Source organism: Hyaena hyaena, unplaced genomic scaffold (genome assembly GCF_003009895.1).
Source record: "Hyaena hyaena isolate Hyena2069 unplaced genomic scaffold, ASM300989v1 scaffold_0, whole genome shotgun sequence".
NCBI classification, from domain to species: domain Eukaryota; kingdom Metazoa; phylum Chordata; class Mammalia; order Carnivora; family Hyaenidae; genus Hyaena; species Hyaena hyaena.
The window spans coordinates 5654361-5767500 of NW_024080632.1; the positions used below are offsets into that span (position 1 = coordinate 5654361).

The 113140-nt window shown below is 44.5% G+C and overlaps 3 protein-coding genes across 9 annotated transcripts in view; 1 reads left to right on the top strand and 2 right to left on the bottom strand.

Annotated features, from left to right (window-relative positions):
• ATXN2 (ataxin 2) overlaps nucleotides 1-2277 on the bottom strand; it is a 116620-nt gene extending 114343 nt beyond the window's left edge. For 5 of the 7 annotated variants that reach the window (XM_039231220.1, XM_039230982.1, XM_039231129.1 and 2 more), the window contains exon 1: nucleotides 1789-2088. In XM_039231220.1, the coding sequence (XP_039087151.1) occupies nucleotides 1789-1994 (206 nt within the window). In that variant the 5' untranslated portion in view covers nucleotides 1995-2088. Of the gene's footprint in view, nucleotides 1-1788 lie in introns of all 7 variants that reach the window. The other 2 variants (XM_039230851.1, XM_039230770.1) reach the window with 1 other exon arrangement.
• A 32710-nt stretch (nucleotides 2278-34987) lies between these two features.
• LOC120230499 (BRCA1 associated protein) lies at nucleotides 34988-65681 on the bottom strand. Its single transcript, XM_039230128.1, has 12 exons — nucleotides 65482-65681; nucleotides 63592-63753; nucleotides 62674-62872; nucleotides 61216-61405; nucleotides 55897-56010; nucleotides 53868-54016; nucleotides 47962-48037; nucleotides 47111-47249; nucleotides 46629-46738; nucleotides 44229-44318; nucleotides 39574-39677; nucleotides 34988-37390 (listed from the first exon to the last, which is right to left on the bottom strand). The coding sequence occupies exons 1-12, from the start codon at nucleotides 65561-65563 to the stop codon at nucleotides 37027-37029; spliced, it is 1779 nt and encodes a 592-aa protein (XP_039086059.1). The 5' UTR covers nucleotides 65564-65681; the 3' UTR covers nucleotides 34988-37026.
• A 66-nt stretch (nucleotides 65682-65747) lies between these two features.
• Nucleotides 65748-106430, top strand: ACAD10 (acyl-CoA dehydrogenase family member 10). Its single transcript, XM_039230027.1, has 13 exons — nucleotides 65748-65827; nucleotides 70124-70323; nucleotides 74720-74868; nucleotides 76696-76890; nucleotides 81090-81248; nucleotides 82216-82375; nucleotides 83477-83618; nucleotides 89095-89163; nucleotides 91159-91340; nucleotides 96542-96692; nucleotides 97750-97901; nucleotides 99004-99177; nucleotides 105707-106430. The coding sequence occupies exons 1-13, from the start codon at nucleotides 65760-65762 to the stop codon at nucleotides 105889-105891; spliced, it is 1986 nt and encodes a 661-aa protein (XP_039085958.1). The 5' UTR covers nucleotides 65748-65759; the 3' UTR covers nucleotides 105892-106430.
• Nucleotides 106431-113140: the final 6710 nt, after the last annotated feature.

The window sequence follows — 113140 nt, forward strand, 5'->3', positions numbered from 1 at the left end:
AGCACTTCATCTGAACTAGTTGGGCTAGGTTAACGTTTGTGGGTGGTTTAGAGAAGGGGCAACTCCTCTAGGGCTGTGGGTAGGGTAGAAGTTAAAAAAACAAACAAACACATACAAAAAACAAAAAAAAAACACACCAATGGTCGCCCTTCCCCCCCAGAAGACAGAATTCCTTAAAATGAGCTCTGATTCATCTCCACGGGTAACTTCTCCTGTCATAAATGAAAATTATTTGGAAAGACTGCTGAAAACCTGTTTTCAAAAAGAAATTCACTGCATAAAATTTTTAAAAATCCTCTTATCCCACCTTCTGAAGTCCAGGATGTCTATTTAGGGAGGATTCTGCCTAACCCCGCCTAGGCCTAAGGAAGGCAAGGCAGTGCCGGCAACACGGATGGGCTCGGGGCACAGGGGAAACGGTCTTTGCGTGCCCTTGGTGAGCTCTGGCGGCACTCCCCAAGTTAAGGACACTGGCCACAATGGAATGGAGTCTATTGACATTTGCTGCCCCGTTTGAACACTAAGCATTTTTTCTTAGTTCGTGAAATACGAACTGACAACCACCCCCCTACACACACCCCCAACATGCCTTCCCGCACAAACACACCCTCCAGAGTCGGACCGGGTTAACTGAGACAACACAGAGCCCCCAGTCCCTACCACAAATCTAGGTATATGGAGGGAAAAGGGGGAGACGACCCAAGTAAACACCTGCATTTCTGCCTTAAGGAACCTCACCACGTCCCCTGCTGCAATCCCTCTCCGCTCGAAATTTCAAAAACTGCGGCGAGGGTTGGGGAAAATGCGTCGTGCCCACTCCCTGGCACCAACCACCATCCCCTTATGTCCCCAGTCTGGCCTGGACTTCTGACGCACGCCTGGGTCCGGCCCTCGCCCACCACTATTCAAAGGCGCCTTCTCCTCGGCGGCCTCGAAACAGCAATGCGGATCGGCCACCACCCGCGGCGGAAAGGCCTTGCGGGGGAAGGAGGGAGGCCGGGAGGGGGCCGGGCACTCCCCCACCCCTTCCTCAGGTGGGGGAGGGCGGAACGCTGCGGGAGACTGCACGGAGCCTGACGATTCCAGATGAGTCCAGGAGCCCCCGCCGCCGTCTAATTTAAATGCGGAGAGGTGCTGGGGGCCGCTAACCACGTACCTCAGTCCGGTTCTTCGACCTTTCCCAGGACAGGGAGTGGGGGTGCTCAGGGGGCACTGCACAGACCCTAATGATTCCTGATGAGCCCCGAGGCTTCCCCTTTAACGGACAGGAGGGACACTGCCCTAACTTTCCCCCCTCCCTCATTATTCCCCAATGGGGGAGTTGGCAAGTTTCGAGAGACTGAACCAAAACCTGAAGACCATTCCACGTTAATATTTAAACTGGGGGGTGGGGGCGCTGCCCAAGCATCCCCTCCATGATGGGGTTAAAGGAGGAAGAGAGACTTGACAAATGCTGAGACCTGTGAATCCCTCCCAAACACTTAAACGGAGAAGGGGAGGCTGCCCAGTCCTTCCATCTTGACCGTTTGGGGGAGGGGGAAGGGGTGGGGATGTTGCTAGAGACTGGACACGATCTGACATTCCCGGAGGGATCCCGCAGCGGCCCCCACCCAAACCACCCTGCTCCAGATGGGAGCGGGAGCCCCACCCCCACTGCGGGCCCCCAGCCCACCCCACCAAGCCAGGCCGGTCACGGGGCGGGAACGACCGTGTGGGCCGCGGGGGAGGGGACGCGAGGCCGGGGCTCGTCCAGGCCCGGAGCGGAGGGGGCTGGGGCGCGACACCCACCTGCCCAGGCCGGGCCGCCCGCCGCCTGCGCTCGCTGCCGCCGCCGCCGAGGAGGAAGCCACTGCCGAAGACGACGAGACTGAAGACGGCGACGGCGCGGTGGCGGGCGACGTGAGAAGGCCGCCGCTGCCGCCGGGCTTACGGGCATTGGCAGCCGCGGGCGGCTGCTGCTGCTGCTGCTGCTGCTGCTGGGGCTTCAGCGACATGGTGAGGGGCCCATATACCGGCCCGCACGCCGGGCGGGGACAGCCGGGAGCCGGGCGCGCCGAGGAGACGCCGGAGCGCGGCGGGGACGCGCGGGCGCCGAGCGGGGAGGCGCGGGATGGAGCGGCCGGGGGGGCTCCCGGGCCAGCGAGAGGGAGAAGGAGGACGACGAAGGGGCGAGGAGGCCCGCTGAAACCGAGGAGCCGCCGGGAGCCGGGCAGGGACGCGCCACCGCCGTTGCCGTTGCTACCAAAACAGTCTGAGGCGGAGGGAGGCGAGCGCTGCCGGGAGGGAGGGGGGCCGGGGCCGGGCGGGGGAGGGGCGGCGGAGGGATACGGGCCCGGAGCCGCGCCGCCGCCACTGCCCCGCCCGCCCCGCCGCGCCGGCCGCGGGAGCGAGCGCCGCCCGGACCACCTGGCCGCGGCTAGGCGGCGTGGCTCGATGGCCGATGAGGGGTCCGGAGGAGCTGCGGCCGCCGAGCGCATCGGGGGTCGGGCACACAGAAACGCCGCGTGGCGATGCCGGGTGGGCGCGGTGGTTCGGGCAGGGGACTCTTTACCGGAAGTCGGAAGGGTCGGACGGAAGCAGAACGTGAGACGACCCCGGGGCCGGGAGGGACACGTGAGGAGAGGGCGCCGCGCTGGGCCGCGTTCGCGGGGGTCGGGTGAGGGCCCGGCGGCCGGCCCGGCCCGGATCCGCCCTCCTCGAGGCGGGTCTGCCCTTCGGGAGGGCGTGTCGTCTGTCTTCGCCCTCGGGGCTGGTCTAGTCCAGGGGACGGTAGGGAAGCGTTTCTTCCCCGCCCCCCAGCAATCTTTTAGCGTTCTCAGACTGCTGGGAGTCCGTGTTTACCCCCACCTGATGCAACCTCCAGCACGGACTGCGAGTCCCTTCAGGGCGGAGACTCTGCCTTGCTACGTAAGAAGCATCTAGAACACAAGCATCCCACAGTTGTCTTTGTATCCCCAGCATGTGGCACACAGTAGGCTCTCACCGCGTTACTGGATGTCTAAGGGCAGCCCTTTTTTTTCCCTGCCAAGATTAACAAGGTTGGAGTCGAGCAACCTCCCTGGGCCACCCGCATCTGGTTACCTTTTCCCTACTTTTTCCACCCCAGCAACCCATTAGCCAGAAACCTCTTTTGGCTATCTGACCTTCACTTGAACTCATTTTCCCCTCACTTGAACTACTTTTTCCTTATTCATGAGACTCAAAAGGAAATGTACGTGATTGGTAGAGCTATAGATAATGGGGTCTCCCTTGGTGGAAACAGAACAGACCTCACAAGAATGTGCGAACTTTAGACCTTGGCCCCTTTAGAAGTTTTACTTTAACTTGGATTGCTAGCCAGCACAGTAATCCGTTTTTGTAAGTGTGTTGCAATTAAACTGGAAGCAAGCAGATAATTTTTCTTTTGAGTGAAGAATACAGGTTATTAAGTAAAATTACTTAAGGAAGTGATGGGGGATCACCCAGATTCCCCCCTCAATCTACCAGAATTGTCAGATAAAGGTAAAGACTTAGAAGAACTTGGAGAATAATCAAATCACATGTCTCTAGTAACCAAATTGAAATTAATATTCTAGATAGTCCAGGCAAAAATTATTATACTCTGCAAATACGTGAAATGTAGGAAATCAGCTTTATCTCCCATCTAGAGTAAAAAGAAAGTTGAGAAGAAAAAGAAAACTATTCTTTTAAGCCAACAGTTGCAAAATCCTTTAAAATTTAACCCAAAGGAAATTGAGATTTAAAAAAGTAGATGAGGTGGGAGGAGGGGGAATAGAAGCACCATAACGGAAATATAGTCAACTTTCTCTGGTTTAATGATTTGATAGTTAACCATATCTGGGACCAAGATCCCAGAAGTCAATCTTAGGAGCAAACTGCAGACAGGTGGGAGACAGAAGGGAAGTGGAATAAGAAAACCTGAGGCTGACAGCTGAACGTGATTTGATTTAGGCTAAGAAAGCTCTAAGTTTTCACCCACTATCATTGAAAATATACTTAACAATTTATTGAGGCATAATTTTCATATTATAAAATTTACCCATTTTGTTTACAAAGCAATGATTCTCGGTAAATCCACAGAGTTATGCAACCATTAATTTCAGAACATTTCCATCATCCCAAAAGGATCCTTACACCCGTTTGCAGTTACTCCTGGTTCCTATTCTCAGCCCCAGTAACTACTAATATACTTTCAGTGAATTTATCTATTCTAAACATATCATATACATGGAATGTAGCAATAGGTGGTCTTTCACTTAGCATAATGGTTTGGAAGTTTATCTATGCCATAGCATGTCTCAATGTTTCATTACTTATTAGCACTGAGTAGTATTCCAGTGTATGGATATTTCACATTTCATGTATCTCCTCACTGTTGGTGGACCTTTAGATTGTTTCAAGTTCGAGGCTATTATGAATACTACCACTATGAATATTTGTAAAGGATGTCTTTGTGTGGATACATGTTGTCATCTCTCTTGAACAGATGCCTAAAAATGGAATGTTGGGCAGTATTGTAAGTTTATATTTAACTCTTCGAAGACTTTATTTTTTTAAGTAATGTCTGCACTCAACATGGGGGCTTGAACTCACAAGCCCAAGATCAAGAGTTGCATGCCCTACCTACTAAGCCGACTGGCTTAGTCACCCCTATATTTAACTTTTTAAAGATACTGTCAAACTCTTTTCCAAAATGACTCTGCCATTTTACATCCACACCTGGAATATTTGAGGGTTTATCATTAAAATTCCACTTCTGCTTTGATAATAAAATGGAAACCAAGAGAACCATTGACTCTGTTTTGTACACACACCCCTTTTTTCTTTGCTGAAGAAAGATCACCACCCAAAACCAAGGATATGTTTTATTGCAAAGCTTTCACCTAAATTCTGGACATCTAAAGATGTGGCTATTTAATAGCAACTATGACATCACATTAGGGGGCTTAAGCTTTAAATGTAAATGTCAGGAGGTGCCTGTGTGGCTCCATTGGTTAAGCGCTTGACTCTTGATTTCGGTTCAGATCATGACCTCACAGTCAGCATGGAGCCCTCTTAAGATTCTCTCTCTCCCTTTGCTTCTCCCCTGCTCGCTTGCTCTCTCTCTTTCTCTCTCCCCCCACCTTCTGAAAATTTTTAATAAATGTAAATGTCAGGATAATGCACCTGAAGACAAAATGGTGTGGTAAGGCAGCCTGTAAGATGACCCCATGTGATCCTGTTCTCCTGAGGTTCAGACCCCATGAGAGCTCTACCACTTGAATTTCCACTGGACCTAGTGTTTTCCATCAAACAAAAAGTTTGAAAAAAAGTTTGGGCTTCCACTTCCAAGATTAGGTTATAAAAAGACTGTAGCTTTTGTTTTGGACTGCCTTCTCTCACTCGTTTAGGGGCAGCTAGCCATGTTGTGAGCTACCCTATGGAGAGGGAATGTCTGTGAGCACAGCAGCAAGGACCTGACAGCTGCCAACAGCCGTGTGGGGAGTTTGGAAGTGGATCATCCCCCAATCAAGACTTGCTGTAGCTACAGCCCTGATCACAGCATCTTAATAGGCTTCGTTAGAGACCCTGAGCTTGAAGTGCTCAGCTTGGCCACACCAGATTCCCAACTCTATTGTGGTTTCAGTCAATAGGTTCTGGCATAATTTGTCATGCAGCGAAAGACAACCAATACAGATGACCAAAAAAGTGCATTTCCTATGATTTCCATATGTGTTCAGAATTCTTTAAAGGGGTGCCTGGCTGGCTGAGTTGCTGGAGCATGCGACCCTCCATCTCAGGGTTGTGAGTTTGAGCCCCATGTTGGGTGTAGAGATTACTTAAAAATAAAATCTTTAAAATTAAAAAGAACGCTTTAAAAACAAATGCTGAAATCAGATATATTGTATCCAGTGGAATTTAAATTTTTGAATGCTTCCCAAATGATTTTCAGGCAGCCATCTAAACCAAACCAACAAGTGTCACTGGAGAGCTGTCATCAAAGGCAATGAAGAACATTGTCCCAAAGAAGTTCTGAGATTGAGAAATATTGCTAAAATTTAAGCTTCAAAAATAATTGAGACCGTTCCAACCACTATTTCAGAAATGAAAAGAGTATCAAGTGAGGAGGTATATATGCAAAGACGTTCAAACTTGAGAATCTAGTCCTGTAAATTCCATACTTGCTTTTTGATTTTCAATGACCCTTCAGCGAGCCACAGGGCCCTTTAATTTTCATCACTTCAATGATTAATCAAGTCTGAGGATTTGGGGGTGAAAAACTGATGTAACCACGCAAAGCAGAAACGCAAAGAGTGATTTGCTATCTCTCAGCACAGCAGCACACATCAGATGATCCAGTATTTCCAGCAATTCATTTTTCTGCAATCATTTCTTTTCAGCTCTCTTCATTTGATCATGTTTAATGTATGATGATACATTATTCACTCAATACTCTTGATTTCACTTTCAAAAGCATGAAAATTAATTCAAATCAAAACTAACATGCACCCCCCCCCAAAATCCATCCTCTTCAAGTTTTTGCATAGACCAATCCTCATTTTAAAAAAAGAGAGAGAGCAGATGTAATTTCAAAAATAGGACCATGGCTAATTAAACCAGTGTTTTTTTTTCTAACCATGGTTACTCAGAATTCTTAGAGGCTAATCTATTTGTAGACACTCCAGGAATCCCAAAAGACTAAAAGAAATAAAAAAAGAAAAAGTGTATGGTGTGGAGCGCTTCCAGGAGGGCATTATTTATACACCTTGTGTGCAAAGTAACAACTTTCCCATAGATTTGAAAGAACAGAGGGGGGTGTGACAAAATAGTAGGGAACACAGCAACATTATCTGAAAAGCTTTTAAATTAGCCTTTCCTCCACACAAGCACACTTCTGGTTGTTAAGTTGCTCATTTTGTTTTACCTTGTGGGACAGAATAATGATGCGGTGACATTATTCATGAAGCAAAAGCTGGATGCCAGCTGAAATAGACACAGAAGAAAGAATTCTTTATTTTTCATTGGAATTGCTTGTGCTGCGCAGAGCCAGAAATTTAAAGAAACTCAGCCTTTTGTTTTTCCTCATTCTCTCTTGTTTTCATTCGCCCCCTTTTTTGGGTGAATTTTGTGGGCAGCCTGTTGTGCCAGGGGCCAGATTTATGGAAACCAGAGATTTGAAGCATGCACCATTTGGAGAATTGCAGGAGGGGATTTGAAATGGATGTGTGCAGCAACAGTGACAGCTGAAGTGGGCATTAGCGTGGGATCTTGTTAAGTTTGCTACAAGATACTAGGAACCCTAAAATGGAACCCCCAGAGGGATCAGACTATAATTAATGCTAGTACTGCTGACCTATCATCCTAGAATGAGGACTTGGATTCTTGTTCCAGAGTGGAATCAGATACCAGCTTAACAATACTCCCTGTCTCACTTAAGCCCCCACATTACCAAAACTACTTATTTTCCATAAGGTAGTCCAGGACTAGAGAATGAGAATGATAATAATTGCAGGCCCTTATATAGCATTCACTATGGGCCAGCTCTGTTCTAAGTGCTTTCTACGTAAGAATTCACTCGAGTAATCCTCACAATACCCACCAATTCTCAGTGGAAAGGGAGAATTTTGCACTGCCCTCGCCGCTAGGGGACATTTGGAAATGTCTAGAGATATTGTTGCCACAATTGAAGAATAAATGCAGGGTGCCTGGGTGGTTCAGTAGGTTAAGCATCTGACTTTGGCTTAGGTCATGATCTCACAGTTCGTGAGTTCAAGCCCTGCATTGGGCTCTGTGCTGACAGCTCAGAGCCTGGAGCGTGTTTTGGATTCTGGGTCTCCCTCTCTGCCCCTCCTTTGCACGTGCTCTCTCATAAATAAACATTTTTAAAAATTTTGAAGAGTAAATTTACTGGTGTGTTGTGAGTGAGGCCAGGGATGCTGCTAAACACCCTACAGAGCATAGGACTGCCCCCCACCCCCACAAAGAGTTATCCTGCCCCAAATGTCAATAGTGCCAAGGTTGGTAGAGAAACCCTGCATAAGTAGATAGGATTATTATTCCCGTGTGACAGATGGGGAGACTGAGGCACAAAAAGTTTGAAATCATTTTGCCTATGGCCACATTCATTAAATGTTAGAGCCAGGATTGCAATCCAGGCAGTCTGTCTCCAACATCTGGTCTCTAAACCACTTTCCTATATATTGGGGTGCCTGGGTGGCTCAGTTGGTTAAGTGTCCGACTTTGGCTCAAGTCATGATCTCATGGCTTGTGGGTTCGGGCCCCGTGTCGGGCTCTGTGCTGAGAGCTAGTTCAGAGTCTAGAGCCTGCTTTGGATTCTGTATCTCTGTCTCTCTCTGACCCTCCCCTGTTCACGCTGTCTTTGTCTCTCTCTCTCTCTCTCAGAAATAAATAAAACATTTTTTTTTTAAAAAAATGCTTTCCTATATAAAACAGTGAAAGCCTAAGAGGGCTCCCTGGGAAAAATCAAACTTCTTGGTTTCATCAAAGGCAAAAGGCAAGGTTCTAGTGACCTGGCAGCACCACCCACTGCCTGTTGCTTAATTAGAAAGAGAAGTGACGAAGGTTAAAGGTCCCCATCCACAGCTGGCAGAGCCCATCAAAACTGAAACTGCCCCTTTCCTTTGGCCTAACAAAGGTGGAGAGATGAATGCACAAGGATAATCCCTATAGTGCTATTTGGAACAGAGAATAGAAACCCCATCAGCAGGGAGCAGTCAAATACCTTGTAGGGTATCCTAAATGCAATGGAATATGGAATATTCTCAGCTGTTCAGTGAGAAAGAGGCGGATCTTCACACTGATCCGAAAGGATCTTTAAAACCCGTTGTTTAAAAAAACAACAAAAAAAAGGGGTGGAGGGGCACCAGGTGGCTCAGTCAGTTGAGCATCCGACTTTGGCTCAGGTCACAATCTCACGGTTTGTGGGTTCGAGCCCTGCGTCGGGCTCTGTGCTGACAGCTCAGAGCCTGGAGCTGCTTCATATTCTGTCTGTCTGTCTCTCTCTCTCTACCCCTTCCCTGCTCACGCTGTCTCTCAAAAATAAATAAATGTAAGAAAAACAAATTAATTAAAGAAAGAAAAAAAGAAAAAGGGTAACTATGGGAGGTGACAGATTCTAATTCACTGGATTGTGGGAACCATTTCATAGTGTCTACATAGATCAAATCATCACCTTGTATACTTTAAACATTTTAATTTTTTTTAATGTTTTTATTTATTTCTAGGAGAGAGAGAGACAGCATGAACAGGGGAGGGTCAGAGAGAGAGGGAGTCACAGACTGAAACAGGCTCCAGGCTCTGAGCTGGCAGTCAGCACAGAGCCCGAAGCAGGGCACGAACCCAAGAACCACAAGATCATGACCAAAGAGAAAGTCAGACGCTAAACCAACTAAGCCACCCAGGCGCCCCTAAACATATAACTTTTTATTTGCTAATTATTCTTCAGTAAAGCTGGGGTGGGATTTGTTAAGCCAAAAAGCAGAACATTGAAAAACAAAAATAAAACAATTCATAAATAAATGTGTAGATTATTTTGTATGCTATACACTTATTTGTGTTAAACAAAAGGAAAGTATGTGTGAATATACATATATATATTACCCCTGTATATATGCATACATCTAAATTAGATGGGACAGAAAAAAAACTGATACTAGAGGACTAGAAAGAAGGAAAATGTTTTTACTATATAACTTTTGCACTGTTGGAAATTTCATTTTGAACATTCTTTTTACCATGTGTACATATTACCTTTTGTTAAAAAAAATAGCAAGAGACTGTTAGGGCATCAGTAAGAGTAACTATTGTTTATATAATGCTTCATGGTTTACAAAGCACTTTGATTTGTAGGATTTCCTTTGGCGCTTACAGCATTACAGAGATGGGAACACCAGAGCCACCCAGGTCACTGACTGCTGACTCCTTCACATCCTTCTCTTTCCCATTTCCCAAAGTAAGATCAATCACTGTCCCTACCACTTTAATTTTGTTTTATTCAACCACAAACTGTCCTTCTCAAACTCTAGGCAATAAATTCTGATTCCCATAGAAAGAGAAAAGAAAGGCCAGTTTCAGGAGCTTTTCACCCCCACCCCCCATCCCTTTCTGCCACATTTATACTGTTTTCTGCTGAAATGCTAGCTCAGCCAAACAGATGAGTTAGGGATCAGGTAGACCCGTTCACCCCCAGTACCTACAGCATCAGTCTGTAGTAGGCACTTAATAAGCCTGATTTGGTAGAGACTAGTTCTCAGCTTATACATGTTTGCTTATTTGGGCCTAAAATGGCACATGCTTCCTATTTAGACCTGCTAATGACTACCAGCCATGGGCCAGAATGGTGGGGCCAACATCCAAGGCCACCCCCTAATGACCCAAGCATTTCCAGGCAATGAGAGGGACTGTCAGACAATTAGGCTGCTTTACTTCCATCACACGTGGTTTAGGCAGAGTTTGCATTCACTCACTGGATAAAGCTTACTTCTCTTCCAGTTAATAGCTTGTGATACGACCTTACAGGCATTCAGGAAAGTGTCAGTCTAGTTCATCAGAGATGCTGAAGCCAGGAAACCACAAGGGACCTTCTGGGGAACTACTCTTAGTCACCAGACTCCAGCAGGCTGGAGGAAGTTATTGCCAAGGCCCTGTGAGAGCTGGATTCACTCTCCTGTGGTCAGGACTCCCATTCTTCTCTTCCATTGCACATATGGCTCTTTTCTGCCCTCAGTGTGTCAAAACAGAGCAAGTGTTTGTGCAGCAAATAAGCAGTGGATAGGCTTCTGGTACCCTGAAAATGACTCAGGAATCCTGTTACTGCAATTTCTGATAATCTTAACATATTATTTTGTTGTTGTTGTTGTTATAAGCCTTTTTAAGAACTACTAAATATTTGTGTATTGGTTAGCAGTTGCTGTGTAACAAACTCCTTCCAACATAGTGGCTGAGAACAACCACCTTTTTTTTTTTTTTTCCTTAAAATCCTGTGTGTTGGCTGAACAATCCTTCTTTTCTGGGCTGACTCCATTGGAGTTAAATGGTCTAAGATGGCCTCTTGGACATGGCTGGCAGTTGGCTCTAGGTCAGCTGGAGAGGATCAAGACAACTTGGCCATATATCTCTAATCATCCCACAGCCTGGCCTGGGCTCATTCACATGGTGGTGATCACAAGGTCCCAAGAGCAGCAAGGAAAGGCAAGCCCTAATGTGCAGGCACTTGTCATGCCTCTTCTTGTGTCACTTTTTTTTTAAGTTTATTTATTTTGAGAGAGAGAGAGAGCATGCACAGGTGTGTGTGGGGGGGTGGTTCAGAGAGAGGGAGAGAGAGAGAAACGCAAGTAGGCTCTGCTTTGTCAACGTGGAGCCCGTTGTAGGGCTCACTCTCAGGAACTATGAGATCATGACCTGAGCCGAAATCAAGAGTCAGTCGCTTAGCCAACTGAGCCACCCAGGCACCCCAGTGTCACATTTTCTGGCCACATTAGTCAAAGCCAAGCCCAGATTTGAGAGGTGGTGAAATAGCAAACTGCAAAATTACTTTGCAAAGGATGGGCACACAGGGAGGAAAGATTTTTGCGGCTCTTTTTTTGTAATCTATCACAATCAGGGATGGAATCATTTGAAAAATCTACTTAAACCTTATTATTTTTTTTCTTTAACACGATGACTTCCAGTATTCAGAAGAAAGCTGAGAAGCCTACCTTTAACAATCTGATGACTTCCAAACCTCCAATTTCTTGGCCATCTCCCTCAGGACTGCTAGAAGCATCCTCATGAAAATAGCACCAAGTGTATTTTCTGCAAAGCTGGTTGTGAAGGTTAATCTTATGTGTCAACTTGACTGGGCAATGGGATGCCCAGATATATCTGGTTAAACATTATTTCTGGGTGTGTCTGGGAGGGCGTTTCCAGAAAAGATGACCATGTGAGTTCGTGGATCGAGGAAAGCAGACTGTCCTCCCCTCTGTGTGTGGGCATCATCCATGTTGTTGAGGACAGAGACCAAACATGCAGAAGAAGGGAGAAGTCTCTGCCTGACCAGTTGAGCTGGGTCCTTGGTCTTCTGCCTTCAGACTGGCACTTAACACCATCAGTGCTCCTTCTTCTCAGACTTGAAATTGGACTACACCACCAGCTTTCCTGGGTCTCCAACTTGCAGATGGCAGATCGTGGGACTTTTTAGCCTCTATACTTACATGAGCCAATTCCTTCTAATAAATCTCTCTGCATATGGATATATGTATCTCCTTTTGGTTCTGTTTCTATGGAGGACTCTGACATATACACTGACTGGTTCTCCAGAAATGCCATCACATGACTTTAGGAAGGTCATCCTAATTGTCCTTCAAGCACTAGATGCTTGAGAGCACTAGATGCTCTCAAGTTGCAAGGGAACTAGTTTTGTTGTTGTTTTTTTTAAGATTTTTAAGCAATCTCTACACCCAATGTGGGGCTCAAACCCACAACCCCTCAGATCAAGAGTCATATGCTCCAACGACTGACCTAGCCAGATGCCTGCAAGGGAACTTTCAGAGGTTACGTTGCAGGAGAGAAGAAGGCCACATGCTGAATGGCCCAACCCCTGCTTGCAGAGATAAGATAGCTAGGCACAGGGGCTGAGGCTTTCAGCTTTCATCCAGATTTCTGATATGGTCTGTGGGACTATGATTTTCAACTTTTCCTCCTCATAGGCCTGGTGAAACCCTTTAATCTCATTTTTATTGGGCAATATTACTGTTCCATTGTACAAACACACCATTTATTCCAGCCTGACCTTAATAGCCTGTCCTTTTCCCCCAGGCCTTAAAGGGCATTAAAGGTTAGCAGAACACTCAACAAGGCTAGACATGAAAAGGGGGAAGGCGTATTATGTAGGTTCATGAAAACGCCCAAATAAATGAAGGCCAGGAAAGGAGGAAGGAGAGAGAATGAAGGCAAATGAATGAAAAGAATCTGTTAATTTAGCACTTGCTCTAAGATGTCCAACATCTTTTAACAGCTTTGTTGAGATATAATTCACATTCTCTGTAATTCACTCATTTCAAACGTGTACAATTCGGTGGTTTTTAATATATTTACAGAGCCAAGCAACCGTCACCACAGTATAATTTTAGAACATTTCATCATCCCAAAAGGAAATCCCATAACCATTAGCAATCAATCCCATCCCCTCCTTCCTCAGCCCCTAGCAACCACTAATCTACTTTCTGCCACTTGGGCTATTTCTTTTCCTGTGGCAAAATATACAGAACCTAAAATTTACCATCAAAATGATTTTTAAGTGTGCAGTGTTGTGGCATCAAGTACCTTCACATTCTTATGCCACCACCACCATTCATCTCCAGAATGTTTTCATCTTCCAAACGCAAACTCTGTCCCCATGAAATGCTAATTCCCAGGGTGCCTGGGTGGCTCAGTCGGTTAAGTATCCCACTTCAGCTCAGGCCATGATCTCATGATTCATGAGTTCGAACCCCGTGTCGGGCTCTGTGCTGAAAGCTCATGCACTCTTGCTCTCTCTCTCTCTTAAAAATAAACATTAAAGGGGCTCCTGGGTGGCTCAGTAGGTTAAGTGTCCAACTTCGGCTCAGGTCATGATCTTGCAGTTCGTGGGTTCGAGCCCCACATCAGGTTCTGTGCTGACAGCTCAGAGCCTGGAGCCTGTTTCAGATTTTGTGTCTCCCTCTCTCTCTGACCCTCCCCTGCTCACACTGTCTCTCTTTCTCTCAGAAATAAAAAAAAAAAAAAAGGCCGTGGGTATCCTGGCACGTGGTGTTCTGAGTGAGGGTTTTGTGTCTCCTTCTGCAGACAGACAGATGGTGAGAGGTTCACCTACAATGACAAACACCAGGCTGGGCTGGTGCCAACCTGGCTTATTGGGAAAGAGGTAGGTAGCCAGGAACTGAGGTGGTAGGTTCACAACTTCTCAAAGCCTCACCAAAGCCCAGTGTGCACGAGCTGCTGCAGCTCTGGGAATAGCCTCTGTGCACTGGGTGTAGACAGGCTGACCCGAGTTTGTGCAAGCATGTTCACATATCATCAATTATTCTTTAGAACACCAACATCCTAGTGCACTTCCGCGGGGCGTTCCCCACTCCCACCTCTACCCCCTTCATCCACTTTGCACTAATATTGGAGCGGAGTGACCAGAAACATACAGTAATCATAGCCCACCTTTTCCATTGCCGATGATAAAGGAGCACCTATGAACCGAACCATCCTGTGCTAGGAATTCACACAACAAAGAACAAGAGTTGATATTGATTGGGGTGATGAAAAAGTGTTAGAAATAGATAGTTGTGATGGTGTAGAACACTGTGCGTGCAATGAATGCCCATGAACTGTACACTTAAGAAAAGTTAACATATGGGGTGGTTCAGTCACTTGGGTGTCCAACTTCAGCTTAGGTCATGATCTTGAGGTTCGTGAGCTGTACCGACAGCTCAGAGCCTGGAGCCTGCTTCAGATTCTGTCTCCCTCTCTCTGCCCCTTCCCCACTCGTGCTCTGTCTCTCAGTAACATTTAAATAAACGTTAAAAAAAATTTAATGGTTCAAATGGTACATTTTATGTATATTTTATCATAATAAAAAAGTAGCAATAAATCATAAACTACTGGCAGATGGCTTTGGAGCTAAGAGAACATGGGAGATGTTCTTAGATTTGATAAACCCTACAGGGTTCAAATTCAAAGTTCAGTAGCAGATTCATCCACAGAAACATTATTTGAACTTGTAGAAATGCCACTGTTGTTGTTGTTGTTGTTGTTTTAATGTTTATTTATTTATTTTGAGAGAGAGAGAAACAGAGAGCAAGCAGGGGAGGGACAGAGAGAGAGGGAGACAGAAAATCCCAAGCAGGCTAGTGCAGTCAGCACGGAACCTGACATGGGGCTGAAACTCACCAACTATGAGATCATGACCTGAGCTGAAATCAAGAATCAGATGCTCAATGCACTGAGCCACCCAGGCACCCAGAAATGTCTACTGTTCTAATAGATGGTCCATATTCTATGTAGATCTTATAGTCTCTTTCCTCCTGAGGAACATCCCCAGTGCTCTGCTCTCTTCTTGCACATTCTCTTCAGCAAACCAACATGACGTAATACCTCTCATCTTTTTTTAATTTTAAATTTATTTTTATTTATTATTATTTTCTTAAGTAAACTCTACACCCAACGTGGGGGCTTGAATTCATGACCCGGAGATCAAGAGTTGCATGCTCTACCTACTGAGCCAGCCAGGGGCCCCTAAATATTTCGTTTTTTCTTTTTATAATTTAATTTTTAATGTTTAAAATTTATATATTTATTTTTTCTAAGTAAACTCTACAAGTACCTCTCATCTTTACAAAAGTAACCCTCATTTCGAAACAAAAAATTCTTAAGTTTTATTTATTTATTTGGAGAGAGGGAAAGAGAGAGAGAGCATGAGCAGGGGAGGGGCAGAGTGAGGGAGAGAATCCCAAGCAGGCTCCATGCTGTCAGTGCAGAGCCCAACGTGGGGCTCCAACTCACAAACTGTGAGATCATGACCTGAGTCAAAATCAAGAGTCAGATGCTTAACCTACTGAGCTTCCCAGACACCCCAAAAGTAATCCTCTCTTGATGCTCACCTGCCTGGAGCTGCCTCCTCCTTCCTGCACTGCTCTCCACTGCGCTGAGAGCGGCCTTCCCTGACCTCCCCTTCTTTTCCTCCCCTCCTCTCTTCCACCTGCCTCTTCAAAGAAACACTTTCCTCAATGACTGCCATGGCTGCCCCCCTGCAGAATCCCACGGCCCATTGTCCTCCGTCCCCTTTCTGGCTCTATCAGCTGACTTCATCCTGGGGGACCACTGCCTCCTTCTGGAGACGCTCCTGCCTCCTGGCTCCCTGCCCTGGACTCTCTCACACTCCCCCGACTCTTCCGGTACCCTGTCACCTTCCTAACCTCCTTAGCATGGCCACACCCCTTCTTTCAGCCCTCTAAACTTCCAGACAGGCTCATCCAGCCCAGTGCACCCCAATTCCGGGAAGACACCCTCCCCACCCCCACCCCCGCCGCCAGCCCAAGCCCTCGTGAACTGCACCCAGCCAACTTCTGGGATGAGCTCAGCACCCTCTCCCCGTTGCAACCCCTAGCCTTCTGGTGCTCAGATAAAACAGCAACAGCAACCAACGCAGAGCCATCATCGGTCCGCTCTTCCTCACTGCCCCCCCTTAATACTCCGCGCTCGGGTGTACCTCTTTCTCCCACCTCGGGACTCACACCCTCCTCCCAGCCACATTCTCTCTGGTACTTGCTCAGGCCTCATGTGTCTCCTTGCTTCCTCTCTTACCCCACTGAGTCTATGTTGCAAAACAACAGCCGGAGTTGTCCTTTAAAAACACAAGTCACAGCATGCAGCTCCCCTACTAAAAATACTCATGTGGCATTCCCATTGGAATAAGCGCTACACACTTACCTTGACTTAGGAGGTCCTAAGCATCTGGCCCTTCACTACCTCTTCAGCCTTCCACTCCTTCCACTCTTCTGCTTGCTCATTCCAGCCCACACACCCTACCTCCTTGATAGTCTTCCAACATGCCAAGCACGGCCCCACCTTCACCTCAGGGCCTTTGCACTTGCTGTTCCCTCTTCCTGGAATGCCTTTTCCACAGGAGTACACATGGCTCAGTCCTTCACCTTATTTGGATCTTTGGGCTCATTTTTTTTTAATTGTTTTTTAATGTTTTTTTTATTTATTTCTAGGAGAGAGAGAGAGAGAGCAGGGGAGGGTCAGAGAGAGAGGGAGTCACAGACTCTGAAACAGGCTCCAGGCTCTGAGCTGACAGCACAGAGCCCGACGCGGGGCTCGAACCCACGAACTGCGAGATCATGACCTAAGCGAAAGTCGGACGCTTAACCGACTAAGCCAGCCAGGCGCCCCTGGGCTCATTTTGGATCCTTCTTCGTGGAGAAGGCTTCCCTGAGCACCCTGTTGTATACAACAGCACCTTACCTCATCAGTTTGTACCCCCATAATCTGCTTTATTTTTCTTCCTACCATTTATCACCACTAGATATATATTGGTGAAGGGTTGTGTTTGTTCGTTTGTTTTTATTTATTCATTTAATCTCTATAACCAACATGGGGCTTGAACTCACAGTACCCCAAGATCAAGAGTCACATGTTCTAATTTTTTAATGTTTATTTATTATTGAGACAGAAAGAAACAGAGAATGAGTAGGGGAGGGACAGAGAGAGAGGGAGAAGAATCCAAAGCAGGCTACAGGCTCTGAACTGTCAGCACAGAGCCCAACACTGGGCTTGAACCCAGGAACCATGAGATCATGACCTGAGCTGAAGTCAGACACAACCTATTGAGCCACCCAGGCGACCCCAGAGTCACATGTTCTTCTGAGTGAGCCAGCCAGATGCTCCATATGAGTTGTGTTTTTTATTTTATTTTTTACATTTTTTTTATTTTAGAGAGAGAGAAAGAGAGAGAGAGAGCTGGGGAGAAGGGCAGAGGAAGAGACAGAGAGAACCTTAAGCAAGCTCCACACTCAGCATGGAGCCCAACGCAAGGCTTGATCCCACGACCCTGGGATCATGACCTGAGCTGAAATCAAAAGTCAGACGCTTAACTGACTGAACCACCCAGATACCCTATATGTGTTGTGTTTTTTAAATGCACTCCTGGGGGCGCCTGGCTGGCTTGGTCAGGATAGAATGCGGCTCTTGATCTTGGGGTCATGAGGCTGAGCCCCATGCTGGATGTAGAGATTACTTAAAAAATAAAATAAAACAAATGCACTCCTGGACAACCATGGAAGTGGATAACAAGGTAAAAGAGACCTACAGCTGACCCTTGAACAGTGCAGGTGAAGCCCTCTACAGGTGAAAATCCACATATAACTTTTGACTCCTTGAAAACTTTATTAATAGCCTACTGTTGACTGGAAGCCTTACCATTAACATAAAGAGTTGTTAACACATATTTTGTAGGCTATATGTATTATATACTGTATTCTTACAAAATAAATTAAGCTAGAGAAAAAAAGTGTTATTCAGAACATCATAAGGAAGAGAAAATACATTGATTATACTGTATTTATTGGGGAAAAAAATCCACATATAAGTGGACCCACTTAGTTCAAAGCCATGTTGTTTGAAGGTCAATTGTATTTGTAGATGTGGATCTACATCTATCTAATTACCTATATAAACACAGACAACACAGCAAATTCAACATAAATGAATCCAGATATATCTGTAGATAAATATCAAAGATATCCATATTTTGGGGGCACCTGGGTAGCTCAGTCAGTTAAGAATCTGACTTCAGCTCAGGTCATGATCGCATGGTTCCTGAGTTTGAGCCCCGCATTGGGCTCTGTGCTGACAGCTGAGAGCCTGGAGCCTGATTCTGATTCTGTGTCTCCCTCTCTCTCTGCCCCTCCCCTGCTCATGCTCTCTCTCTCTCTCTCTCTCTCTCTCAAAAATAAATCAACATTTTAAAAAATCCATATTTTATAGATAGGCAGATAAATATACATATTGGCTATATCTGATTTCTAGTGGCCCATTTCCATTAAACTCTTTAGGCTGGCTTCTGGCTATTTTTCTTTTTTTTCTGCTTTTTTTGAGTTGTGCCAAGCAGATCATAATTCTTTCCACTTTTCTGGTAGTTATTTAGGAGCCTGGCTCAACTTTGTCAATATGGACTTCCACTGTTCTTCTTTGGCTGGTTTTGAAGCACATTTTAGTGAATTTAATCCCCTAATAGCATTTACAAGGGTAGATCCACCCTCAAATTGTTGGAAAGCTAATTCTTAATTAGAATGAAGTCTAGTAGAAGCCTAGCTTTCTTTTACATTCATTTTTATTTTAACTAGTTTTATTCTATTTCATTTTATTTACTTTATAAGTAGGCTTCACACCTATTATGTAGTCCAACACGGGGCTTGAACTGACAACCCTGAGATCAAGACCTGAATGGAGATCAAGAGTCGATGCTTAACCAATTGAGCCATGCAGGCACTCCTATTTCTTTCTTTCTTTCTTTCTTTCTTTCTTTCTTTCTTTCTTTCTTTCTTTCTTTCTTTCTTTTTTTTAAGAAAAATCAAATGTAAGATTTTCACCCAGTTGGTCTGAAATAGATAATTAGGGAGGCCCCTGGGGGGGCTCAGTCAGGTAAGCATCCAACTTTGGCTCAGGTCATGATCTCACAGTTCGTGGGTTCGAGCCCTGCAATGGGCTCTGTGCTGACAGCTCGGAACCTGGAGCCTGTTTCGGATTCAGTGTTTCCCCCTCTCTCTCTGCCCCTTCCCTGTTCATGCTCTGTCTCTCTCTGTCTATCAAAGAATAAACATTAAAAAATTTTTTTGAAATAGATAATTAGGTAATTAATGGGAACCTCCAAAATCTCCCTTGACATTTCAAACCCACTAGGGTGGCCACACTCAAAACAATGGAAAATAACAAGTGTTGGCAAGGATATGAAGAAATCGAAACCCTCACACATTGCTGGTGGGAATGTAAAATGCTACAGCTGTTTCAGAAAACAGTTTGTCATTCATCAGGAGTTAAACATGGAAGTACCACATGACTCAGCAATTTCATTCCTAGATGTATACCCTCCAAAAATTGAAAACAGACACTCAAAATAATATATGTATATGCATGTTCATCCATAACAGCACTATTCATAGTTGCCAAAATGTGGGAAGATTCCAAATGTCTATAACTGGGTGAATGGATAAACAAACAAGCAAAAAAATTATATATATGTATCCATACAATGGAATATTCAATCATAAAAAAGAATGAGGTTCTGGGGCACCTGGGTGGCTTAGTCAGCTAAGTGTCTGACTCTTGGTTTTGGCTTAGGTCATAACTCATAGTTCATGAGTTCAAGCCCTGCACTGGGCTCTGTCTTGACAGTGAGGAACCTGCTTGGGATTTTCTCTCTTCCTCTCTCCTCTTTGCCCTTTCTCTGCTCTCTCTCTCAAAGAAAAAAAAAAAGTGGGGGTGGGCGGATGCCTGGGTGTCTCAGTCAGTTAAGCGTCCAACTTTGGCTCAGGTCATGATCTCACAGTCCGTGAGCTCAAGGCCCACATCGGGCTCTGTGCTGACAGCTCAGAGCCTGGAGCCTGCTTTGGATTCTCTCTCTCTCTCTCTCTCTCTCTCTCTCTCTCTCTCTCTCTCTCTCTCGTGCCCCTCCCCCACTTGTGCTCTGTCTCTCAAAAATGAATAAAAACTTAAAAAAAAAAAAAGAATGAGGTTCCAATACATACAATGAACCTCAAAAACACAATGCTAAGTGAAAGAAACCAGATACAAAAGTCACATATTGTATGATTCCATTTATATAAAATGTTGGGAATAGGTAAATCCATAGAGACAGAAAGCAGATGGGTGGGTGCCAGGGACTGGGGGGATGGAGGAATGTATAGTGACTCCTAATGGGTCCAGTGTTGCTTTTGGGGGCAGGGAGTATGTAAACGTTTTGGAACCGGACAGAGGTGATAGTTGCACAGCATTATAAATGTACTAAATGCCACTGAATGGCTCACTTTAAAATAGTTAATTTCATGTTATTTGAATTTCACTTCAGTTGAAAAAAAACTAGGCTTCATGTTAGATCCTTTAATTAGTGCAACCTTGACTTTCATTATGAAATAGTTAGCATTTTTGCAAAGACTTGGTGATAAAAAGGATTATTGTGTCTCTGTAGAGAAGACAAATTACAAAATTTCTGGAGCAGAGGGGACAAAACAGGGTTCCAAGTCAGAAAGAAAACTCCATTCATCTTCTGCTCCTTCTGGTGAATATATACCACTAAAGAATCTGAGACTTAATTAAGTATTAAATTTAGCTCCTCTTCCTTTGAAACCTCTTCCCTGCCTTCCCAATTACTCACCCCCGGTGACTGTATATATGGTACCCTCACTGCCGCTGCCACACTGCCACCCATTCTTTCCTTTCTCCCAAAACACCGATTTTGTTCAGGCATTTTCCTTCCCCCAAGCATCCCTGAGCCTCAAGGAAGCTGAGACCAGCCCCAGAAGTGACTGATCTTAAAATAATCTCCTCCCCTTACCAGTGACTGGTTCAGGTATCACGATGTGACCCAAATCTCATGAATGAGATATTAGGGGGAAGTGTGGTGGGATGGTGGTTTAAAAACTATGCCCCACAAATCCTTTGATTTGCCTCCATTTGAGAAGTGAAGCTCGGGGTGCCTGTCTGGCTCAGTAGGTAGAGCATGCCACTTCTGATCTCAAGGTCGTGAGTTTAAGCCCCATGTGTGGCGTAGAGTTTACATAAAATTGAAAAAGAAGGAGGAGGAGGAGAGGAGAAGGAGAAGTGAAGGTTAACTCTAGTCCCCTTGTGACTGGGCTGGACTTAGTGACTAGCTTCAAACACACTGGGTATGGTGGAAGCGATGGTATGTCACTTCCAGGATTAGCTTATTGAAAAGCTTTTGGCTTTCATCTTGGGCTGGCGCTCTTGCTTTCCCTTCCTCAGACAACTCATTCGGGCACAAGCCCGCTGTCATGTCGCAAGGACACTCGGGCAATTTATGGAGACACCCATGTAGCAAGAACCAAAGTCTCCTACAACAGCCAGGGAAGAACTGAGGCCAGCCAAGTGAGCTTGTGAGTGAACCTGAGAACAGATGTCATCCTTGTCCGATAAAAATCGTACCCACTCCTCCCTGTGAGTCTCCATTTCAAATGGCACAAACTGGCTGAAGAACATATTAGACTTGGGCACCCAGTCGCTCGCCACCTCTCAGCTCTGTTATCATCCGCGCTGACCACGTTTCCAGGCAGGTCCCTCTTGTGTGGTAGTAAAAATGCTCCCTACAGCTCCAGGCTTCCATTCTGACCAGTTTGGCAATCCCTGGAGACGGGATTATGGCAAAATTCCCATGGCCAATGCTCATTGGGCAGAACTGTGTCACGTGCTCTTTTATTAACCTATTACTATGCCGGGGCTAAGGACATGCTGGTTGACCGGGCCTGTGTCACATGACTACTTCCAGAGTAGGGGCAGGCTATGGCCCAAGAAGTGGGAGACAGTTCCCCAAAAGAAAACTTGCACTTGGGAGCAGAAAGTGAAAGCAACAGACCTCTGCCTCACTGTCGATGGCTTTAACTGCCTCCTGTAAACATGTCCAAGTCTCCCCCAGCCTGGAAGTGAAACACAGTATCTTGCATCCCCTTCACGGTTTTTGCCGATTACTCGCCTTCCTTTTGCCACCAAACTTCTATTCCGCCTTGGCCATTCTACTTCCTGACTTTTTGTGCCCTCCTCAGTCCTGGATAACAAGGTGTCCAGCCACACCAGTCCACTCAGAGTGCTCGGGCAGCAGTCCCCAATGCTCCGATGCCTGGTGCAATGGCCTTTCTTCCAAGCTGCCCTGCGTGGCCTCTTGGCTCCACACTAAACCACTGACCACCGTTCCCCACAGTAAGACAGGTTTCTGGACACTATCCACAGGCCCACCTTCTCAGGCAGCTCTTTCTCTCTTTCACTTCTGCCGTGTTTGTCCTCCAAGCTCTGTCTCAAGCCTTCATGTCATCTTACATCCATACTGTCTTCTTGGACTTTCTTTTCTACACCCAGAGTCTTGGCCACACATATAAAATAATGAACCTGTTGTGATCGCCAGACCCACCTTGCCAGTTGCCTACTGTCCATTTCCACCTCAACATCCCGCAGAACCTTTAGACTCGTGTGTGTCCAAACTCACATTCATTACCCCTTCTCTTCCTGGCCAGCCTAAGTTCCCTCCCAAGTTCAGACTGCCTGGAGCTGAAAGCCAGTTCTACACTTTGCTAGCCGGGTGGCCATGGGCACGTTATATCACTTTTCTGTGCCTCGTTTCCTCCGAAATGGAAATGGTAACGGTACCTACCTTGTAGGGCTGGCTGAGGATGTTATTTCACAATACTTGTCAAGGGGCTTGGCACACTGCTTCGCATGTGGTTAGTGATTTAGCATCAGGCAAAGAAGCAACACAGACAGAAGCGGAAAAGAAGCCCGTGCACTAGGCACGGTGATTGGCGTGAATATTCTATTGATTAAAGTTAAACAGAACTCGTTCTAACCCCTCTGGCATGCCGTTCCTCTGCTCATAGGAGCATCGTGCATGCAGTGGTGCACTCCCCTGGGAGTACACACACACACATACACACACACACACACACACACACACACACACACCCCACGCTGCCTCTCTCCCCTCCACAGTGCTCACTGGTCCAGCTTTGGGGACCTGGGAACAACTTCCGCATCTGTTTCCACCCTCCATCCCCACTGGCCTAACACAGAGCTGTGGTCTTTCACCTGAGCTTCTAAAAAGCCTCACTGGCCTTCATTCTCTGCTTCCCACCTGTCACCAACATCTCCGGTCCTTCTCCTGACCACAGTGGAGTTTTCTAAGACACCCGCCTAATCATGCCGCCCTTAGGAGTCTCTCCTCTCCCGGTCCTGTAGGGAATGACATCCAACTTTCTTAGAGTGATAGACAAGGCCCTCAAACTCTGATCCTATTCTCTTTCCATCACCCACCCTATGTATCAGTTTCCTATGGCTTCTTTAACAAATTGCCACAAATGTAGCAGATTAAAACCACACAGATGTATCATCTTACACGGTTACCGAGGCCAGAAGTCCACATGAGTCTTATGGGGCTCACTTTCCGGGGGTTAGCCCGCCTGGTTCCTTCGGGAGGCCCTTGGGGCGACTCTGCTCCTTGTCTTTTCTTCTGCGCGCTGTTCACATTCCTTGGCTCGAGGCCCCACATTGCCTTTTCTCCCTTTGCTTTTATTGCCACACCCCCTCCTACCCATTCTGGTCTCCAGCTTTCCGCTGATAAGGATCTTTGGGATTGCATTTAGGCCTCACCTGGATAATTCAGAATAACTTCCCCATCTTAAGATCATTAATTCAATCATGTCTGCAGCATCCCTCTTGCCATGTAAAGTAATGCACGCAGGTTCGGGCAATTAGGATGCGGCTATCCTTGAGGGCCCACCACTGTACCCAAACATGTGACCCTCCCCACCCCCGGCTTTAGCCAGCTGATGCTCTCGGGACCCACCAGGCATTATCTCCCCTCTGTCCCTCTGTCCCTGCTCTTTCCTCTGCTGAGTGACTGGCCCACCCCTTCCCACCTGCCGATCTCCATACTTTAATTTCAACACTTAGCTCAAATGGCACTTCTCTTTTGTAGCTTTCCTTAATCCCCACACCCGGCGAGAATGAAGTGCACCCTTTCTCATGTTCCCAGAGCATAGCGATTTATGACATACAAACAATATATCTGGCTTACATATCTGATCACTTACTCAACTGTGACGTGTGTAGGCGTAGGGACTTCTGCTTGATCATCTCTATTGCCCTGGCTCCTAACATATAGCTCATAGCACAGGTGCAAAAAGGCATTTAGTGAGTCCAACAGCAGTTAGTGAAATCCATTAAGATTCTTGCAGTCCCAGTTTGTAGCGGGAAGGCTTTATGCTAGAGGTGACTTGTTCCATCCACCACGACCTGCATTCCTGACCCCCCTTGTGTGCATAACAGCTCCCTTCTTCCTTTGGGGAGTTTTGCTTCCCCACACAGGGTGGTCATAGTCACAGTGCCTTAAAGCCCACAGCACTGGGGCACGTGGCACAGGTATAGTCGGTCAGAGTCAGCGTGGCTGTCCCAGGTCGGGGCATGTTGCTCAGGCTGGGCTAAAGAAAATGAAGTGATGGGACTTTACATGGATCTGGGGAGAGAAGGTACTGGTGAGCCAGGGGGGGGTCCCGCCCTCCTCATCAGCCTCCACTTCCGGGAAGCCTGCGTGCAGACAGGAGAGTGAGCTCAACTTGAAGGAAAACTGAGCTCTGGGTGGTTAGTGAGCTGGGCAGATGTGGGACCCCAGCCCCAAGGCCACCCCCACCCTCGGACTTCCCTTCACAAGAGCTAAGCAAGTCCTTTTTTTTTTTTTTTTTTTGCTTCTGTCAGTTGGAGTTAGATATTGACTTGTGCCTCAATGAATCTTGATGAATACAGGTCTTAACTTGTAAAAGTTAATGGTCTAATTCTCTGCACAGGGTAGAGACCCAGCAATAGGACTATAGGTGGGTAGCTTCCAAGTCTGGGGTGCAGGAAAGAGGAGGCAAAGTAGTGAATCCATCTCCTTGGCAAATACTTTGGGATGACCTGCGATGTGAAGGAAGGCCCTGAAGAGGCACTCAGGGCCACACTATATTAGTCAAGACTCTTTCAATGGCAGAAAATCAAGAGAACCTGGATTAAGAAAGACAAAGGTGTGGGGTAGGGAGGATGGAATTTACTGGCTTATGTGGCTGCAAAGTCCAAGAATAGAGCTTATTTCTGGGACAGCTGGATCCAGGGGCTCTCAGACATCAGAGATTGGTCCCTCTCCATGTCTCCCCTCTCCTTTGTGCTGTATTGATTTTATTCTCAAGTGGTCTCTTGCCACACCACAGAAAAGATGGCCACCAGCAGCCCCAAATTCATTTGGTACCAGCAAAGGAGGAATGTGAAGTGTATAGAGGGAAGTAAGGTTAGACAGAGTTAGAGGCTTTATCAATTAGGAATGCTTTAAATCCCTTCTAATGGGACTTAAGTGATAAAGGTTTATTTTTTTGCAAGAATTGGCTTTCTAGAGGTAAGCAATTCCAGTGTTGGCTTGGTGATTCAACCATGTTATCAAGAACCAAGTTCTGGGGCACCTGGGTGGCTCAGTTGGTTAAGCGTCCAACTTTGGCTCATGTCATGATCTCACAGTTCATGGGTTCAAGCCCCGCATCGGGCTCTGTGCTGACAACTAGCTCAGGGCCTGGAGCCTGTATCTCCCTCTCTCTCTGACCCTCCTCTGCTCATGCTGTGTGTCTCTCTCTCTCAAAAATAAAACATTAAAAAAGTTAAAAAAAAAAAAAAGAACCAAGTTCTTTCTCTCTTTCTGCTGGGCCATTCTCAGCATGTCTACAACATTGGCCCTCTGGATCACAGAATGGCTGCTGTGACACCAAGCATCACAGCCTCACACAGTGGCATTCTGAGAAGGAAGAAAAGAAAGAAGGAAGGAGGCAGGAGCAAAAGGAACTTTATCATTTTTACCTTTTTTCAAATTTCAGGGGGTAAAATCTTTTCCAGAAAGTCCCAGCACACATCCCTCTCCATTTCATTGGCCATAATCTAGTCAAATGACCATCCCTGACCCATCTCTCGCATAGCAGAATAGGATTCCTATGATTGGCTACAGCTAATCATGATTCTTCCATTTGCTAAGAAAGCAGCTCAATTGTCCACGTGTTCCCCTCTTTGAGCTTCTAGGGTGGTGAGGCCCGCTCCTGGTCTTGGGAACTGAAGCATGTTTGACCTTGTGGAATGTAAGAGTAAGTCTCCTGGAGGGCTTCTGGACCAGATCTTTGGTGAGGTTGTTGAGCCACTCATTTAACCAATTGAGAACTTGACCTACCTCCATTCTCACTGCAGGAGATGCAGCCCTCATTGTGTGAGCCCTGTCCAGGTGGGATTCTGTTACTTGCAGCTGAAAGCATCTCACAGATGCACTCCTCTAACTTTGGCAGAATTTGCTCAAGGCAGTTTTCTCCAGACTTGCTTTAGCGCTCCAAACATGCGGGCCACAGGAGAGGCCAGCCCACTCTGCCCTTCCAAGGCCCGTCTCAATCGCCATCTTGTCCCTAAAGCCATTGCTGTCATGCGCAGTCATGATCACCCTGCCCCCTCCCAAAACCCTCAGACATTTTGTATATTCTTCCTGTTGCCCTTCCCCATTCACTCAGCAAGCGTGGATTAAAGCCCTGTACACTCTAGGGAAGGTGCTAGGTGCTGGCATTTTACAGGTGAGGTTGCCTCTTGTGGGCCCTCTATCATGTAAAGTGTGCTCGGTTTTACTCTCCCTGGCCTTCATTCATTCATTCATTCCAACAGTCCACTGTTGAGTGCTTCTCTGGGCTAGGCCTTGTACAGATTAAGGAAAATGGTCCCCACCTTCAAAATATATATCTGTCGTCTAGCCAGGGGGCCAGTGACAGAGATAAGCACAGGGGTCACCAGGAAGCAGGACAGGGACCACTAACACAGGCTGGGGACAGCGGGAGTGGGGAAGGCGCTAACACAAAGAACACTGCTTGTGCCCATTGAGCTGAACTCAGCACCAGTTCCTTTACTCCTCCCACAAATCTTCTGAGAGGCAGGTGCTACTACCATCTCCATTTTACATGAAATCACTGCTCAGAGATGTCACATAACTTTCCCCATCACACACCCAGGCAGTGGCAGAGCTGGGGTTTGAACCCAGGGCCGGGCACAAACCTCTGTGCTGTAGTGCCCATCCAGGAGGCAGGGGGCAGGGAGCAAGGGGCAGGGGGAAATACTTGCCAGATCTCCACTTGCAAGGAGAGGACTTGAGCCCATCCTTCCTGCAGGGTCTCAGAAGAAACCACCCCTGAAGTCACCTTGATCTTGGACTTGTGGCCTCCAGACCACAAGACAATAGATTTATGTTGTCTCAGCCTTTTGGTTTGTGGCCCTTTGTTACAGTTATGTTAGCTTGCGAAATCCACCCCTTGTAGGTCTCAATAGAGCTGGGAAGTAGTGAGATGGGGGGATGGGTCCTGTGAGATGAGACTAGAAAGGCAGGTCAGGGCCAGATCATGCAGGATCTTGTAGGCGGAGTCAAGACTTTGGATTTTATTCTAAGATCCGGGAAAAGCATGGATGAGTTTTGTAACTGTCATAAGTGGGGGTGAGGAGGCAATGCTGTGTCACAGATTATTTGGAAGGGGGCAGGAGTCACACTGGAAAGACCAGCAAGGAAGCCACTGCAACGGTGCAGGTGAGAGAAGATGGTGGCTTGGACAGAGTGTGTTCTGCAGACATCCGGGCCTGTGGATGGCTGGGGAGGGGAGACAGGGAGGAATCCAGGGCGGTTTCTGGCTTGAGCTACTGAATGGCTGAGGGTGGTGCTTACTCCGAGACAAAAGACCAGAACTGGGGGTAGAGCTAGATGTGTGAGGGAGAATGGAAGCATTCCTTTCAAACGCAAGAAGGTACATGTGTGTGTAACATCCCAACAGAGACGTTGAGCAAGCTGATGGATCTGTGGGTCTGGAGCTCAGAGCAGGATCTATGCCAGAGGTAGAAATCTGGGGGTCTCACTGTATCAAGATGGTCTTTCAAACCACAGGAATTGGTGAGGTCACCTAGAGGGAGAGGAGAAGGAAGAGAAAGGCCGGAACCCAACCCTGAGAAACCCTTTCCTGGGGGCTGGGCACGGATGACCAGGGATGACTCATGAGCGCTGATGTGCAGAGAACCCGTGGCCTGGGGAAGCCAGGCTAGTCCTGGGGATGAGGAGAGCCATCATGAGGACATGGTGCGTAGTCAGGTGGACTGAAGCAATGGGACATGGCGGGGGTGGGGGTGGGGAGAGTAGCTGTCAGACCCACGCGTCAGTTTCCTAGGGTAACAAAGAGCCACAAGCTGGGGAGCTTAGGAGAACAGAGGTTGATTCCCTTATAGTTCTGGAGGCAAGTCTGAATCAAGCATTTTTTTGTGTGCACAATCGACCATGCAGGCCTCTGTGACTGTCCCTGCCTAAAGTAGCCCTTCCCTCCCGTCCCCTTACACTGTTTCTTCCTAGCACTTACCATTATTTGAAATTCCATAGAGTTTTGTTTGTTTTTAGGGAAGTAGGGCAACAATGACTGGGACTGTTGTATTTGCTGCTATATCCCTAGAATCCTGACGGTGTCTGGCACTTAGTAGGTCCTCGTGTAATTACCGAGAGAACAAATAAACCTAGAGAAACAATATGCATGGGAAACAACCCAAGTGTTCAGTGTTCACGGCTTCCTCTGTTGCTAAGAATGCTTTTAATTTTCGTCTCTATATTTTTCTGCTTTAAAAATAAAACATCTGGGACGCCTAGGGGGCTCAGTCAGTGAGGCACCTGACTTCAGCTCAGGTCATGATCTTGCAGTTTGTGGGTTCAAGCTCCACATCGGGCTCTGTGCTGACAGCTCGGAGCCTGGAGCCTGCTTCAGATTCTGTGTCTCTCTCTCTTTTTGCTCCTCCCCTGCTTACGCTCTGTCTTTCTCTCTCTCACTCAAAAATAAACAAACATCTAAAAACTAATAATAAAAATAAAACATCTTGGGGCGCCTGGGTGGCTCAGATGGTTAAGCACCTGACTCTTGATTTCGGCTCAGGTCATGATCTCACAGTTAGTGAGTTTGAGCCCCATGCCGGGCTCTGCGCTGTCAGTATGGAGCCTGCTTGGGATTCTTGCTCTCTCCCTCTCTCTCTGCCCCTCCCCCACTTGCACGCTCACTCTCTCTGTCTCTCAAAATAAATAAATAAACATAAAAATAATAAAACATCCTATTTTGGGAGGATGGAAATGCTCTACATCTTGGTTTGGGTGGCAATTACACGGATATGGACATCTGTCAAAACTCATCCAAATGCAGCTTGAGAGCTGCATTCTATTATATGCTTAATTATACCACAAAAATAAAAACCATGTAAATAATACATGTGTATATCTTAAAATATAATGCTCTTGCAATTGTCTTATAGAATTTGAAATATATCATTGTAAATATGATAACAGGTATTGCATCTATATTCTAAATTATAATTGACTTGTTTTATTAAAAAATTTTTTTAATGTTTTTTTGGGGGTAGGAGTCAGAGAGAGAGAAGGGGATGGATGATCCAAAGTGGGCTCCATGCTGACAGCACAGAGTCCGATGCAGGGCTCCAACTCACAAACCATGCGATCATGACCTGAGTCAAGGTCGGACACTTAACCGACTCAGCCACAGGCGCCCCTTACTTGTTATAACGTTAAAAAAGAGAAGAAAGAAAAAGTTCTTGGAAGACGTTTACACGTGGACACATGCAGACCAGTCTATACCTGCCAAATTAACACTGCTTTGTAACATCCCCCTATAGTTTATAAAAATTTTGTTCTAGGCTTTCTCTCTCCTCTGTTTGTTCTATAATAAACTGAAGCCACAAGTTAAGCTGATCCCTACAGAATCTAGTTTCCAGTTAGCCTGTTTATTCCTGTTTGACTGTGCCTCTGGGGGCAGTAACTGAGTCTACATTCTCAAAGAAAGGACTCCTTAGAGTCTAGATAGTTTTGTTCCAGAAGCAACTTTTCCAGCTGGGGAAGCACCCTGGCTTCCATGAAGCTCCATATAAAAGAACTGAGATGTCAGCGTAAATGGTTGGTGTGGACTGGGCCCCAAGCCTCCCCGGGGTGGAGGGGCCACAACAGGCAATCGGAATGAAGTGATTTCCCAAAGCCAGCCCTTGGTTGGAGGGGGAAAACCACTGGCGTGGTTTTCTTCCTCCTTCTTTATCAGCTCTGGCTCAGGCCCCGCTGAAGTGGGAGAGGAGACGGGGCGAAGTTAGAAAGTTCCAGGAGAGGGGGAGGCTTGCAGAGGGTGGGCGCACCGGACTGTTTCACTCACACCAACGTGGTCTAGACTCAGTACTCGGTTCCTTTCCCAAAGCAACCACAACACAGGACTTGGGAGCCGTTTCCTTTCTGTCCCCAAGTTCCAAAGTTAGAGGGAGGCAGTAGGGTTGAGTGGGTGAGGAGCCCAGATTTTGGACTCAAGTGATGCTGGGATTGAGCACTGCCCTCATCAGGGGTCAGGAACGCCACTTCAGCCAGCGCCAGCCAGTCCTCAACTGTCCCTTACAGGGCCTCCGTTTCTTGATTTGTACAACGGGGTAACTCTGCCTACCTCACGGGCTGGCCTTGAGGACTGAATGGAACAGTACACGCAAAGTACTCAGCACAGCAACGGTGGTTTGGTCAGCGGGAATTGAGCTGGCCCTTGGACATGTCAAGACAGGGCAGAGCTTGCTTCCGCCTCTAAGGCTCAACAAGCGCAGGAGATCTCTCTAATTCTGTGCTTCTAATTCTCTCTCAGCTTTGGGTCCTACCAAAGAAAACAGGGATGCTGGGTCCACCCCTCTGGATGGCCTACTTGGTGCTGGAAAAGAGGTCTCTCCTGGGGATGTTCTTCTAGGTTTTTCCAAGTCCCCTTGGGCTCCCACAAACTAACAGTAACTCAATCAGGGTTCTTAGCGTCAATTACCTCCCTTCACACAAGACTATTATCTCAGCAGGTGAAAAAAAAAACACAAAACTTGTTTTTAAGAGCTCACCAAAAAGCCGTCTCCTGAGGGCTCGAAGAAGAAAGAGTTAGGGCTCGGGGTAAGCTATCTTTCTCAGGATTATTCTGGTTCTGAAAAGCAGCAGAACACTCTTATTTGTAAGTGCGAGAGGAAAGGGGGCCGCAGGGGGAGGAGAACCGAGCATATAGGAGGAAAGTAAGGGAAGAGAGCTTTAGCACGGTTCTGGCCAAACAGAGCCAGGAATCTCGCCAAAGGCAGAGTGCACGGTTGGCAGCAACCAAGGGATCCTGCATGGACTTTTAGGAAAGATTCTGGGCCACAGCACAGGGCCTCCCCCATCGGGGCCAGGAGAGTTCTGGCAGCAGCCCCCGGCCCAGGCACGTTCCCACATAATTGAAGTCGAATGTGCCGGGGGTGGGGGCAGGGGCGGGGAGAGTGGATGGAGGAGGCCTCCTCTCCGGCTGCAGAATCTCTGGGTTCTGCAGTTGGCCCCGTTTGGGATCCAAGCCAGTTCGTGTTGCTTTCCCACAGCACGGAAACAAATGCAACGAAGCTGTTTTCCTGAGGCATGCATTTTGCAAAGAGGATTTGAATTCCCCACGCCCTCCCCCAGGACAGGTGGGGCCAGGGGATGGGAGAGTCGTGTGACCGGGCTCTTCTACTGCTGTCTCTTCTGCGGACGGTTTTGGGCTCACAGTTTCCGTGTGAGCGCAAGCTAATCAGTTAGAATGTGTGAGTGGGCATGGCCATGGCTAAGGCTCAGTCTTTCACAAAAGATAATTCCTGGAAAATGCCGCCGGAGGACCCTCTGGCTGTGTGTGATAAGTCACAATTTGTTTGCTCTCCGCTGGAGTGTTTCCAGGAGAGGAGTTCTCCTATTCCTCCTAAAATTTTCCATGGACTCTTCTTCACTTGGAGCTCTGTAATCTTTTTTTTTTAAATTTATTTCTAGGAGAGAGAGAGAGAGACAGCGTGAGCAGGGGAGGGTCAGAGAGAGAGGGAGTCACAGACTGAAACAGGCTCCAGGCTCCGAGCTGGCAGTCAGCACAGAGCCCGACGCGGGGCTCGAACCCACGAACCGCGAGATCATGACCTAAGCGAAAGTCGGACGCTTAACCAACTAAGCCACCCAGGCGCCCCGGAGCTCTGTGATCTTGCTCTTCTGGCTCAGAAATTAGTTCGTGTTCCTTCTTTCCAGTTAGCACCGAAGTCTTTTGATGCTAACCATTATGTTTATGATGTAAAGTGATACAGGCAAGTTTCTCAAGTGGTGGAGGGAGACACATCATTCTTTTAGGGCACTGCACCCAGCCCTCCAGGGAAGGTCTGGTCACTTGGCCCATTGGGCCATAACCAAACTGAGAATTTACAATCAGGACTTGAGATGGCTGAAGGGGGTCTTGGTGCCCCTCCCTTTTTTTTTTTTTTTTTTTTAAATAGGCTTCATGCCCAGCATGTGTGGGGCTTGAACTTACCACCCGGAGAGCAGGACTTGAGCTGAGATCAAAAGTCAGACGCTTAACCAACTGAGCTACCCAGGCACCCCGCGCCCCCCGAACCCTTCCTTTTCATACAAGGAGACAGACGTACAAGGAGATTTGGTTTGGGATCTACTGCTCCTTCAAGACCAAAGATGGCAAAAGGCATCTCCACAGAGGCCAGGTCAAACCTCTCTGCATTTATTTTGAGGCTGGATCTGAAAGGAGTTTGGGGTCAAGGGATTTAGAGCACGGTCTGAAAAGAAGCAAAGCTGCTTTAGTTCACTTAGTGCGCGTGGTAATTAGCCTTGGAGTAACAAATGTTATCTGCACCAGCGCAGCTCCGTGCCAAGTACCAAAACCACATTTTCCAGATGATTCCAGTGAGAAGTTTCTGACCCGAAGCAATTCAACATTAGGCCCCAAAGACCACAGTCGTCTTGTACAAAACAACAGATTGTTCATCTCTCCCTGGCCTTTAATGCAGCGAGAATGCAAAATCCAGATTAAGAACCAACTGCAGTGCCCCTTTCATGCTCACCTAAGCTTCCAGAATTACAGTAAGAGACTGCTCAGTGTTCGTGAAAAGCATACGAGCTAAAATGCTGCTGAGGTGGTTTTGGCTTCTGGGAGTACAGCTCTCAAAACGAATGTCTAACAGAACCTGATATTGTTAAGTGCCTGAGCATTCCGGAGAGGGCGCGAGTCCCGGGGAGGCCGCTTACTGGGTAAGCGGTAAATTGTTACCATTACCTTTAAAAGATGAAAACAAGGCACAAAAGAGTTGATTATGACATTAATCGGGATAAAGAGGCCACAGCCCCTCTTCTTTACCCTCCCCCCAGATAAAAGGTAAAAAATGAAGGAAGCTTTATATAACTTCCCTGAGGTCTCCTAATGCACCAGTGTAAAAATATTTTTCGTTTGCTCCAGGGTGACTGAAGTTCAGTGCTTGGGTGAAAATGAACTTCATGTTGCACAGGATGAGACACTTGGCTTTGGCTTCAGCACAAAATGGGGTGGGGGAGGGAAGTTCCTGAAGGGAAAGGCTTTTCTCCTATTACTACTTTACTCCTTCCTGTCACTTAAATTTTTAACTTTAATTTTTGTTTTTGAATTTGAGAGAGAGAGAGAGAGAGAGAGAGAGAGAGAGGCAGCATGAGCAAGCAGGGGAGAGGCAAAGGGAGAGGGAGAATCCCAAGCAGGCTCCATGCTCAGCATGAAGCCCCACATGGGGCTCGATCCCACAACCCTGGGATCATGTCCTGGGCCGAAATCAAGAGTCTGATGCTTAATCGAGCCGCCCAGATGCCCCTAAAATTTTTAACTTTAAAAGCTACATCTGTTGTTGTGGACACTATGCAGATAGCCTGGGACTCCCACTTCCAGAACTTTCATACGCAAGAGTGAAAAGGACGGGCCAGAAAACAGGCCTGTTGGAGAACACTTGGTGGCTTCCTAAACTCGCTAAAGGTGATGGCCAGGTCTCTGAGTAGCTTAGATGTCCCCCAGCCCCATTAAGGAGCAGGAGCTGGGGCCTGAGAGACTCCTGAAAAATTTCCCTTCTGCTGCCAGGAAAGAAATTAACGCAGCAGAATTCACCGCGGCAGTTAATTCAGCTTTATCCTGGAGAAAACGAAATAGCTTTTCTCAAACGGGAGGAGAGTGACTTTCCTTTTTTAGATAAGCCCATTGACTTCATCGCGTGAGCCCGTTTCCCACCAGCCCGAGCTACGTGGCAGAATACACGGCAGCCAAGTCTTGAGGATCCCGACTGTACCAGGAGAGGGGTTTCCAAGCGATGACAGAAGGTTGTTCATTCGTGATTTGCCAAGTCCTCTACACTCGACTGGCTGGCTGTTTCAATTCATTTCTCAGCCCTTTTGCTTAGGACAACCTCCCCGTGCAAGCATGGAGTGGGTAGTTGCTTCAGGGCCTTGTCTTACCCAGTGTGAGGGTAAGACAGGTCACATTTGGGACAGTTTCAGAAGATAAAACCACCTCAGCTTGCTAGAGGGCCTGGTAAGTCTCAGGCCTGTATTTTGATTGCTTTCCATTGGCAAACGAGTTGTGGCTGGGTCTCATCCCATCTCGACCCTTTAAATTCAGACAATTTTCCTTATTCTGTATTCAGTTCAGCTACTTTGTATTAGTTTGGGAAGGTGGAGCAAAGGGGGTGGAAAGAGGAATAATCTAGCTTGCTCATATATTGTTGAGGGGACGGTTTTTATGCTGCTTTTAAATTCAGGTCACGGACACTTTCTTAGGTTGTCCAGATATAAGCTCCCAAGCAAACGTCAACCAGAACCAGCCAGACACAGATTTCACACGGGGCAGAATCATTTCAAAGTTTGGTTATTTTAATGCAATTTCATTGTTCAAGGTGGTATGGATATATTAAGTGGTTCATTTCCATCCTGAAGAAAATACTAACAGTTTCTATCTTATGTAATTTTGTCAAATTTAAACATGACTCTTTGACCTTTTTTAAAAACACTTTCTTTATGTATCTTGATAAGATGCCTTTTTTTTTTTTTTCCTGGAAAACATTTTTAAACCTTCAAGTAGTTTGGAAACATTTGCCTATTTGCTCATTCCTCTGGGCACAGCCTTTCAGGACACTTATCCCACTTGTACTGAAAATCTCGGTTCCCCCAGCTGGTGGTGGGGCTGCTTGGTGGAGGGGATCACGGGAATATGAGGAGTGAGCAAGCTTTGTAAACTACTTCTAACTCTCGTAATTAGTATGCTACGATCCACCCCAGCTTCTGCAAGGTCAGACATGCAAGACAAGTACTTGGCCAAAAAAGCAGGATTCTAACTAGTGTAAAAATAGATTTTAAATAAAATAGAATCTCTATAGGAAAGAGAATTAGGTTACGCTTTACATTCCCACTTTTGCTTTAAGGTGTCTGTATATGATAGTCCAAGGGGCACTTCCAGAGTCGGTCTGCCCAAAGTAGAAATTGAGAATGTCTGAGTACATTCATTTCGCAAAGTTACAGGTGAGGGTTTCTGGGAAATGACCCGGGGCATCCCACAAAAATGGATGGTGATTAGCAATATGGTTTGTGTGCTAACAAGGAACGAGAAAGACATTCAGGCCAAAGGGGATGAGGCCTAACCATAGGCTGAAAACAATTCTAAAACGTGATCATTGGGAAACTCTGGCTAACTCTAAAGCAGAAAACAAAACCCATCATTTCAGGGTACGTCTTGTTCATCTATCCAGCTACCCCTTCTGGAAGCTAAATTCCAACACAGGTCCTCCTTTAACTTGGCTTAATTGCTGCGTATTATGAGTTACTACGTTAAGGTTTCTAGAGAAAGTACATGGCCCCTCTGTTGGCTCACAATGAGCACTGCATGACTGTTTTAAAGGGGCCCTGTTAAAATTCTAATTTTCGGATTTAGAAACAGCCTTTGGTTGTATCTTGAAAGCATAACTGAAAATCTGCCCAAGCTCCCTCTAGCCACAACCTGAGCATGCAGCCCAATCTTTTGTAAACATTCAGAAAATACTGATCCCAGCAAAATACACAATCAGCTAGTCAGAGGCCTCACCGCCCATTTTCACATGGATGGTAAGTCTGCTTGCTGATTCTTGCTAGATGCTAGGAAATCCACTCTGAGATCGGAGTCTCAGAGCAATCAGTCAGCCCCCTCTTTACTTGAGGTTCATAATGAGGCCTGGAGTCATCAGAAAGAAACAACGTAGAAGCACCCACCACCCTGGGTCTGCTCAGCCCGCCCCAGAGTTGTTTTTCCTGGCTAGCCCCAGAGCCAGAGGGGGCTGCTGGGACAGGCTAGGGACTGAAGGTTTACAGGCCCAGCCTCCGTTCATATGACATTCAACCAATTCTTCCCAGACGCAGGGAGGGGATGACAAGGATGTCAGACTAACACTGGGGAGTTTTCATAAATCCTCAGTGGCCAGTGCAAACCTCTCTTTAAAGCAGCTGCTAGACCTCAGGTAACATTACCTTTGAGGCTATAAAAAAAAAATTTGACATCTTAAACCGACCCCAGAACCGAACGTCAAATACACAGACTCAATAAATACAACGGAAAATGCACAGCAGAGCTGGGGCTTCTCTCAAGTAGGAAGGCAAAATGGTCATTAGAATGTCTGAGGTTAGTGAACGGTTACGGTTGAAAATGGCAGCCACCTGCTAAAACCCGGCCCGTCTCCATCGGCGCTCTGGGTCATCAGCCCCCTACGTTTATCACACCACGCGCTAGCAAATGACAGATCCAAACAACTGTGGCTCAATCCTCACTGGTACTTATTTGAGGTCCACCCTCACATTCAGCGGAAGCCCCAGCACACCCTCACTGTGCCGGGAACCAGTCTCAGGGACGTGCGTTCCTCGGAAGGTCACTTGCCCCTCTTGCTGCGGCCTTTCCTGGAGGGCAGCTTCCCACCGCCCCCCGAAGAGGGGGGGCTGGAGGCCGAGGCCATGGCGATGTTGATCTGTCCCTCCTGGATTTCCTGCCGGGTCTCAGCAGGCAGGTGGCTGATCTTCTGCTGCGTCTCCAGGTAGAACATGACGTCACGCAGCTGCTCCTGGATCTCGGTGATCTGCAGATCCTTCTGGTCGCAGGTCTCCTTCAGCATCCTCTCCTCCTCCTTCAGCTTGTTCTGCAGGAGGACTTGGTTGGCGCGCAAACACTTGTTCATTTCCTGCTCCTCTCTGAGCTCTGTGGTGAGTTTGGCCACTTTTGTGTTTAGCTGGGTACACCTTTTGCAAAACAAAGGAAGACAAAAGCACGTTTTTTCATTTGCTGACACAGTCCCCTTTCTGCTCTGGGATTGAACAGAGGCGCTATGATCTCAGAATTCATTTAGGGACTGGACTCCTCCCTCCTGTGGCGGAGGGAGACTGCTGCCATCGCGACTGCCATACAAAGCAAGGACTCTGCTCTGGTTAACAGCGTAGCTTCAAGACAGTTTTTCTAAGCATCAGAAATTTTTCAATAGTGGAAACGACTCTATGATTCATGGTAAAGCTTCTACTGCTCCTCTGTTTTGCAGTCTTGGGTTAAATAGATGGCTCAGAGATAACAGCTACGATAAAGAAGTTATGAGGAAAAGTGACATTCTTGGAGAGTCAAGTGCTCTGACCTCACTGCATTTACTGGAGAAGAGTTTTCAAGAATAGGGAGTGCCTTATTCTTGATGCTCAATCTTACTCAGAGGGCAAGAATTACAAATTAAGACCCACTGGAGATACATTTGTATGTATCAGAGTGCCAAAGAGACCAGCTGCGGGGAAAAGAGGAACTTCTAGGCATTGGCACTGGAGTGCGGACTGGGACAAGCTCTTTGGAAGTCAACGTGGCAAGATCTATAAAAGCCACAATTTCACATGCCCTCTGACACACCTGTTCTAGGAACTTACCCTATAAAGTATATTCAAGGCTGTACTAAAAGAAACATGGAGAAGAAGGCTCATTGCAACATAGTTTATATTAGTCTAAGACTTGAGACAACTTAAATGTCCATCAATTGGGGACCATTAAAATTATTATGGAACCCCCATCCGATGCAATGCCGTGCAGCTGTCAGAAAGACCAAGGTAGATCTACATGTGTCAGTATGAAAAAAAAAAGTCTCCAAAACAGAATGTTTTACCAAACAGAATACCTAATATTATTCTATTTTTCTAGAAACAAAGATATGTGACACATTCATATGGATATAGCAAAAGATCTGGAAGAGCAAATATTCACTGGTACTATCAATTAACAGCAGTAACCTTTAGATAGCAAAATCTGCAGACTGGGAGAAAACTTCCACTTTTAATTCTTTAATATAGTTCAGTTTGTTAGGGAGCCGAAAGTATAGACTATTTTAATTTCTATTAATCCTATTGTGTCGTTTTTATAACAGTTAAAAAAAAAAAAAACAACAACTTTGGGGCTCCTGGCTGGCTGTCAGTAGAGCATGAGACTCTTGATCTTGGGGCTGTGAGTTCAAGCCCCATGTTGGGTGTAGAGATTCCTTAAAAATAAGATATTTAAGGGTGTGGGGAAAAAATAAAAAAATAAAATATTTAAGAGAAAAAAAAAACCTTTGGCAGAGAGTGTTGTGGGTGATGAAAAAATTTTGAAACAGATGATGGTGACAGTAGCAGGATGTTGTGAATGCCACTTAGTGCCACTGAATTATACACTTACAGTGAATATGACAAATTTTATTACATGGATTTTGCCACAATACAAAAAAAACCCTATTAAAATAACTTCTGACACTGGAGAAAACAGGTGAAGGGCTATGGCAACTCAGTGCAACCTCTGAAAATCTGAATTTATTCCAGAATAAAGGTTTCTTTAAAAAAAAAGCTTTTAAAAGTTCTCCTCCTTATTTTTCATCCACTGTCTGGAGGTAAAAAGCCCAACTATTTTTGTGAATCTACTTAAACGAGAAAGGTAATTTCCATGAGCACCAAGTATCTCCCCATATCACAGTAGTGGAGGATGTTCTTGCCATGCTGGTCTTGAATTTTTTCTTCCGTATTCAACAACTCTGGCCTTTAACTCCTGCCTAAGGCCAGAATGCACGCCATGTCCGGCTCAGACACGGGCTGTCTCCGGTCAGTTCTCAGCCACCATGGCTCAGAGACGCTGTGGCTCCAAACACAAGGGGACTGCTTTCTACAGGCTACAGTGGACAATATCTGCACACCGTGAGCACAGATGTTGGGAGAGAGCACTGCTTTCCACATGGCATCCATCTGGCATGAAGTGCTGTAGTCTTTAATAAACAGGAAGTCACCATACGTTTGCTCCATAAATAGGGAGACCCCTGAAAACCTAGTGATAGACGCCCTTGAAATGGAAAGTGTTTTCATTGGAATGGAGGAGAGGACTTGTTTACGGAGCCTGAGACAGCTAAGTTAAAGAAGAGACCGATTACACCTACTTTCTTTCCACAGACTGCTTTTCTTTTAGGAGATCATTTAGTCTGTGCTCCAGATTGTCACACTTCTCAATTGTTTCTTTAAATTTGGTCTTCATGTTGTTAATCTGGAAGAGCAAACAGAGATCCGTTTCACTTTGCGGCGGCATAGCTGTGGGGTCTCTGGGGCTAACTTCACAAGCATTTTTTCAATGACCTGTGTGTAACTCTGACAAACCAAACTAAGAAAAAGTGAGATAATCATTTCAAAGAATTTCTCTAACAGAAATAAACATTTTGAGAAATCCTTTTTTTCCGTTTCTCTATACCAGGATGAACGAGGGATCACAGCTACATGGCAAGTGAAACTGCTCGGAAGTAAAGAGCAAGCCTTCGGCAGTAAGGCAGGAGATGTTCTGTCAGAGGCCAGACCAGAGCCTCCCTTTCTTAACTCACCATTTCTTCCCTTCTGAGATCACATCCCAAAAATTACCAACCAAATAATCTAACAACCTAATCTAATGCAAGAAAATTGTGATAATGGATTTTAGCTGTTTGGGTCCAACGCTGCCCCCACCCCGAAAACCTCATTATTAAATTTTCTCATGTACCATGAAGCCACATGGAACATAAGCGGTTCTTGTTTTGAATTAATTTATAAGTGCAATATAGAGAGAACTTATGTTACACTGTCTTATAAACTGAAGAGAATTTTTAAATTCTGGTGTATTGTGTCAGAAACCAAGAGTCTGTGGGAGTCTAGCTAAGGAGACAGTGGATTGAGTCAGGTCTGCTGACTGAACTGAGAAATGCGTCACCTCTACCAGTCTGAGGACACAGGGAGAAGACTGGGGGGGGAGGGGAGAAGAAGTAGTGAGGCTGGGTGGATCATGAGGCAGTGATAACAGAAACTGAAAGGGACTGAGAATTCAAATCCTATGGCCCAAGCACCAGCCAGGTGTTTTGTAAGCAGTACCCCCTTTATATCTGATAAGAAGCCAGAGACTTCAGTGTGTCAACTTTTTACAGAAACAGGCTTATGGCAAGGTGAGGCAATATGCCCAAGGTCACCCAGCTAGAGCATGGTAGATTTGGGACTGGGCCCAAGTTCTAAACCTCTCTGCACCACACTGCAGGCCACAGCTATACAGCAAAGGAAAAATGACCTTTGGGCAGATCTAAACTCTCAGCAGGGATCTGCCATGCACGTAACATCCATCATGTTAGAAAAAGGCCCACTGTTTTTAATACTTTCCTCTAAAAACTTGCCATACAGCCTGCTGAGCAGATTTCTAACAGCACTGTTTTTTTAAGTAGTAAGAAAATAACTGTAGAAATTAACTTTATAGCTAACTTCTGTTAAGTTAGAAAAATATGCAATTCGAAGAAGATTCCTCTATGTCATAAAAATAAAAATAGCTTAAAAACTGCTCTAAATCTAGTTTGGTATTAATTTTCTCCTCATTATTGTTTTGAAATAAAAGACCACTAGGATCCTTCTTACACGGTCTCCTAAACTAACAGGAATCAGTTTAGGGAAATTGGAGAGAAATGACTGTCAAAAGGAACAAAACTGTGCATATTTTGCTCACTCAAGATACTTAAGCCAAACACACTTAAATCAAGATAAAAAATAACCAAATAACTCCAAGAAGCTTTTTAATATTGCTAGAGACAAATGTTACAATGGTTTAAGTTAGTGTCTTTTTAGAACATTTCTGACCATGAGTCACAGTAAGAAACACTCAGTATACGTACACACACACGTGTGACACAAGAGCTTCACAAAACAGTATTAAATATGATAACGCACTGTGATATTTTATATTTATCCTGCCCTGATTAATAAAAATGCCAGCTGTGCTCCACCAAACTCATTTCACAATCCACAGGTGGAAAAAGTACTGATTTACATAGAGCTAGAGGTGCAAGGAGAAAAGGATTCGTAGAGGAATTCACCCATCCTGACTGCCTGCTCCATGTTCTTCATTTCATACGTGGCCCCACTACAACAAGAAACTTGGAGTGGGCATGAGCTTCATTTTCTAGAACAGACTCTCCCACGCTATAATGACCGCACTACCAAAGGCACTGTGGGGTGGGGGTTGGGGACGGAGTAGTGTTGTAACTGAAGTCCACAGTGAGCACCATGAACAAGAATCCCCATCAGTGATGCCCGTGGTCCACCGCGGTTCTGCCCTGCACACGCTCTCCTGCTGGAGGTGCCGACGGACAGACGACTGGTCAAAAGGAGGACAGTGGCAAGAACAAACGGTCTGCATCACTCATTAACTTACAGATAAGCAACATTTGTTATTGGAAAACAGAACATCCTTTTCAAGCCCTTCAAGCTTTATATTTGGGGCTGCTCTGACATCCATCTTACCCCTACGTAAAAGGAAACACAAGTTCTAGTTTTTAGCTTTCTGGCCCCTTGACTTGCTTTTCATGGGCATTTGTTAGAGAATGCAGTTAATCCTAAAGGGTCTTAGACGGCAGAGAGAACCCTAAGCTTAGCTCTCAAGGGTCTGCATGAAGCACTTACGTAGACCCCCTGTGGAAACACCCGGTATGGAGGCTGTGTGGACTTGCCAGCGCTCCTCCCCGGGACTCAGGACTTGACACCAAGGCTCGGTAACTGGAGCTCGGCGTCCTGGGTGCTGCCGGAGGCATGTCCTTCCAATGTGTGTTCCAACCAAGCCCATTCAGAAGCAGGACAGCAAGTGACCCTGAGTGCCTCTGGAAAGGCACCTCCACCACTTGGAAGGTTCTTGCTAAACAACAACTTTGAACTAAAGGTCATTTTAAAGCTGGTATTGAGCCTTAATTTGAGAAACTTGATTTCTCCTCATTTGTAGGCATACCCAGAAACCGGGGCTAACAGGCATGGCCTGTGTGTGAGCCTGGCCCTGCCTGCTCCATTCCAGGGGAACCCCAGCTTCCACACAGATGAGACCTGAGCCTGGCTCCGCAGTCCTGGTCGGAAGGTATAGTTATGCCAGGGACTCACAAAATTACCAAAATAATCATTTAAGGATTTTATTTATTTTAGTGTTACTGTGATTTTATTTCAGAGAGAGAAAGTATGCATGCACAAGTACATGTGCCAAGTTGGGGAGAAGGACAGAGAATCTTAAGGAGGTTCCACACTCAGTGTAGAACCTGACATACTGAGGTCAACCCCATGACCCTGGGATCATGACCTGAGCTGAAATTGAGTCGGATGCTCAGCCGACTGAGCCACCCAGGCACCCCAAGCATTTAAAAAAAATTTAAAGCCTGTACTGAATATTAAGAGGATCTGTGAATTATGAATACTGTCCCTAGAACCCGAGAAAGATTCTTGGAGCACTCATTCTACATGAACCCTCAGGAGCTCACTGGTTTTCAAAATGCCTTTTTTTGGGGCGCCTGCGTGGCTCAGTCAGTGAAATGTCCAACTTCGGCTCAGGTCATGATCTCACCGTTCGTGTGTTCGAGCCCCACGTCAGGCTTTGTGCTGACAGCTCGGAGCCTGGAGCCTGCTTCTGATTTTGTGTCTCCCTCTCTCTTTGCCCCTCCCCTGCTCACACTCTGTCTCTGTCTCTCTGAGTAAATGTTAAAAGAAAAAAAAATGCCTTCTTTGGAGCCATTAGGGTCCCTTGCACATGCTGGACATGATGGGAAAAGCAAGCAGTTGAAGCTCTGGGCCCTCCATCTGGGTTTCCACCCAAATCACACCACTTTTCTCTTTTACCTGGTGGAGAAGTGAGTGGCATCTTCTTTCAAGGATTTTGTTAAATTCGAAAACCTCTGTCCCAGACAAATAAGGCATCACGGAACCACGGAAGCTCTAGCACCTCTGCCTGATTTTCTTCTTTTCAGTTTTAAGGGCTCAGCACCGTCTCAGTGCCACAGAAGCCCACACGCAGCTCCTCAAAGCAGCTGTTCCCAAGCTGACAAACCAACTGGCTGACTCAAATTACAAGCCTCCTGTACATACTATTTTTTTAAATGGAATTGCACAAGGCACTAGAAAGACTGAAGTTAAGAAACAAATCTCTCCCCAATAAAAATACCAAAATACTCAAGTCTTTAAATCCAAGTTTTCTTTTTTCAGGATACATAGCAGGTATTTCGTTTCTTCCTTATATTTAGTATAATATAGAGTTCAGCATACAACTTTAATACATTCTTCTGGATTTAGGAACTCTAGGTGAGAGTGTATGTTGGCTTCCTTCCTCTTCTTAAATAATGCTCAGCTGAATGCATTTGCAACAGCATATTTTTGCCTCTTCCTTTTCCTCATTTTGACTAATTTCATTCTCATTGTGGTCTAGAATTTCTTGTTGCCTGACACTGCCTTCAGGGGCTAAGTCTGTAATATAATGATGATGATTCATGTTTTTAACCACTTCTCTCTGGAATCCTGATCTAAAGTTAGATTACCGGGGTGAGCCTACTGATTCCAAATTCTTGTTTCCTTTCTTCTCTCCGCCGCCACCCCCCTCACCCAGGCTTTATTGAGATATAACTGACATATGACAAAGGTTTCTTTTTAGAGGCAAAACAATTCTCTATCTCTGTATCAGAATAAGGAAGATTCCAGCATTCCTCTTTTCTTGTATTCTGCCTTTTCCCACCCAACATCAGATAGCCCTGCCATGTAGCACGTCTGCGGCATCCAGACAGAAACTTACTTCCTCTGCTGTGTCCTTCTCTATCCGAACTATCTTGTTTTCCCAGTAGATTCGCTGAGATTCCAGCTGGCTTGTTAGTAAATATGAATACTGAAAAAGAGACAACAGACACCAAAACATAAGTCACTATAGTTTCTGCATTTCGATAAAACCTTTTATTTATTTTTATTTTTTTAAAAACCTGACTTTTATTGACCTATAAGAGTAAATATAACCATCAGAACATGTATTACATCTTGGTTACACTCTGCTCAACAAATCATGGGAATATAGAGATGTCAATTACACCCCTGACCTGGGGCTTACAATGTCTGGACAAGCAAGCAGAGACATGTACATTACTGAGAGAGAGACAGAGAGCACAAGCTGGGGAGAGGCAGAGAGAGAGGGAGACAGAATCCAAAGCAGGCTCCAGGCTCTGTCAGCACAGAGCCCCACGCAGGGCCCAAATCCACAGACCATGAGATCATGACTGAGTTGAAGTCAGATACCCAACCAAATGAGCCACCCAGCTGCCCCATCAAGTTAATTTTAAGAAGAACCCCAAGGTTTTTAAAATCAAAGTGTTAAATCAACTCACTCCCTACTCTAGAAAGCTGCCCCTGTCCCTCCCAGCCTGGGGTTAAGCACCCCTCTCAGCTCCCTTAGCATAATGCCTGTCATTGACAGCACTTAGGATGCTAGCACTTAATCACCAGGTCTCCCTGACTAGAATATGAACTCTTTCAAAGTGAGGGCTCTATCTTTCTTTCTGTAGCCTCAGTGCCTGGCATATGCTGGATGTCAAGAAATGTTTGCTACTTGACTGCATGAACGAATGAACAAGTACTGTGTAACTACTGAGAAAGGATAGATGGCTTACGACTATAGGGTCTGGGAGGAGTCTTGAGAGGAGAGATATGGGAGGGCTCTCGACAGACAGGTGGAGATACGTAAAGACAGAGATCTGATTCCAGAGAACTACTGGACCCAGATGTGAGCTGTGGACACGTAGGATCTCTTCAAGATGATAATGGAGTAACATCAATAAGCCTAGGGTGCAAGGTTTGGGCAGATGGAGCCTGTAGAAGGCCCTGGGGTATTATATTGAGAAATGTGGGCCATGGAGTGGCAATGTCATATCTGCATTTCAGAAAAACCATTCTAAGAGACTAAAAAGAGATATGAATATGCTTGTAAGCTGGAGAAGAGAACGAAGGTGCAAGAGGGAGAAGGGTCCGATGGGAGACTGTGTGTGTGCCACTAGAATGTACACTCCTTGAGGGCAGGGAGTCTGTTCAATGCGTACTCCCAGAATCAAGGACAGTGGCTGACAGACAGCAGACTTCAATAAACATCTGTTGCATGAATACACTTAGAGTTAATGTGAAAGGGTTACTTCTGAAAACTTAATGTAAAAGGTTTAAACTTTTTCATATTAATACAATTAAACATCAGCCTTATCTTGGGCCATTCTACTCAATCTATTAGACCATAAAAGTCCAGAGATGAGCAAGTTTTCAAATATCCATTTCCTCCCCAGGCTAATAAACTATTTGTTTAAAAAAATTGTTTTTAATGTTTATTTATTTTTGAGAGAGAGAGGGAGGAGCGGAGAAAGGGGGAGACAGAATCCGAAGCAGGCTCCAGGCTCCAAGCTGTCAGCACAGAACCTGACGCAGGGCTTGAACTCACGGACTGTGAGATCATGACCTGAACTGAAGTTGGACACTTAACCGACTGAGCCATCCAGGCACCCCTAAGCGATCTGCTTTTAAAACAATCAGTTTGAAATTAATACAAAAGAAGATTCATGTTAAACTTCTCCTTCGTTACCATAAAGTTATAATATACCAATTTTATAGGAGATGGGATTTACTGCTACAGTGAAAAATCGGACTGTGCTAATTTTGTTGTTTCTCCAACTATATATGAATACCCCAAACGGCTTTGTGTGTGTGTGTGTGTGTGTGTGTGTGTGTGTATAAATACACACTTTAAGTACATAAGCATCTAATTCATAAAATACCCAAGATATGCAAAAAGCTTCCTGGCCATGGAAGGATGTTACTGGGGTTTCCTCATTCTGACCTGTTCAGTTTCCAACTGCTACTGTGATGCCAACAGGAAGATTCTTAACTTCTAGCTTTATTGCAGCTGGAGGACCACCTTAACACTGAACTTGAGACAATGAGAAACATCCCATTCAAAATAAGATGACAGAGTGAAACTCAGACTTTCAAAAAAGAAAATTAGATAGAATAAAAGTATTTTAATAATCTTCCACAGCAATGATAGAACTTTAAAAAATAGTTGACACACAGAGCAAATGGCAAAGTAAAAGCCCAAGCCACTTTTTAAGGTAGGAAAGTAAAAAGCAGGAGAAAAAGATACTTAGTAATTTATAACAAAGTATCTTACCTCTAACTGTAAGGCATCTATTTTCTCTTCCTGGCAAGTATCACCCTCACATTCATACTGTACTATTTTTCCATCTGTTTTACTTGCAACCAGTCGATGGACATAATTATCTAAAGAAAAGAATGAATGAATCAATCAAGGCTTGTTTCTTTAGAATGAAAAGGGTCTGCATACACTTTTAACTTGGCCAGAATTTTTGTTTTTACAGGTCTAAATTAAATGCCTTGCAATTCTTATGTACAAATGGCCCAACTCGTTTGAATTTAAGAAAGAGTCAGAGGGCAAGTATGGAAGTATTAACTGTCTTTATAATGGGCAATTCAGGCCATTTGTAGGAAATAGCGGCCTATGGGGCACCCTGAGAATTCAAGTTTGCCACAGACAGCAAGAAGATTTCAAGCTCTGAGAGGAAGGGGAGAGGTTCTGAGGGAGACGTGTTCATGCAGAATGAATCCAAATTAGAAAGTGAGAATGTCCTTCACCTCCAGCATAGTCCCAGACTCGATGGTTGGTGAGCTGCATGGCATATGTGTGCTGGGTCTCCTCAAAGTGCTTATAAGCATGTCGACTTACATATCGTCCACATCCTATGTGGCCACATATTAAACAAATCCAAAGGTTCTGCCAAGGAGAAGGTAAGATCTTAATTAGTTGTACAAAAACACATGACCTGGCTCACTCAGAGTGGGAAAGGCACTGACACAGAATGAAGGTGACTTATTTCTACAGGAGTTTCATTTAAAAAAAAAAAATTTTTTTTTAATGTTTTATTTATTTCTGGGGGGGCGGGGAGAGAGAGAGAGAGAGAGAGAGCGTGAACAGGGGAGGGTCAGAGAGAGAAGGAGTCACAGACTCTGAAACAGGCTCCAGGCTCAAAGCTGGCTGTCAACACATAGCCCAATGCGGGGCTCGAACCCACGAACCGCGAGATCATGACCTAAGCGAAAGTCGGACGCTCAACCGACTAAGCCACCCAGGCGCCCCTCTACAGGAGTTCTGAATAAACATGTGTTTAAAATGCAAAAAGCAAGGATGCTTTTATGGGTCATTTTCTTGCTCTGGTTTTTAAGGAACTCTAGGGAAACAGCAAGACAAATTATTCACAATTTAGCAGTAAAAGTCTAGTCCTTTTCAAAAAATACAGAATAAAGCACAGAGATTTTTGCTTCAGAGTATAAAATAATGTATTCATATTTCTTGAATGACCCGAGACAAAAAGAAAAAAACAATCAGCCTGAAAAAGAATTGAAAAGAATTTAAGCCACAAAGAGCAGAAGAAACCCCAGAGCATTAAAGCTGTGTTCATTATTCTTTCCCACAAGCCATTACTTACTTCCTGAACCCCACACTCGAAACACTTATTCTCCTCTACTGGCTCCGGTGTCTGGCAGTACCGGCACACAGGACACCTGTCCAGGACACAAAAGTGACAGCACAGATCAAACACAAAAGACAGCTGTTACAGAACCAAAAGTCAAAAACCAAATTTTAAATCTTCTGTCTCTCACATACTATAGGTTACAGCTTATCATAACTAAGGATATCACTCAAAGAACACTTTAAAGCTATTTGCAAACAAAATGAAAAAACCAAAAACCAAGCCAAAACAAAAACCCAACATCTTGATAAAGGAGAAGGGAGGAATCTTGATCTGCTTCATCCCTTTTTCCACTCTTCTGTCTAAAGCTTAATCAAAGAACTAAATATGTACAGGTTAGAATTAAGGATGTAAGATAAGTTACAAATTTTGTTTTTTTTGTTTTTAAAAAATTTTTTTAAAAATGTTTTATTTATTTCTGAGAGAAACAGTGTGAGGAGGGGAGGGTCAGAGAGAGACGGAAACAGAATCTGAAGCAGGCTCCAGGCTCTGAGCTGGCTGTAGGCACAGAGCCCGGCGCAGGGCTTGAACCCATGAGCCTTGAGATCATGACCTGAGCCGAAGTCTGATGCTTAACCGACTGAGCCACCCAGGAGCCCCCAAATTTTGTTTTATGTCTGGTTATCCATAAGGCATTTTTTACTTCCAACAATCCACCTTATCGCTATTTCCTAAAGATCTAAATCACTCAAAATCTTACCCCATCCTCTCTAAGTGCTCCTAAGAGTTATCACCCCCATCCCCACCAAAAAAGTTAATGTATTTCCTGAAATGCACATGACATTGTGGAAGAGGATACCAGTGCTCTCTAAGTACTCCAGTTTCAATTTACAGAAAACCAATGAAAATGGCACTGAAGCTAAACCCACAAGAAACAGAGAGGGGAAAGGTAGATGGGCACCAGGGGCTGTGGGGAGGGCACAGTAAGGAGATGTTGGTCAAAGGGTACAGGATTCAATTACACAGGATAAATCAATTCTGGAGAACTGGTTCACATCAATGTGAGTATAGTGGACAACATTGTATTGTTTTTGAAATTTGCTTAGAAGACAGACTTTGGGTATTCTCAGCACACATACATATACATACCCAGGAAAAAAAAGAAACTGGTAAAGGTGTAAGGTAATAGATATATGCTGATTGGCTTGGTTGTGAATATTTCATAACATATATGTATGTTGAGTCATCAGGCTGTACATTTTAAATACTGCAATTTTTTTTAAGTAAACTTGGAGCACCTGGCTGGCCTAATCAGTGGACCATGTGTCTCTTCATCTCAGGGTCATGAGTTCAAGCTCCACATTGGAGGTAAAGGTTACTTTTTAAAATGATTTTATTATCTTTTTAAGTAATCTCTCCCCCCAACATGAGGCTTGAACTCAAGACCCTGAGATCAACAGTCACATGCTCTAGCAACTGAGCTAACCAGGTGCCCTGAAATACATACAATTTATGGTGATCAATTATAGTTTGATAAACCTGGGGGAAAAGGATTTAAAAATCCATTAATGCTTTTCTGTTATACTCAAGAGAAAGTAACACTAAGTACCAGTCATGAATATTTTTATCAGGCAGGCAACAATGATAGAAAGTGGGTTATAGTTGAAGCTAACTGGGAACTGGCACCAAGAAGAAAGAATGCTTAAGATACACCTTGTATCCATTTGTTACCCAACTGAGTAAATAAAACCAAGAAAAGGACATAAGCAGGAAGAACATGAAGTTCTTATCACAAATGAGGAGGTTCTATCTGCATTTCCTAAGAGAAGGCTAAATGATCTAGTATGTCTCTTTGTTTAGTATCAAAAGAGAAGCCAGACACACACTCTGATGTTCACAGCAGTATTACCAACAATGGCCACATTATGGAAGCAGCCCTAGTGTCCATCAATAGATGAATGAGTAAAGATGTGGTATATACACAGGATGGAATACACTCAGCCAAAACAGAGAAGGAAACCTTGCCTTTTGCAATGACATGGATGGAGCTAGAGAGTATAATGCTAAGAGAAATCAGTCAGAAAAAATAAATACCACATGATTTCACTCATATGCGGAATTTAAGAAATAAAACAAATGAACAAAGGGAAGAAGAGAGAGAGAACAAACCAAGAAACAGACACCTAACTATAGAGAACAACCTGGTTGTTGTTGGTTGGTTAAGAGGGGATGGGATGGGGGTGATGGGGATTAAGGAGTACACTTGTGATGAGCATTGGGTGTGGTATGGGAATGGTGAATTACTGTATTGCACACTTAAAACTAACATTACACTATACGTTAACTCACTGGAATTAAATTTTTTTTTTTTTAATGTTTATTTTCAAGAGACACAGAGAGGCAGAGAGAGAGGGAGACAGAGGATCCAAAGTAGGCTCTGTGCTGACAGCAAAGTCAAATTCATGAACTGTGAGATCATGACCTGAGCTGAAGTTGGATGCTTAACCAACTAAGCCACCCAGGCTACTCTTTTTTCCTAATTAAAAAATTTTTTAATGTTTATTTATGTTTGAGAAAGAGAGAGACAGACAGACAGACAGCATGAGTGGGGGAGGGGCAGTGAGAGCAAAGAAGACCCAGAATCTGAAACAAGCTCCAGGCTCTGAGCTGCCAGCACAGAGTCTGACACAGGACTTGAACTCGGGAACAGCAAGATTATGCCCTGAGCCGAAACCAAGAGTCAGATGCTGAACTGACTGAACCACCCAGGCGCCCCTGGGGCTAGAACTCACTGGAATTTAAATAAAAACTTTTAAAAGAAGTCAGAAGACAAATTTGCAGAAACGAGAATGGCAGATATAGTGAGCAGCAAGCAGCCTTTTTTTAAAAAAATAAGAATATTGATAATTTTATTATTATTTTCTTTTTTTTTGTTGTTTTTGAGAAAGTGAGGGCAAAAGTGAGCAAGAGGCAGAGACAGAAGCGGGGCTCACCTGAAGCAATGTTAGAGCTCACTCAAAGCAATGCTTGAACTCACAAACTGTGAGATCATAACCCGAGCTGAAGACAGATGCTTAACCGACTGAGCTACCCAGGAGCCCCAAACAGCAAACAGTTTTGTCAAAGGTACATACTAGTAGCTTTGTGGTCATTCCTTCGATCTGTGTGGCAACTGTGGTAGTAGTTAGATTAAAAAATATATAAACGGTGCCTGCGTGGCTCAGTCAGTTAAGCATCTGATTCTTGATCTTGGCTCAGATCATGATTCTAGGGTCGTGGGATTTTGCCCCATGTTGGGCTCTGCGCTGAGTGTGGAGCCTGCCTAGGATTCTCTCCCTCCCTCTTTTTCTCTCCTTGCTTATGCTCTCTCTTAAAAAAAAAAATGTGTATTTACTGAGAAAAAAGTCTTTAAAACAAACAAACGAGCAAACAAACAGGGGTGCCTGGGTGGCTCAGTGGTTAAGTGTTTGACTCCTGGTTTCGGCTCAGGGCATGATCTCATGGTTTGTTGAGGTTAAGCATTGGGCTCTGCGCTGGCACTGCAGAGCCTGCTTGAGATTCACAGTCTCTCTCTGCCCTTCCCCTGCTCATTCTCTCTCTCTCTCTTAAAATAAATAATTTTTTAAAAAATTAAATAAAACAATTAATTCTGAATTCTATTTTCCTACATTATGCCAGAATGTGCTTTCTGGAATGTTAAGTATAATCCCTGAGACTTAAAGAGAGAAAAGGGAAAAAAATTACAAAAATCACCTTATTGGTATTATACATGTAGAATTCTATGACATATCATCTCATTGATTAAAAGATGATGAAGTTTATTAAACCCTTCCTTCCCCTTCATTTTTAAAAGAAAAAAACCTTTTTTAACGTTTTTATTTATTTCTGAGAGAGAGAGACAGCATGAGCAGGGGAGAGGCAGAGAGAGAGGGAGATACAGAATCTGAAGCAGGCTCCAGGATCTGAGCTAGCTGTCAGCACAGAGCCCGATGCGGGGCTCGAACCCACCAACCCTGAGATCATGACCTGAGCCGAAGTTGGCCACCCAACCGACTGAGCCACCCAGGTGCCCCACCTTCCTTCCCCTTCAAAAATAACTTTGAGTAGTCATCTTATCTTCCTGAGGAGATATTAGGGGAAACCTTCCCAGAATGTCCTTCTCTGACATCTGTGTCAAAAAACTACCCTCCCAGGCCTGGTACCAATGCTGCCTTCTCCATGCAGCCCTTCTTGCCCACCCTCAGAGGGAAACCAACTCTATCTCCCTCCAGTTTCTACCTTGAATTGGATTGCACTTACGTATAGATGTAAACTCCCTTAGCTGACTGAACTTCCCTGCGGAGGATCTACCTTGGATTCTCTCCCATCCCCCCACGGCACTATTCCGTGCAGAGGCCTGAAACCCACTTGCTGAAAGAACTGTTTTTGAGGACAGCTGTCCGGTTTGTCCATACAGATGGATGAATTCCAGTCCCAGTTCCGGCCTTCCCTGCAGGATGCTTTCAACATGCTATGCTTCGTGTCGGGGCCTCAGTTACCTTCTCTGTAAAATGAGGAAGCTGGACACTATGGTCCCTGAGCCAACTTCTAACTTTAAAATGCTACATCCTGGGGCAGTTAACCTGCCCTGAGAATAGAATGGTAGTGGCAGGAAACAAAGAAGCGTCCAAAACAGTGTAGTGGACAGACACAAGGACATAAGATACAAATAAATACTTTATGGAGCACGCACATCTCAGTGTGGCTTTTTTCAAGGGAAAACCCAGGGTTTATTTGTTTGTTCAAGAGTATTTTCTGGGCTCCTTACAATGTGCCAGGTCCCCTGCTAGGTGAGGGCACAGCAGTGAACAAGCCAGACAAGGTCCTTGCTCTGTGAAAGCTGGGATTCTTCTGGCCACTTGGGGTGGAGAACAGATTCCTCTGGATGTTCACCTTCCTAACGTCTGGGTTTTGCCACGTGATCTTGTCCTTCCCGTGCACACCCCCGTCCTCACACTGCTTTCTCTCAGGCCCCTGTCTTTCCCCGGTTAACGCCTCCTCGCCCTCCTAGAGACCGCAATTCTCGGGCAGCTCTGTATCAGGGCCTAATTCCCTAGTCATAACGCCGCACACTGCTTCTCTGTAACACCTGTTACAGCTGTGACTGCACGTTTATTTGTGCAATTATTTGATTCTGTGTCTTGCTCTGTGTACTGGAAACCCAGGCCAGTGTCTAATTTACTTTTCTAGCTAAGTCCCACAGCAGTTTACAAAGGGAGCAGCAACCCTTGATTTATAACACAACACAACAAAACAGAACAAAACAAAGCAACAAAAAAAAAACCAAGATACAGCTTACCCCTCAGTTCTGTGCCTGTGAGATGCCACTCTACAAATAAGGCCTCTATTGCCCTGGGAAACAGGAAGGTGTAGGCATGCGTGTGCTTCATGCTCAGTGACTGCTACTACCACTGGCCACTGAGCCATCAACAGCACACGAAATCGAAAATGTGAGACTATGACAGCCCAATTGGTAAGAAAGCCAGAGTAAATGGTAAACCTCAAGTGCAGGTGATGAATGAGACTTCAGACCTAGATTTCATCTGTGGTCTAAGAGCCTCAAAGCTAAGCTTTCCTTTTTTTTTTCCCCCCTCTCATTCTCTGGCTCTTAGAAGCAAACAATTCCTGCTGCTTTTGTAAATTCCATAAGGATTCTAAATCAGCCCACTAAGAATGACGTGGTCTAAGGATGCCGATTCCCATGCAAACAGAGGAAAGTGAAGAAAAATGGAAGGCCCTTCCGCGTGACCCCTTTACCATTATAGCGCCCGGGTGTATAAAGTCAAGCTCTTAGAATGGTTCATTTTTGGTGGTGGCTATTTTTAATCCTGGGAAAGGTGATAACAGGCTTTGGCATGGTGAGGAACTTGCGCCACACTCACGTGGTGTCGTCCCAACGCTGCAGGCACTGGCTGTGGAAGCTGTGGTTACATAACGTGGTGAGGATGCCATTCACGGACTCGTCCATGCGCTCTAGACACACCGTGCACTTGGGGAGCTCGGTCAGGTCCATCACGGGGAGGCTGGCACCCTACAGGGAAACAGCTCAGAAGAAGCCTGACTCTTCCTCCACAGTTCTAAGAGATACGTTTTGAGCTAACTAGTTTTCCTGTTGCTTTCTGACTCCTGGTAGGATGTTTTCAACATTTCTGCTCTGTGCAAGTAATTTAAATTGCTAAGATTTTCAGTCATACCACAAATACTGACTGAGCACCCTTTATACTCCCAGCACTGTGGGTATGGGGGAGAACAAGCACACAAAGATCTCTGCCCTCAAAGAGCTGATACTTTGGAAAGGGAGACTGGCTGCCAAAAGCTTAACAGAGAATCTCAAACGTTACCAGACTCCCAGCTCTACTTCTAAGGGTCTGGAACTCTAAAAGAACACAAATGAATAAAGGTGGCAGAGTATAAATAGGACAGACTGATTTTTCCACAGAGTAAATGAAAACGTAACACTTCCTAATAAGTGATAATAGCATCAATAACACTGATTTATTTATTCATTAAAACACACACATTGAGTCCTTGCTATCTAGATGTAGAACAATGCTGAGCAAAGCAGATTAGCCAAGTGCAAAAGAACAAGGTCAGGTCTTGTCCTCACAGAGCTTATAATCTAATAGATAGAGATAAAAGTCAAGTGTATAAAAAAGTATAATTATCAGTGGTCATAACTGCTATGTAAGAAAAGTTCAGGAATCTATAACAGGGTGTGAAATCAGGGGCATAATGGTCTGTGGTCAAGAAAGCCTCCCCACCTCCCCCCCGCCCAAGACAGTGATGTGTCACTTGAGCTCTGCCAGCTGCAAAGCGAACAGGAATTCTTGAAGCAAAGATGGGACATACACATAAGGACATGCTGAGAAAAATCACATTAATCTATGGTCCCTGAAGAATAGCTTTTTATAGGAAATCTCTGAAGAAGCCATATTCATTTAGAGAAAAGAATCTCTAAAACCGAAGCCTTGCAGAGCACCTGGCATAAAGTAAGCCTGATTTTACCATCTGTCAATTTTTATTTTACCTGATCTAATGATAGAACAATCAAACTAGAACTTCTTTCCATCAAGCTGATTTCAAGGTAAAAAGACCTTTAAGGTCTCCTTTAAAAGAAAGAAAATCTTGGGGCGCCTGGGTGGCTTAGTCGGTTAAGCATCCGACTTTCGCTTAGGTCATGATCTCGCGGTTCGTGGGTTCGAGCCCCGCATCGGGCTCTGTGCTGACTGCCAGCTCAGAGCCTGGAGCCTGTTTCAGAGTCTGTATCTCCCTCTCTCTCTGACCCTCCCCTGCTCACGCTGTCTCTCTCTCTCCTAGAAATAAATAAAAACATTAAAAAAAATTTAAAAAAAAAAATAAATAAAATAAAAGAAAGAAAATCTTAAAAATATAATAGAGTTGAATCTACTTATTTCTTTATAAGTGATCTAAGTGGGCACCTTTTGTAAAAAAAGGTCCCATGGATGATGGCAAACCAATTACAAACTGTTATCTAAACAGAGTTAAGAAACAGGACAGGGATTAAGGGCTGATATCTGAAGCAAAAACACTTCCTTTTAGGCTCTAGGAGATGTTTCATTAATCTGGGATAGATGAACACTCAGTTTCAGTAACAGATTTTTTTTTAACATTTTGGGATACTTTTAAAAAAACTGAGATAAAATTCATATAACATAAAATCTATCGTTTTTAAGTGTATAATTCAGTGAGTTTTAGTACATTCACACGACTGAACAACCTTCACCGCTATGTAATTCTAGAACATTCCTATCGCCCTAAAAAGAAACCTTGTATTCAACGTAATCACTCTTCGTTCCTCTCTTTCTCCATATGTATATGGGTAATATATGTATATACACCCATATATGTATATGTATGTGTATATAAAATATAAGAATGATGCACACTTACATCTTCAGATTTTAGTACTTCCGCCCTTTCCACATATACCAGTTGGCAAACATCATCTTCTATCGAGTTGAACTGGCGGCCATTGCACGCCATATAAAAACTATCTGCGTCAGCCTAGGAATACCAATGGAGAAAAGGAAAACATTAAGAGAGATATCCTGAAAACATGCTTTTTATTCAAGATGCATAGCTTCAATTATTCTCTTCATCAGCGTTTAAAATTTATACTTAGGAGAGAAAGCAACTGTCAAAAGTACCATCTATGGAAGCAGGAAGCAGGTTCACAGGTGAGTCAAACTCTGCAGGTCAATAGCCTGCGTCTCTACAATGTTTCCCGACACACAACAATCTCTCTTAAACCAGCAGAAGCTGCTGAAGTGCAATAAGCTGACAGCCAGTATGACTTTAATATTCAACCAACAACGGTCATCATTTCCCTTGATATCAATATTTTTTTCTTCAAGTCAGCACTTTCTCAGTAGCTGAAAGCAAACACTTTATTTTTGCAAAGCTTAGAACTCAATCATAACTGACGATTGTTAGGAAAGAGTCTTTTTTTAAAAGACGTCAGCATTTGTGTTAGGGAGAGTAAAGGACCACAGGTACTTGTCTGGAGTAAAAAGCCAACTCCTTCTCTTCAATAAACCAAAATAATAATACACCATAAATAAGGATCCCATTGGGAGGTTTTAAACAACCTAATATCAAAAGCAAAACCCTTGGCCAAGATCAGGAGGTCTAAGATAAACCAGTCTTTAAAATACAAATGGTCTTATTCCTTGAAGTGGAAGATAGATAGACTCAGGGAAAATGGTCCTCTGTAGGTAAGGATGCAAAGGCACCTGTGCATTTGTGAATACGAACACAAGTCAATCAAACCTTCTATTGTAGCCTTACTAAAAAATAACAAAGAGATGATTTCAGTTTTTAAACTCAGCAATTTTTAGAGGCATCTGAGAGGCCGAGCGAGGTTTGTCTAGATTTTACTCCCACATGGGCGTTAATCCAAACACAGGAAGTTGTGTGCTTTGGCCCTACCAACGTAGACAAATGTGTGGGGGGAGTTGTTCTGCAAAAGGAAATGCCACTTTGTCAGCCTCTAGGAAGAGATTCAAGTCTGTACCAGGCAAGAGTCTTGCCTGTCTACCCTCATAGGATTCTGAACCTTTTAGCAAAAGATTGTAAGCTTCTTAGAAGCTTTTAATTTCACTCCAATGATGTAATTCAAGTGTGGATTCTTGATTACTTATGCTTTCTTAATATGACCAAATGAACTAAGCAGCTGAGGAAGGATGATCAAATCTGAACACAGATTTTTATTTATTTATTTATTTATTTTTAAGAGAGCAGGGTGGGAGCTTCCTTTTCAGGAAACAACCTGTATTGAGTACAGTGCATTTTAACTTAAAAAAAAAAATTTTTTTTTTTAAAGGCTGCACAGAGCCAAATGTGGGGCTCGAACTCACAAACTGTGAGATCATGACCTGAGCCCAAGTCAGATGCTTAACTGACTGAGCCACCCCCTGACTTCAAAATGTTAACAGCCAGTTCTTGGACAATAAATCTCTTAAGTATTAAGAAGGGGCAATCTAAAATGGCTTCTCCCATGCTTCAAAAGCAATGTCTTTTGCTTCAAATGCTTTGGATGAGTAAGCAACACAGTGAGCAAATGAATTTGTATACCGAAGGAAGTGACCACTGGAAGTGAGGGCCACAGGTCAGCTCTTCTGGGCCTCAAGCACCACCAGGAGCGGGCTACACATGTGCCAGCTGAGGAAAGGCAGACTCCTCCTGAGACCTCCAGCTCTGTGAATGCTTGCTAAGTGACCAAGCTTCCTTAGAGGAAGGGCCAAAATCTGTGATACTGAGCATGTGACAAAATCTACTCAACACCAGGCAAGTGATTCTTTTGTTGTGGGAGTTATGTATCTATGACAAGGAAATATATTTTTTGAACACGTGGGTCTCTTTCTTTAAAATCTCGGTATTGGAAATGTAGCTTCACTTCTCTGGATATTTACTGAGCACCCAACATGCGCCAGGCACGGCCATGTGTTAGGACCAGAGTAGAGAACAAAATACACATGGTTCCTACTTCAGCCCACCCCTGAAATGCACAAAACAAAAGCCTGAAGCAAACTGCAAAAAAACATAGAAGAAACAGCTCTTTTATCTAAAATGCTTGCATTGTATAGGGCCCAACATTTTAAGAAACTCAGCTTTTGTTTTTTGCGAGTCTTTTATTCTAATTGTTCTCTTCCCAGGATAAAGTCAGAAAAAGAGAAACCCATTATGATCAAGGTTCCTTTACTGTCACAGTGATCAAAACCATAGTGTGGAGAATATATTTTTACTTCTCAAAAGATAGGTCTCCTAGGCTGTCCTAAGTGTGCAAGTGAAAGGGAGCCAACATACTCTTCGGAGAGCTTCTCTCTCCTTTTTGGTCCCTGAGAACTACAAAACTGGACCCCCTCCTGCCTTCCTGTATTCTGATGAATTATAAATTCCTTATCCGAAGACTGAGTTTCCTGACAGTCACAGTACAACCACACAAGCGTACCACTCTAGAACAACTACAGCATAAAGCTGAGGCCAAAAGAAGTTCAAGAGATACAGAGGATTAATCTTTTTAAAAATTCTCTGCTGAGGGGCGCCTGGGTGGCTCAGTTGGTTAAGCGTCCGACTTGAGCTCAGGTCATGATACCATGGTTCGTGGATTTGAGCCCCGCGTCGGGCTCTGTGCTGACAGCTCAGAGCCTGGAGCCTGCTTCAGATTCTGTGTCTCCCTCTCTCTCTGCCCCTCCCCTGCTCATGCTGTCTCTCTCTCTCAGAAATAAATAAAAAACATTAAAAAATTGTTTTCTGGTGGAAAAAAAAGGTCTCTGGTGAGAAAAAGAAAGGAGTAAGAATGCAGTTAGTTTCCCAGGCTACAGACTCTGGCTGTCTGTGTTTGAAAACTCTTAACACTTAATTGGCTTTGGGCAGGTGACTTATCCATGCGTGTTTCCTCAATTATAAAAGATGAGAGTAACAACACCTACCTCATAGCATTGCTGAGAGGACAACGAGCTAATAGGTGAAAAGCATCTTGTAAGTACTTAATAGTTTTTACCTTTTGACTCTGTTTTTTCATTAGGGCCCAGTATTAATTTAACAACTTCAAGTCTTATACCGGGAAAGTGTTTTTAGAACTCAGAAAATCCCTGATAGGATAAGCCTCAGAACCTAAGATCTAACATCAGCAATAAATAATACAACTCATGATTCTCAGATCAAGGGTACTATCTCCATGGGGAGGAGCCAGCACACTGCTTCATTTGTCTCAGAACTAATGTCCGTGAACTTGGGCAACATACATCTGATCAAAAGACAGGTGGAGAGACTGCAGAAGTACAAAGAAAATCCGTGAACAGGAAAAGAAACTTTCCACAGCGTTACCTGCGCACCACAAAGGGTGGCCCTTGCTACAGTTTGTAGGTTTATCAGACTTCAGGCTATTTAAAAAGTCTGATAAGCTCTTAAATGTTTTTCCCCCCAATATGTTTCAGTAACTTTTCCTGTTACTTGCTGATCTCCCTTAATTGTTAAGTAGAAGCTGTAACTAAAATATTGCCATTACACAATTCCTTGCCAACAGTGACTATCTCCCCTTCCCCATTTTTATCCCTTCCTACTGGCAGAAGCGTATGTCCTAGGATTAAAGCGAGGGCTCAAATCTCAGTTCAGTCATTGAGGGCAAACCACTAACTTCTCTCTGCAGTCAGTTTCCTCATTTGTAAAACAAGGATAATGACAGTACTTTTCTACTTCACAGGGCTGTAGTGAGGACTACAGGAGATAATGCACATTAAGCACTTGGCGTAGCGAGTGGTGTAGATTAAGCAGTCGGTAAGACTGCATATTATCATCATTATCCTTCCTATTACATGTGCTACCACACTTAAAAGGTACCACTTGCCCACTGTTGGCAAAGCTCTTCAGGGACCATAGAAGGTCTCCTGACAGAGAACACAGCTGTTTAAATGCTTTTCGGTTCTCACTGTCACCTTGGGAAGTCTAAGTCTGCATGCAGGAAGGTTCATTATTTTAAGCATCTCACTTCAACGATGGGGTATTCTGTAAGGTTAAAGATAACAATCACGTACCCTCTTGTACACAGAGGGCCACACTAAGGGTTCTCTTTCTGTGGCCTATGGAACAGGCACAAACATAATCCATCCCTTACTTCTCTTAATTTCCTCCCCCCGGCCAATGAATGACTGCTACTGTCATCAACTCTGGATTTCTGCAACGAGGAAGGAGAAGACAACACAACGCCTCGTGTCACGGCTCCCTTTCACCCACAAATCTTGGTAACTGCTCAGAAGCAATGGCAAATGATCCAAAGGCACACCCACTCTTTGTCAATCGGCAAGCCAGAACTGTTGATATGGGGCAAATTCAGGAAGGCTGTTTACCAATGAGGTGCAAAAGACGTACCTTTTGACAGAGCTGTATTTTTAAACCTCATGAACGGACAGATGTAACAGGCAATTAAAAAAAACAACAAATTAAAACCAACGGATAGGATGGCATTTTAATAACCTTGGATAACACCTAAAGCTGATCTTATTTTCATATCCATACAAATATGAAGGCATGTTCTTCAGAATGAAAATATAAAACCAAGAGAATATTTTCCAACACTTTTATAATTGAGGTCCCTGGAAAATGTTGCTAAATGCAACAAATGAAGTGAATGGCAAAACCTTCTTACATCAAAAAGTATCTGCAATAATGTGCAAGTATTTTTCATAATGGAAAATATCACCATCCTTTCACTGCTTCTGTCTCTCTGTAGCAGGGGTTTCCAATCAGAACTCTAAAGCATCTTTGATACTTCAAGGAACATCCCCAAATCCTTCATCACCAAAATAAAGAATATAAAATGGATTTTATTTTCTAAAATGTGCCAAATAATAATTTTTGAAAGGGGAATGAAAGCAGCAGGGGCACAGTGTTATAATGGCAAATAAGAATATGGTATCCATTTCAAAAAGTTTGGAAACTACTGCTCTCCTGGAGTAGTTACTACTGGATAAACAAACACGGCCCTAGATTTCATACCCAATCCGCTCTATAAAAAATTATGGGTATGAATTAGCATTCTGTGTCCGCTAATGAATTTAGGAGGGCTTCTAGAATGACAACAATACCCTAAAAGATAGGTACAGATCCAGAATCTTCAAGTGCAAAATGTAAATCACACACGGCTAGTATCACACAGTTTCAAAAACACAGTTTCTGTGGCAAAGAGATTTTTAATATCTTAACTTTTACCTGTGCACTAAACTTTATCAGCACCATATATTGATTTGGAGTAGAGTCTCTGATGATTTTCATTTGTTCAATTACTTCATTAAATGGGGCGACAAACTTCATAAGGTCATGACTGGTCATTGTAGCAGGGACTGTGAGAATACACAGCATGGCACTGCGCCTCACATCTTCTTTTAAGGAGGTCATCTTACTAATAAGACAATAATTAGACTGTCTTGAATAGATGAGGTATGGTTAGTTCAGACAACACTAATTAGACAACTTTTATGTCCAAAAAAATAGGAAAAAATAAACCTTATGTTACTCAACAGATCAACTTAAACAGTGTTACATATAATACCTGAAAACACACTACCTGGGTAAAAGCAGAATCCCTTCAACATATCTGCAATGGAGCTCATGGCAAGCTTTGAAATGGCCTATATTACACCCACCACTGAAATTTTTAGTCTTCAGTTAAAAGCGTGTTATAAATCTGCAGTTTGTGTTTTATTCTCATTAGCTTTTCAACAATAATCTCTCATTAGGTAACTTAGAAGCACAACTCTGTTTTTCTTTTCTTCTTCATTTTTAAATTTTAAAATCACTATTCTGGAAGTTAAAGAAAACTGTCCCCATGAAGAAAGAGAGGCGGCCAGAGTCTCAATCTACATGCTAATGGGCAACTCCAACTATGGACTTCTCTCAAGGGATCTAGAAGAGAGTTCTAAATATAAGAAAGAATTCAGGACTATGAAGATGTGACTCTGAAGATTACAGAAAGTGTTGCTGGGTAGGAAAAGCTGAGATAGAGGAAAAGAAAAAACTTCCCGCAATGCATTTGCTTCTGAAATGCTGCAAACTCACTTCAACAGCTGTGATCCAAAATGGTGACCTGAGTGCCCACTGTTTCCCAGTGGGGACCTAGCAAACACGTTAGGACAAGGAGAGGCTTTAAAGAGATCAGCTACCAATTATCTAAGGGGCTGAGAACCCAGCTTATTGATTATCTAGCCAAATGCTTCCTTTCCTTTGGCTTGTTGTAAGTTTTGTTTGGACCACAAAAAAGGTAAAAAGAGATGATGACATTGTAATCCATTAACTGACTTCACAGCTTCTTTAGTAAAGATTTGGTGGGGATAGGAGAGCACAATGATGTTATGAATCATTTATAATTTTTCTTTTCCTTTTTATCCTCCTGTCTTTCAACTTTCCAATCATCTTGCAAGCCTACCTTCTCGGGGAATATTTTCTTAGGTATTTTCTCAAGTGTATCTACATGTTTCTTTCATAAGAAGAAACTACGACCCAACCTGTAAGATTAACCATATATAAAACATCTGAGAATTCTCTAACACACAATATATGAAAGTACTATCCTTTTGAAGCTTAAATATCCACTTCCCTTCATGGCAAGAATGTTTTCAGTGCCCTAAGACAAAAAACAAACCAACTCAAAAGGAAAAGGTTTTTTCTTACTTTGTCTTGTATAGATGCATAATACCATGAACTATTTCAACTGATGGGTTTCCACTAAAGAACGAAATCTGGTCTGGAAGCTGTTTGGATGGAGAATCGGGAGCAGCGTTTATGCATTCTATACTTTGATCTTTACTTCTCTGTGCAGTGAGAGATGCTTCTGAAGACTTCCTTTCTTCCATTGTGGCTTTCAGCTCATCTTTCACAAATCAAAGATTAGTAGATTATAAACTGACAGGCAATAGGTGGAAGGATTCTAATTAGGTTAAAATTCTGAGTCAGAAAAATAAACTTTGACAGAGAAACTGTAATGAATTGTGGTAAGAAATATATTTACACAACAGTCAAGTTTTGGGACATATCTAAACTTGTAGCACTCTTTGTCCCATAAAAATGTCATTAATACCTGCAGAAACTTAAGGATGGCTCTTACATTTGGCAGTACCATAATAAAAGCAGGTGTCTTCCATCATGTGCTCCTAAGTGGGGCATGCAGGGCTATTAATTCTGAGAACCAAACCTACCAGTTCTGACCATCTTCATACTGGAGATGTAGCATACATCCAGGCTCTGGGTTGGAGTGAGCTGAAAGAGCATGCGTGCGTGCGTGCGTGCGTGTGTGTGTGTGTGTGTGTGGAGACACAATGTGCTTATCTAGATTCATTCATGATCTGCCACTAACCTAGTTGGCAAGTAGCTCTCTTCACTGAATAAAGTTGTCAACCCATGTTGTTATTATTAATTTAGGAGAAATATTTGGAGAAACTGAAATCTGGCTTGACAGCCTCAAATAAGGCACACAGGTAGTGAAAGATAAAAGTATGCTAGAGATCAAAACCATGGGCTCACTGAATAACATGTATAACACAGGTAACCAGGGGCTTATGCTGCATGAGTCTAGGGTTTTAGAAAGCATACCTGGATTGGACTTTATGGTCTCAATGATCATATCTGTCATTTCTCGACGACCAAGATGCTGATGTATGATTGCTGCTTTTTCCCCTGGTGACTTCCCTTCTAGAGAGGCTACAGCTGAAGCTAGTGTCTTCTTTTTGATCTCCTCATCAGACATTTCCCCGGCTAAAGAACACATGAATGATTAATATCTGATAATAAAACAAGCTCTTCTCCACTTTCAATGTATCCATCGATAAGCTTCCCTTTCCTCTCTGCTGCCCTTCCCTGAGATATTAAGATGCCTTTGTGGTGTCCATCCCACTCACCTCTGGGGCTCCTCAGTGCCCAGGAGATGGTCAATAAACACCCAGTGCAATAAACTGAGAAATCCAGGGCTGTTCTAGTGAAATCATGCATTTTAAAGCAAATTAACAAGAATAAAAGCTTTAGAGAAAGTTCGACAGTGATTACGCCCAGATGAACCAACACTTTTAGTGATCTCCAGTAAAGTGAAACTGTGCTGAGCCCCAAATGAAGGTATCAAGTCCATTAATAAACAAAAGTTTCAAAAACCTTTAGCAGTTGTCTTCTTAAACACCCTGGGTTAGCCTCATGCCATGAATCATACCATGAAAATCTGTGATCAAGGTCTTAAATCAATGAAACACACAAAAATGGAAAAGGAACTTGGGAGACTCAATTGAAATATCCTAAATACAAGTTCTATCAGAGCAGGAGCCAGGTCTGTTTTGTCCACCACTGTATCCCCAGCACTTATATCACAGTGCCTAGCACACAGTGCAAGCTCCTTAAAGTTTTTTCGAATCAATGAATGACCCATTTAGAGATGTGTATGTACCTAATATACATTAGGCTGACTTTCAGAACTCAGAGTACACTTGCAGTCTTTGAAAGGTGCACAGACCCATTAAATCCTATTCAACTTTTAATTTGCAGCTCCAAAATTCACACGCTCAGTTTCTAAGGACACCATCTCTACCTGCCCTCGGCTCCCTCCTCAAACCAGAGAGATTCCCATGTAATACCTTCCCAAACTCTTGCTTTCCTTCACAGCGCTTTTAACAGTTGTAATTCTATAATTATTTAATAATAATTCTGCAATTATTTAATTCATCTGTCCCCAATGAGCTGCTGGAGCCATTAAAGCTGGGACCATGTCTGATTCTGCAAACAACTAAAGCTCCAACAGATAGTGGGCATTCAGTAATTTCTTCTTGAAAAACTGTTATTGTTAGGTAATTGCTTAAGGTCTACGGAACACAGTCATAGCTGCATTCGCCCCCAAAAGAGACTGTGTGACTCTCAAGTCCAGCTTTAAGTCAGAATCCCAGTTTTACCACCTGCAGATAATTGTGGGCAAGTCATTCAATCACCGGGCTTCAGTTTCCCACTCTGTAAAAGGGGCATACCACCCATCTACCTAATAAGAGTTCTTGTAAAGATAGTTAAAGATAACGCATACAAACTGCTTCATACAGTGCTGGGACACAGGAAGTGTACTAATTTTCGTTAGTTATTACTATGGATGCAGAGTGCTTAAATACATATTCTTCGAAAGAGGAATGATTTAATCAAACACAAACCGTCAGCATCTCTGGGATGCTGTCGCTGCCTTCGCAAAGCCTAGAGGAAAGTAACTTACAAAACTTGACTCTAACCCAAGGTAGAGAGGGCGACGTGCCAGGTAAAAAGGGTGACCGTGGGAAGGCACCAGGAAGGATGGGCCGGGAAGGACTTCCCAGAGATGACATCCGGCCTATTTAGGATGGGTGGAATGAGAGGAATCTCAACCACCTCTCAGCTTCTTCCTAAGACAAAGATCCTCGCCACCGCCTTTCCCGGGGCCCAGGCGCGGGGCTAGAAGGAAGGCTGCGAAGCCGCGGGACTCACCGGCGGCGCTGAAGCCGAAGCCGGCGGGGACGGGCGAGTGTTCCGCAAGCTCCAGTCGGATGACAACCAGTGACACACTCATAGGGCAGGCGCTGGCCGGCGCGGGCCCCGGCGGGCTCAGACGAGGCTAGGAGGCGAGCCGAGAGGCCAAAAGGCCCAGGGTCGGCAGCGCTGCCACCGCCTCAGCGCCGGGGCCGCCGCTTGGGTCGCGAGCAGCCGAGCCACAACAACCTCCACTTCCGCCTCCCGGCTGCCGTCGTCGACCCGTGAGGTTACGCATGCGCGGACCAGCGCGAGCGCCAATTGGACGGGGAGGTGGCCACGTGACTGGCGTGCCAGCGCGGAGGTGAGTTTGCGCCCTCGGAGAGATCTTGAAGAGTTTGGAAAGGAGCAACGTTACGAAGACTGAGGGCAGTGGCTGCCGCATTAGGCCAATCGGTGGGTTTGCGCCCAGGCCCCAGTTTACCTACGTGAGAGGCCTTGCCCTCAACCTACTTCAGCCGACGGCGAGGGGGTCCTCGGCTATGTGAGCGGTCCGAGTTGTCTGAGGAACCGTGCCATACGACCTCTTGCCTTTGTTATGTTTGACCCCTCGCTCGAGTTGTTTTGTGTTAGCCACACTTTACAGATAAGTGTGCTACACCTCAGAGAGGTGAATCCGCTTCTCTGAAAGCCCTTGAGAAATAGGGACTCGATTGCAGGGTTTCTGACTATCTACGGCGGTGGCCTGGTTAAGCGCATGGTGCTGGAGCTAGATCTGGGCCCTACTCTCCGCCCCATCGCTTCACAAATGTTTACTTAGAGCCTAAGCACTGGTGGGGTGATGGGATATTTTCGTGAATAAGATAAACACACATAGTTCCTGTTCTTAGGGAGTCGACCTTGATCAGTTGTGTGACCTTGAACTAAGTTGCATAAAACTGGGATCGTATACAGCCGTGAATATTAAATGAATAGAGCCAGTGGCTCTCTATGTATCACTTTTCTTAAGTTCATCTTTCTTTTCCAGTACGTCAGATTACCTTTAGTATATAGACATTAAGAGCCACAATCACTACCTACATGGCACATACATGACAGAATGCTATTCCAAGCATATGCTGTAAGGATATCTAAGATGTGTCACAGCACGTCCTAGGGACATGAACAATATATGCCTATAACATGACCACGTGATTTATGTCTGTTAGCTTGTCACTGCACCCTGTGAAATAATGTTTCAATATACGGTGTATATCAGGGTTTCTCAATCTTTGCACTATTAACATTTTGAGTCCTGATAATTTTTTGTGGGGTGTGTGTCCTATACTTTATAGGATGTTTACCGGCATACTGGTAGCACCTCCCCCCCCCCCCCACGTTGTGACAACCAAAAATGTACCCAGACTTTGCCAACTGTTCCCTTAGGACCAAAGTCACCCTGTTGAGAATTGCGTGAAAATGCATATATGTATTCACATAGTATATGCATATAACATATAAGATCTCATGTGGACTTTTTATAATGTATTACAGTAGTAGATAATAGTGTGCCAGGTAGTAACTTGAGTGCTTTACGTACTTTATCTCATGCAGTAGTAACAACAACTGTATGAGACCACTGTATAATTATCCCCATTTACAGAGGAGGAACCTGAGTCCCAGAAACTGGCTCAGGCTCTCACACTTAATAACTGGCGGAGCTAGAATTCATACCCAGGCAATCTGATTCTTAAGCCAACACTCAGCCTCTTTACTAAACCATCTTAATATGTGGCAACACATGCTGTGTGTGCATATTTATAAAAGCATAAATTAAGAGCAAATCTACATGATCATACTAATCTCATTATTCTGAAAGTCACAAAGAAGACAAATATTCTCTGTGTTACAGAAAAAGATGCCAGTTCCAGAGAACTAGAATTGTTAGCTAGCAATGGGCAAGTCGGGCTTATAACAGTTCTTTGTGGCTATAAACCATGAAACCTGTCCCCTGCTTTCCCCTATTCTCTGATTCATCCACTTTATTCTTTCTTCCAGCTCATTTATGCTGAGCACCTGTTATGTGTCTAGATGCTGTCCTAAGCCCCAGGGGATGGATATACACAAAGATGGAATATATGCAAAGATGAAAAGGCAAGATAGGCCTTGCTTTGAGGAGCTTACAGTTACAGGAGCAGATAGGTGTGCAATTAGTTGCTGTGTAATGGGGCAAATGCTTTAGTGAGGGTATGGAGGAGAAGCAATAGTAGTTGGAAAAAAAAAAGAAAGAAAGAAAGAAAAAGTAGTGCCAGAGCATGCCCGGGAAAAGAAAAAAGTCTGGCTGGCTCAGTCGGTAGAATGTGAGATTCTTGAGTTCAAGCTCCACTTTGAATGTGGAGTCTACTTAAAAAAGAAAAATTTTTAAAAAGAAAAGCCTCTGCAGAGGAGAGAAAGGTAAAACTGAGGCTGTGATGTAAAAATAAGTAGAAGTTTACCAGCAGATGAAGCAGGGAAAGATGTTACAGTCAGTGGACAGGTACCACAGCCTGGAGGGATCAGACATCAGTGCTTTGCTGCTCTGAAGAGAGTGTTGGGAAGTGGCTAGAACAGAACCATCATCTCTAGTTGGAAGGAACAAGCAAGCTGGTCATGGGAGCATTGCCCACTCATCCATTAGTATCCTCAGTTAAGATGAAAGTCAGCCCTTTGGGCCCCAGAGACACTTTTCATCTCTGTTAAGCCCCGACACAAAATGTTTTGGTGCTTTTAGTAGCCTATAAATAAACTCCTTCCATCATAAACTTTGGCCTTGGCATATGAACAGAAGTAAAACTGACAATGCAAATCAATCTTTAAGTTTTTCATTTCAAAACTGCCTTCCTCCCCAATTCAGCAAACTTCCAGTTACAGGAAAAACACATTGTATCATCTTGAAGATTTATTGCTTAAGAATCCTTCCTCTCTTTACAGTCTTACATAGCTTATTGAATCCTTATGGAGGCACTGAAGTGACTCCCATAAATTTACAGGCTGTCTTACCAAACTTTTGTTCAAACCTGATTTGTAGTAAGCTTTTAACTCTAGAAGAAGCATACAAACAAAAAGTGTAAAGATTTTCATGAGGAACTGACTGCAAATAGAATTTGCTTTAGTTAGTTTTTACCCCCAGCTTTTTATTTCAGACATACAGAAAAGTTGAAAGAATATTACAGCATGTCTAGATGATCCACTTTTCATCATCTGCCCTTCACCTAAATAGACTAATAACATTTTGCCATATTTGGTTTATTTCTATACCCATATATGTGTAAGTCTATATACATATGCGTGTATTATGTGTATATGGTTTTTCCCCCTGAACTTCGTGACAGCACATTTAGAAAAGAAGCAAATGGGGTCTCCCAGATGGCTCAGTAGGTTGAGCATCCGACCTAAGCTCATATCATGATATTATGGGTTCGTGCCCCACATCGGGCTTACTGCTGTCAGCACAGAGCCTGCTTCAGATTTTTTGTCCCTCTCTCTCTGCCCCGCCCCACTTGCACTGTCTCAAAAATAAATAAAACATTTTTTAAAAGAGGCAAGTGGAGAACAGTCAGGAGCCTGTTGCAGCGATGTGTAGGAGGTCAGTTCCAGGTATCCTGGTACTGACTTCTCATCTGTCGTTTCTGATAGCCAGAGGAGGTTTCATGAAGAGTGTGATAGGGAAACCAGAGCCGAAAGGACAATTTGGAATTAGCCAGGTAACAGGTGGAAAGGAGAAGTCTAGGGCAAGGAAACAGCATAGGCCAAGTGTGGTAGCTGGAGGAGAATGTCATGGGTCTGAGGAAGCTGCATGTGGATCTGCGTGTCCACAACATCTGGATTAAGGTGAAAAGAGAGAGTGGCTGCCCACAGTTGGGGGCAGATTTTAGAGGGCCTCTTGAGGAAGGTTAAGGAACTGAAAGTTTATCTTGAGGGCAGTGCGGTATGTGTGTATGTACTTATTTATTTTACATTTATTTATTTTTTGAGAGAGAGAGAGACAGAACATGAGTGGGGAAGGAGCAGAGAGGGAGACACAGAATCTGAAGCAGGCTCCAGACTCTGAGCTGTCAGCACAGAGCCTGATGCAAGGCTCGAACTCACAGACTGTGAGATCATGACCTGAGCCAAAGTTGGACACTCAACTGACTGAGCCACCCAGGCGCCCCACTGCCACTGAAAATTTTAAGTGGCATTAGGATGTGGCCACGTTTGCAGTTTTGAAAGAGCACTCTTACTCTGGTTGAAGAGTGAAGAATGAGAAGGGGGTTTGAGAAGATGCAGGGGGACCCGTTAGGCTGCTGCAGTAATCTGTGGGCAAGATCATCAGTGGGTAGTAAGTGGAGAGAGGTAGACAGCGACTTTCAGGAGGAAGACTTGACAGCACAGAGCACCTGGTTTCAGCTCAGGTGGGGGGCCGAGAGAAGTCAGGGGTGAATCCCAGTTTTCTAGCTTGAGAAGGTAGCTGAATGGTGGAGCCCTTTACTGAGCTAAGGAACTTAGAAAAAGGAGGAGTCGGGGAGGGTTCAGTTCTGGTTGTGGTTTAAAGTGTTAGCTGGAGATCAGTGGAGATGTCCAGATGGCACCCTGAGCTCCCGGATGGTGGTCTCTAGTGGGGGCAATGAAGGCAAGCTGTGCCATGTGTCTTCTCCTGCAGTCTTGGCCTCAACATGTATGTAAGATGGCTTTTCCAGTCCTCACGACTCCAGCAGCCTTGGAGGGCAGCCTTCCTGAAACACATCCGGTGCAGGCACCAGGGAGCCAGGTGCTGGACACATTCCGGAGGCGGCCCCTACAGAGCGGTGATTTTTGATATGGGTGGAGTTCTCATTCCTTCTCCAGGGAGAGTGGCTGCAGGTGAGCTTTCATTCTGGGTGACTTTTGGAGACTAGGCTGGGGGTAGGGAATGAAGTGAGGTAAGGGGAGACAGAGGAAGATTTGGGCAGTAGGAGATACTCTGGCTCTTGAATCAAACTCCAAGCATCACTTTGTGGCTGAGTACCTTGAGCAAAGTATTCAACTTCCCTGAGTCTTCATTTTCTTATCATTAAATTAAGGCTAATAGGGGTGCGTGGGTGGTTCAGTCGGTTGAATCTGACTCTTGGTTTTGGCTCATGATCTCACGGTTCGTGAAATTGTGCCCCACACTGGGCGCTCTCTCTCAAAATAAATAAAATTTAAATTAAGGCTGATGACAGTACTTACCTCTTTGGGATTTGGGGAGAGTTAAGTAAAATAATTACAGAAGACACTTGTTTAGCACAGTGAGGTCTCAACTTAAAGTCCCACTACATGATGAGCTGCCATTGTTATTGTTGTTATTGGTGTTGGTAGAATTTAACTACCTTTCTCAGAACTGTGCTGCTTCCCTGAGAAACCTGCTTTGTGTCCTTCAAGACCAAACCTCTAATCTCTGATCCTTTATCAGCCCCACCTGGTTTACTTTTTTCCTTACTCAGTTCAACTGACTTGAGTTGGATTAATTTGGGCCTCAAGTGTTAGGAAACTTAACAGTGACTGAAACAAGATCAAAGTTTCTTTCTCTGGCACATGAAAGCTCAGGTGTGTGATGGGGGCTAGTATGTTGTTTAGTGATGTCAGGCACTCGGGTTGTTTCTATTGTATTGCTCTGCTGCGAGTCCTCTTCATTTCTAGTTTCACCTCCTGATCTATTTGGGCTGCATTACCTCCTGCCATCGCATTCGCATTCCAGCAGGCAGGAAGAAAAAAAGGCCAAAGAGCTGACCTGCTATGGTAGCTGGTTGGGCGGTTCTCCATGCTAAACCAACGCAAGTACAGGTTTTATATGTCCCTGGGTAAAAAAATTACTATTCACCTTGAACATGAAACCGTTATTTAACCAGCAAAAATGAGTTTGTTCGGGAATAGCAGAGAATTGCAATTTGGGGCACGCAAGCTTTGACCAAAACCATAGATAGGTTAGTCCAACAAACAAAAGAGAGGAACATTTTATGGAGAAAAAAGGAAGTTGGGAGGGCTTGTTTTGAACAAAAGTCCATTGGAGAAAGTCAGGAGTTCCCTGTGATGATGGTTTCTCATCATCCGAGCTGGTGGGGTAGTCGGTTCAGCATACACATCTTTTCCAGTTGGGGCCAGTAATTCACCGTCCTTTCCCATTGGAGAGTCCTCTCTTGGTGTCTGTAACTGATGGAGTTGGAAGGGCATGCGAGCTCCCCCTTCTGGCGTCCTGACTTCATTTTATTTTTTTTTTTATTTTTATTTATTTTTAATTTTTTTTAAATGTTTTATTTATTTCTAGGAGAGAGAAACAGCGTGAGCAGGGGAGGCTCAGAGAGAGAGGGAGTCACAGACTGAAACAGGCTCCAGGCTCTGAGCTGGCAGTCAGCACAGAGCCCGACGCAGGGCTCGAACCCACGAACCGCGAGATCATGACCTAAGCGAAAGTCGGAAAGTCGGATGCTTAACCGACTAAGCCACCCAGGCGCCCCGTCCTGACTTCATTTTAGTGAGGTTTTCCTTTTCACATTACCCAGCTAAGCAAACTGACTTGGTGAGCAATTTTTTAGCTCCTGCTGCAGCTGGGCCCTTAGCTTCCCTATTCGTCTGCTCATATTCCTCTGGCATTTGCCACAGGGCCATTCCAACCTCCCCAGCAGCCCCCTACTCTCCCATCCAAGCCTTCATACTTGGCAGACAGCTGAATCTCCTCTTTTACAGAAAACAAAGATCACTGGACAGGATTCTTCTCATTCTGGAGACCCGGAATATCTTGAGAACCTATTTGCTTTCCTCCACTCCCTCTGCTTCGGCCCAGGTTCGGGCCTATCTTCTCCTATCTGCACCATCACATGAGCCTCCCAATTTCTCTTCTCTCTGCCTCTGGCCCTCTGGGTTTTGCACCACCTTCCATGCAGCACCCAGAATTACATTTCTGAGATACAGATCCCATCCCTTCACTCCCTTGCTTCAAATCCTCGAGTGCCTATGCTTTGTCCCTTAGATTAAGCCCAGAAGCTTTCACTTGGCTTCCAAGGCCTCTTGCAAATTAGCTCTCCTGTCCATGTGCCATAGCTTTTCCCACATGTTAGCTGCTGTGGACTACTTGATGTTCTTTAAATCTGCCAAACATGTTTACACTCCTGTCTTTGCAAGTTCTCTCCCCTCTGCTGGCAGCTACCCTTCCCTGCCTCCTCTACCTGTTCACATCCTACTTGTACTTTTGATGGTGAGCTAAAGAGTATATTACTTGGCACAGTGCCTGGAGTGATTTGCACACTTAGTGAATCTTGTGGTGGTTATTAATATGATTTTAAGACTTCTCAGACCACCTGGGTGGCTCAGTTGGTTAAGCGTCTGACTTAGGTTTGGGTCATGATTTCGTAGTTTGTGGGTTCGAGCCCTACACTGTCAGTGCAGAGCCTACTTGGGATTCTCTATGTCTCCTTCTCTCTGCCTGTACCCCATGCAAGCGCACATGCTCTTGCTCTCTCTCTCTCTGCCTCTCAAAAAAAAATAAAAAAACAAACAAAAAGAAAAAGAAACAACTTCTTTTCTGTGAAAACCTCTATGACCTCCTCCCTGGGTAGAATGTCCCTGGCTAGAATGTTCCCAGGTCGGTTCAACCTTTACCAAGGTGTGTTTTAGGTAGGAAACTTTTTCTATAAAGGGCTAACTAAGTAGGCTTTGCAAGGCACACAATCTGTCACAATTGTTCAGTTCTCCTGTTGCAGCAAGAAAACAGAGATAGACAGTAGTACATAAATATAAAAGCAGATAGGAGACATATTTGGTTCCCAGGCCCTATTTTGCATATCCTTGGTCTAGTTTTTACACTCGACTGGTATTCCATTATATGGATGCACCACAGTTGATGTAATAAGCCATTTACTAACATGCATATAAATTTCTAGTTCTTTTTTTTAAAATTTTTTAAAAATGTTTTATTTATTTCTGAGAGAGAGAGAGAGAGTGAGTGTGAGCAGGGGAGGGTCAGAGAGAGAGGGAGACACAGAATCTGAAACAGGCTCTAGGCTCTGAGCTGGCTGGCAGCACAGAGCCTGAAATTTCTGGTTCTTTTTATCGTGAGCAATTCTGCACAAACAGCCTTGTACATAATTTTTGCTGACTTTTATAAATATATCTGTGGGAGAAATTCCTAGAAGTAGAATTACTACATCAAATGCATATTTAAAATTTTGCTCTCCATACCAGTTGTACTTCTTTCCACTCCCATCAACAGTCTAGGAGAGTGCCAGTTTCCTGACACGCTTGCCAATTCTGAGACCATAAAAAATGTTACACACTTTAGTTCTCAAATTAAACAAGTAGGATTATTTGGATTGAGCTTTAAATCTTGCTATTCTCGAAGAATATGTATCAAATTAGTAACATTGATTATTTCTGAAAGAGATTGCTTGTCATTTTACTTTCTTTTTTATACTTTCTATATTGTCAAATGTTTTCAATGCACAGGCCCTACCTCAGTCAAAACAAAAAAAGTGCAAAGTATATTATTGTTAGAACTACTTATGATTGCTACATATATATTTGCCCCACAGCAGCTATATTTTAGAAAGAAAAAACAACCTTGTACAAGAAGACACAGCACCTGCCCAAAGGCTCCCCGTATACACAGATGCTGATCCATTCACTGCCTGAGTTTTTTGTGGATCGGAATCTTCTTTAGAGGCGCCTTGGTGGCTCAATTGGTTGACTGTCCAACTCTTGATTTTGGCTCAGGTATTGATCTCACCGTTCATGTGTTTGAGCCCTGTATCGGGCTCTGCGCTGACACCATAAAGGAAATTTTCTTCTTTATTTCGCAAAGACAACACCCCCAAGTGAATGTTTCTGTGTACCAACTCCACTGCCACGAAGGATGGTTGCAGTTTACAAACTGAAGGGCCTGTTTTGGAGCTGTCAGAACCCGGCTTATTAGGCATGTATTTCCTTGCCACGTGCCAGGACTGTATGAGCGACCGAGGCACATGAGGCAGCTAATGAGACCAAGGAAGACAATGCATAATGCAGCGTCCAGTCATGTGAAGCAGGTGGTAAGGACCCGACGCTTAGCAGCGGTGTCCGCTCTGTATCATTGTTGCCTTGGGGGTCTGAGGCTGAGATTTTGCATTTCCCCAATTTCTCCTAATTCCCGTGAGAATCCACCTAGATCACAGCAGTGTCACAGGGACTGGTAGTAATTCCCCTGAGCTTCCCAAACCCCAGCCATCTCTCGATGTATTTCACTTACTGCATATTTTACTTCCTATAGAATGGGAACTACAAAATGATATCCCTCCTGGAACCATACTGAAGGCCTTTATCTCAGGTGGTGAAAATGGACCCTGGATGAAATTTATGAGGGGAGAGATAACAGCAGAAGATTTCTTACAACAATTTGAGAGACTTTGCTCTGAAATCGTGAGTGAAAAACGTACTTGAATTTACATGTTCTTTCTGCTTAGAGTTTGGATGCAGTACTCACCCATTAAGTTGGTTAAACTGCAAATAAGTGAAAACCTAATAATCCATTTTAATTAAAAATAATTTTTTTAATTTATTCATTTGAAAGAGATAGAGATCAACCGGGGGAGGGGCAGAGAAGAAGAGGGCCTGAGGATCCAAAGCAGGCTCTTAGCTGACAGCAGAGAGCCCAGTGTGGAGCTTGAACTCAGGAGCCATGAGATCACGATCTGAACCAAAATCGGACGCTTAACCAACTGAGCCACCCAGGCGCCCCTCCATTTTTAAGTTTTTAATGCATTCCTTCCATCCCCAGGTACTGAACTTTAACTACATATATGTCAAAGTATGCGCCTCCCCCACTCATGCTCTCTTTTCAAAAATAAACATTAAAAAATTTTTTAAATGATACATAATGCTGCTCTACTGCACACTTAAAAAAGTGGTTAAAATGGGCTATGGGGCGCCTGGGTGGCTCAGTCGGTTAAGTATCCGACTTCGGCTCAGGTCATGATCTCATGGTTCGTGGCTTCGAGCCCCACATTGGGCTCTGTGCTGACAACACAGAGCCTGGAGCCTGTTTCGGATTCTGTGTCTCCCTCTCTCTCTGACCCTCCCCTGTTCATGCTGTCTCTCTCTCTCAGAAATAAATAAAAAATACAAAAACAGAAACAAAAACTTTGAAAAAAAATGAAAAATGGGTCAGAAACTGAAGTTCACAATACAAAACCATTACATGTCTTCTGGACCATTAAGAATTAAATTATAGGGGTGTTTGGGTGGCTCAGTCGATTAAGCATCTCACTCTTGATTTCAGCTCAGATCATGATCTCACGGTTCGTGAGTTCAAGCCCTTCATCAGGCTCTGTGCTGACAATGCAGAGCCTACTTGGGATTCTCTCTCTCCTCCTCCTGTGCATGTGCGCGCTCTCTGTTACTTAAAAAACAAAAAGAACTAAATGATATCTGCTTAATATATTTTTAGTTTAAGTTATCCTCCTTGGATATTCTGATACTTTTTAAAATTGCCAGTCCATGGGGCACCTGGGGGGCTCAGTCAGTTAAGCATCTGACTCTGGATCTCAACTAAGGTTATGATCTCACAGTTTGTGGGTTTGAACCTCACATCGGTCACTGCACTGACAGTTGAGAGCCTGGAAGCCTGCTTCACATTCTGTGTCTCTCTCCCTCCCCCACACTTGTGCATGCTCACTCTCTCACTCTCTCTCTGTCTCTCTCAAAAATAAATACATAAATATTTAAAAATAAATAATAAATAAAATGGCCAATCCATGAGTGAATTCATTTAACTGGACTCTTTTTTTTTTTTTTTTTAAATTTTTTTTAATGTTTTATTTATTTCTAGGAGAGAGAGAGAGACAGCGCGAGCAGGGGAGGGTCAGAGAGAGAGGGAGTCACAGATTGAAACAGGCTCCAGGCTCTGAGCAAGCAGTCAGCACAGAGCCCGAAGCGGGGCTCAAACCCACGAACCGCAAGATCATGACCTAAGCGAAAGTCGGACGCTTAACCGACTAAGCCACCCAGGCGCCCCTAACTGGACTCTTGATATAAAAAGCTCCATTCCCTCACCACTGTTACTTGAAATTACTTTTTACAGCCTTGTAAAAAAGTTCTACACAGGGGCTGAGGGACAATTCCTTTAGGTAGCAAATCAAAAGAGGTAGCAGTAGGAAGCCAGGTACACGTGTTTTTCTCTGTTGGTGATAAGCTGTTCCTCCTACTCTTAATAATTGTTGCTTCTCCTCTCCCCTCCCTCGTTTTTAGTCAAAGACCTCCGTGCCTGTGGGCTCCTTTTTCTCTCTGCTGACCAGTGAGCAAGTGGCGAAGCAGTTCCCAGTGATGACTGAGGCCATAACTCAGATTCGAGCAAAAGGCCTTCAGACTGCAGTCTTGAGCAACAATTTTTATCTTCCCAATGGGAAAAGCTTTTTGCCGCTGGACCGGAAACAGTTTGATGTGGTAAGCTTGAAGTGATCCAAAACAATCAAAACAGAGTCTGTGTCCTTGCTTTAGGATGATGCATCATTAATGCTGCCTCGTAGCAGGTCTTGAGTGAATGGGTTTCCTTAGTCAGTCTAACTTGACTAAATTAGGTTTAGACCTAACAGGATGAAAAGAGGAGTTCTAAAACATCACTGAGCTCTCAGCAAGGTCTAGTGATCATGGGGTTTGATAACGGGTTGAGACCTCAGCTTTAGAGACTCTTTCACATTCTGGGTTTGAAACTTATTCGTCACATAACACACAGACTTCTGTCAGCCCTCACATCTAAAGGGCCCTTTGATCTTATCTCTTCAAGGACCAACTATGCTGGGGCGCCTGGGTGGCTCAGTCAGTAGAGTGTGCAACTCCTGATCCAGAGATCATGAGTTCAAGTCTCACATTGGCTGTAGAGATTAGTTAGATAAATAAATAAATATTAAAGCGGTGCTGGGTGGCTCTGTCGGTTAAGCGTCCAACTTTGGCTCAGGTTGTGATCTCGTGGTCCGTGGGTTTGAGTCCCGTGTCGGGCTCTGTGCTCACAGCTCAGAGCCTGGATCCTCCTTTGGATTCTGTGTCTCCCTCTGTCTCTGCCCCTCCCCTGCTCACACTCTGCCTCTGTCTCTCAAAAATAAATAAGCATTAAAAAAACTTAAAAAAAATTTTAAAAAGGGAAAAAAAAGACCAGTGATGTTGTCCTTTTTCTGTGGCATTAATCCTGAGACCAGGGCTATCCAATAAAACTTACTGCAGTAATGGAAATGTCCAATATGGTTGTTTCTAGTCACATATGGCTATTAAGCCCTTGCAATGTGGCTGGTGTCACTAACAATTGAGTTTTATTTCATTTTTATTAGTTTAAATGTAAATAATCACATATGGCTGGTGATTAAATGTAAATAATCACACATATTAGTTAAAATGTAAATATCACATATTAGTTTAAATGTAAATAATCACACATATTTACAGTTAGTTTAAATGTAAATAATCACATTTAAATGTAAATAGTCACATTCCATATTGGATAGCCCAAACTACCTTAAGAAAATAGTGAGTAGGAGATGGTCTTCTGTGCCAGGAGGTTACCCCTGTAAAGGATTCCCCATTTCCCCAAGAGAAAATAGGTTATCATCCTGGGACAGCTGTGAATTATTTACAGATGACTTGCTTAAACTTCAGTTGGAAAATAGATTCTTACCCAGCAGTTACTGTGTGCTGACCACGGACTAGTGTGAAGGGACGCTGCGTCAGAGGTGACAGACACAATCCTTGCCCCTCCAGAGTATGCACTTGCTACATTTTAAGTGCTCACTCACCACATGCGGCTACTGGCTACTATACTGCACAGCATATAGGGTTATTTCCATCATTCTGGAAAAGTTCTATCGGATAGTGCTATTTTAGAACATAAAATCTAGTAGAATTGACAGGCAGAAATTCAGAGGGCAAATGTTGGAAATTAACCTCTCAGCACAGTGCTGTTTTCACCTTCCACATCCTCCTCCTTTCTTATAGAAGGCCTATCAGACACTGAGTCCTCTCCCCTGTGTACACCTTGCCTGGCTCTCCACCTGCTTTGATTGTTGGTTTCCCTGCGGGACACAAACAGCGCTCTTCCAAGCTCCCTCCCCTCTGAGTTCCAAGCTCTGGGACCTCAGCCAGATTCAGTCCTGTCTCCGCAGCTTGCTAGCCAGGTTACTATGGGTGGTAGCTTTGCTTCCTTGAACCTCAGTTTCTTTATCTGTAATTCAGGAATAGCAATTTCTTTGTTGTAGGGTAGCTGTGTGCATCCCACAGAATAATGCACGCAAAGCTCTCTGCACAGCCCTGGCACGTGGTAAGTATTCAATACATTTTGGTTATTTTCAGAGATTTCTTCCATCCAGTACAGCTACAGGAATGATATCTTCATCTAGACAATTTAAATTGTCCAGGCTCACGTTGAGCTCTGCAAATGAAGCTACAATTTAAAAGACCTATGAACTTCTTTAAAAAAAAATGGACTTGTTTGTTCAGACTTCACAGGCTTTCTGGCATGTGCTTTCCAGGAGTTTTTCTGATGGGTTTTTGTACTTTAGGTCTGCAGAAGACCTGGAGTTTTAAAAACATTTCCTCAAGGGCAAGGGTTTAGAGTTTTGTTCTCTAAAGTACATACACACACACATATATAGATGTTTTGATAGAATAAAGATAGTGTAAGCAATCCTGTGATCTCTGTCAAGATCAGAGGCTGAACTCTTCAAACGGTATTACAGGAATCTGTCTCAGCTTAAAAATTTTTTTCCATCTTAATTTTTTTCAATTAAGAAAATTTTTACATTGTTTTTTTTTATTGTAAAAACCCACACAACACAAAATTTACCGTCGTAACCATGTTTAAGTATTCAGTTCAGTAGCATTAAGTATATTCACATTGTGAATATCACATGAACTAGATCTCCAGGACTTTTTCAGCTTGCAAAATGGAACAGAAGGAGAAGGCCAGGGATCTTATCAAACTTAAATCTGGAGAATTTTTTCACTTCCCCAACATAGTGACTCTCAACATAGTCCCTCAGGAGGTGCCTGCCTGTGAGAAGCAGGCTCACTGGCCTCACCGCCCCGTCTCAGCCAGCACCGCTCTGCTGTTCTCCAGCAGCACGAACTCTGGTCTGTGTCTGAAACGCCCAGCTTCTCTGGTGCCCACCACTGACATTTTCTTTACAGGGAGCTTGTCTTTTTTAGCTCACTCAGGTCCTTAAGAGACAGGGAAGAGTAAGTAGAATGGTCCAATTTATTTAGGACATTTATTTTCCTGAAAGGGCAGTTCTTACCCAACCCTTAGTAATGCAAGTGTAGAGTAGAGGAGGGGCCCCCAGGTTTGTCCTTGGTCTTGGAGAGATGAGTCCCCCCTCCTGGAGTGAGCAGGGATTGAGTGCTCAGGACAGACCAGAGGGTATCAGATATAAGCCTCTGTGGCTGTTTTTAGGCCCACTTTATAGGAGATTAAGCCCTGGGGACAGTGTAAGAGGACTTGCAGGTTGATGGATCAGAGGGAGTGGGGCACTGGCTCAGGTTTCACAGGGTTTCGTCTGGACCCTCTGCAGCACCACCACCCTCGCCACCCCCCATTTCCAGACCAGATACACGGTGGAAGTGAGGTTGTCAGGACACAGGAAGCTCTTTGCGTGAAAGAACAGTCTCTTTGGGGTCTTTCCTCCCATGGGATTTATTTAAGTTGAGGGTGGCTGTTTTGTTTTTTAATTTCTGAAATACAGATGTTAAGATCCTATGTCTTTTGTAGTAGTAAACAGTCCCTTCTTTCTTTTTTTTGTTAAAAATTTTTTTAAACTTTTTTTTTAATGTTTTTTTTTTATTTCTGAGAGAGAGACAGCGTGAGCAGGGGAGGGTCAGAGAGGGAGACACAGAATCCGAAGCAGGCTCCAGGCTCTGAGCTAGCTGTCAGCACAGAGCCCGACGTGGGGCTTGAACCCACGAACTGTGAGATCATTCCCTGAGCCAAAGTGGGAGGCTTAACTGACTGAGCCACCCAGGCGCCCCTAACGTTTGTTTATTGTTGAGAGAGGGAGAGAGAGAGGGAGACAGAGGATCCAAAGTAGGCTCTGTACCAACAGCAGAGAGCCCAATGCAGGGCTCAAACACAAACCGACCATGAGATCATGACCTGGGCCGAAGTTGGTCACTCAACTGACTGAGCCACCCAAGCACCCCTCCCTTCTTTCTGAAAAAATGAAGTACTTTTCCTAAAGCTGAAATGTACAGCTCTTCTGTGTAGCCACAGTATCTAACATTAGCAAATGCTAACATCATTTTGGAACTGATTCAACTTTCATTTAAAGTTCTCGGCAACCACTAAGATAGGTAAGATAGCTATTAGCATCCCCACTTTGCCGATGATGAATGACACTGAGGCCCATCGTGGCTTTGCTTTGTGCGCAAGGTCGCTGTGTCTGAACCAGAACTTTGGTTTTCTGAGCTTGCCCCCAGGTAGTAACCCAGTATTTCCATATCCAACTTTAAAAAGCAACATCATTTTATATCATAACACTCTTAAGCTACTTGTTATAATACATCTCAACGGTCTTTCATTATTCTTTTAAAGAAAATATGCCAGTATGCATGTGGGAGCACTACCTTTTAGGGACACTCATCTCTCATTCCTGTCCTTCACTCAGGTGGTGGAGTCCTGCCTAGAAGGTGTCTGTAAGCCAGACCCCAGGATATACAGTCTATGCTTGGAGCGGCTCGGCCTGCAGCCTTCTGAGTCCATCTTTCTTGATGATCTTGGACCGAATATAAAAGCAGCTGCCAGCCTTGGCATTCACACCATACTGGTAACTGTCACTAGTTTTTGAACCCCTGCTGTGCGCCAGGCACTGGCGTAAACATTTCTTTCTTCTTCTTTGTTTTTTAATATTTATTTATTTTTGAAAGCAAGAGAGAGAGGGGAGAGAAGCAAGTGGGGAAGGGGCTGAGAGAGGAGACAACACAGAATTGAAGCAGGCTCCAGGCTCTGAGCTGTCAGCACCAAGCCCAATGTGGGACTCGAACTCACCGACTGTGAGATTATGACCTGAGCCTAAGTCGGACGCTTAACCAACTGAGCCACCCAGGCGCCCCTAGTGTAAGCATCTCTAAGCTTGTCCTGTTAACAGTCATCGTTGTGTTTACTGGTTTTCCCTCATGCTACTATAGTCTTCTTTTTTATTAATTTTAGGAAATCTACATGACAAGCCACTCATATTTTCGAAGGGAAATAAGACAAACAGTTACTAAGAAGGCGGTTTGAGAAAAGAATTCCCTGAGGAGGTGAATGGCAGGCCTAAGACATTTGGGATGGCAGCTAGGCTGTCCCTGTGACACTGTTCTGGGTAGGGAGCCAGCAGCTACAGCCACACGGACCACCCAGGTCAGGGCTGTGAAGCACAAGAAGCCGCGTGGGAGGAGGTCTCTGTACAGCTTCCTGTGTTTGGGCTTCCATTGTGAAGCTGATGGGCCATAGGGACAGGGTTGATGCTGTTGCACAATATCCCTCCAGGAGGGCACGAAGGAGCATCGTGGAGTCTTACCTAGCACCCTTCCTGGCCAATAAGAAAGTTTAATGTGGTTAAGAATTAAGTGGGAAGAGCAAAATCATTGTACAGCTTCCTTATTAGCTGAATATTCTGGCCTCCAAAGTCCTTGCTCGGAGACCTGACTTCTTGGATATTTTCCTCTAAAAAATTACCCTTTTAGAGAACAGACAGGAGGCCAGGTCAGGGTTGACTGGTGGCGTATGTTCAATCTTCTCTTCGAAACCAGGTTCACGACCCAGAAACTGCAGTAAAGGAATTAGAAACCCATTTGGGTTTTACGCTGAGAATGGTTGTTCCAAACACTTGCCCTGTGAGAAAGACAATGGACATTCCACGAGATTCCCTGGAGAAGTACCTCAAAGACTTACTGGGGACCCAAAGCACAGGTATTTAAATTTCTGTATTTTGCCAACTCTCTCAAGGCTAGCCCTTCAGTCTGGTTCTCACTTTCACACCCTAGTGGAATACGCTGGAGACAGAAGCCGTGTGGTAAGGAAAATAGCCATGGGGCTCAGTGGATCTGAGTGCAGCTTTCAGTCTTGCTTGGGGAAAAGCATGAACCCCAAAAGTACACTCACCCTGTCTTCCAACTGAGAGTGTGGTGTGGCAGGGATCGCCTGGGGTCTGGAGACTGTGGTATGTGCCCAGGGGCATTTGAGCATGTCTAAATGTTTTGAGATGACAGCCTGTTTTATGGAGGTGACTTAAGAAGCTACATGAATTTACAATGTGACAGATTGTCTCCATCTCTTCAAAGGCCCCTCTTTCATTCTTTATATTCCTCTCTCAGAAAATAGGTGCCTCAGGGGCTTTGGAAGACATTTCCACATGGTGATAAAGCTTTGCCTCACCCATTTAAATCCTCAAGAAGACTTTTTGCGTGGAGCGTCACTTATGTTTTCCAGAGATTGGATTGTTCTTAGGGCCGCTGCAAAGTTGAGGGGCCCCTTCTGAGCAGGCCAGCACCAGCAAACTCAGGCAAACTCCTGTTTCCTGCTCTTCTGACCATGTGAAACAAATCTGTGTCCAGAGTTCAGTCTTGTTATGAAGCTGAGGGCTAATTGGGATGTTCCGGGGCGGGAGCCACAGAGTTGAGCCCACTGGGGTGGGAGAGAGCGTCTCATGGAAGGAAGCACTTGGGCTCAAGCTGCGGACCTCACCGGAAGCTCCTCCCAGCCGTCACGCCAGTGTCAGGCATGGTTTGGCCGAGTGTGGGCTGAGGGACGCACAAGGGCGCTTTTCATCCTCAGGCTTAAAGCATTCCATTTTAGCATGGTGGGTTGCCATGACCGTGCTTGTGGCTGATAAACAGAACTGAAAAGCTTTTCTTCGTGGAGCGGGAGTTGGCAAGAGGGACAAAACTAGACACCTGCACAAAGTGAAAATGAGTGGCCTTTGCCACACTGTAGTGGTACTCGTTAGAGAGCAGGAAGGCCCAGCTCTGGCCTTCCAAACTGCTGTCATTTTCTTTGTTTTCAAACTTGCAGGCCCATTGGAACTCCTTCAGTTTGGTCATGGGCAGTCAAAGCCAACCTACTACGTCAGGCTAGCTAACCAGCAGCTGGTTCTGAGGAAGAACCCCCTGGGGACCCTCCTTCCATCCACCCATGCAGTGGAGAAGGAGTTCAGGTAACTTAGAGCTGGGGCGTGCTCAGCCCCCAGCCTCCGCAGCTCCGCCCTGAGCTGACAAGTCAGCACTTAAGGCACTTAAAACTGCAAGTATGAATTTCCAAGATTATCGCAAATAAGAACATGTAACCTAATTGTATTCACAAGTTTGTTTTCTCTTTTCTATACCTAAACCTGTAGAAAACTAGACTTTTTTGGAACCTCTGGCGAAAAAAGCATTATTGAAATACTCATTAGTCTTACTCTTTAGTCATAAAGACTAAGACCTTTAGTCCTATAAACAGTATATTAGTGGGGCTTAGGCCAAAACAAGCATGGCATTGAGTTGACAGTTGTTGAAACTGGCAGTGGCTACGTGGGGGTTTGTTTTATGAATCTCTCTACTCATAGATGTTTGAAATTTTCCATAATAAAATGTGTAAAATAATAATGGGTTACATTACACCCCATCCCAAATAAAATAGTTTCTTATGCAAATAGGAAAATTTAAACATGGCAGGTTGGAAGAAAACCTACCTCCAAATTCTTTGAGACTGAGATGAAAATTCTGGATGGGCTCCAGAGTGGCACCTACTCTCCTTTCTCTTCCTGTGCTTCTTTCTTCCTTCCAGCACATGATGCTCTGTAGAAGGAATGTTGCAGAGTAGTACGGAAAATGTGATTTGGGCTCTTGGTTCCTTCTTGTTCTCACTGTTTACTGTCTCTCCTTTGGACTTTTTAGTTCCTAGAAACTAACTTCTCCAAGTGTTGCAGGCCAGGGTGACTGATAATTATGAAGCCTTAGGGGGTCATCAGAGGAGAAAACCTATAGCTTTTTCTGAGCGTTTGTATATATGCCCATGTAGTAGCAGGTTTGTAGTTATAGGAGAGAAACGCTAAAAGTGTGAAACCCCCGCCCTGTTCTTTAAAAAAAAATTTTTTTTTAATGTTTTATTTATTTCTGAGAGAGAGATAGTGACAGCGTGAGCAGGGGAGGATCAGAGAGAGAGTGAGACACAGAATCTGAAGCAGGCTCCAGGCTCTGAGCTAGCTATCAGCACAGAGCCTGACGCGGGGCTCGAACCCACGAACTGTGAGATCATGACCTGAGCCAAAGTCGAATGCTTAACCGACTGAGCCACCCAGGTGCCCCACCTGCCCTGTTCTCATGCATCCTGCTTGTGAACTCTCTCTCACCATTCCCAGAGGTACTGAGGAGTTCCGGAATGCTGTGGTGACATTCAAAAAATCCAGTAATGTAGAGCTTTCCATTTTAGCAAAGGAATAAAATGTGCATTTGAAGATGAAATATAGTGTCTGCTTATAAAATGCCAAATGTAGGGGCATCTGGGTGGGCCAGTTGATTAAGTATCTGCAGGTCATGATCTCACGGTTCATGAGTTTGAGCCCTGTGTCGGGCTCTGTGCTGACAGCTTCAGACTCTCATTCTCTCTCTCTCTCTGCCTCTGCCCCTTCCTCGTTCATGTTCTGTCTCTCTCAAAAATTCATAAACATTAAAATGCCAAATGTAAATTTGAACAATTTTGGGAATTTTGGAAAACAACATGATACAATTTATTAAAAACCTTATAGTCACACTTTGAGATCTAATAATTCCATTTAGAGGAATGTATCTTTAAAAAATAATTCTAAATAGGGAAAACAGTTTTACGCATTAATATGGTCATCACAATATTGTTTATAATAAAAAATTGGAAACACCCAAAAGGTACAATAATCAGATGATTAAACTTTGGTATATCTACTTGTTGCCGTAACAACAGTAATAGTAATAGCTGACATTTACTGAGTGCTTAGTATGTGCTAGGCAATGTAATAAATATTTTAGATGTATTGTTAACCCAAAGCATTCTCACAATTCATGATATATTACTGTTATGATCCCCAGTTCATAGAAGAGGGAACCTTAAAGAGGTTAAGCAATATCCCCAGAGACACACAACTAGCTGTGAGTGATGGAGTTGGGCATTATACCTGGGAAGCAGTAGGATTCCACAGCCCAGCCTTAATGATTGTGCTATTATTGTAGCCAGTAATAGGCCTAACACAGAGGTGCCATGATAAAATTTTAACGTGATAACAACAGATAGAGACCACATATAGTGCTATCCTATGTTTTGTTTTGTTTTTTAAAGATTTTATTTTTAAGTAATCTTGACACCCAATATGGGGCTCGAATCCACAACGCCAAGATCAAGAATCACACATTGCACCCACTGAGCCAGCCAGGCACCCCCTAACGATGATGTTGTTGTTGTTGTTGTTGTTTTAAAAGACTTCTGCACTGAAACAAAAATATGAGAAAGGAACACAGGAAATTATTTACCATGGTCATGTTGGGCTAGCATGTTTCCGTTCTTCAGTTGTAAGTGATAGAAACCCACCTAGACTGACTTAAGTGTTCTTTTTTAAAAAAGGAAGAGGAGTAAAATTTATTGAGCTCATAATTTAAATCTTTCTGGCATGACCAGATCCTAGGGACAAGGCAATGTCACCAGGACCCATTCATTGTCTCTGTCCCTCCATCTCTCCACTCTTCTTCCCTCCATAATCTCAGTGAATACTCCAGCATACCTCCTGAGATTGACCTATTGGCCCAATAAGTTGTCTGGGGTCAGAGGAGATGCATTATTTAGATTGGCCGAATCTGGGTCTTGTACCCATCCTTGGAGCCAGGGTTTGTGTCAGTCCTGCCCAAACCATGTGGAGTGATGGTGGGGGAGAGCTGTTCCCCAAAGGAAAGCCCAGGAATATTATCTGAACATGAAGCAAGGAAAGGACACCAGGCAGGCAAAAAGCAGGAACCAGTGATTGGCAATAAGACTGAGTTATTATTTTTCTATTTAAAACATGAAAAAATTTCTTCCTTAAGTGTTTGATGAAGTTTACCAGTAAACCCATCAGGGCCTGGAGTTTTTAGGAAAAGGTTTTTTGATTATAAATTCAATTTATAAATATTAGGTTCCTCAGATATTTTATTTCGTCCTGTTTTAGTTCTGGGAAGTCATAATCTGCAAGAAATTTGTCCATTTTGTCTAATCTATCAAATTTATTGTTCATTATATTCTTTTTTTAATTTTATTTTTTAATGTTTTATTTATTTTTGAGACAGAGAGAGACAGAGCATGAGCAGGGGAGGGACCGAGAGAAAGGGAGACACAGAATCTGAAACAGGCTCCAGGCTCTGAGCTGTCAGCACAACTGACATACCATGTGGGGGCGCCTGGGTGGCTCAGTCAGTTAAGCTTCCGACTTCAGCTCAGGTCATGATCTCGCAGTTCGTGGGTTCAAGCCCCATGTTGGGCTCTGTGCTGACAGCCAGCTCAGAGCCTGGAGGCTGTTTCAGATTCTGTGTCTCCCTCTGTCTCTGACCCTCCTCTGCTCACACTGTCTCTCTCTCTCTCTCAGAAATAAATATAACATTAAAAAATTTTTTTAAAAACCTTTCATTTTCTATTTCATTTATTTCTGTTCTATCTTTATTCTTTTCCATCTACTAACTCTGGGCTTATTTCTTCCTTCATAGTGTAACTGATTTAAAGTCTTCTTACAAGTATTTAAAGTTAAATATTACTTTCTAAGCACTTCTTTATCCCACAAATTTTGACATGTTGTATTTTTTTTATTGTTATTACAGTTTAAAATATTTTCTAATTTCCCTTGTAATATCTTCTTTGACCCATGGCTTATATGAAAGTGTGTTCTTTAATTTGCAAATATTTGAGCCCTTTTTTAAAAAGTTTATTTAGGGGCACCTGGGTGGCTTAGTCGGTTAAGCGTCCAACTTTCGCTTAGGTCATGATTTCGCAGTTCGTGGGTTCGAGCCCCGCGTCGGGCTCTGTGCTGACTGCCAGCTCGGAGCCTGGAGCCTGTTTCAGAGTCTGTGACTCCCTCTCTCTCTGACCCTCCCCTGTTCACGCTGTCTCTCTCTCTCCTAGAAATAAAAAAAAAAAAAAAGAAAAAACTAGAAAAAAAAATAAAAAGTTTTATTTATTTAAGTAATCTACATCTCATGTGGGGCTCAAACTACAACCCTAAGATCAATAGCCACATACTCTTCTGACCAAGCTGGCCAGGTACCCCTCAAATATATGAGCTTTAACTAGATGTCATAAATTAATGATTTTTAGTTTAATACCACTGAGATCTTAGAAATACTATGTACAATTTCCATATTTAGAAATTTATCAGCACTAATTGTATGAACCAGCATATGATTTATCTTGGTGAACATACTGTGTGCACTTCAAAAGAATGCATATCCTGCACTTGTTGTGTGTTGGGGGAATGTCCATCAGGTCAAGCTGGTTGGTAATATCACTCAGATCTTTGTCTTACTGTTTTTTGTTCTAGTTTCACTGTTTACTGATAAAGGGATATTATAGTCTCAGCTGTGATTGTGGATTTGTCCATTTCTCTTTGTAATTCTGATCATTTTTCTTTCATTTTTGAAGTCCTGTTATGAGGCATGTACACATTTATGATTGCAGTATCTTCCTGATGAATTAATTATTGTATCACTTGGAAATGTCCCTCTGTTTTTGGTAGTAATCTGTCTTAAAGCATCCTTTCTCTGATATTAATGTGGCTATTTCTTTAAAAAAATTTTTTTTAACATTTATTCATTTTGAAAGAGAGAGAGAGAGTGTGAGTGGGGGAGGGTCAGAGAGAGAGGGAGACACAGAATCTGAAGCAGGCTCCAGGCTCTGAGCTGTCAGCACAGGGCCCTACAAGGGGCTTGAACTCATGGACCATGATATCATGACCTGAGCTTGAAGTCAGATGCTTAACAGACTGAGTACCCAGGCGCCCCTAATGTAGCTATTTCTTATGCTTAATTGATGGCATAGTATTTTCCTTCTCTCCTTTTATTTTTTTTCTACTTATTTTTTCCCCTATGTTTTTATATAAAGAATGTCTCCTGTAGATAGCATGTAGGTAGGTCTTGCTTTTCTGTGCAGTACAACAATCTCTGTCTCAACTGAAATGTTTAGTCTAATTAATATAATTAAGTATAAGTATTGATATGTTTGACTTAAGTCTATAATTTTGCTATTTGGTTTTTGTTTGTCCCATTTGTTTTTTGTTCTTCTTGCCTACTTCAGGGTCAATTGGATATTTTTTAGCATTCTATTTTAATTTTTGGGCTGGGTGGCTGGGTGGCTCAGTTGGTTAGGCATCCGACTTCGGCTCAGGTCATGATCTCATGGTTTGTGGGTTCAAGCCCCACGTCAGGCTCTGTGCTGACAGCCAGCTCAGAGCCTGGAGCCCGTTTCAGATTCTGTGTCTCCCTCTCTCTCTGACCCTCCCCTGCTCACACTATCTCTCTCTCTCAGAAGTGAAGAAAAAAAAGGATTAAAAAATTTAAAATTCTATTTTAATTTTTGTGTACACTAATTTTAATTCAGAAAAATAATTTCAAGAAAATCTCATCAATTCAGCCAGCATTTTCACTCATTTCTCTTTATTCTGGCAGGATAATGAAAGCCCTTGCGAATGCCGGGGTGCCTGTCCCCAAAGTTCTTGACCTCTGTGAAGACTCAAGGTAATGTTGAGATTTATTTATTTTTAAATGTTTATTTATTTATTTGGTGCTGGAGGGGCAGAGAGTGAGGGAGAGAACTGCAAGCAGGCTCTGCACTCAGCGGGGCTCAATCTCACAAACCGTGGATGCTTTAACTCACTGAGGTATCCAGGCACTTCCAGATTTATTGATTTATCTATAATTTTTTTAATGTTTATTTATTTTTGAGAGAGAGAGAGGGAGGGAGAGCACAACCAAGGGAGGGGCAGAGAGAGAGGGAGACACAGAATCCCAAGCAGGCTCCAGGCTCTGAGGTGTCAGCACAGAGCCCGATGCAGGGATGGGACCACGAACCATGAGATCATGACCTGAACTGAAGTCAGACGCTCAACCTACTGAGCCACCCAGGTGCCCTTGGATTTATTTTTTATTACATATTCAAACTATAGAAGAGAAAAGCCCATATAATCACTCAAATCCCAGTTTGTTGGAATGAAGACAAAATTTGGGTGGGAGAGAAAAGAGCAACTCCTCCCGGAAGCTCACAGATCTTTAAGTTATCTCGAAAGAGAAATACCTGCTTTTGTGAAAGTTGGTAGAAAACATATTTTTTTATCATTAAAAAAATTGTATCCATCTAGCTTCATGTTTGTTTTTGTTCATCTTGTATTGTGGTTATTCTAAGCTGTTTTTAAACTGCTTTGCAGTAACCTTTTTGAGTCTTTTTTTGTCCCAATTATTTAATTATGAAAATTTTGAAACATACAGAAAAGTAGAAAGAAGAAAAAGTAGCATAAAGGGCTCTCATCTAGATTAAAACGTTGTTGGGGCGCCTGGGTGGCTTAGTCAGTTAAGCGTCCGACTTTCGCTTAGGTCATGATCTCGAGGTTCGTGGGTTCGGGCCCCACGGCGGGCTCTGTGCTGACTGTCAACTCAGAGCCTGGAGCCTATTTCGGAGTCTGTGTCTCCCTCTCTCTCTGACCCTCCCCTGCTCGCGCTGTCTCTCTCTCTCTCCTAGAAATAAAATAAAAATATTTAAAAAAACAAAAAACAAAAAAAACCGTTGTTAACATTTTCCCATATTTACTTTCTATGTGAATATATGTATATTTACATATCTGTGTACGTGTGTGATATGAATAATTTTATATAATAGAAATTATACAATCTAATAATTTTATACATTTAAACATTTTTAAATCATTATATTTTCTCTCTATGTGTAAATTATTTTTAGCCGAGTCTTTTGAAGTAAATTGCATACACTTCCTAAAAATAAAGACATTTTCTTTCATAATCAAAACAGTGTTATTACACTTAAGATAATTAATAATTTAACAAAAAAATTTAAGTTCTAGCCCATGGTCAAGTCAGGATAAACAGTTTTAATGGTCAAATTTTCAAAACAACTTTTTATTTTTTATTTATTTAAAAAAATTTTTTAATGTTTACTTATTTTCAAGAGAGACAGAGAGAGACATCGTGAACAAGGGAGGGGCAGAGAAAGAGGGAGACACAGAATCCGAAGCAGGCTCCAGCCTCTGAGCTGTCAGCACAGAGCCTAACATGGGGCTCAAACTCATGAACCTCGAGATCATGACCTGAGCCGGAGTTGGATGCTTAAACAACTAAGCCACCCAGGTGCCCCACAAAACAACTTTTTAGAACAGTTCACTGATTTCTAGTAATGTCTAGCCCCCTCTCAATATGCTTTCCTATATTATCGCTCTTAAACTCCATTCCATAGCTTCCCCAAGTGCACCAAATGGAAGAGAAGTATGCTGGAAAGGAAGTGGAGACAGGGCTGTGTGTGTCGACTGGTTTGGGGGTAGGGTACTGCTCACCTTCTGTGTTTATGTACGAAGGAGAAAGGAAGCATCCAATACTCTGGGCCTGAACTCCATCCCCAGTCCTTGGAGCAAACACACAGGACAGTTAGAAAGAGCAGTGCCATGACTAACAGCCTGCCCTGTTATGAGCTGGGCCCCTGAAACACCCTGTCTGTGCCCCTCCCAGGGTCATCGGTGCTCCGTTCTATCTGATGGAGTACTGCCCAGGCCTCATCTACAGAGACCCCACTCTGCCAGGCTTGGAGCCCACCCAGAGGCGGGCCATTTACGCTGCCATGAACAGAGTCTTGTGCAGAATTCACAGCGTGGACCTCAAGGCTTCAGGCCTGGAAGACTACAGGAAACACGGTGAGTATGAGGCCATTTGTCTTTCGTGCTGATGGTTTCCTCATGGGCGCTCCTGTTTTTAGGATTTGCATGATGTCAGGTTGTTAATGCACCCAGTGTTTGCTAAACGTAAGGTAGGCTTCGAAGCCTCCTACTTGGAAATCCAGTTACATTTTAATGGAGGTGTCACTTGTAGACATACGACGTACTGTCCTTAGATATATCCCTTCATGGACTACACAATCTCTCTTCCCTGCAACTTTATCTTGCTAGACCATTTCAGTCTCTATTTTTTCCGATACCAGTCAGTAGTATCTAAGATACTTTTTTCTGTTTTTGCTCTTTACCCTGAATATTCTTTTCAACAGGGATAGACTTAAAATGCCATTATGCAATGGTATTTTGTTTGCAGAGTTTATTTCCGCTTGTTTTTTTTTTCAATGTTTATTTTTGAGAGAGAGAGAGAAAGTGCAGGGGAGGGGCAGAGAGAGAGGGGGATACAGGATCGGGAGCAGGCTCCACACACAGCACAGAGCCCAATGTGGGGCTCAAACTCAAGAATCATGAGATCATGACCTGAGCTGAGGTCAGTCACTTACCCAACTGAACCACCCAAGTGCCCTCTGCTTGTTTTTTAATGTCTAAGAGCTTGAGTTGCTCCTCATCCTCATTATTATTGTCAGCTTTTTCTCTTCTCTTCTTTTTTTTTTCAAGTCAGGTGTATTGAAGTGTAGCATTGTATGAATTTGACAGATACAATTTTAAAACCACTGTCACAATTGTCTCCACACTTTTGCACGCACAAACTTTAGCACAAGCCAAAGAATTTGACTTTTTCTCCCTGAGAAAGTACAAGAGTATTTGACTCTTGACCAGTATGTATTCTTAGCTATAGTCAAAAAGAATCTCTCAGCTAGGGTGTATTTTCTTCTTTCTCTGCTTTTAACCAAAATGTGCCTCTTTTCTGTAGGACCACATCAAAGGCTATAGTACGCGTCCAGTGTATATCAACTTCCTACGTTTCTGCCCAGTTCCCTAAAGTTCCACCTCTCCCAGGGGTACATGGTCTGAGTCCCCACCACTAACCACTTTGAGACACTTAGCCACAACAGAGCAGGCTTGCTGGCTTCACCTGTACTGAGGGAGCTCTCCATCCCTTCCAAGTACAGCCAGTTCTATATCAGCCCCGCCATATTCTAACCTGTTGACTAGAGACACAAATTCAGTGTGGGTTCCCTTCCACCTTGGTAGTCTCATTTGGAAATAAAAATGTATTGTTTATCTGAAATTCAAATTTAAGTGGGTATCCTGTATTTTAAAAAAATATTTATTCTGAGAGAGCATGCACCTGCATGAATGAAGGAGTAGCAGAGGGGGAGAGAGAGAAAGAGAGAGAGAGAACGAGAAAGAGAAAGAGACAGAATCCCAGGCAAGTTCCATAGTGTCAGTGCAGAATCCCCAGAAGTGGGGCTCAATCCCACAAGAGCCGTGAGATCATGACCTGAGCTGAAAACAAAGGTGGCCGCTTAACTGACTGAGCCCCCCAAGGCACCCTGGGTATCCTGTACTTTATCTGGCAGCCCTAGTCACCAGTAAAAGGGCTAGTGGGCAAAGACAACACATTGCCCATCTTGATCCATTGTTTCAAGATGGAAAGAGCACTGGAGCAGAGGTTGGATGCTAATTTGTCAGGGACCTTGGGCAAGTCACATTACTTTGTCATAGTTTTCTCAATAGTAAAGGTTTGGTAAAAAAAAAAAAAAAAAAAAAATGCTTGTGCTGCCTCCCTCACAGGCTGATGTGAAAAGCAAATGAGGTGGCAGCTGTCCCAGGGCTTTGAATGAAGATAAAACCTTAGGCAAATGAAGTAATGGGCAGTGTAACATCCTGTCCTGGAGAGAGAACAGCTTATGGAAGCCTCTCCCATGTGCTGTCTGAATGGATCCTGTGCCTTTTGTTTTATTTTATTTTATTTTATTTTATTTTATTTTATTTTACTTTATTTCATTTCGTTTATTTCATTTTTAAATATTTATTTTTGAGAGAGTGCAAGCAGGGAAGGGACTGAGAGAGGGGGACAGAGGATATATTAAACTGACTGAGCCACCTAGGTGCCCCCGTGCCTTTAAAAATTTTTTTTGAGAGAGAGAGAGACACAGCGTGAGAAGGGTCAGAGAGAGAGAGGGAGACACAGAATCTGAAGCAGGCTCCAGGCTCTGAGCTGTCAGCAGAGAGCCTGACACGGGGCTCGAACCCACAACCGTTGAGATCATGACCTGAGCTGAAGTCGGCGCCCAACTGACTGAGCCACCTAGGCATCTCCCTGTGCCTTTTAAAGTAAACTGGTTTTTTTTCCCACTGACCTCTTAAAATTAAGAGACAAAGCAGAAATCTGACAGGATTTCATGTGGTCTACGGGCCAGCATCCCAGGCCACTGGCTAGGTTTTGAGCCTGAAAGCATAAAGCAGCTTCATCATGCTTCAGGTTCATGGGTGCAGCTACAGAGGCATTAGAGCTTCCTTTTCAAAAAACCTGCAATTTCTCTGATTACGTCAGGAATCCAGCTGCTTTGCAGGGCATTGGCTATAAATAGATACTAGCATTTGTGTAAAGAGTGGCATATTTAAATAAATTTACATATTCAAATATCCTTAAATATTTGCTGGCGCATGTGAATATCTTCAAAAGAATACCAAAGAAGCTGGTCAGAAGGGTTGCCTTGGGAGAGGAAAAGAGCTGAGTGGCTGGGCAGAGGGGTGGGAGAAAGATTACTGTTTGCCCTTTTGTCACTTTAATTCCAAGCCCTGTGAATGTGTTATCCATTCAAAAGAACACATTTAAATTTGTAAAAAAAAAAGAGAGAGACAGAGAGAGAGAGCACACAAACATGATTTCTAATCAGGAGGGACTTTTGACAAAGATCCTTTAGGTGCAGTCCAGTTACCACAAAGAACCTTTTCACCACCAAGGACCTGCAGGGAGCACATAATCCCCTTTTCTTGGGGGGGGGGGGGGGGGCGGGGACAGTCTGCTTCAGGAAGGATGTCGCAGCGCCTTGGCAGGCCTGAGAGCAGCCAGCGGCCCTTAGGGATGCAGGGCCAGCTGCGTCTGCTTCCCGTGAGAAGGGGACGTATGCAGCCCTGGGTTGGTGTGTGTGAGGTGGTGGGAGGTCCCAAATCCATGTAGGAGGTTTTCCTTTTTTTTTTTTTAATGTTTTATTTATTTCTATGAGAGAGAGAGAGAGACAGCGTGAGCAGGGGAGGGTCAGAGAGAGAGGGAGTCACAGACTGAAACAGGCTCCAGGTTCTGAGCTGGCAGTCAGCACAGAGCCAGACGCAGGGCAAAAACCAACGAACCGCGAGATCATGACCAAAGCAAAAGTCAGAAGCTTAACCGACTAAGCCACCCAGGCGCCCCAGGAGGTTTTCCTGAAGGGCTCCTTTCACAAAGGCTCAGCTCCTGTGAGTTTTGTATCTGACTTCTTAGTATATTTTCAAACTTACAGAAATGTGAAATAGTACAATGAAAAACTACACATGCCCACTACTAATTTTAACAATGGTGAATTTCTGCCATAGTCAGTATTCTCTTTCCTTTTCCCTCTCCCTCTGTTTCTTTGTGTCTCTCTCTCACTATGTATAAATATATTTAACAAAGTTGTAGAGACCCTAACACTTAACTCCTCAATACCTAAGTATGCATTTCCTTAAAAATAAGGACAATCTCCAATACCATTACCACATCCAAGAAAATATACAATTTTCCCAGAATATCTAAAGCCCGATCCATATTCAGATAGACTTCATCAGTTATCCCCTTATATCTTTTATAAATGATTTCCCCCCACCCCCAATCAGGATCTGATCAAGGAATCTAGAACAGTGCCCCCCACTATCACCACCTGTTTTTTTCAATGAATTTTTTGACACCAAGTCAGCGCCTGGGTGGCTCAGTTGGGTAAGCATTCAACTCTTGATTTTGGCTCAGGTCACGATCCCATAGTTGTGAGATCAAGCCTGAAGCTTGCTTAAGATTCTCCCACTCTCTCTCAATCTCTCAAAAAAAAAAAGACCAAGTCAGTTGTCTTATATATTTGTCTTGAGTATCTCCTTATGGTTTGTCTTCTATTTCCTATAGTTCTGAAAACTGTAAGTTCTAAAGGCTTGATTTGTTTTGGATTAAATTCCTGTGGATTTTGATCTCCACCTCTCATGATCCAACTAGATTTTCCAAAGGGCTTATGTCTGGATGCTCCCAACTGTGAGTGGACTGGACAGAAGGAGCTTGACGTGTCTATCCTTATCTTCAAACCCTTCAGCCTCTGAGGACCATTGTTCTTTCAGATGAGGGACGAGGGCTTGGCTTAGAGCCAGGTACCTGACACATTTATTAATTATTAGTTATATTAATAGTGACAATTAACAATTGGCAACTGGCAATAACCGGGACAATAATAATGGCCACCATTCATGGAACAGCCTTCTGTGCAGCTCAGTATCTGGCATGTTCTATATGGATTTCTGTTAGCCTTCACAACAGTCCTGTGGAATTTAGGTGTCAATACACTCATATAGAAGAAGCAGGTGAGGCTCGGAGAAGTTAAATCAGCTGAAGACCTTGACCGTGAGCTGAATTGATTCCAGAACAACTCCCAGTGTCCTGGTCCCAGAATAATTTGCAAGTTCCTCAACTTTGGTATCTTTTGGGTTTCTTAGCAAACACCTGTATAATAATAGCAGATACACATGCAGTACTTACTACATGCCGGGAACATTTCCAGGGGCCTTTACATATCTTATCCTCCCAACAACTCTCTGAGGAGCATCTCACTGATGAGGAAAAACTGAGGCACAGAGAGGTTAAGTCACCTGTCTGAGACCAGAAAGATAGAGAATGGCAGTTGGGAATCACACCCAGGCAGTCCAGCCCCAGACTCCATGCTCTTAGCCACCCACTATTGTTCAGCCAAAAAGAGATTTCTTAAAGGCTGTTAGGAAGCTTGTAGGCTGTCTGAGAGGGCCAGGGATCAGGCTTGCAGGCCAGTGGTGGGAAGAGATCACACTGAAATCCAGCCACCGCGGCAGGAGCATCATGTGAAAAACTCCTAGGTCATCAGATGATAACACAGAGCATCAACAAGGCTTTTACTGTTTTGCTTACCTTCTGGAACCTTTGGAGGATGTCATAGTGGCATGCCGTGTTCTAATTCTCTTTCCCTCAGGGGACTATGTTTCACGTCAGGTGCAGACCTGGATTAAACACTATCGAGCCTCTGAAACCAGCACCATCCCGGCGATGGAGAGGCTCATCCAATGGCTGCCGCTCCATCTTCCCAGGCACCAGAAGACCACCGTGGTGCATGGGGACTTCAGGTAGGCACGGCTCTGAGGGGGGTGAATACCTAGATGTGGAAAATGATGGGCAGGGCCCTTGAAGGGGAAATCAAGCAGCTGGTCTGAGCCCAATTTACAGTTGAGAATTACCTCCTTTACAGAGGATCTCCCTGTGCGTGCCCTTTATGGCATGGTTTCTCCACCTTGGCCTATTGTCATTTGGGGCCAGAAAATTCTTTATGATGGGGGGGCTGTCCTGTGCCACAGTGGGAGTTATTACAGCCCCTAGGTTTCAAAGTGCAAGTGCGCGCTCCAGTTACTACAACTGCATAAAAAACTCCAAAACTGCATGGTTGTAAACAATGATGGCAGTTATTTTGCTCATAAAATCTGCTGTCTGGGGACAGGATAACTTGTTTCAACTGGGGAGGCTGTCAGTCTGGGGCCTGGACTCTCATGAAGGCTCACTCACGTGCCTGGCACTGGGGCAGAGAAGACGGAGCAGCGGGGCTCCCTGGGCCTCTCTCTCTGTGGTCTCCCGCGTGGTCTCTCCAGCACAGCAGCTTCTGGGCAGCCAGACTCCTTACCTGGTGGCTCAGGGCTGCAAACGTGTGTGTTCCAAGAGAAGGCTGACTGGGAGCTGATCACCTTTTCTGGGCTGGGCTCTAGAGTCACTTAGCATCACTTCCACCTGCATTCTATTTGTCAGAAGCCAGTTGCTTCGAGCAGCAAAGAATTAGACTCTTGCTTTTCTGGAAGAAGTGTCAAAGAAGGTACAGACCTGTTTTAAACCCATCACAGGGAAGGAGGAAGTACCAGAACCCAAAGAGAGAGGCTCCCTGACCAGAGCTGTTGCCCTTGGAAGAGGAATACAGTGTCCCTCAGCTAACCGCCTCCTTCCAGTCTCCTGCTGGTGTCCTCATTGGCCGAGCCCACCTGAGCCAGAGGGCAAGGGAAGCCGGTGGATGTGGGCCCTGAGGAGCCAATGGGGAGGGGAGTGCATTTGCAGGGGCAGAGAGAAGACACCCAGCACGGGACACAGCCCCAGCACAGTTTCCTCAGAGCTGTCTTCTCATTCCTTCCGCGGCTTATTCAGGCTGGATAACCTGCTCTTCCATCCAGAAAAGGCCGAGGTGCTTGCCGTCCTTGACTGGGAACTCTCTACCTTAGGCGACCCCCTTGTGGACGTGGCCTTCAGCTGCCTGCCTCACTACCTGCCGTCCAGTTTTCCCGGGTCCCTGCTGCGAGGTAGAAAGCGCTGAGGGAGAGGGAACAGGCAGCTCCATTCTCAAAGCACCTGAGTCACAGAAGTAGCCACAATGGGTGTGTGTGTGTGTGTGTGTGTGTGTGTGTGTGTGCATGAAATTGAGGTCCTGGTGGTTTAGCTGGAAAATGCATTCCTGCCATGGGGGGGTGGGGAAGGGTGGAGTGTATTGTAAGTGAGAAGGATGTGTGCATAGGCCACTCTTATGTTTCTACTCAACTAATTTCTATCTGATTTTCTAAATAAAAAATACAAATTTATTTTAAAATGTTGGTACCAGCAAAAAAACAAAAGGAGAAGTTAAAATCATCAATAGTCCCAGAGATGACCACATTCTCATCTTAAACATATGTTTAAGTGAAAATGTGATTGTATGATTTTATGGCCTGTTTTTTTCTCACTTAATTACATCTTTTTATGCCATTAAGTATTTCTTCTACAGCATCATTTGTAATGACGAAGTAGGATTTTTTTGAATACAATTAATTTAATCAAGACATTTTGACAAACATCTTAAGACAAATATCCAAATATTTAATTTTGTTTCCAATTTTTTTTCTATTACCTCCCCCCAACCCTCACAAAAAAATGCAGTGAACTTCTTTGTGGGAGTATCTTTGCCTATATTATAAGATAAACTCTGGACAAAGTCCTAGGAACAAAACATATCACATGCTTCTAAACCATGAAAATGTTACAAATGAAGAAAATCAGTGAAAATTTTTTACTTGTTGTAATTATTTTTTTCAAAATTTGCCAGGATCTTTCTTTCAATACTGTTTTTCATAAAATGGTGGATGGAAAACTATATGCATCCACCCTGAACCGCAGTCCTGACACGAGTGGAGGCCCCTCATTCCCTCCTCTACTGCCAATTTAGTCTGAAATCTTTAAGGGCCAGTTTGTGAATAGCTTTGTGCGGGGGGTCCCAGCCACGTGGGGACAGAAGAGCTGTTGAAAGAAGGAGCTGACCCTGTGAACTAGTTGTAAAGCTCATTTCCAAGGCAAGAGGTGATTTTCATAATTCAGACACCACAGGAAGAGTGTGTGGTCACTGCCCAGACGTGGCTGTGTCTGTTGCCTCAGGTTTCAGTGACTGTGATTTCGCTCAGCTGGGAATCCCTGCTGCAGAGGAGTATTTCAGGATGTACTGTCTTCACTCGGGGATCCCTCCTGCTGACAACTGGAACTTCTACATGGCCTTCTCTCTTTTCCGCATGGCCGCGATCCTGCAGGGAGTCTACAAGCGCTCACTTACAGGTAAATGGATGGCTCTGGAGAGCCTGCCTGAGGGTCTGAGTCATAGCCACTCAGCTTCTCCCCCTAGAAACCCGCCTGTGACCAATTTGGCCAGAATTCTGCAATATTCAGTTATAATGAATATATATATTCATTAATAGCATATACATATATATGTATTCTTAACTTTTTTTAACATTTATTTATTTTTGAGAGAGAGAGAGAGACAGAGTGCAAGCAGGGGAGGGGCAGAGAGAGCGGGAGACACAGAATCTGAAGCAGGCTCCAGGCTCTGAGCTGTCAGCACAGAGCTGAACACGGCGCTCGAATTCATGGACCACAGTATCATGACCAGAGCTGAAATTGGACGCTTAACCATCTGAGCATCCCTGTACATATTCTTTAAAATATTTAAACTTAAAAAAATTTTTTTTCATGTTTATTTTGAGAGAACAAGCGTGCACAGGTGCAGGGGTAAGCAGCAGCGAGGGGGAGAGAGAAAGAGAGAGGGAGACAGAAAATCCCAAGCAGGCTCCCTGCTGCCAGCACACGAACCATGAGACCATGACCTGAGCTGAAATCAAGAATCAGACGCTTAACCAACTAAGTCACACCCAGGTGCCCCAAACTTTAAAAAATTATTAACAAAACATACAAATAATACAAACCTACAAACCTACATGATAAGAACTCAGTCATAAAGAAGAATACAAAATTGGGGCGCCCAGGTGGCTCGGTTGGTTAAACATCCCACTGTGGCTCAGGTCATGATCTCGTGGTCCATGAGTGTGGGCCTCCTGTGGGGCCCTGTGCTCACAGCTCGGAGCCTGGAGCTGCTTCGGATTGTGTGTCTCCCTCTCTCTGCCCCTCCCCCACTCGCACTCTCTCTCAAAAATAAACAAACATAAAATTAAAAAAATACAAAATTATTTTCCTTTTTTCTCAGTACCATTTCTCAAACGTAAACACCGGCTTTAAGTTTCATGGGTCCCCCAATTTGTTCTGTGTATCTGTCTAGCTTATCAATCTCTCTCTCCAAGTTTTATAAAAATGTGTTCATCTTACATGTATTTTTAGTACCTTGATTTTTAACCTTTTTATGCTTAAGAATTCCTATGAAATATTTGTGTGTGTATATATGTAGGATATGATGTGTGTATATATAGGATATATATGTATATATATATTTTTTATAACAACATAAGGTGCATTCCTTGCTTTTATTTTCACTTAATATTTCATATGAGTATGTACAGATATACATCAGTTTTTTCTTTTTTTAATTTTTTTAATGTTTTATGTATTTCTGAGAGAGAAAGAGAGAAAGACAGCATGGGCAGGGGAAGGTCAGAGAGAGAGGGAGACACAGAATCTGAAACAGGCTCCAGGCTCCGAGCTGGCTGTCAGCACAGAGCCCGATGCTGGGCTCAAACCCACAAACTGCGAGATCATGACCTGAGCTGAAGTCGGATACTTAACTGACTGAGCCACCCAGGTGCCTCATTGTTTTTGATTTCTATAGTACGTTCCATTGTATGGATGTAGTGTAATTTATTTAACCCATTCTCCTATTGATCTGTCTTTGGGTTGTTTGTACATTTTAGCAAACACAGATAGTGGTTGGCGAACACCCTCTTCTGCCCACGTGTGAATAAACCCAAAGGCTAAATTCCCAGAATTAGAATTGCTAAGTTAAAGTATGTGCCTTTTAATTTTTTATACCTGTTGCCAAATCCCAGTGATAGGATTGCTGAAGGAAGAAAAAAGATTATGTGTCTTTGATGGTGCTTTTACATACATGGGAAAATGCTTTATTGAACTAGCTTAGAGTTCTAGATTATATCTTGTTCATCTGAGCTTCTGGGAAGAAAAGTTAATTGTTGCTACTCAGAACTGACAGTTGATTGAATTGAATGTGTATATAAATGTATCACCTATAGAGTGTTTACATATATATATGAGGAGATGTCACAATCTTATGAGTATTAATTCTAGATCTTGCAGGATAGCAAATGAAATCATCCCTATCCTAAATTATTTAAGAAGATAGAAAGGCAGATTACGGTTGGCTTCCTGTGTAGAAAGGAAGACAGCAGAAATAAAGCAGACAGAACCAGCCAAAAAGTCCTAGAAATAGTGGCTAACCCAGTAGCCTTACGTACCCCCAGTTTTCCCCATGTCATCATCTCTAAATTCCATTCCCTCCAGAAGGAACCAGGGCCGTGTTCAGGTCTGGGGCGGGTTATCTACAGATGAGCCCGGAGCACCTTGTCATAGAGGAGGCTGTTGAAGACTACTCGGGTCATAGCCAAAGGACTCAGGAGCAAGTTGCATAGGCTCCCACTTGCTAATGACAGGACACTTTGAGCACCAGTTGGGATGAAGCTAAAATGGATGAGAACACATCAAGTATGTTTAAATCCATGAGTAAAGAGTAACACTAAGCCAGAGTCAGAGTCTCATTGGTGGCCCTGGAGGATGCCAGGGAAGCAGCCCATTATTCTAAAAAATGAAAGGAAAAAGAAATAAAGCATTTATCCTGCCTTTTGCATATAAATTATATGTCAGGCTAACCAAATAACTGAGGGAAAGTCTCTCTCTAGGGAAGTATCCCAGACAGAATGCATATTACCAGTTTTCCACCCTCACATACTAATGGCTCCGGAAAATAAGTATCCATGCTGTTAACATCCGCAGGAGAGAAGCAGCCAGACATTACATACCTCCTGGTGCTTCCCCAGAAGTCAGACCTGCATCTGACCGAGCCGTAGTACTAACTACCAGCTTACAGGAAACAGAGAGTCAGAGGAGCACGTTAGATGTCAGCCCTGAGGCACAGCCACTCGCAGCATCCAGATTTGGGGTCACCCCACAGTTTCTTCAACAAATGAATGTCGGGGGGAAAAGAAAAGATGAAAAAGGAACCTACAGATTGAAAGAGACTTAAAAGACACATCAGCCAATGACAGTGTTTGGATTGTATTTAGATTCCTATTTGAAAAAACAAATTATAAAAAGAAAATTATGTGATAGTCAGTGAAATTTTAATTCTGACTGGATAGTTAGTGATATTGGGGTCATAGTTAACTTAGTTTATTTAAGTTAATTTTAATTTTTTTATTTGAGAGAAGGGAGCATGCATGAGTAGAGGAGAGGGGCAGAGGGAGAGGGAATCTTTTTAAGTATGTTTATTTTTGAGAGAGAGTGCACATGTGCATGTGTGTGTGGGGGGAGATGTGAGGAGGGGGTGGAGAGAGAGAGAGAGAGAGAGAGAGAGAGAGAGAGAGAATCCCAAGCAGACTCCACACTCAGCAAAAGCTTGATGCAGGGCTCAATCCCACGACCCTGGGGTCATGACCTGAGCTTAAACGAGAGTTGGACACCCAACTAACTGAGCCACCTGGCGTTCCAGTTAACTGTTTTTTAAGTGTGATGATGGTTCTGTGTGCTTTTAAGTGTGATTAGACATAAATGAAATATTTGCAGATGGAATGATCTACTGTTTGGAATTTACTTTAGAAAAATCTAAGGCAGTGAAGATGGGGATGACAGAGAATGAAACAAGATGGGCCATACTTTGATGACTGTTGAAGCTGAGTGACAGACACTTCCAGATTCCTTATACTCTTCACTCTATTTTTATATATCTTTGAAATTTCCCCAAATGAAAAATTAAAACAGAAGTCAGGTAGAGAGAAACCCGGCAGTGGGTTTGCTAGTACAACGGGAACGCCTTAGCTTCGAGGTCATCGACATCCTGAGCTTGGAGGCTGCATGTTGCCTTCTGCCAGGTTCTCATAATCTAATGAGAAAGGCAGTTACAGTAGGGAAATTGATCCTTCATTCACAAGGATCTGAACCTCTTCCAAGCCAGGTACCAGGAACTAGCAATACAAAGTCGTGAGCACAACAGTGTCCAGAGAAAAATCAGCACCCACATGATTTCTAGTTTTGCCCACCCTGATCTGATAATAGGGGTCTCACTTAGCAGAAATTCTTGGAAGCCATATTTTTGCTTCCTCCAGACAGCATCAGTTCTAACCACCGTTTCCCAATTTTTGTTAGGGCTTTGCAGTGAAAGCTAACCAGAAATATTTAATCAGGTGACGAACAGGCCCAACTCCCTGTAGACATTTTCTAGACAACTACTGTGTTCTCACTGCATCCTGCTCCAGTGCCTGGGGATAACCTGAGTGGATTCTCAGTGATCTCTTCTGGAATCTCAACACCCTTAAAACCCATTGGTATTGCTGCCAATTGGCCTATCAGGAAGCCATCTGACAGTTTCCAAGATCCTGTGTGCCACAGGCTAGGCTTCATGCTTCTCTTGGCTCGGAGGTGAAACACTCCACACGTTCGCCAGCGCACAGGATCACAGACGTGCTGTCCTTACAGGACTGTGCTCCTCTGGTCCTGCCAGTGCCCCTTCCCCTCCCACCCGGGAAGCCAGACACACAGAAGAAGTGGCATAGTTTTCTCACAGAAAAACAGCAAAATCCGTTTTTTGAAGGAATAGGATAACAATGTTACACAAGGGGAAGCAAGAACACGGCTCTGCGAATGCAAATATTATTTCTGTCTAAAAGCATTTTCCTGTTTGAAGAGGTGAGAAACTTGGTACTGCCCTGGAAGGTGGGGTTTGGAGAAGCAGCATTTGTTTCCAAGGCATTCTCTGTGGAGTTAGCTCATCCCTGGGTGGGAGGGGGAGAACCATGCCCTGAGGCGGGGGGCGGGGTGGGGGGGCGCTGATTTACAGTCTGCAACGTGGGTGGTTTCCGGTAAACGGCTGCTGAAATTCTAGAACGGAAGTGCTTGTGACCATAGCTTAGGAGGCCTCGGTCTCCTCCGCTAGGAAGACATGTGGGAAGATACATAGAAGTAATAATAGCTTTAAGTCAGCCCCAGCCTCTTAGGGTGACTTTCCAAGAGACAGAGAGAGCAGCACTCTGAGAAGGCAATGCAATTCAGGAGAGCACAATGAAGAGAACACTTTGTATTCTCTGTTAGAAAAGGGAGATCGTTATGAAGAATAGTGAGTTCAGGGGGGTGTCTCCCTTCCACATGACACTGCAATCTGAGTGGGAGGGGTGCAGATGGAGCTCCTCATGGGAGAGTGCACATCTGCCCTCACTGCAGTCCCTCACAGTGACTCAGGGAAGGGAGCCGTCTGGTTCCCTGCTGGCCCCCCAGGGCCTGGGTCCATGCCCGGTCCCCGGACGATGCTGAGTAAAGACTTGTCCGGCAGCCTGCCTTCTCTGCTATGTAGCAAATGGATTTGGTTCCTAATCTGTAAGAATGCATAATACCTTTAACACCAAAGCTGCATGAAAATGGCTCTTTTGGGAAGTTGTCCATGGCAGGGACCAGAAGAAAAATAGGCCTCTGCAAAGATCCATTTATTGATACAAAGAGAATGAGCAAAACACAGTCTCTTTAGAATAAGGAAATGCTAAAAATAATCTAGGAGAGCTGGCTGAGAAGAAGCTCACTATAGGGGACAATATACACACTTCATGCAGGGATCTCAGATGCAGGTCACTGAATGCAAGAAGCCACAGTGAAAGAGTACACACCCTATGATGTATATATTTATGTGACATTCTGGGAAAGACCAACTAGAGAAATAGAGATTTAAAAGGGGGTGGGGCGTCTGGGTGGCTCAGTCGATTAAGCATCTGACTCTCGATTTTGGCTCAGGGCATGATTCCAGGGTCGTGAGATTAAGCCCCTTGTCAGCCTCTGCACTGTGAGTGGAGCCAGCTTAACATTTTCTCCCTCTCTCTCTCTTTCTAAAAGAAATAGAGATCACTGTGGCCAGGGGCTGGGGCAAAGGGTTGAGCACAAAGGGACACTGGAGATTTGGGGATGATGGGCATATTTTGTATCTTGTTGGCAGTGCTGGTTACTGACTAAACTCCCAGAACTTTACACTTTTATAAAGAAGGTGTGTATATACTATAGCTCAATTAAAAACTTTTTACATTAAAAAATCCTTTTTAAAAAAGTCTTAATGCACATATTAAAAAGAAAAAAAAAATGAAAGCAGTGAGAGCATAAGTGGAGTGAGTTCAGCAGGGCTGACCCTGGCGTTCATCTGTACAGAGTGGTGTCCAGAGACTGGCCGTTAACCCCGTCCCCGGGGACATTTGTTACCAGTTTTGTGGTCAGTCTAGGATAACGCAGGGCTTTTGATAGCCCCCCCACCCCCCAGCGACAGCACAAGTGATTGCGGGTGTTCCTGGCTTCATTTTGTGTCTTTAGGGAAAGAAGAGGTAAAGAACAGGGAGCAGTCCAAACGAGCCTGACTCCTAGCTCCGAGCCCACTGCTGTCAGCTTGGGGACGCCTCTTAAGACCCAGATCCTTGTCTGTGAAGTGGAGATTAAAAGCATCCTAATGCTTCGGGAATTCAATGAACTATAATAATCCACACAGAGCACTTAGCACCGTGTCTGGTGTGTGGCATGTACTCAGCAAATGGCAGTAGCTCTGATAGCATTATTATTAAGGGTTGTTTGGCAGTAATCACTGTTTTTCTTTGCTTCTGCTTAGGGCAAGCAAGCTTTGTGGCCACCGAACCAAATGGAAAACTGACTGAATTTATGTCTAATCTGGCCTGGGATTTTGCCATCAAAGAAGGGTTCCGGGTTTTCAAAGAGATGCCAGCCACAAAATCGTCAACAAGGTCCTGTCATACTCAGGCTGGTCACAGTCCCTGCCGAGCACCCCAGGCATGAGCAGTTATATCCCCTTTCCAGAATCTTCCCCAGCTCATGTGTCAAAGGGGCTCTGGTTATCTCTCCGGAGGGCCTTTCCCCACCGGTCAGGGAGCTGCATCAGTGACTGAAGCAGTGACATGTGTACCCTGCCAAGTCAGAGCTAGGGAGTCACCAAGCCTCAGCAGAGGGATGGACTGCTTCCCTACTGATGGGAGTATCTTGACGGAAAGCAGCGTACTGAATTGGTAAGATGTCATTAACATGGCTGAACCTCAGCCCAGTGACCAGACACATCTGCTCCCCGCCCAAGCAGCGAAGAGACAAGAGCGCTGAAAGGAATTATCTTTGCTTTTCATCATCATCAGGAAGAGCTGGCTCTAGATTACTGAGTTTTCACTTCATCGCTTTTTCTGTGTGACCATGTCATGGCCCGAAGCCTCAGCCCAAGCAGAGGAATACCAACTCTGTGGTTCATGCCCCAGGACACGTGGGCCTATTTTATGCATATTTGAATTATGTAAATTTGAAACACTGATATAAAATACATCAGTTAATAAAGTCTCATTTAAAAAATTTTTTTTTACTGTTTTATTTATTTCTGAGAGAGAGAGGCAGAGTGAGCAGGGGAGGGGCAGAGAGAGAGGGAGACACAGAATCTGAAACAGGCTCCAGGCTCTGAGCTGGCTGTCAGCACAGAGCCTGATGTGGGGCTCGAACCTACAAACTGTGAGATCATGACCCAAGCCGAAGTCGGACGCTTAACCGACTGAGGCACCCAGATACCCCTAAAGTCTCTTATTTTTAAAAGTTTATTTATTTTCAAAGAGAGAGAGAGAGAAAGCTTGCAGATACAGGGGAGGGCAAAGAGGGAGAGAGAATCCCAAGAGTCTCCACACTATTAGCACAGAGCCCAACATGGATCTCGATCCCATGAATCGTGACATGAGCTGAAACCAAGAGTCAGATGCTCTCCTGACTGAGTCACCCAGGTGTCCCAATAAAGTCTCTTTAAAGAACCCATAATGTCAAAAGTAAAGGGCTAAAGTATAAACTGTGTTTCAGCTGCTGACAGTACTTTAACTGATAATGGAAATAAATACCTGCTTGTTCTTTGTCAGGATGAGTCTTGGCTTGTGTTAGTTTTTAAGTTATTTGAGGTCTTCAGGACCACACGTTTTGCCTATAATGCAACCATCATCTTTTTTTTTAAATTTGTTTTTAATGTTTGTATTTTTTTTTTAAATGTTTTATTTATTTCTAGGAGAGAGAGACAGCGTGAGCAGGGGAGGGTCAGAGAGAGAGGGAGTCACAGACTCTGAAATAGGCTCCAGGCTCTGNACATTACAAAAGGATGTAGAAAATTATTTCTCCAAACGTGATTTCCTGATGGCCTCTTTCAAACACTTAGGAAGGCTTTGCCATAATCAGGTTGTTTTTTTTTTTTAAATATTTTTATTTTATTTCTAGGAGCGAGAGAGAGAGAGAGAGAGAGAGACAGCGTGAGCAGGGGAGGGTCAGAGAGAGAGGGAGTCACAGACTCTGAAATAGGCTCCAGGCTCTGAGCTGGCAGTCAGCACAAAGCCCGACGTGGGGCTCGAACCCACGAACCGCGAGATCATGACCTAAGCGAAAGTCGGACGCTTAACCGGCTAAGCCACCCAGGCGCCCCTAATGTTTGTATATTTTTGAGTGATAGAGTGTGAGTGGGGGAGGGACAGAGAGGGGGGGACACAGAATCTGAAGCAGGCTCTAGGCTTTGAGCTGTCAGCAGAGTCCAATGAGGGACTCAAACCCACGAACCATGAGATCATGACCTGAGCCTAAGTCGGATGCTTAACTGAATGAGCCACCCAGGTATCCCAACCATCATCTACTTTTTAAGAAAATGGCATTCCCACTTTTTGTTTTTCTGGTTACAAACCTATTGCAAAATAACCAAAGCTCAAACAAGAGTAAAAAGAGTTCATGACAGAAAGAGCTCTCTAAAATTCGCTGCCCTCTGAGATCATCACTGTCAACAGCTCAGTGTATTGGGCTCCCAGCTGCTTTTCTCATACTAACATATTATTCCTGTGTTGTAATGGGATTGTTGTATATACATTCGAATCTCCCACTTGCTTATTTAACGACATATCAGCACCTGGAGATGGACCTTGTAGGGTTTCTGCGGTGTGGGCGTACGTAATTTGTCTCCCCTCCCCCTGGCTGGGGGACGCCGTGTGTGGCTCAATAGGCTAAGTCACTGCATCACTTAAGCAGCGAAGGACATTAGCTGGCTGCTGACATGGAGAGGGAGGCTGAAGACCCAGCTTTAGAAGCCGAGGGAAGGCAGGCTGCAGGGAGTGTGGCCAAGGCTGTCACAAAGGCAGCCAGTTGGCTGGGAGATCTCAGGAAGCCTCCTCAGGACTCTGACTCCGACTATGAGATGGGAATTTTCAGCTGGCTGGGGGTGGGGAATAGGTCCCTTGGCCTCGCCTTCATTGCCTGGAAGCAGGGAGAAGGAGGGCATGTCTGGCTCCCTTCACTTTTTGCAGTAGGAGCCTCTGCCTTGATCCCACTAAAATGTATATAGTGAGGAGCCCCACGAGAATAAGAAGGGGGTTGAATCCTGTGCAAGCAGTATACACTGATGCTCTTACACACTGCTGTGTCCACTTACTGTTTCTGCAACAGGATAAATTCTTTGAAGTAAAAACTCTGGCCCAAGAATGAGACCATTTAGTGTTTTAATAAATATTGCCAAGTTTTTTTTTTTTCCAGATTTAAAAATTGTTAAGTAATCTCTACATCCAATGTGGGGCTCAAACTCACAACCCTGAGATCAAGAGTCACATGCTCCACTGACTGAGCCAGGCAGGTGTCCCAAATATTGCCAACTTCTGATCAAGAAGGTGCGTACTGCTCTAAGCTCCCGTCATTAACCTGCGCATTCCCTCCCCTGCCAATGGTGGCCACCACATTTCAGGCTCTCGCATGTGACATCAGTCCCTCACAGGAAGCAATGGAAAAGGAAACGCACATGCAGCAAACACCTCTGGACTCTAAAAGGAATGCTGAGGAAAAACCGAGATTAGGGATCATTTTACTTCCAGTTACACCTGAATGGGAACATCATGGTAAGTGAGATTTGTGGGCAAAGCAGTGAAACTGTAGCTCATGGCTTTGATCTCAAGTGTCGTTACTCCCATAAATGGGAAGACATATTTGGCCATTTATGGGGGTATTTCACAAATCCTGTGAGGTAATAAGCATTGTTAACCTCGATTTACAAGTAAGGAAAGGGATGTGTCCAGGAACACAGCTAGAAATAACAGCGCCTGGATTCATGTCCAGATCTGCTGGGCTCAAATCCTGTGGGTCCCACACACAAACACACGGACATGACCCATTTCCTTATTCTGCCTCTTCAGGACTCTCCTGTTTCTTCTCCTGCCCCTTCATGCTTCCTTTGTTCCAATAAATCTGCCCCTTTTCTCCTTTGATCATTGTGCTCTGAGCTAATCAGCTTAATCCAATGAGACGAGTGCGTGTACGGATTCTGGAAGCATGTCATGAGACCAGGCCCAGTGTCAATGCAAAAGTCAGGCCAGCTGGTGTCCTCCCAGTGCAAAGCGGTGCTGATTATATTCATAATCACTGACATTTAGTGCAGCCTGTCTGCTTCTGTGTCAGACACTTCGTATTCCACAGGTCATCTCAGTTCATCTTTTTTATTTTTTTTTAAGTTTTATTTAGAGCAGGGGCAGACAGGAGAGAGAGAGAGAGAGAGAAAGAGAGAGAGTCACTGTCAGCACAGAGCTCGATGCAGGGCTCAAACCCACAAACTGTGAGATCATGACCTGAGCCGAAATCAAGAGTCAGACGCTTAACTGACTCAGTCACCCAGGCGCCCCTCTTCTCATTTAATCTTTACGGCAACCCACGTGAGTGGACATTGTGGACACGGATTGGGTTTGGGCTGCCTAGGGTTCATTCTTCTTTCTCGGTACAGCACCCTAGTTTCATCTGGAGGCATTCCTTCCCCTCTTTCGGATACAGTGGCAGATCTGCCAGTTCAGCCCTCCTTGGGCAAGAAGCGGGCACATGAGCCAAGCTAGGCCAGCCAGGCTCTCTGGAGTTGGGAGACTGCACAGTATTTTCAGGAAGAAAAGTTGGCACTCGCTCATTCCATAGCAGTGGGGCCTTGCCGGGACTGCTGAGTGTCCTGTCCTATGTGACCCTCTGGGTACCCGGGTTCCTGTTGATTTCTGAACCTCATTCTCTAATCTGAGCTCCTGATAACCTTTCCATTCAGTTCCTTTTGTCCCCCTTTAGTTAGCCACGATCGGTTTCTATTGCTACAACTCAGTAGTCCTGACTGATAGGTGGGGAGTCCTGTCCCATTTCACAGATGAAGAAACCGATCCCGTGGCTTGCCCGGCCAGGTGTGGCAGGGCTGACTCTGAGCCAGGTAGTCTGATGGGAGGCCAGGGTTCCTGACCCCCGGGCCAGACTTCCTAGTTACTTGGCCAGGAGTTATGGTGAGAAACCTGGGGTTACCTGTCCAAGGAACAAAGCCGCTCCTCATAAAGGAGGAAGCTAGTTCAGGGGCTCTGCTCAGGCACCACATCACAGCAGCCACCTGTACTGGGCTTCTGTGAGTCTTCGGCCCCCATGCTTCCTTCTCTGTTGTCTTTCAACAAAGGAGGTCCATGGCGAGGCTTCGGGAAGAACTTTCACGAGGATGTCAGAGGGCGACCTGACTTGGAGGGCACCCTTGCTCACACATCCGGGTATTTGAAGTTTTGAATATGGACATGGGAGTCACTGTTATGCCTTCTTTCCTTGTCAGATCCTTAATTGTTCTGCTCCAGATACAGGGAACACAAAGCATCTGGTGCAATACGCCCCCAGGAGCAAACCCACCGGCTGATGCTGTCACCAGAGGCAAAGGCCGGCTCCTGTTTTGCTATGACCCGGCCCCTGGCACCTGCTTGGAGCACCACCCACTGGAGCTCCTCCTCATCAGGCCACACCCTTGTGGGGCCCCTCTGGGCACAGGGAGCCCTGGAAGGGAGGGTGGGGGTGGAGGGGGTGGGGAGGGGAACTTGCCAGCTCTAGGCAGGCGTGCGCTCGGGGTGCCTCATCAGTTCTCTTCCATCCAAGGGGGGCTTCTGTGTCACAGATGGTCACAAGGGGTGGATCCCAGGCATTTGGCCCGAAATTCATTTTTCAGTGACCCTTCCATGGGTCTGTATTGATAAGTGGGTCTCTCTTCCCTACTGTTGCCTGGGAAACAGGATGCAAAGTAGATTCTGTCTCTGTGCTCCCAGCAGAGGCAGCAACCCAGAGGTCATACGTGGGTCACCAGACGGATCACACAAGTGATGCTCTAGGAATCTCTCATTCACTTGCCGGCCCCCCCCCCCCCCCCCTTTGGTGGGCCCTGGGCAACTACGTTGGAAAGGCAGAAGGTCACTTCCTCAGTGGCTCCCCCTGCTGTGCATCAGCTGCTATATCACATGGGCCGGTGATAATCCTGCTCTTCATCATTCAGGAACTCTGCAGGGCCCTCTTTAAATGCTGTACGCACCTCACTGCCCAGGAGGCACAAATTACCATCCCCTTCCTACAGAGGGGAAAACTAAGATGGGGAAGTGATTGAGTCACTTGCTAAGGTACTTACCCCCTGCTCGCATGTAGGGAACCCCGAGTGAAGGGTTGGCCTGGGTTGAAGCCTGTGCCCATTATGTTGATGGAGCCCGTGGTAACAGCAGAACAGGCTGCCAGTGATAGAGTAGCAGCTTTCAGCCTCGTGTGTCTAAATGATATTTTCAACTCTACATGGTTTAAAAATAAGTATTTTTTAAAAATTGCTCTTATGATGTTGGATTCGTTCCTCACTGGGACAAAAACCAATTGCTCTCATTTCTGGTCAGGAGCCTGCACATACTCATCTGATTATGTGAAGTCTTTTTTTTTAATGTTGTTTTTTAAATTTATTTCTGAGAGAGAGAGAGAGAGAGAGAGCACGAGCAGGGAAGGGGCAGAGAGAGAAGGAGACACAGAATCTGAAGCAGGCTCTAGGCTCCCAACGCAGGGCTTGAACCCACAAACTATGAGATCATGACCTGAGCCAAAGTCCAACACTTAACCAACTGAGCCACCCAGACGCCTCTGATTATGTGAAGTCTTAATGAGCTCTATCTGCTTGCGGCTTGGGCTTTCCTGGGCCAGGACCGCGTCTGCAGAGAGCCGATGGCCCAGCCCCAGATGAGAGGGTCTGCTCCTTTCCTCTCCTGGCAGGCATCCTGGGTCCCTTCTGCCAACTTGGTGTGTTTGTGGGAAAAACACAGCATAGCCCACCCCACTGGCAGCAGTTCATGCTCTTGGTTCCCATGGATCCCCCTGGGGCTGATATCCTGCCTCTGACACGGTCTGGGCCGGAGGGCGCTCTAGGTCAGCTTCCCGGGAGCAGCGTACCTGTGGGTGTGGGTGTGGGTGTAGGTGTGGGCCTGGGAAAGCGGCTTTGGGCAGCCCTTGCTCTAGCTCAGGACACATAACCTCCAAGCGTATGATGACTTTAGGAGGGCCACACGCTCCTGCATGTGATTTCCGTACATGAATATCAACCACCAGGCAAATTTCAGAGAGGTATTTAGACTCTTTTTTTCCTCTTCCGAACTTAGAAAATAGGCAGGGAATCTGAGATGAGGAGGCCGCACAGGATGGAGAAGTGCACTGCAAATTTTGTCTTCTAGATCCCAGCGGACAGTTGGCCTCCAGGCTGGAGCTCCTCCCCCGGGGCCTCTTTCTCTGCGCCAGCAGCATTCACATTTCTATTTTCAGTGTTTCCAGAGGATCACTATAGCGGTAGAGCCACACCACACCAAGGAGTTTCAGTTCAAGGTAGAGAGTCATTAATTTTTAGAGGAGGAATGGCAAAGTATTCACGTAACATTGTAACTCTGATTTATTGTCCGTTGTTAATAGGCTCCTTCCTACCCTCCCTTCCCCTTCAACCACGTCCTAGTTAGAAGGCTGAGTAAAGGACAGGAATGTTGCCAGCAGGTGACTTGAACTGAGGCAAGGGATAAACACAGCCAAGGGAAACAGGTAGACAGACTGCTCAGTGGGAATCACTTGGGGGTTTCAACAGCCCTGGGGAAGTCCTGGTTGAGCAGGTGGGCATGCCCAAGGAGAAAACTCGCAGGCTGGCTTCGAGATTACTCAGGAAGGACCAAATCCCAGCAGGACCCACTGATGCAGGTGGCTAACTGGGTACTTA

Bases quoted from the DNA above. Each gene is read 5' to 3' on its own strand.
- ACAD10 (XM_039230027.1), top strand. From the start codon at position 65,760: ATGCGCGGACCAGCGCGAGCGCCAATTGGACGGGGAGGTGGCCACGTG. The intron at 81,249-82,215 runs GTAACTGTCACT...CTTCGAAACCAG, and splicing joins TTGGCATTCACACCATACTG to GTTCACGACCCAGAAACTGC. The intron at 89,164-91,158 runs GTAATGTTGAGA...TGCCCCTCCCAG, and splicing joins GACCTCTGTGAAGACTCAAG to GGTCATCGGTGCTCCGTTCT.
- LOC120230499 (XM_039230128.1), bottom strand. From the start codon at position 65,563: ATGAGTGTGTCACTGGTTGTCATCCGACTGGAGCTTGCGGAACACTCG. The intron at 48,038-53,867 runs GTGAGTGTGGCG...TGTCCTGGACAG, and splicing joins CAGCGTTGGGACGACACCAC to GTGTCCTGTGTGCCGGTACT. The intron at 47,250-47,961 runs GTAAGTAATGGC...TCTCCTTGGCAG, and splicing joins TCGAGTGTGGGGTTCAGGAA to AACCTTTGGATTTGTTTAAT.